Consider the following 144,179-nt stretch of genomic DNA (forward strand, 5'->3'; position numbering starts at 1 on the left):
CCCTGGTCCAGGATGCAATCTATTTAGTGCAACGTTAACATGACTTGGTAATTGCCAGCTCCCACTCCCCGGTCCAGGATGCAATCTCTTTAGCGCAACTTTAACATGACTTGGTAATTGCCATCTTCCACTCCCTGGTCCAGGATGCAGTCTCTTTAACACATGGTCTGGAATGCATGCTTTCCTCTTAACACAATTTGGCATTTGGAACCTTAAACATGAAGGCCCAGAATGCAGTTCTCGGTCATTACTATCATCAATCATCTCCATTTGCCATTATCAATCATCATTAGTATCCATCATGATCATAAATTATAATGATAAGTCTGTGATCCACACTCATAATTTGTAGCCACCATTAGTCTTCAATCATCATCGGTTATCTTCAATCATTAACCATTGATTATAGTCAATTTCAATCTTCAGTCATCCTCATTCATCAATATCAAATATAATACTGTCTTGTCCTCATCAGTCACCTTCTTTATTCATTGTCTTCGTTTCACCTCCTATACCCTCAGGTTTTGCCTCAGTGGTTCCATTTTTCTGTGGGAGAGTGCGTGTCCGGGATTCCCGGATCCCTAAGATGCATTTGGGTCTCCTCTTAGTTCGTTTCACCTCCTACAACCTCAGGTTTCGCATCAGTGGTTCCATTTCGCTGTGGGAGAGTTCGTGTCCGGGATTCCTGGATCTCTTGGATGCATTTGGGTCTCCTCTTAGTTCGTTTCACCTCCTATACCCTCAGGTTTCGCCTCAGTGGTTCCATTTTGCTGTGGGAGAGTGGGTGCCCGGGATTCCCGGATCCCTAAGATGCATTTGGGTCTCCTCTTAGTTCGTTTCACCTCCTATACCCTCAGGTTTCCCCTCAGTGGTTGCATTTATCTGTGGCAGAGTGTGTGTCTAGGATTCCCAGATCCCTAAGATGCATTTGGGTCTCCTCTTAGTTTGTTTCACCTCCTATACCTCAGGTTTCCCCTCAGTGGTTCCATTTTGCTGTGGGGGAGTGCATCTCTGGGATTCCCGGATCCCTAAGATGCATTTGGGCCTGCTCTTAGTTCGTTTCACCTCCTATACCCTCAGGTTTCGCCTCAGTGGTTCCATTTTGCTGTGGGAGAGTGGGTGTTCGGGATTCCCGGATCCCTAGGATGCATTTGGGTCTCCTCTTAGTTCGTTTCACCTCCTATACCCTCAGGTTTCCCCTCAGTGGTTGCATTTTTCTGCGGCAGAGTGTGTGTCTAGGATTCCCAGATCCCTAACATGCATTTGGGTCTCCTCTTAGTTTGTTTCACCTCCTATACCTCAGGTTTCCCCTCAGTGGTTCCATTTTGCTGTGGGGGAGTTCATCTCTGGGATTCCTGGATCCCTAAGATGCATTTGGGTCTGCTCTTGGTTCGTTTCACTTCCTATACCCTCAGGTTTTGCCTCATTGGTTGCATTTTTCTGTGGCAGGGTGTGTGTCCGGGATTCCCGGATCCCCAAGATGCAGGTGGGTCTACTCTTAGTTCGTTTCACCTCCTATACCCTCAGGTTTCCCCTCAGTGGTTGCATTTTTCTGTGGCAGGGTGTGTGTCCGGGATTCCCGGATCCCCAAGATGCAGGTGGGTCTACTCTTAGTTCGTTTCACCTCCTATACCCTCAGGTTTCCCCTCAGTGGTTGCATTTTTCTGTGGCAGAGTGCGTGTCCGGGATTCCCGGATCCCTAAGATGCATTTGGGTCTGCTCTTAGTTCGTTTCACCTCATTTACCCTCAGGTTTCACCTCAGTGGTTCCGTCTTGTTGTGGGAGAGAGCGTGGCCGGGATTCCCAGATCCCTAAGATGCATTTGCGTCTTCTCTTAGTCAGAACCCTGAGCATAGCAATTCTCACAGGGATCATGGGTTTACTCCACATAGATGAATGCCTCTTGTGAATTGGACCAAAGGTGTTTATATCCGGGTCCCATTTGGGCAATTATGCGGTGCGTGAGCCCATAAGCTGCCAGGGCACATTGGGAAGCCGGGCACTACGGAAGTATGGAATTGTATCCTAACAGTGACTCCTTGAGACACTCCCAGAAAAGCAGATGGATTCTCCAACCTCTCAAGGCTTAGGAAAACATGGCCCTCTTAAAACTTTCAATGCTGCTTAAGTCGTTTTTGCCCTGTGTGCTGTCCTAGTAATGACCCTACAATGTAAATCTGCACTTGCTGTCCTATATGGATGACTCTCTAGAAGACCAGATGAAAACCCCTGGCCATGATCAACATGTTTCGCAATGGCTCAAAAAAAGCAACGATATTCCACGAATCCAATGCTTTAATGCACAACCATGTCTTAATTATTTAATTAAATCCTTCTAGCAATCAATAATGGGGGTCAATGTTTGACTACCAGAAATGAAAGAACCTGGGAGGTCCTGTGGCATGTTTCCCTCCAGCTTCGGTTCTCTCGTCTGCCGTGTGGCTAGACCAGGCACGCGAATCGCAGCCCTCGCAGCCCGGGAGCTTACTGGGCAGGTAAGGCCTACTTCTGCGTTATCTCTTTGAAAGTGGAACAGGACATAACCTCTGGCAGCATTTTTTGTGAACTATTCTATTAATACCAATCAAATTGAGAAAATGATCAAGTGAAATTGCATTTTGAGCATGATAAGCTGCGTAATGTCTATTCTGTTAAATTGGGGCCTATAATTGCTTCTCCACTGAAAAGGTACAACAAAGGCAGCAATCATGGCCCGCCATTATCCCAGCCTAGAGAACCGGCCATCGCGGGGAGGACTTCAAAGGCCGGCGCTTCTCGCACTGCATTCGCTGCTATTGTTGAAGCTCAGGCAATCCTGATTAGGTGTTTACTCGGAGCCCAGGCGCACTGCACTGAGAGCCTGAGTGCCTGGCTCTAGAGCCATTAAAAAATTGTACATTATGTCCCTCGCTTTGAAGTGAGGGTTTGTAGGAAGGAAAGCAACTCATATGGAGGACGGATGAGCTGGAGGGGCCGCCGCTGCTCCCCTCTCTCAAAGAAACTCATCAAGTTCTTAGAGGAAGCTACTGCACCCAGAAACTTTGGGCTCCATGGAAAGGTATGTGGCTTGATATACACAGACCATGGCCGTGTGGCTAGACCGATACATTTACTCGTAGATGGAGCGGGCAATCGATATATCGACAAGCAGGCGGATAGGCCGAGTGATGAGCTGACAGATGCATCCATGAATGGACACGCCCCTATTTATGCTGTGCATGTATTGATGAGTTCTCTACATTGCAGTATGCATGTGCTCTCCACAGAGGGGATGCTGGACGGATGAATGGGTACATAACTAGGAAGCGTACTAATGGGCAGGTAGACATATAGGTGTCTATGGAGATACTGAGATAAAGAGATAGACGCATGTAGTATGACATTGCACTAGTGCATGCAATAGGGAATACTGAGATAGAGAGATAGAAGCACATAGTATGACATTACACTAGTGCATGCAATAGGGAATGCTAAAATAGAAGCATATAGTATGCATTGCACTAGTGCATGCAATAGGGAATACTGAGATAGAGAGATAGAAGCACATAGTATGACATTGCACTAGTGCATGCAATAGGGAATGCTAAGATAGAAGCATATAGTATGGCATTGCACTAGTGCATGCAATAGGGAATACTGAGATAGAGAGATAGAAGCACATAGTATGACATTGCACTAGTGCATGCAATAGGGAATACTGAGATATAGAGATAGAATCACATAGTATGACATTGCACTAGTGCATCCAATAGGGAATACTGAGATAGAAGCATATAGTATGACTTTGCACTAGTGCATGCAATAGGGAATACTGAGAAAGAGAGATAGAAGCACATAGTATGACATTACATTAGTGCATCCAATAGGGAATACTGAGACAGGGAGATAGAAGCATATAGTATGACATTGCACTAGTGCATGCAATAGGGAATACTGAGATATAGAGATAGAATCACATAGTATGACATTGCACTAGTGCATCCAATAGGGAATACTGAGATAGAAGCATATAGTATGACATTGCACTAGTGCATCCAATAGGGAATACTCAGATAGAAGCACATAGTATGACATTGCACTAGTGCATGCAATAGGGAATACTGAGATAGAGAGATAGAAGCATGTATTATGACATTACACTAGTGCATGCAATAGGGAATACTGAGATAGAAGCATATAGTATGGCATTGCACTAGTGCATGCACTAGGGAATACTGAGATATAGAGATAGAATCACATAGTATGACATTGCACTAGTGCATCCAATAGGGAATACTGAGATAGAAGCATATAGTATGACATTGCACTAGTGCATCCAATAGGGAATACTCAGATAGAAGCACATAGTATGACATTGCACTAGTGCATGCAATAGGGAATACTGAGATAGAGAGATAGAAGCATGTATTATGACATTACACTAGTGCATGCAATAGGGAATACTGAGATAGAAGCATATAGTATGGCATTGCACTAGTGCATGCACTAGGGAATACTGAGATAGAGAGATAGAAGCACATAGTATGACATTGCACTAGTGCATGCAATAGGGAATACTGAGATATAGAGATAGAATCACATAGTATGACATTGCACTAGTGCATCCAATAGGGAATACTGAGATAGAAGCATATAGTATGACATTGCACTAGTGCATCCAATAGGGAATACTCAGATAGAAGCACATAGTATGACATTGCACTAGTGCATGCAATAGGGAATACTGAGATAGAGAGATAGAAGCATGTATTATGACATTACACTAGTGCATGCAATAGGGAATACTGAGATAGAAGCATATAGTATGGCATTGCACTAGTGCATGCACTAGGGAATACTGAGATAAAGAGATAGTAGCATGTACATTGCACTAGTGCATGCAATAGGGAATACTGAGATAAAAGCATATAGTATGGCATTGCACTAGTGCATGCTGAGATAGAAGCATATAGTATGACATTGCACTAGGGCATGCAATAGGGAATATTGACATAAAGAGATAGAAGCATATAGTATGACATTACACTAGTGCATGCAATAGGGAATACTGACATAAAGAGATAAAAGCATATAGTATGAGATTGCACTAGTGCATGCAATAGGGAATACTGAGATAGAGAGATAGAAGCACATAGTATGACATTGCACTAGTGCATGCAATAGGGAATACTGAGATATAGAGATAGAATCACATAGTATGACATTGCACTAGTGCATCCAATAGGGAATACTGAGATAGAAGCATATAGTATGACATTGCACTAGTGCATGCAATAGGGAATACTGAGAAAGAGAGATAGAAGCACATAGTATGACATTACATTAGTGCATGCAATAGGGAATACTGAGATAGAAGCATATAGTATGACATTGCACTAGTGCATCCAATAGGGAATACTCAGATAGAAGCACATAGTATGACATTGCACTAGTGCATGCAATAGGGAATACTGAGATAGAGAGATAGAAGCATGTATTATGACATTACACTAGTGCATGCAATAGGGAATACTGAGATAGAAGCATATAGTATGGCATTGCACTAGTGCATGCACTAGGGAATACTGAGATAAAGAGATAGTAGCATGTACATTGCACTAGTGCATGCAATAGGGAATACTGAGATAAAAGCATATAGTATGGCATTGCACTAGTGCATGCTGAGATAGAAGCATATAGTATGACATTGCACTAGGGCATGCAATAGGGAATATTGACATAAAGAGATAGAAGCATATAGTATGACAAAGCACTAGTGCATGCAATAGGGAATACTGACATAAAGAAATAAAAGCATATAGTATGACATTACACTAGTGCATGCAATAGGGAATACTGGGATAGAGAGATAGAAGCATATAGTATGAGATTGCACTAGTGCATGCAATAGGGAATACTGAGATAGAGAGATAGAAGCATATAGTATGACATTGCACTAGTGCATGCAATAGGGAATACTGAGATAGAGAGACAGAAGCATATAGTATGACATTGCAATACTAAGAAGCATATAGTATGACATTGCATTAGGGCATGCAATAGTGAATACTGAGAGAGAAGCATATAGTATGACATTGCACTAGGGCATGCAATAGGGAATACTGAGATAAAGAGATAGATGCATATAGTATTACATTGCACTAGTGCATGCACTAGGGAATACTGAGATAGAAGTATATAGTTTGACATTGCACTAGGGCATGCAATAGGGAATACTGAGATAGAAGCATATAGTATGATATTGCACTAGGGCATGCAATAGGGAATACTGAGATAAAGAGATAGAAGCATATAGTATGACATTACACTAGTGCATGCAATAGGGAATACTGGGATAGAGAGATATTAGCATATAGTATGAGATTGCACTAGTGCATGCAATAGGGAATACTGAGATAGAGAGATAGAAGCACATAGTATGACATTGCACTAGTGCATGCAATAGGGAATACTGAGATAGAGAGACAGACGCATATAGTATGACATTGCAATACTAAGATAGAAGCATATAGTATGACATTGCATTAGGGCATGCAATAGTGAATACTGAGAGAGAAGCATATAGTATGACATTGCACTAGGGCATGCAATAGGGAATACTGAGATAAAGAGATAGATGCATATAGTATGACATTGCACTAGTGCATGCACTAGGGAATACTGAGATAGAAGTATATAGTTTGACATTGCACTAGGGCATGCAATAGGGAATACTGAGATAGAAGCATATAGTATGACCTTGCACTAGGGCATGCAATAGGGAATACTGAGATAAAGAGATAGAAGCATATAGTATGACATTGCACTAGTGCATGCAATAGGGAATACTGAGATAGAAGCATATAGTATGACATTGCACTAGGGCATGCAATAGGGAATACTGAGATAAAGAGATAGAAGCATATAGTATGACATTGCACTAGTGCATGCAATAGGGAATTCTGAGATAAAGAGACAGAAGCATATAGTATGACATTGCACTAGTGCATGCAACAGGGAATACTTAGATAGAAGTATATAGTATGACATTGCACTAGTGCATGCAATAGGGAATACTGAGATAAAGAGATAGAAGCATATAGTATGACATTGCACTAGTGCCTGTGATAGGGAATACTGAGATAAAGAGATAGTAGGATGTACATTGCACTAGTGCATGCAATAGGGAATACTGAGATAAAATCATATAGTATGACATTGCACTAGTGCATGCAATAGGGAATACTGAGATAGAAGCATATAGTATGACATTGCACTAGAGCATGCAATAGGGAATATTGAGATAAAGAGATAGAAGCATATAGTATGACATTTCACTAGTGCATGCAATAGGGAATACTGAGATAGAAGCATATAGTATGACATTGCACTAGTGCATGCAATAGGGATTACTGAGAGAAAGAGATAGAAGCATATAGTATGACAAAGCACTAGTGCATGCAATAGGGAATACTGACATAAAGAGATAAAAGCATATAGTATGACATTGCACTAGGGCGTGCGATAGGGAATACTGAGATAGAGAGATTGAAGCATATAGTATGACATTGCACTAGTGCATGCAACAGGGAATACTGAGATAATAGTATATAGTATGACATTGCACTAGTGCACGCAATAGGGAATACTGAGATAAAGAGATAGAAGCATATAGTATGACATTGCACTAGTGCATGCACTAGGGAATTCTGAGATAAAGAGATACAAGCATATAGTAAGACATTGCACTAGTGCATGCAACAGGGAATAATGAGATAATAGTATATACTATGACATTGCACTAGTGCATGCAATAGGGAATACTGAGATAAAGAGATAGAAGCATATAGTATGGCATTGCACTAGTGCCTGTGATAGGGAATACTGAGATAAAGAGAAAGAAGCATATAGTATGACATTGCACTAGTGCATGCAACAGGGAATACTGAGATAGAAATATAGAAGCATATAGTATGAGATTGCACTAGTGCATGCAATAGGGAATACTGAGATAGAGAGATAGAAGCATATAGTATGACATTGCACTAGTGCATACAATAGGGAATACTGAGATAGAGAGACAGAAGCATATATATGACATTGCAATACTAAGATAGAAGCATATAGTATGACATTGCACTAGTGCATGCACTAGGGAATACTGAGATAGAAGTATATAGTTTGACATTGCACTAGGGCATGCAATAGGGAATACTGAGATAGAAGCATATAGTATGTCATTGCACTAGGGCATGCAATAGGGAATACTGAGATAGAAGCATATAGTATGACATTGCACTAGGACATGCAATAGGGAATACTGAGATAAAGAGATAGAAGCATATAGTATCACATTGCACTAGTGTATGCAATAGGGAATACTGAGATAGAAGCATATAGTATGACATTGCACTAGTGCACGCAATAGGGAATACTGAGATAAAGAGATAGAAGCATATAGTATGACATTGCACTAGTGCATGCAACAGGGAATACTGAGATAGAAGTATATAGTATGACATTGCACTAGTGCATGCAATAGGGAATACTGAGATAAAGAGATAGAAGCATATAGTATGGCATTGCACTAGTGCCTGTGATAGGGAATACTGAGATAAAGAGATAGAAGCATATAGTATGACATTGCACTAGTGCATGCAACAGGGAATACTGAGATAGAAGTATATAGTATGACATTGCACTAGTGCATGCAATAGCGAATACTGAGATAAAGAGATAGAAGCATATAGTATGACATTGCACTAGGGCATGCAATAGGGAATATTGACATAAAGAGATAGAAGCATATAGTATGACATTACACTAGTGCATGCAATAGGGAATACTGACATAAAGAGATAAAAGCATATAGTATGAGATTGCACTAGTGCATGCAATAGGGAATACTGAGATAGAGAGATAGAAGCACATAGTATGACATTGCACTAGTGCATGCAATAGGGAATACTGAGATATAGAGATAGAATCACATAGTATGACATTGCACTAGTGCATCCAATAGGGAATACTGAGATAGAAGCATATAGTATGACATTGCACTAGTGCATGCAATAGGGAATACTGAGAAGGAGAGATAGAAGCACATAGTATGACATTACATTAGTGCATGCAATAGGGAATACTGAGATAGAAGCATATAGTATGACATTGCACTAGTGCATCCAATAGGGAATACTCAGATAGAAGCACATAGTATGACATTGCACTAGTGCATGCAATAGGGAATACTGAGATAGAGAGATAGAAGCATGTATTATGACATTACACTAGTGCATGCAATAGGGAATACTGAGATAGAAGCATATAGTATGGCATTGCACTAGTGCATGCACTAGGGAATACTGAGATAAAGAGATAGTAGCATGTACATTGCACTAGTGCATGCAATATGGAATACTGAGATAAAAGCATATAGTATGACATTGCACTAGGGCATGCAATAGGGAATATTGACATAAAGAGATAGAAGCATATAGTATGACAAAGCACTAGTGCATGCAATAGGGAATACTGACATAAAGAGATAAAAGCATATAGTATGACATTACACTAGTGCATGCAGTAGGGAATACTGGGATAGAGAGATAGAAGCATATAGTATGAGATTGCACTAGTGCATGCAATAGGGAATACTGAGATAGAGAGATAGAAGCATATAGTATGACATTGCACTAGTGCATGCAATAGGGAATACTGAGATAGAGAGACAGAAGCATATAGTATGACATTGCAATACTAAGAAGCATATAGTATGACATTGCATTAGGGCATGCAATAGTGAATACTGAGAGAGAAGCATATAGTATGACATTGCACTAGGGCATGCAATAGGGAATACTGAGATAAAGAGATAGATGCATATAGTATTACATTGCACTAGTGCATGCACTAGGGAATACTGAGATAGAAGTATATAGTTTGACATTGCACTAGGGCATGCAATAGGGAATACTGAGATAGAAGCATATAGTATGATATTGCACTAGGGCATGCAATAGGGAATACTGAGATAAAGAGATAGAAGCATATAGTATGACATTACACTAGTGCATGCAATAGGCAATACTGGGATAGAGAGATAGTAGCATATAGTATGAGATTGCACTAGTGCATGCAATAGGGAATACTGAGATAGAGAGATAGAAGCACATAGTATGACATTGCACTAGTGCATGCAATAGGGAATACTGAGATAGAGAGACAGACGCATATAGTATGACATTGCAATACTAAGATAGAAGCATATAGTATGACATTGCATTAGGGCATGCAATAGTGAATACTGAGAGAGAAGCATATAGTATGACATTGCACTAGGGCATGCAATAGGGAATACTGAGATAAAGAGATAGATGCATATAGTATGACATTGCACTAGTGCATGCACTAGGGAATACTGAGATAGAAGTATATAGTTTGACATTGCACTAGGGCATGCAATAGGGAATACTGAGATAGAAGCATATAGTATGACCTTGCACTAGGGCATGCAATAGGGAATACTGAGATAAAGAGATAGAAGCATATAGTATAACATTGCACTAGTGCATGCAATAGGGAATACTGAGATAGAAGCATATAGTATGACATTGCACTAGGGCATGCAATAGGGAATACTGAGATAAAGAGATAGAAGCATATAGTATGACATTGCACTAGTGCATGCAATAGGGAATTCTGAGATAAAGAGACAGAAGCATATAGTATGACATTGCACTAGTGCATGCAACAGGGAATACTTAGATAGAAGTATATAGTATGACATTGCACTAGTGCATGCAATAGGGAATACTGAGATAAAGAGATAGAAGCATATAGTATGACATTGCACTAGTGCCTGTGATAGGGAATACTGAGATAAAGAGATAGTAGGATGTACATTGCACTAGTGCATGCAATAGGGAATACTGAGATAAAATCATATAGTATGACATTGCACTAGTGCATGCAATAGGGAATACTGAGATAGAAGCATATAGTATGACATTGCACTAGAGCATGCAATAGGGAATATTGAGATAAAGAGATAGAAGCATATAGTATGACATTTCACTAGTGCATGCAATAGGGAATACTGAGATAGAAGCATATAGTATGACATTGCACTAGTGCATGCAATAGGGATTACTGAGAGAAAGAGATAGAAGCATATAGTATGACAAAGCACTAGTGCATGCAATAGGGAATACTGACATAAAGAGATAAAAGCATATAGTATGACATTGCAGTAGGGCGTGCGATAGGGAATACTGAGATAGAGAGATTGAAGCATATAGTATGACATTGCACTAGTGCATGCAACAGGGAATACTGAGATAATAGTATATAGTATGACATTGCACTAGTGCACGCAATAGGGAATACTGAGATAAAGAGATAGAAGCATATAGTATGACATTGCACTAGTGCATGCACTAGGGAATTCTGAGATAAAGAGATACAAGCATATAGTAAGACATTGCACTAGTGCATGCAACAGGGAATAATGAGATAATAGTATATACTATGACATTGCACTAGTGCATGCAATAGGGAATACTGAGATAAAGAGATAGAAGCATATAGTATGGCATTGCACTAGTGCCTGTGATAGGGAATACTGAGATAAAGAGAAAGAAGCATATAGTATGACATTGCACTAGTGCATGCAACAGGGAATACTGAGATAGAAATATAGAAGCATATAGTATGAGATTGCACTAGTGCATGCAATAGGGAATACTGAGATAGAGAGATAGAAGCATATAGTATGACATTGCACTAGTGCATACAATAGGGAATACTGAGATAGAGAGACAGAAGCATATATATGACATTGCAATACTAAGATAGAAGCATATAGTATGACATTGCACTAGTGCATGCACTAGGGAATACTGAGATAGAAGTATATAGTTTGACATTGCACTAGGGCATGCAATAGGGAATACTGAGATAGAAGCATATAGTATGACATTGCACTAGGACATGCAATAGGGAATACTGAGATAAAGAGATAGAAGCATATAGTATCACATTGCACTGGTGTATGCAATAGGGAATACTGAGATAGAAGCATATAGTATGACATTGCACTAGTGCACGCAATAGGGAATACTGAGATAAAGAGATAGAAGCATATAGTATGACATTGCACTAGTGCATGCAACAGGGAATACTGAGATAGAAGTATATAGTATGACATTGCACTAGTGCATGCAATAGGGAATACTGAGATAAAGAGATAGAAGCATATAGTATGGCATTGCACTAGTGCCTGTGATAGGGAATACTGAGATAAAGAGATAGAAGCATATAGTATGACATTGCACTAGTGCATGCAACAGGGAATACTGAGATAGAAGTATATAGTATGACATTGCACTAGTGCATGCAATAGCGAATACTGAGATAAAGAGATAGAAGCATATAGTATGGCATTGCACTAGTGCCTGTGATAGGGAATACTGAGATAGAAGCATATAGTATGACATTGCACTAGGGCATGCAATAGGGAATACTGAGAAAGAAGCATATAGTATGACATTGCACTAGTGACTACTGAGACAGGGAGATAGAAGCATATAGTATGACCTCGCACCACGAAGCACCAGTAAGCACTGTTTACTGTTTGGACCGGCTGGGAGGAGTGTGAGGACTTTTCTGTATGCTGCTGCTGCTGCCGCCGCACGGGCAAGAGGACGTCTTTGGCTGCAACACCGCTGTTGCCTGGAGCGAGCATCACTGGCTCCGCCCCCTGCCTGTCCGACCTCTTTCCACTAATACCCATGGTGCAGCGCACCATGCGCGCGCACCAGTAAGCACTGTTCACTGTGCGCGGTGCTGGTTTAACACTTTCTTGTCACTCATTACACCGAGTAGAATATGCTCAGTGATATTCTGTAGTGGAACAAAATACAGTATTGGAGTTTTGGCTGGTAAGGACAAGTTGCGACTTAGTTGGCTTTGTTTCGCACTTGTGCTTCTTTGATAGATTTAACTGATTCACTACTCCTTTTTGGGTCATTGTGTATAAGTAGGTAAAAACGTGTACTGCAATCTGCCCTCTGTGATCTGAATATGGGGAAAAAGAAAGCTGCCTTTGCAATGAAAGACATTAGAGCTGATTTTTTCAATGCTGTTAGCACACGTCGTGCAAGTTTGGTGCGGGCTGCGGCTCTTCCTCTTCCAGTTATTAGTGATGAGGAAGAAGCCTTGTTGCAATGCGCGCAGGATTGCTCTCCTAATTGTAAGACTACAGAGGATTTAATAGACCCCTCGCAACCCCTCTTTGCTGATGAGGAACTACCTGAATTTATTTCAGGGAGGGTTACTATCGCTGTGGAAGAGGTTGTATTCGAGGAACCTAATGTGATGAAAGAAAGCAGTTTTTGCTATGACAATTTTGCTGATACCCTATTTAGTCCATCTTGGAGGCAAGGCATGCGTTAGATTTGGATGCTATACCTAAAAATCAGGCTACCAACATGGGAATAGGATCTGACTTTGCTGCAACATTGAGCATATTTAACATACTGCTGTCGGAAATGATAAAACAGACAGCAGCTCTGACCAATTTAACCACATTATTTTGGCCCATGTTCAAGGGCTGTTAAGGGATAGTGTAAAAACTGTCCTGGACAAATCTTCTTTTGAAGAGATCATTATAATTCCATCTACACAAGCAGTTGGGGGTGCTTTTACTCTCAGAAAGCTTAACTGTTGAGTCACAGGCAGAGGCTTTTGATATTGGTAAAGAAAAAAATGGCTGCTTGAAAACTCCCAATAATGATGTCTTTGAGGTGAAAATTTCTAACGACAGAGTAAGAAATTGGCTAAACAAAATAAAAAAATAATAATAATGCGGCAAGAAATAAAATGTCGCAAAAATTCATGAGAAAGGTGGATATGCAACAGTTAGCTTGTGAAGAGGGTGCTATGCTCGCGGACCCTACATTGATTCAGACACATTTGGGGGCTAATGTCCTGACAACGACTATCACGACTGGACAAATAATCGATGTGGAATGTGCTCAAAGGGGCGCTTTCACAGAAGGGGAGAACACTTTGAGTGAAGCCTTAAAACGAAAGTCTGATGTCATGTATCACATTTTTAAAGGTGTTCATTCTCTGGACTTTAGTAAAGAAACTAACAGTGTCCCCAAAGTCGTACAAATGCCTCATCCTGCATTAGTAAGTTGTGTAGGTCACACTAGAGAATCGATCAATGAAAAACAACCCAAGGTAACCACTCGTGTGATACAATCTGAAATTCCAGTGAACACTGGTTTGGGCAGCGTGGACTGGAGTAGCAACAATGATGTTGGGAGGACAGATACTCACTCTATTGTCAATAACGATGTGAATGGGGAACTTGAGCTTCTTTACTCCAATGCTAACTATGCGACAAGTGTTGGTGTTCATGGTACTGGTGAAGAGGCAAAAGAGAATGATTTAAGGCGTGCTGGGTGAGAATCAGGCCTCTATAAATAATTGTACCTTGGGAATAAATCTTTCTAGACTGCCAAAAGGAGAGGTCCCTGTTTCAACTCAGTGGAATGTACCTAGAGGGCCAGGAAGAGCTGACCACAAAGTCAAATTTAATGAACACAAATCTGATATTGTGGGCTCTTTTTCTGATAACCTGGACACTGATTTAAGACAACCTGTGTTTCCTGAAATCCCGGGCTTGATTTTGAAAGTATTATTCAAAGACCCAGGTCATATCTCATTAAATAGATCATACATTTTATCCTTATTAGCTACTATACCTGAGCTCAGTTTGATCACTTCTGCGGACATCACTTTGGTTGATTTTATTCACAGATTTAGATATGACTATGTAAGACTTGTTATTCCTTCTCCTTTGGTAAGGTCTTTGTTACTAAAGGAGGCCGAATCATTTAAAAAACTAGGTCTTGATATTTATGAACACAAAATTCATGTGCCATTAAAACAGAAGCCTAGGCTGCGTGAAGCAGAGCAACTAGAATCCAGCCAAGCTAATAAGTCTTCTAATGATGAATCGGATCTGAACAAACAGGAATGGAGGTGGTTGGCCTTGACTCTGAGGGAATCTATCGATTCACTCAGAAAACTTGGCAAACCTCTTTAGCTCCTGCTTGACTCTCAAACTGGTGAGCTGGAATTCATGGGGTTGCTTGAATCTTTTGAACAATGAAGAAGTTATGAGCTATTTATCGCAATTTGACTTTGTTCTTCTTCAGGAGACATGGTCAAGGGAGCAGTTGTGTTGGGAAGGGTTTACTGTGGTCACCATTTGTGCACATGGTTCCAACAAGGGGCGCCCAAAGGGTGGTCTACTTATAGACGTCAAACAAGCTGGTCTTTTTCCTAAAATGGGGGAATGGTGTCTGGAACACCACTGACTTGTGGCTGCATTTAAATTAGGAACGAATAAAGATTGTTTTTCTGTCCTCTTTATTAACATCTACTGGAACCCTAGCGAATCGACTGACCAGCAACTTGGAAGGGAACTGACCAAATTGGGAGTAATAATTGATTCCTGGCAAGAGACAAACCCGGAGGTCAAATTGTTCTGGCTGGTGACATGAATGCCAACTGTCTTTGTGAACAGCTATTGGGTGATGCAATGTTGGCTAATGCTGAACAGCATTCACGGGTGGGAGCTAACAGTATTTTACGTGGAAGGTTGTGGATGCACTTTGCAGAATCCTTGGGGTTAGAACTTCTCAGAGGGGATCGTCATACTTGGAAAGCCAGAGGTCTTGAATCAACTATAGACTATATCTTTGTTTCATCTGGCATTTTTAGGAGTATATGTGACTTTGAGGTTCTGGACTCCAGCACTAGTGATCATTGTTTTCTCACCTTTAAAATGGCAGTTGATTTTCAAATTCCTGTTATTGAAAAGTATACTCACGGGGTAACATTCAATCAGCAAGGGAACAGAATTAAATGGTGCCACAAAAAGAATGTTAAGTTTACTTCGACAGGGGGCGTGGCTTGATGGCTACGTGAGAGGACGTTCCTTGGAGGAGCTCCCGATGATCCGATCCTGATCCTGGGAAGAAGTGACGGTCTTTGGCGGACTTTCGAGCCCACGGTGCATCTAAAGGCGTATGAAAGTGGGGGGCACACGGTGCGTGCCCTCCCCAACGGCAAGACTGCATATCCACGGAACTAGACCCCGAAGAAGGTGGCGGTCGCGCAAAGGAAGGGGAGCACCCAAGATGGCTGCCTGTGGACAAAGGGCCATAAATGGTCCGACGAGCTGAGGAAGACAAGGTTGGTCGGAACGTGGGCGAGCCCAACCAGATAGACGGGTCGCATGTGCCTCGAGCTGAAAGCAAGAACATAAGGGCGAGCCCCCACTGCAGAGGCCATGGATCGTGGTGGGTGTTAGGAAGAATTCTCTGTTTAGGCTGAATTTCCTAACCTATTGAGTCCCCCAGCAGCTTTGCTGGATTTTTTTGGGGTTTATTTTTTTCTCCTGCCAAGAGTGAGACTCTTTTACCCTCACTCTTGGACATGACTTGAGAGTGTTAATGTGACTTGCTATGTGCTTATGGGCTAGGGGGTAATTTTCCCCATAGGCCATCATTGGTTTTTGAATGGGTGTTACACAGCACCCTCAGTGCAGTAGCACAGGGGTGTCCTAGAGACCCCCAAACATAGACTCCACACCATGGGACTGACTACTGTCTCCCTGGGTCTGTAAAGTTACCATTGACTTTACTAGTCTTAACTTAGGAACTTAACCAGTACAAACTATCTTACTGTGGAAGTACTGGTAGGGGCAATTAGATTGCCCCTGGGTCTGTTGTCGAGGGGGTACTGTCCCGTCCCCCCTCGCCGAGTTCTGGCTGGTGGCAGTGGATACCACGGAAATATTCCACCAGAATATTTCCCAATGGGATTTCCCATTGTTTTTAGTGCACCACTTTTTGGTGCAATGTTAAAGATACCGCCGGTTTATTTATTTAATATAAATTCACCGGTTGGGATTTTTTGCCAGAACTCGCCGCCAAAATGGCGTCTAGGTTCACTTCAGTAACCCTGAACCCGAGTCGAGCCTTTGTTCCACTTTTGGCAGGCTTCTGCACAGAAGCCCTCCAAAGTGGTGCCATTCTGTCTGGGTACCACAGGGGGTGTGGGAGGGGGTTTAGGCACCCTGGACTGAGTTGCCTTGCCAACTCATGTCGCACTCTAGTGTGCTTGGCCCAAGTGGTGAGCCACCCCGCTCACCACTTAGCATGTTTGAGTGACAGCTAGGCTGTATGAATGGGGGTTTGCTGCATAAAAGCAGGGTTTTTGGGACTGGTTCTTGAGAAGTCGCCACAGGACCTAAGAAGCCGAAGAGGGAGAAGCCGAGCCGACCTGCCAAGACGACACCACCGGTGAAGCCCTGCAGAACCGTCTCACCACTTTTCCCGACGACAGAGGAGATCTCCCGCCGGAGAGTCTTCTTCCCTTAACTGGTGGGGACAACCAGTTGCTGCCTTCTTTTCGCCGTCCCGAAGCATCTCGTGGCCGCCTTGCCTGTGCCAAGCACCCTGGCAACCGGGATACCACTTTTTACCTCAACCGCGAAAGAAGGGTAAAAATCCTTTGTGACTGGAAAACTCCACGGCTGGTCTCTTCCCTGGTAGTGCAACGATCTGCAGCTTTCCTCCACGTCGGGATCACCTCTTCCCCTGGACGACGCCGCGACTTACACCCACTACCAGGAACAACTACCACCGCTGGAGGATCCTTTCCACTTTTAAAGGTACTGTGTTCCGCCTGGCCTCCCTTGCCACCGATTGTACGGGGTAGATTTAGCCCTCGGCTCTCGAACCTGGGTAGGTCTGGGACACCCTAACTAAACTTTTCAGAACCGTAGTAAAACCTTTTTTTCTCACCTGCAAAGACTGATGACATTGTGTGATCTTGGGCACATTTTTCGCATGGCTCCCTCTAAAGCGGGCCCCGAACAAATTCTCCTTGTTCCACCATTGACTGTCTTTGCTAACCTTATGTGAAAAGTGTTTTACCTTACTGCTCTCTTTATTTCTGCCTTTTCCCTCCCTTTTGGTAATACTTGTGGGAGTTTCATCTAACGTTAAGCGCTCACCTCTGTTTGGAAATAAGTGGGGTTAACTTAGAATTGTCCAACAAATGATTAGGGATGTACATATGAGTAATAGTAACTGTGTTTGACTTTCTTATCTTTTCTATTGTGCTAGTGTAATTTATGAGTGTACCTTTAATAAATAAGTCTATACTTTTACACCTAGCTCTGGTCAGTGTTTGCTTGTGCTACTGTGCCTCAGTACCTATTGTGTATTCTCTGTATACTGCCTAACTCTTCTTGAGGGAAGTCTGACTGCTCAGCCACAGCTACCACAGTGAATCTGTGTGGTACAGACTGCTACCAAGTGGGTTTACTGCCAACACCTGTAGACTTAAATCTTTTGCAGTGGTCCCAGAGTGAACTGCACAGGTTTCTGCCTAACAGCGGGCTAGCAGAGTGAACCCAGGTTCAGCGAAATCTCGCTGTGAAGGGGCGAGCGAACCCCGCGAGGATACAGCCAGGCGCGTTGGCCCAACCGACGCAACAGGATGTCCTCCAAGGTGGTGAGACCCCGGATCAAACAGCCCACGATGGAGACCTATGCTAGGTCGCCCTCGGGCGCGGAAGGGGGCAAGAGCATAGAAATCCCTGCGGCGGCGACGGACCCACCGGGTACTATCCAGGAGGTGCTGGCAGCAATTGCCGACCTGAAGGTGGCCTGGGAGACGAAGCTGGGCCTGGCCATGAAAGAGTTGCAAGAGGGCCTAAACCTCAAGATAGGAGCGGTCCGAGAAGAAGTGAACCTGTTGCGCCAGGATGTGCGAACGATCGCGGCGCGCACTGAGGAACTGGAGAAGGAGTTGGCCCCGACCGTGGAGGCGTGCAATACACACGCCAAGGAACTTCATGCCCTCATGCAACGAGTGGGCAATTTGGAGGACAGAGCAGAGCAGGCAGAGGGGCGCGCCAGGCGCAATAACATTTGCATAGTGGGGGTACCGGAGGGAATGGAAGGATCGAACCCCACGGATTTCGTTGAAGCCATGCTTTTGCAGAAGATTACAGGTGGAGAGCTGACCCAGGGGTTCGCGGTCGAAAGGGCGCACAGGGCCCTGACCAGTAGACCGGCCCCAGGAGCCCCCCCGCGGCCGTTGATTGCAAAGATCTTGAACTATCGTGACCGCGAGAAGATTCTCAAATTTTTCCGGAAAGGGGGCACGATAGAAAGGGGGTCAGCGAATATAACAGCGTATCCGGATTACACGCTGCTCGTACAACGGAGTCGAATGAACTTTGGAACGGTGAAGAGGAGGCTCAGAGAAGCTGGCTACCGCTACATGTTGTTTTACCCCGCCAGGTTAAAGGGGTTTCATAAGAAAAGATCCCTCTTCTTTGAGACGCCGAGCGAAGCGATGGAATGGTTGGATATGCAAGGTCGACCTCAGGAATCGGATGCCCAGACAGAAGCGGATGGAGATAAGTAGCACGTTGCAGAAGCACCCTTGAGGCCATAGCTATGACATTGGGACTGGAATATAGTTTGATATTGTGCTTGTGTGGGGGAAGTCACGGCATCTGCCGGCGGGTCCCGTTGAATTCACTTCTCCTAAATAGATGACTGGGAGCTCCTGGGGAGCAACCTCTGCACCCGATAGTAGTATACTTAGTTAGGTCACTGTTAGATTGGTGACACCCCGCGGGGTCCTTGTTCTTGGTCACGAGACGGGTCCAGACGTGGGTAGGCCTGAGATCCAGGGATGGAGCTGGGCTATTGTTGGGGGTTGGTGGGGAGGGGAGGAGTTGTGTGCAGTGGTGTGAGATTGGGGAAGGGGGAGGGGGGCACGGTTCGTCAACAGAAGGGAAAGAGCCAGGAAACGACCCTACATGGGGAACATTATGGGGAGGGATGGGATGGAGATAGACCGACCAGATGGCATCGGGTAATCTCAGAATTGTGACCTGGAATGTACGGGGCCTCAACAGCTACCTTAAACGTAACAAAGTGATGTTGTATTCGGCGCTGGACTGCCCCTGGGCAGGACAAAGGCTGATATGCGGGGAAATTTCTTCTCTGTGAAAGGGACAGTGAGCTAAAGACTTGGTAGAGTCTCTCGCAGGGGTTATTCACCCAAGAACAGGTCATTGGGCTGTGTTTGTGCTGGTAGAGAGATTCCCAGACCCCCCCCTTTGTTTTGAATAAATTAACTTTGGGTTTCACCCTAAGTTAACAGGGCGATCCAGACGTGGACCCCTTGCTCACTGTTCTTAGAGAGGCAACAGTTTCACCTCACTGATGATGCCCAACAAGGCTGAAACACGTGTATGGGGTTACTGATGGTACTCTTGTTCAGAGGAGAATTGCCTAGCATTTCGGCGCTGGACTGCCCCTGGGCAGGACAAAGGCTGATATGCGGGGAAATTTCTTCTCTGTGAAAGGGACAGTGAGCTAAAGACTTGGTAGAGTCTCTCCCAGGGGTTATTCACCCAAGAACAGGTCATTGGGCTGTGTTCGTGCTGGTAGAGAGATTCCCAGACCCCCCCCTTTGTTTTGTATTTAAAGAGGATGCGCGTAGACATAGCCCTGCTGCAAGAGACCCACCTCACTAGGGAAAGGCTGGAGGTGGTCAAGAGAAATGGAAGGGCACTGTTGTAGGGGCGGCATACTCGGCGTATGCTAGCGGGGTTGTCACCTGGGTGGCGCCCCATGTGCGTGTTTAGAGTGCTTGATTCTACGCTGGACCCGGAGGGTAGAATGGTAGTGGTAACGGGTCTCTTGGAAAACAGAGAAGTACACATCATAAATTTGTACGCCCCCAATAACAATACAGCGGCTTACTTTAGGACCCTTTACGGTAAACTTGGCCCCCTGGCGGGGGGTACGGTAGTGTGGGGGGGGGGACTTCAACTGTACCGTAGAGCCCAGAATGGATAGGTCCAAAGACAGGGCAGGGAAAACGTCACCGGCGGCTAAAGCGCTGAGTACCTTACTGAAAGACCTAGGCCTGGAGGATGCGTGGAGAAGGCTGCATCCCACGGATAGACAGTACTCTCACTACACAGCGTCACATGATTTGTACACAAGGTTAGACTACATGTTTGTAACAGCCGGGATAGTGAGAGAAATAGAAGGAGTGGAATACAAAGCCCGAGTGTTGTCGGACCACTCGCCCTTGGTGGTAGACTGGAGACACCAGCCCCCACGACCGCAGATCCCTACATGGAGACTTAGGACCGAGGCCCTGCAGGATGAGGGGTTTCGGGAGGGCCTGAGGGATGCCATTGAAGAATACTTTGATACAAATACGGGAAGCGTAAGCTCTGTGGGCACATTGTGGGAAGCATTTAAGGTGGTGGTGCGTGGGCTAGCTATTTCCCAAGTTAAGGGGCTACAGGGGGGGGGTTCGAAAGGGAGCTCCGGGAGGTGGAAAGGGAGCTAGAGGAGCTCACGCGTTGCGTGAGCACCGATCATGATAACAGAACCAAAGTAGAGGAGCTACAGTTGTCCTGCAGCGCACTCTGGGATAGACTATGCAGACTCAGCTACAGGAAGTATACGGAGAGGATACACGCAGGGGGCGACAAGCCGGGCAGACTGCTGGCTTAGCTGTATAAGAGTGAGACCCCCCGCTCGGTGATTAGTGAGATTCAGGGCGAAGGAGGTTGCATATGCAACACCCAGAAAGAGGTAAATGAGGAATTCCTTAAGTTTTACAGACACTTGTATGAGGACACGGGGGAGGATATGGGTCAAGACATACTGGACACATTGGGGGACATTGAGCTGCCCACCTTAGATGATCTAGAATGTTCTGAGTTGGACGCACCCGTCACCTCGGATGAGCTGGAGGTAGTGATTCGGAACTTGCCCACTTGCAAGGCGCCGGGTTCGGATGGGCTGCCCAGCGAGTTCTACAAAACATACCAGCAAGAGTTGCTCCAGCCACTGCTTGCCACTTTCAACGAGGCCTATGAGAAGGGAGAACTCCCATTGTCCCTCCGTGAGGCTGTAATCATCCCACTCCTGAAACCAGGCAAGCCGGCCGTGGAGCGCGGGTCTTACAGACCGTTGTCCATGCTCAACCAGGACAGCAAAATACTCACGGCGGTGCTGGCTAATAGACTGAAGAGGGTGATTAAGAAACTGATACACCCAGATCAGACTGGATATGTTCCAGGTAGGAACACCACCGATAACCAAAGGAGGCTACACCATGTCAAACTGAGGAAGACACGGGCGAGCTGGCTATAGTGTCGTTAGACGCGGTCAAGGCCTTCGACTCGGTACGATGGCCCTGGCTGAAAGCGGTCCTGAACGGGGTACGGAGTGGGACCTGGATACCTCAGATGGGTCCAGTTGTTTTACAGCACCCCGATGGCGAAGGTCAAGACAGGGTCCGCAGTCTCAGATTCTTGGCAACTGGGCAGGGGGACCAGACAGGGATGTCCCTGGTCACCTATGCTATATATACTGGCATTGGAGCCGCTGGCAATATGCCTGCGACAACAATATGGGGAGGTGGGCATAAACACGACCAGTGGAGAGCATCTGATATCATTATATGCGGATGATATGCTCCTTTATTTGCGCTACCCAGAAGAAAACCTACAGTACGTCCTAGAGGTGATAGAATGGTACGCCATCCTCTCGGGAATATCGGTGAATCCTGGAAAGTCCAGCCTGTTCCCTTTGGGTAGATATAGGAATGTCCCGGTGCAGAGGCTGCCTGTTCTGCCAATACCATGGCAGCCCGTAACATTTAGGTATTTGGGAATAAACATTTACCACAAGATCGAGACAGAACACAAGCACAACACGGAAAAGGTGATCGAGGGGATCAAGAACAGTATGGTATTTTGGTCCAGATTGCCCCTGACCATGATGGGGAGGGCGGCCTTGCTCAAGATGGTGGTGCTGCCTAGACTCTTGCACTTCTTTGTAAACGTCCCGTTTCTGATACCCAGGAGCCTATTTGCGAAACTTCACAGCGTGTGTAGGGGTTTTGTGTGGGGCAGCTCTAGGAATAGGGTGGCTCTGTGGAAGCTCCAGAACCCGTGTGACGGGGGGGATAGGCCTGCCTAACTTCGAACTCTATTACCTGGCGGGGCAGCTGCAGTACGTGGCCAGGTGGCTCTCGACTGAAGACTCGGCGGAAGCCAGGCTCCTGCGCGAAGATACAGCCCCATACTTTCTGATGGAAGTGGTGTGGTTGGGCAGAGATAAACTGGTGGGCAAGGGCGGCTACTGAGGTTGGGCTGGGAGATCTGGCACAGGACATGGAAGATTGGGGGGGACTCGGTACCAAACTCCCAGCAGGCCCCTTTGGCGGCGCTGTGCTGGAGCGACTCTCAACTACTTGAATCGGTCCGCAGATACTGGGAACAGGTAGGCCTAGCCACCCTCGGGGACATATGGCAAGAAGGGGAGGCGGTGGACTTTCTGCGGCTGCAGGAAGAGACGGGAGTACATGGTGGCCAATATATAACCTACCCTAGGCTGGTGAAAAAGACTAGAGAAAGGTGGCCTGAGACAGTGCTCGCGGAGGACCCAGATGCCTCCCTGGAAACCATGTATGATGTATCGGAGGGCGGGCACGAAATATCGAGGATATATGAGCTCCTGCGAGTAAGGGCAGGGAAGGAGTTACTCCAATTGAGACAAGATTGGGAGGAGGAGGTGGGAGGACCCATGACGGATGGGCAGTGGGAACGGGCCCAGAGGTACCATAAAAAGGTGTCCCGTAACGCGAGATTCCAACAGCTTCAATTGTATGTTACCCACAGGGCTTATTTAACCCCCGGGAAGATTGCAAAGTTTGGGGGATCAGCTATGCAGCAATGCCCCAGGTGTGGGGAGGTGAACGCGGGACTGCTACACATGTTTTGGGCTTGCCCGGAGGTGCATAGATTTTGGGACGAGGTCAAGACGAAACTGGCTGGCGGGGGGTTGTGCTGGATGTGGAATCAGCCTGGTCATGCATGCTTGGACTTTTCCCTAGACCCCGGCATTTGAAACACATAAGCAAGATGAAGGACCTGGCCTATGTTTTGGCCAAACGTAGGATTGCCATGGGCTGGAAGGCAGCCCACAGACCTAGGGTGGAGTTATGGTGGACAGACCTCTTGAGGTGGGCGGAAGCTGAATCCGTAGTCTGGTTTGAAGCGGTCACCAGAGGGGGGGCTAAGAAGAAGTAGGGCCCTTGCTGGCCTGGTGGCAATTGGTGGCCTCGTTGGCAAACCCTCACCAGGGTGACAACGAAACAGAGGACCCGATTGATGGCTGTCTAGGTATTGTGCCACCCAATGATGTTCCCGTAAACAACATGTGAGAACCGGCTCTAGTTTAAAGGGGGAGGGGGGAGTTGGGGAGTTTGAAAATGTGTTGGAACATGATGTTTTCTATGTTTTGAAACAGTTGTAGTGTGTTGGTTTGACCTTAAAAAATAAAATATTTTTTTTTAAAAAAGTTTACTTCGACAATGATAAATGATTACCTATCCATGTCTGAGCTCCATCGTGATGATTGTTATTCATCCTTAAACTTCTCTGATTATATTAAAAATACCATTGATAACCTGGTTACTCTGCCCAAGACGGGTAAGAAATTGAAGACCAAAAATAGACACCATACGGATACATTGGTCTATGCACATAAAATATTATACAGAAGAGAATTTAGACAATTAAAAAAAGGTTTACTGCCGTCTGAATAAAACATGAGAAAAAACAAAATTAAACAATCTAATAAAAATTGGCACATTCAATATAGAGCTTCTCGAATGCAGCAGGACGGTGAGTTAATGTTGAAAGCTCTACGTGGATATGGATGTACTAATTTTTGGCATTTGATAAATGAAATTGAAAAACCTCAACAGGATATGACCGTGAATGTTATTAATGAGGATGCATGGCTGGGACATTTCTCCAAACTATATACTGTCAATGAGGGGACATGCAAATTGATAATTGCTAAAAGTCAGTCTTGGTCTTTGAAGGCTTCAGTTTATGATATTATAGATCTCATCAAGAAATCAAAAAACTCAGGAGCCACTGGACCGAATAATTTGTCTAAAAAACTGCTAAAAATGGACCCGGTAATATGGGGAAACATTCTGTCAACTTTGTATGCCAATATCTTAGAGACCAAGATTATTCCACTTTCATGGAAAGTATCCATAGTCATTCCGGTTTTCAAGCAGGGTTCACGCATGTGTCCCACTAGCTATAGGCCTATAGCAATTGCTGACCCAGAGTCAAAAATATTCTGCTCTTTGGTCTTAAGGGAAGTGCAAGAATGGATTAAAGTCAAATCTATTCTTGATTCGAAACAAATAGGTTTAAAAAAAATATTGGGACCGATTGCGGGGGTCTTGTATTGAAAACCTTTATAGCCAAATCTATGAAGCAGGGGGGGAGAGACCTCCATTTGTGGCCTCGATGGACCTTAGCTCCGCCTTCGATCTTGTAGATAGGCAACTTCTGTGGCTAAAGTTAAAAGAACTTGGTATTCCAGCTCACTTACTCCAGATTATTATTGCCCTGTACACAGACACTAGTTTGAAGGTTCGCTTAACGACAGAGGGTTTATTTTCTGAGGTAATCATTATTCCGAACGGGCTAAGACAAGGTTGTATGCTGGGCCCTACGGTTTTCAACCTTTACGTATGTGGTGCTCAAAACGCCCTTGGTAGTAAAGGTATGGTGTGTCCCAAACTGAATAATGTGTGCATAGCCTGGATGGCTTACGCAGATGGTTTTTCTTCTTTTGGATAAAACCATAATTGGACTACAAAGGCTACTTAGAGCCTTTGAAATATATATAGACAATCTCAAACTCAAAATAAATCCAGCAAAAACGGTTATTGTCCGGTTTGGTAAAAACAATAAAAAAAGAGAGTGCTTTTGCTTGGACATGTGAAGGAAAGAGGATTAAGGCACAACCATCCTTTAAGTACCTGGGATTTTACTTCTCTAGCCAGGATTCCACTAATCTGATAAAAAAGTCTGTTGACTTTGAAATCAGAAATAGCCTTTAGACAGCTGATGGCTATTGATAACAAATTTGGAAAATTTTCTATGGTCCCGTTGAGGGAATTCTACAACAAAAAAATTATACCACATTTAACCTATGGAATTGAACTATTCTCTAATGAACTACATTCACATCTGACCAGTATTGAAGGAAAAATCTGGAGAGCTGTGCTGTGGTTTGTGCCCAAATGTATACCACTGGCCCTAATAAGATATGAATTGGGTTTGCACTCACTTTCTTCCTATGCCTCTGGAAAAAATGTAAAACATCAACGGATGAAACCTTGTATGCATGTGCTTATCAAGAACCTTTGAATCCTTTCATGTATGTGTTAATAGGTGAAAGTGAGAATTGTTTGAAAGAGCTAGGTCTATCTATGATTTCATTGTGTAATAAACCGGGAAAAGTGAAGATCAGTTTAATGGGTTTTGATTTGCAAAGAACGAAAGGTAAGATCTTAGATTCAAAACTTTATAAATTTGCCTGTTCTACTTGGAAATGGCAACCTGTCATGGAAGGCTCCTAATCAAATATCTGTGTAAGCGGCTGCGTAATGATTTTATGCGCTTTCGCTTTAATGTTTTACCCACTAATCAAATAAAATGTATTAGAAATCGCACCTTAAAAGGAGGTCCATGGTGCAGATTTTGTAAAATCTCTGGTGTTGTGGAAACTTTGCAACATTTTTTATTGGTTTGCCCCCATTTGAAGACTCAAAGATTAGAGTGTTTTGCGAAATTTGTAGTTTCAACTAATGAAGTGAATAGAGAATTTATGTGGTACAGAATGCTACATGATAACTGTACAAGTTTAAAAATCTGTGTAACAACCTTTTTAAGAAATGTCTGTGACTTGAGTTAATGAGGGTAAAAGTTTTTTAGCTTTTGTGGATCTGAAAATATATATATATATATATTTTTTGTTGGAAATGTTAAAACTGTATTCTTGGAATGTGAATGTATTGTAATATGACTGTGATGTGAAAATCTTGATACATAATTTGCAAATTCTGGATTGATCAGTTAAAATAGTTTGGTATTTTTATTCTTGTATTTCTTTTAATTTTTTTCTGTAAAATCAATGTTTGATATTTTTTGTGATTTTGTAAAGGTTTGTAAATAAACCAAAACAATAAAGAAAAAAAATATAGGGAATACTGAGATAAAGAGATAGAAGCAAATAGTATGGCATTGCATTAGTGCATGCAATAGGGAATACTGAGATAGAAGCATATAGTATGACATTGCACTAGTGCATGCAATAGGGAATACTGAGAGAGAGAGATGGAAGCACATAGTATGACATTGCAATACTAAGATATAAGCATATAGTATGACATTGCACTAGTATGCACTAGGGAATACTGAGGTAGAAGCATATGGTATGACATTGCACTAGTGCATGCAATAGGGAATACTGAGAGAGAGAGATGGAAGCACATAGTATGACATTGCAATACTAAGATATAAGCATATAGTATGACATTGCACTAGTATGCACTAGGGAATACTGAGGTAGAAGCATATGGTATGACATTGCACTAGTGCATGCAATAGGGAATACTGACATAAATAGATAAAAACATATAGTATGACATTGCACTAGGGCGTGCAATAGGGAATACTGAGATAGAAGCATATAGTATGACATTGCACTAGTGCATGCAATAGGGAATACTGAGACAGAGAGATAGAAGCATATAGTATGACATTGCACTAGTGCATGCAATAGGGAATACTGAGACAGGGAGATAGAAGCATATAGTATGACAATGCACTAGTGCATGCCATAGGGAATACTGAGATAGAAGCATATAGTATGACATTGCACTAGTGCATGCAATAGGGAATACTGACATAAATAGATAAAAACATATAGTATGACATTGCACTAGGGCGTGCAATAGGGAATACTGAGATAGAAGCATATAGTATGACATTGCACTAGTGCATGCAATAGGGAATACTGAGACAGAGAGATAGAAGCATATAGTATGACATTGCACTAGTGCATGCAATAGGGAATACTGAGACAGGGAGATAGAAGCATATAGTATGACAATGCACCAGTGCATGCCATAGGGAATACTGAGATAGAAGCATATAGTATGACATTGCACTAGTGCATGCAATAGGGAATACTGAGTCAGAGAGATAGAAGCATATAGTATGGCATTGCACTAGTGCATGCAATAGGGAATACTGAGACAGGGAGATAGAAGCATATAGTATGACATTACACTAGTGCATGCAATAGGGAATGCTAAGATAGAAGCATATAGTATGGCATTGCACTAGTGCATCCAATAGGGAATACTGAGATAGAAGCATATAGTATGACATTGCACTAGTGCATGCAATAGGGAATACTGAGATAAAGAGATAGAAGCATATAGTATGACATTACACTAGTGCATGCAATAGGGAATACTGAGATAGAAGTATATAGTATGACATTGCACTAGTGCATGCAATAGGGAATACTGACATAAATAGATAAAAACATATAGTATGACATTGCACTAGGGCGTGCAATAGGGAATACTGAGATAGAAGCATATAGTATGACATTGCACTAGTGCATGCAATAGGGAATACTGAGACAGAGAGATAGAAGCATATAGTATGACATTGCACTAGTGCATGCAATAGGGAATACTGAGACAGGGAGATAGAAGCATATAGTATGACAATGCACTAGTGCATGCCATAGGGAATACTGAGATAGAAGCATATAGTATGACATTGCACTAGTGCATGCAATAGGGAATACTGACATAAATAGATAAAAACATATAGTATGACATTGCACTAGGGCGTGCAATAGGGAATACTGAGATAGAAGCATATAGTATGACATTGCACTAGTGCATGCAATAGGGAATACTGAGACAGAGAGATAGAAGCATATAGTATGCCATTGCACTAGTGCATGCAATAGGGAATACTGAGACAGGGAGAGACAGGGAGATAGAAGCATATAGTATGACAATGCACTAGTGCATGCCATAGGGAATACTGAGATAGAAGCATATAGTATGACATTGCACTAGTGCATGCAATAGGGAATACTGAGTCAGAGAGATAGAAGCATATAGTATGGCATTGCACTAGTGCATGCAATAGGGAATACTGAGACCGGGAGATAGAAGCATATAGTATGACAATGCACTAGTGCATGCCATAGGGAATACTGAGATAGAAGCATATAGTATGACATTGCACTAGTACATACAATATTGAATACTGAGACAGAGAGATAGAAGCATATAGTATGACATTGCACTAGTGCATGCAATAGGGAATACTGAGACAGGGAGATAGAAGCATATAGTATGACAATGCACTAGTGCATGCCATAGGGAATACTGAGATAGAAGCATATAGTATGACATTGCACTAGTGCATGCAATAGGGAATACTGAGAGAGAGAGATGGAAGCACATAGTATGACATTGCACTAGTGCATGCAATAGGGAATACTGAGAGAGAGAGATGGAAGCACATAGTATGACATTGCAATACTAAGATATAAGCATATAGTATGACATTGCACTAGTATGCACTAGGGAATACTGAGGTAGAAGCATATAGTATGACATTGCACTAGGGCATGCAATAGGGAATACTGAGATAGAGAGTCAGAAGCATATAGTATGACATTGCAATACTAAGATATAAGCATATAGTATGACATTGCACTAGTATGCACTAGGGAATACTGAGGTAGAAGCATATGGTATGACATTGCACTAGTGCATGCAATAGGGAATACTGACATAAATAGATAAAAACATATAGTATGACATTGCACTAGGGCGTGCAATAGGGAATACTGAGATAGAAGCATATAGTATGACATTGCACTAGTGCATGCAATAGGGAATACTGAGACAGAGAGATAGAAGCATATAGTATGACATTGCACTAGTGCATGCAATAGGGAATACTGAGACAGGGAGATAGAATCATATATTATGACAATGCACTAGTGCATGCCATAGGGAATACTGAGATAGAAGCATATAGTATGACATTGCACTAGTGCATGCAATAGGGAATACTGACATAAATAGATAAAAACATATAGTATGACATTGCACTAGGGCGTGCAATAGGGAATACTGAGATAGAAGCATATAGTATGACATTGCACTAGTGCATGCAATAGGGAATACTGAGACAGAGAGATAGAAGCATATAGTATGACATTGCACTAGTGCATGCAATAGGGAATACTGAGACAGGGAGATAGAAGCATATAGTATGACAATGCACTAGTGCATGCCATAGGGAATACTGAGATAGAAGCATATAGTATGACATTGCACTAGTGCATGCAATAGGGAATACTGAGTCAGAGAGATAGAAGCATATAGTATGGCATTGCACTAGTGCATGCAATAGGGAATACTGAGACTGGGAGATAGAAGCATATAGTATGACAATGCACTAGTGCATGCCATAGGGAATACTGAGATAGAAGCATATAGTATGACATTGCACTAGGGCATGCAATAGGGAATACTGAGATAGAGAGTCAGAAGCATATAGTATGACATTGCAATACTAAGATATAAGCATATAGTATGACATTGCACTAGTATGCACTAGGGAATACTGAGGTAGAAGCATATGGTATGACATTGCACTAGTGCATGCAATAGGGAATACTGACATAAATAGATAAAAACATATAGTATGACATTGCACTAGGGCGTGCAATAGGGAATACTGAGATAGAAGCATATAGTATGACATTGCACTAGTGCATGCAATAGGGAATACTGAGACAGAGAGATAGAAGCATATAGTATGACATTGCACTAGTGCATGCAATAGGGAATACTGAGACAGGGAGATAGAAGCATATAGTATGACAATGCACTAGTGCATGCCATAGGGAATACTGAGATAGAAGCATATAGTATGACATTGCACTAGTGCATGCAATAGGGAATACTGACATAAATAGATAAAAACATATAGTATGACATTGCACTAGGGCGTGCAATAGGGAATACTGAGATAGAAGCATATAGTATGACATTGCACTAGTGCATGCAATAGGGAATACTGAGACAGAGAGATAGAAGCATATAGTATGACATTGCACTAGTGCATGCAATAGGGAATACTGAGACAGGGAGATAGAAGCATATAGTATGACAATGCACTAGTGCATGCCATAGGGAATACTGAGATAGAAGCATATAGTATGACATTGCACTAGTGCATGCAATAGGGAATACTGAGTCAGAGAGATAGAAGCATATAGTATGGCATTGCACTAGTGCATGCAATAGGGAATACTGAGACCGGGAGATAGAAGCATATAGTATGACAATGCACTAGTGCATGCCATAGGGAATACTGAGATAGAAGCATATAGTATGACATTGCACTAGTACATACAATATTGAATACTGAGACAGAGAGATAGAAGCATATAGTATGACATTGCACTAGTGCATGCAATAGGGAATACTGAGACAGGGAGATAGAAGCATATAGTATGACAATGCACTAGTGCATGCCATAGGGAATACTGAGATAGAAGCATATAGTATGACATTGCACTAGTGCATGCAATAGGGAATACTGAGACAGGGAGATAGAAGCATATAGTATGACATTGCACTAGTGCATGCAATAGGGAATACTGAGACAGGGAGATAGAAGCATATAGTATGACATTGCACTAGTGCATGCCATAGGGAATACTGAGATAGAAGCATATAGTATGACATTGCACTAGTGCATGCCTTAGGGAATAATGAGAAAGAAGCATATAGTATGACATTGCACTCGTGCATGCCATAGGGAATACTGAGATAGAAGCATATAGTATGACATTGCACTAGTGCATGCCATAGGGAATACTGAGATAGAAGCATATAGTATGACATTGCACTAGTGCATGCAATAGGGAATACTGAGACAGGGAGATAGAAGCATATAGTATGACATTGCACTAGTGCATGCAATAGGGAATACTGAGACAGGGAGATAGAAGCATATAGTATGCCATTGCACTAGTGCATGCAATAGGGAATACTGAGACAGGGAGATAGAAGCATATAGTATGAAATTGCACTAGTGCATGCAATAGGGAATACTGAGACAGGGAGATAGAAGCATATAGTATGACATTGCACTAGTGCATGCCATAGGGAATACTGAGATAGAAGCATATAGTATGACATTGAACTAGTGCATGCAATAGGGAATACTGAGACAGGGAGATAGAAGCATATAGTATGACATTGCACTAGTGCATGCAATAGGGAATACTGAGACAGGGAGATAGAAGCATATAGAATGACATTGCACTAGTGCATGCAATAGGGAATACTGAGACAGGGAGATAGAAGCATATAGTATGACATTGCACTAGTGCATGCCATAGGGAATACTGAGATAGAAGCATATAGTATGACATTGCACTAGTGCATGCAATAGGGAATACTGAGACAGGGAGATAGAAGCATATAGTATGACATTGCACTAGTGCATACAATAGGGAATACTGAGACAGGGAGATAGAAGCATATAGTATGACATTGCACTAGTGCATGCAATAGGGAATACTGAGACAGGGAGATTGAAGCATATAGTATGACATTGCACTAGTGCATGCCATAGGGAATACTGAGATAGAAGCATATAGTATGACATTGCACTAGTGCATGCAATAGGGAATACTGAGATAAAGAGATGGAAGCATATAGTATGATAATGCACTAGTGCATGCAATAGGGAATACTGACATAAATAGATAAAAACATATAGTATGACATTGCACTAGTGCGTGCAATAGGGAATACTGAGATAGAGAGATTGAAGCATATAGTATGACATTACCCTAGTGCATGCAATAGGGAATACTGAGACAGGGAGATAGAAGCATATAATATGACAATGCACTAGTGCATGCCATAGGGAATACTGAGATAGAAGCATATAGTATGACATTGCACAAGTGATTGCAATATGGAATACTGAGACAGAGAGATAGAAGCATATAGTATGACATTGCACTAGTGCATGCAATAGGGAATACTGAGACAGGGAGATAGAAGCATATAGTATGACATTACACTAGTGCATGCAATAGGGAATACTGAGACAGAGAGATAGAAGCATATAGTATGACATTACACTAGTGCATGCAATAGGGAATACTGAGACAGAGAGATGGAAGCATATAGTATGACATTACACTAGTGCATGCAATAGGGAATACTGAGACAGGGAGATAGAAGCATATAATATGACAATGCACTAGTGCATGCCATAGGGAATACTGAGATAGAAGCATATAGTATGACATTGCACTAGTGCATGCAATAGGGAATACTGAGACAGAGAGATAGAAGCATATAGTATGACATTACACTAGTGCATGCAATAGGGAATACTGAGACAGAGAGATAGAAGCATATAGTATGACATTACACTAGTGCATGCAATAGGGAATACTGAGACAGAGAGATAGAAGCATATAGTATGACATTACACTAGTGCATGCAATAGGGAATACTGAGACAGGGAGATAGAAGCATATAATATGACAATGCACTAGTGCATGCCATAGGGAATACTGAGATAGAAGCATATAGTATGACATTGCACTAGTGCATGCAATAGGGAATACTGAGACAGAGAGATAGAAGCATATAGTGTGACATTGCACTAGGAATACTGAGATAGAAGCATATAGTATGACATTGCACTAGTGCATGCCATAGGGAATACTGAGATAGAAGCATATAGTATGACATTGCACTAGTGCATGCAATAGGGAATACTGAGACAGGGAGATAGAAGCATATAGTATGACATTGCACTAGTGCATGCAATAGGGAATACTGAGACAGGGAGATAGAAGCATATAGTATGACATTGCACTAGTGCATGCAATAGGGAATACTGAGACAGGGAGATAGAAGCATATAGTATGACATTGCACTAGTGCATGCCATAGGGAATACTGAGATAGAATCACATAGTATGACATTGCACTAGTGCATGCCACAGGGAATACTGAGATAGAAGCATATAGTATGACATTGCACTAGTGCATGCAATAGGGAATACTGAGACAGAGAGATAGAAGCATATAGTATGACATTGCACTAGTGCATGCAATAGGGAATACTGAGACAGGGAGATAGAAGCATATAGTATGACAATGCACTAGTGCATGCCATAGGGAATACTGAGATAGAAGCATATAGTATGACATTGCACTAGTGCATGCAATAGGGAATACTGAGACAGGGAGATAGAAGCATATAGTATGACATTGCACTAGTGCATGCAATAGGGAATACTGAGACAGGGAGATAGAAGCATATAGTATGACATTGCACTACTGCATGCCATAGGGAATACTGAGATAGAAGAATATAGTATGACATTGCACTAGTGCATGCAATAGGTAATACTGAGATAAAGAGATGGAAGCATATAGTATGATAATGCACTAGTGCATGCAATAGGGAATACTGACATAAATAGATAAAAACATATAGTATGACATTGCACTAGGGCGTGCAATAGGGAATACTGAGATAGAAGCATATAGTATGACATTACACTAGTGCATGCCATAGGGAATACTGAGATAGAAGCATATAGTATGACATTGCACTAGTGCATGCAATAGGGAATACTGAGATAAAGAGATGGAAGCATATAGTATGATAATGCACTAGTGCATGCAATAGGGAATACTGACATAAATAAATAAAAACATATAGTATGACATTACACAAGGGCATGCAATAGGGAATACTGAGATAGAAGCATATAGTATGACACTGCCTTAGGGAATACTGAGATAAATAAATAGAAGCATATAGTATGACATTGCACTAGTGCATGCAATAGGGAATACTGAGACAGGGAGATAGAAGCATATAGTATGATATTGCACTAGTGCATGCAATAGGGAATACTGAGATAGAAGCATATAGTATGACATTGCACTAGTGCATGCAATAGGGAATACTGAGATAGAAGCATATAGTATGACATTGCACTAGTGCATGCAATAGGGAATACTGAGACAGGGAGATAGTTGCATATAGTATGACATTGCACTAGTGCATGCAATAGGGAATACCGAGATAGAAGCATATAGTATGACATTGCACTAGTGCATGCAATAGGGAATACTGAGATAGATAGAAGCATATTGCAAAAGGGAATACTGAGATACAGAGATAGAAGCATATAGTATGAAATTGCACTAGTGCATGCAATAGGGAATACTGAGATAAAGAAATAGAAGCATATAGTATGACATTGCACTAGTGCATGCAATAGGGGAGACTAAGATAGAGAGACAGAAGCATATAGTATGACATTGCACTAGGGCATGCAAAAGGGAATACTGAGATACAGAGATAGAAGCAAACATTGCACTAGTGCATCCAATAGGGAATACTGAGACAGGGAGATAGAAGCATGTAGGATGACATTGCACTAGTGCATGCAATAGGGAATACTGAGATAGAAGCATATAGTATGACATTGCACTAGGGCATGCAATAGTGAATACTGAGATAAAGAGATAGAAGCATATAGTATGACATTGCACTAGGGCATGCAATAGGGAATACTGAGATAGAGAGATAGAAGCATATAGTATGACATTGCACTAGGGCATTCAAAAGGGAATACTGAGATACAGAGATAGAAGCATATAGTATGACATTGCACTAGTGCATGCAATAGGGAATACTGAGATAAAGAAATAGAAGCATATAGTATGACATTGCACTAGGGCATGCAATAGTGAATACTTAGATAATGAGATATAAGCATACAGTATGACATTGCACTAGTGCATGCAATAGTGAATACTTAGATAAAGAGATAGAAGCATATAGTATGACATTGCACTATTGCATGCAACAGGGAATACTTAGATAGAAGTATATAGTATGACATTGCACTAGTGCATGCAATAGGTAATACTGAGATAGAGATAGAAGCATATAGTATGACTTTGCACTAGTGCATGCAACAGGGAATACTTAGATAGAAGTATATAGTATGACATTGCACTAGTGCATGCAATAGGGAATACTGAGATAAAGAGATAGAAGCATATAGTATGACATTGCATCAGTGCATGCAATAGTTGGGTGTCAGTCGAATGACATTTCTTAATATCTTTTACCCCCTTGCACGGAAAGTTCACACAGTACCTTTTGCAGGCATCCTCGCCAACATGGAAAGTGCCAGAATTCTTCACGGGCGGCTTCATATTTTTGAAAAATGTTTTTTTATTCTGTTTTGAGCACTTTTTAACAGTTTGTTCTCCCATAGGAAAAAGTGCCTTTTTCCTGAACTCAAGTGATTAAGGACATTTCCAAGTACATTTACTTTCTTCCAGCCACACCCCAGAGTACCCCCAACGCCCACTGTGGTACACCATTAAACTAAATATTACACCCTTCCTCTAGTGAAACCCCCACCCCAATCCTGAGTGTCACCACCACTGAGCACCTATGTGACCGGCCCATCATGCACTCACATGCTGTAAACCCAAAACATATCCACCACACACACATATGTCAGACGCTCACATGCCAAAAACTCAAACGCCAATCAGACTCCATTAGCCTTATGCCATACAGTCATATGCTGTACACTCACATGCCATACACAGACATGGCACAAACACATGCAACATACACTCACATGGCAAATGCCAGTCATATGCCCTGTCCAATTCAGTCACAACATATACTCATACACACATACGCAATACATGAATTGGACATACGTATAGCTCAAATGCCATATGTTTGTACCTGATGCATTTTTACGCCACACACTCATACGCCATAGACTTATAGAACCTACTCTGGTACGAAATACACTGATTCGCTATATGCAGTACTGCCCACGAAAAACACTGAAATCAAATTGAAAAAATATATAGTTTTAAAAGAAGAGTTAAAGTTATACTAGCAAAACGTAATGTCTACAAACAGTAAAAATAACAATGTTATGGTACAAACGTTCACTGTATACCACTACAAATTCAAACATGAAACTCAAAGAATAAACACTCACATGTTTTGCTTTATAGTGCTCACCTGTGGAGATGTCATACTTCGGTTCTCCTGACCGTTGCAAAAGTAGTTATTGGACTCAGATAGGCAAAGAAATACACATCACACATTAGTTATAGTTATAGTTATAGTTATAATAAAGATGGCGCGTTACAGGCCCTTTATTCAATTATAACATACAGAAAGAAAAAAATAAACATATAATCGGTTATATATGAACAAAGAAAAAAGGCTTCACTGTTATGATCGCCACAGAAGACACCTTCATCTTGGCCACTATGACACGGCTCAGTCCCACAGCCGGTAGGCAAAGAGATTGATCGTTCTTACGGGATCTGGAGCAGAGCGTCCTCCCTCTCAGTGAGACTGCATCACCCGGGGTCCAAATTCCAACTCTGTATTACAAGAGGAAAACCCTTCTCTCTATTGGGCTGCTTTCAATCCCTGCCCCTCATGGATTACTATACTGTCCTTGGCCGAAGAGCAGACAATAAGCATGAGCCGTAAACAGAGTGGAATATTCCAGTTAGAAGTGGAAAAAACCCATCTTCCCTCCTTGCCGTCGTTCCCACTGCCCCTTAACACTGCACCTGAAGAGTGCTCCGACTCCCTTTCTGGCTTGTCCTTCGGGGGACAATACAATAACTATTTTCCCCGGCTTGGTCATCTGACATAAATATGTGACCTTGTCTTCGCAGCAAAAATACACTTTTATTAGCTGAGCCCAGAGCCCAGGAAAACGTAGGCTTTCATTACTGTTTCATTGCAGTAAATGGAAGTGAATATGCAAGAAGGCCGCGCATTGTCACCATGTTTTCTGGCTCATTTTGCACATGTACTACACTCCACCCCTTGGATATTTAACTATCATAACCCAATGGGCAAAAGGGAGGTTACCAGAACCTACAAACCAAATGCCACAGATTCGGAATATACGAAATACAACAACAGCAACAAACTAAAACAGCAAAAATGCCAAAAACCCAAACTAAAGCAGAACGCAATGCTTCAGGAATCCAAGAAAACATCTGACCCCACCAGTCCCAGTTCTTATGCTGCGTCACTCTGGCAACCAGATCTTTCAAATCCTTAATATGGTCCTCAATAGAATGGTAACGGTCCTCCAAGTCAAAACAACACATACCTTCCACCATGCTACAACCCAAATTATGCTTCAAAAACAGATAATCAATGGCTGCCCTATTCTGTAGAATAACTTTTCTAAAATGTCTGTCATCCAGTAACAATTCAGTTAAAGCTTGCAAAGTCTCATTAAGCCCCTTAACTACCAAGCCAGCTAATTTAATCATGGTTTTATATTCCCCAGCTGCCAGTCCCCAAATCCCCACTAAGGAAATGGCTAATGCCAGAACGTCAGTTTCAGACAACAAGTGTGCGTCAGAATTACAATCGGTTGACAGCGTTATAGGAGGCGGAATGCATGGACCACCGCATAGCAGGGCATAAAGGAAATTAGCATTACGCCAAAGCGAGTTAAGTTGCAAGGACTACCCAAAATATTCACAGGATTATAGGAATCGGTTTGATTCCCACAAGAAAATAGCCAACCTGCAGGAAGTTTCACATGGCTCAGGTGGCTGGCTGTTAAAATAGTAAAATTACACCAGATATTATTGGAAACATCAAAGCAAACAGAAGTTGGCCGATCGCATAGGCAGGCTCAAAATCTGTCCTCTACTCATCATGGTGTAAGTCCAACTGTTGGCATTTGCCAACAAAGTTCAGATCACAACTCATTTGGTAACAGACATAGGCAGGGGCAATATTGTGAGTAATAATGCTCGTCATGTTTCTTCATTTGCGGTCCATGTCTGCACAGAATTTGCAATATTCATATACGGAAAAGGAACCTCGCACATCAGAGTTTTCAACCAAAGGATCCTTATGCAAAACTCCAAACAAGGTTCGTAATACTGGAACAGGCGTTGGTATTGCCACAAGTCACATTGAAACCAAAGTAGCAGAATCATGTACATCCGTCATATATAAATGTGAAACGTTCAGCACTAGCCGGGCTAGGTAAATCCACATATTATCGGTCTGCCCGACCAGTGTAGGATCATTGTTCTGTGCTGAGGATATGGAAAAAGCGGAAAGGTGTAGAGCATCACGCTTTCGTCCACGTGTGTTTCCTCAAGGTGCTGCAGTATGCTGCAATAGATGCATCATCCGGCTCAATAGTTGCAGCAGGCGTGTCAGTCTTGATCCAGATCCCCGAGTCCATCGTCATGACAGAGACACTTGCCACTTCCTCCAGCATGTCCCCGGACCCTCCCGAAGACACTCCATCGTGCCTCACCTTGGAGTGGTATTTACTCACCCACTGTGACTATGTATGGGTCACTCCTTTATCCTGAACAATTTCTCTGAACTGATTGAAAGCCAATTATGCAACTCATGATGGTCAGAAATATACACATCCTTGGTCTGACCACATTTGGCTCTTAGTTTGTGGGTTGTTCATTTTGATACACGTTTATGTATACACTAACTGTTTGGTTTTTAATGTTCTTGTATACCATGTATATTTAATACAGAAGTTGCTCTGTACTGTATGTATAAATGTATGTCGATTGTCTGAGAGTGCACTCAATAATGTAATCTGTGTATTTCTCTGTGTATTTGCTTCATCAATGTCTGTCGAAGACTAGTTTGTCAGAAGATATCTGAAAATACAGTAAATAAATAGCGGCCACTAAGTCACCCGCTGATCTGTTCTAACACATCTGAAATGGTCCATATATCTGTCCTGAGTGCAACCTACTTAATGGGGCACTACCCTGCCAATTGACTTTAACTTTCAGGGCTCAGATGGGGCTCATTCACTCTTCAGGCTAATTTGGTCATATCCACCTTTCATTAAAAACAATTCATACTGAAATTATAAGTGTGTTGTTAACATTGTGCATGGGAAGTCCATACCTCCTCTGTTCCTTAGTCACACAGGCACTCAGCATACACAGGATCTATGAATCAGAATTCAAAAAGAAATCAGTGCAGTGCATCACTCACGTAAATAACATTGGTCAGCGGGAATATGCAACCATTTCCATTTTCCCGGTTCCATCACAAGAACAACCTGATCCTTCCCTGCTGCAGTAACATCCGCCAGAACGGGCGGACCACTAGGTTTGTCGACCCATATCTTTGCACCTGGCATCATAGTACCCACGAATGGTTAATACTGTGTGTGGATCTCCTTTCCTCACCATGGCTAATTTCACAGGTACTAATATCAATTGGGCCACTCGGGCTCCTTTATGAATTGGTAACCTGTTTTCACCACTATTAATGAGAATAACCTTGACTTCTCCTTGGTAATCTGCATCTGCAGTCCCTGCTAACACCTGAATGCCTTTTAGGACTAGTTCAGATCTAGGGGCAATCAATCCCATATGTTCAGAAGGAATGTGTACCCCAATTCACTTATCAATCACCACAATGCCTCCAGGATCAAGTCAGATTTCTTATCTTGCATGCAAATCCACCCCAGCTGATTGGGGAGTGGCGCGATAAGGAGCCAATGCACCAGGTGACATTTCCCAGTACAATAATGTTTCCCCACCTTCTGAATTGCAAATTTGGCATCAACATGCGCGTTAGTGGAGTCTCACCGCTCGCAATGGGACGGTTAAGCATTTGCACAGACTTTGCACAGCCTCCACGCCACCCTTTCAAAGAACCCGTCTCATTTTTTTATAACTGGGCTTTCAAGAACCCATTCATTCTCTCAATTAACCGGTAAGCCTCCCGTAAGCCACCCGTAAGAAGGGGCGTGAAAGATCCATCCAATTCCTTTTTCCTGACAATAGTCTGAAACCAATTCTCCTTTAAAATGGGACCCGTTGTCACTCTGTATCTGCAAAGTAACACCATAATACACCGCCACTTGGTCTAATAATTTAATCGTATTCAACTGCGTGGCTCTTTTACATGGTAGTACCCTCAGGTAACCAGAATATGTGCCCACAATAGTGCATGCATATTGACATCCCCTACTAATGGGCATTTTACCGATATAATCGATTTGCCAAATTTGTCCAGGTAATTTGCCTCTTCTCAATGTGTCATGAACAATATGTGTGATAGATCTTTGCTTCTGATGTTGGCACATAGGCTACTGCAAAATTACTGGGCCTCATACAAGTCAGCCGATCTGGAAAGATCGGTGGCGGCAAATCCGCCGCCACCGTTGTTTCCGGACTGGCTGATTCCGAATTCCGCAGGCGGGAGGTGTCATTCCCGCCAGATCTGACCTGGCGGAAGTAACACCACCCGTCTGCAGGCGGACATGGAAACACCGGCTCTGTCATAGACGGAACCAGTGTTTCCATGGTTCCCATCCCCATGGAGTCCTATAGGACTCCATGGGAATAGGGCTTTACAGAATTCTGCCTCCAGAATTATCGGGTCACCGGGGTTGTAATGCCCCAGTGATTCCGGCAATCACAGAGGTGGAATGAAATTACCAGTCCGGCGTCAGGCCTGCCGGTGTTTTTGGCACAGCTGCCGCCTGACTAGTAATGAGGCCCACTGTTTTCACAATCTCCAATGGGATGCTAATTCCTCAATCTTGTGCCCACCTGATAGTAGATTTCTCTCCGAGATGTCCACTCTTTTGGTGGGCCCACTTAGCAATCCCTTCCAGATCCTCCTCCTCAGCCCTTGCATCCATGATTGCAATTTTCCCACGTTCATCTGCAACAGAATTGAACCAACGTTCTAATGAGTCCTTTGCACAATGTGCATATCCATGATACACTGTCACTGTGATATGCGTCAGCATTTCAGCAATGTCTTGCACACTTCCTTTCCTCATACTTCTTTAGCATGGATTTTCCAACCATTCTTCTGCCACGTAGGCAACCACATCACCAAACCGTTGGCAACGGACCATGAGTCAGTATAAATGTAACGACTGCCGGGCATCACTTGTTTTAAAGCCTGACACACTGCCTATCATTCGTCGAATTGGCTACTCTTCCCTTTGCCCGAGGTGGTTAACACCTTTTTCAGTTTGGGATTATAGGCTACTGCTTTCCAATGTCGTTCAACTCCCAGATACTTGGCTGAGCCATTCATGAACCAGGCATGTTCAGCTTGCTCACTCGACAACTCTCCATAAGGGATTCCCCATTTTACAGGAGATTTGCCAGTCATCCCTTCCTTACTTTTTTCCAAGTCAGCTAACAGAACACCTGCCACTTGTTTGTGTACTTTGGCCACACCACCCTTTCCTGTTTTTGTACAATGTTGTATTTACCATTTCCATTTACTAATGCTCGCTTCTTGAGCATGTCTGATTTGATGGGTTTTAGGTGAACTCAGCGCCCATTGCATAATATGTATTTCAGTTGGATCAATACATCATGACCCACCGTCATTTGTTCTGTATCCACTAGTGCCCAATAACCAGCCAACAGTTGCTTTTCAAATGGAGTATATCTGTCACCAGCTTCAGGTAACTTGCGACTCCAAAACCCTAATGCACTCTTTTTCTGTCCTGTTTTTGCCACAAACTCCAGTTGGCATATGCATCCTGGACAGACACATTTAATTCAACCTCGCCTTCCCTCAATGGCCATAGATCCAGCGCTTTCTGAATGGTGTCTTTGGCTAATTGGAATGCTCTACCTTGTTCCTCACCCCATTTGAAATTGAATTTCTTATGTCACTTTGTAAAGGGGAGCCAAGATTTGCCCCAATGGGGTATGTGTTGGCTCCAAAATCCAAATCTACTTTCTACTTTACTTTCTTTACTTACTTCCTTCTACTTTCGCAAAGTCTCCACTAAAGAAGTCGAGAAAGTCATCCTTACTCTCAAACTCTCCAATTGCCAGGGTGACCCACGTCCAGCCCAAATCATAAAAGACGCTGCCTGTGAACGCTTACCCTTCATTACTAAACTTGTAAACGCTTCTATCACATCAGGCACCATACCTAGCAACCCGAAACACTCCTGGGTCCTCCCCCTCCTCAAGAAGCAAACCTTGGACCCCCCATCCCAACCAACTACCTCCAATAACCACTGTGCCGTTCCTACTGAAAATCCTGGACAAGGTAGCTTACCTACAAATTCAGCACCACCTGGAACTAAACCACCTCCTAGGAGTTCGACAGTCCGGCTTCAGACCACAGCATGGTACTGAGACTGCACTCCTAGACCTTAAGGCCCAAATAGACACACTAAGAGATCAAGGCACGACTTCACTCTTACTACTCCTTTACCTCTCGGCCGCATTCGATCTGGTCGACCACGCAATACTCTGCAATCATCTGATCACGGCAGCCTTCTTCTACCATGAAGCAGTCACATGGATCCAGTCCTTTAGATAACGGGACAATGCAAGTTTTCTCTCCTCTAGCAGCCGCAGGCCCCACACCTATTTCATGCGGCGTACCCCAAGGATCACGTGTATCTCCTACTCTCTACAATATTTTCACAAAGCCCCTTTTCGATGATCTGGACCTTCTGGGTATCACCTACACTAACTACGCAGATGATACACAGATCCTCATTACGTTGACGGGAGATTATGACAAGGATTTGGCCTTTGTGAATAGAGTCTACCTCATCATCCAGGCATGGATGGCCTCCCACGGTCTATGCCCGAATGATGACAAAACTGAACTCCTAATTCTAGGCACTTCCTCCAACATCAAAAAACTAGGTCCCAACTACGACTCCTTCATAATTGACAATAACACCATTACTGTGGCCAAAGTAGTTAAAACCCTCGGTTTCTACATATACTCCATTCTTACATTTAGCAAACAAGTGAATGCCATGGCCTCTGCCACCTCCTACACCTGCAAGTTAATAAGAGCAGCCAAGCCCTTCCTCTCACCTAATAACTGCGTCATTCTAGCAAGGGCAATAATCCTGTGGAAACTAGATTACTGCAACGCCCTCTACTTAGGCAGTAACAAATACATCACCGCCAAAATACAGACACTTCAAAATAACGCCCTGAGAGCTGCCCTAAACTTCCCTAAAAACGCCCATATATCAGACCTCAGGAGATCTACTAACTGGCTCACCACAAATGGCAAAATCCTCCTCAAAACAGAATCCCTTACCCACAAATGCCTTAACCACGCATCCCCACAATATCTTATAGACAGATTCACCAGGCAAACTGCCTCTCGCCCTCTAAGAAAAGCTAACTCCAACCTTTTGTTAGTACCCAGATTCAAACTCATTAAATCTGGTGGGAGTAGCTTCGCTGTCAAAGCAGCACAATATTGGAACTAAGATCTCCCTTACCGGCAATTCCGATCCAATCTGATTCAATGGCTAAAAGAACATGATGCCTAACCTCACCCCACTTACACCTGCAATCTCATGTATACCTTGTATATTTGTTCTGCTTTATTTATATTTCACATCTGTACTCTGTATACTTGTAAACATGCCTACAGCACTGTAACCATAGCTGTACCCCATGTTTAATATGTAACCTGTAACCTAAGTTGAACAACCCTCTTTCTGCCTTTGCGCCCGAATACCTCTGGGTCTGGTGCGCAATATAAATAATAAAAACAAAGCAAACAAACAAACAGCCCAATGATTTGCTGGGCTTGTTTTTTAGTTTTCGGACTGGAAAACTCAAGGATTTTTTGTTTGGCTTTAGGCACCATTTTGTGATGTCTATTGTGCCACTGAATTCCCAGAAAAATCGCTGTCTCTGCCAGACCTTGTGTTTTAGACTCATTTATTTCCCATCCTTCCTTCCCTAAACTATCCATAATAAGATCTAAGTGCACTCGGACACTATGCTCATCATTCCCTTGGATTAGTATATCGTCAATATAATGTACGATCTGCACATCCGGTTTGCACAGGATTTTGTCCAAATGTTCGGCTACCAGCCTGTGACAGATGGTTGGACTATGCATATACCCCATTGGGACATATTTGAACGTATACTGCCTCCCATTCCAGGAAAATTGAAACTGCTCCTGACATTGTTCAGGAATCGGAATAGTAAAGAAAGCTTTAGCCAAGTCTAACACCACGTACCATGTTCCCTCAAATTTCGGAACATTTTCAATTAGCGTCACCGCATCCGGGAGTGCCGGTATCAGCAGCGGCGTATGTTTATTCAATTCGCGATAATCAACTGTCATCCTTTAGCTTCCATCTGGTTTTTTGACAGGCCAAATCAGGTTGTTCCACGCTGTGGTCACTGGTTGTAACACACTGGCTTCTACGTACCCTTTAATGGTTTCTGTAATCTCCTTTTGACCCCCCGGGAATCCAATATTGTTTCATGGACACTATTTTTGTGGCTATCGGAGTCTGCACCAGGGACATCTTCAATTGACTCTTCTATCTATCTATGACTCTTGTCTTTGACTATCTATGACTCTTGTCTGGCCTCAGCTAAATCCTCTTGCTACTCTAACCTACTCCAATCTCAAGCGACTCACCCTTGCCGTATCTTCCAAACTCTCTCTCGACTCCTCTCTCCCCCTACTCCTGATCCCTCATCCAATTCTTCACTCTCTCCTTCTGACTTTGCTAACTTCTTCTTCTCTAAGATTGTTACCCTCGCAAAAAATACACCCCTCCTCAGATTTCCCTTCTTCTCCTCTCCCTCTCCCTCTTCCTGCATGTCCATCTTCTCTCCCGTCTCCCCTTCTGAAGTCTCCACCCTCCTATGCAAAGCCCACCACACGTCCGCCCCAACTGACCCTCTCCCTTTCCTTCTCATCCCTAAGATTTACCCTCTTCTTGTCCCCTACCTCACCTCCTTCTTCAACATCTGTCTCTCCTCAGCTACCTTTCCCTCAGCTTTCAAGCATGCTACGATCATCCCTATTCTAAAGCAAACTTCTGCTGATCCACTTCTCACCTCTAACCTCAGACCCATCTCTCTTCTCCCATTCCTCTCTAAGCTTCTCGATCGCCTTGCCTACTCTCAACTCTCATCTTTTGTCACTAATTCCTCTCTCCTACCACCCTACCAATCAGGCTTCCATCCCAAACACTCCATTGAAACTGCTCTCACCTCTATTCTTAACTCCCTTCTTACTACTCGCCATGCCAAACAATCCTCTATCCTTATTCTCCTTGATCTCCCTGCAGCCTTTGACACTGTTGATCACCCCCTCCTCCTTCATACTCTCTCCTCATTTGGCTTCAAAGGCTCTGTACGCAACTGGTTATCCTCTTACCTCTCTTCCCGCTCCTTTACTCTCTCCTGGGGTGGCCGGTCCTCTCCTAACTATCCTCTTGAATATGGTATACCCCAAGGCTCGGTCCTTGGCCCTTTCCTCTTCTCTCTTTACACCTCCCTCATTGCTCCTGTTATCTCCTCGTTTGTCATCTCCCACCACTTCTATGCCGAGGACACTCAACTCTTTCTCTCTTTCTCCTCCTTCTCATCTGACCTCCACCTACAACTCTCTTCCTGCCTTACTGCCATTAAGAACTGGATGTCTTCCCGCTTTTTCTCTCTTAATACCGACAAGATAGAAGTTGTATTCATTCCCTCTAACTCTCTGCCCCCTTCTTTTCCTCCCCCTTTCATTCACTTTCCTCCCTCCAACCTTCCTATCCCTCTTCAAGCTCGTAATTTAGGCATTCTCTTTGACTCCTCTCTCTCCTTCTCCCAACATATCTCCCTCACTTCTCGCACCTGTCGCTACCACCTCTTCAATATTCGCAAAATCCGTCCCTCCCTCACTTTCCACGCTACTAAACTCCTAATCTCCTCCCTCATCTTCTCCCGCCTCTTCTACTGCTCTTCCTTACTCTTTGGACTTCCTACTTCTCACCTTGCCCCTCTTAAATCCATCTACCACTCTGCTGTTCGCACCCTCTGCCTCCTTACCTCCCGTGACTCTATCTCCACCTCTCTCTCCTACCTTGGCTCTCTCCTACCTTGGCTGGCTTCCTTTTCACTCCCAACTTAAATTTCAATTTCTCTGCCTTGTCTTCAAATCTCTCCATGGTCTTGCCCCCCCTTATCTCTCCTCCCTTCTCTCCTTCTACTCCCCCTCCCGTTCCCTTTGGTCTGCTGACCATTTCCTTCTCAATTCACCCCCACCCCTCTGTGCCTCCTCCCGTTTTCGCTCCTTCCAACTGTTAGCACCTCTACGCTGGAACTCCCTTCCTCTTGCTATCCGTTCTTACCCCACCCTCACTTTATTCTGCACTTCCCTTAAATCTCTCCTTCTCCATTCTCCTCCTTGAAACCCCTTCCCCCTTCTGCATCCCCCCTCCTCATTCTTTTCCCCCGACTTTCTCCCCCTCTCCTGCCTCCCCTCTTCCACCCGTCCCCTTCCCTCCTCCTACTCTTCTCCTCCACTCCCCCCCTATCCACAGTCCCATTTCCCTTTCCACCCTATCCCCTTCAGTTAATTGCTCTTCTCACTGTTTTATTGATTGATTGATTCATATTGTAATTGCTCCAACCGTTATATCGTTTGTTTTATGTATTATGTTGTTCCATTGTACAGCGCCTTGACGTAAGGCGCTTTGTAAATCAATAAATACAAATACAAATTGGCCCACAATCACGGGGGTACAAGTGAACACGCTGACCGCAAACTGATATAGTTTACCTCCCAATCCGAGGGTTAATCCTTCTAGACTATCAAATCCAATAATGTATTCGGGAATCTGGACCACCAATACTTGAGAGCTATCCCTATTTAAACTCCCAATTTTCATATCTATGTTGGTTTGTACAGCAGGGGTCTCTTGGCCCCCCAAACCAGTTATTGTAAAATGTCGCCCTTTAAATCTTGAAGGATTCCCATGTATCAAGGTGGCCTCTGCCACGGTATCAATTAAAGCATTTACCTCCTGTATGTTTCCTGATTGCCAAAATAATTTTACTTTCATGTGAGGTTGTCTATTTTGATTTGGGCATTTGTTACCAGAGTTTGACCGTCATCCGATTCATATTTTGAGTGCAGGTTTCTGGATTCCATCTCTACCATCGAACTTAACATTTTCATCAAATCAGCATACATATTCTGAGATTGCTTGGATGTATCCGAAGACACCTCGTCTACCTTCTCAGGGGATGATACAAACAGATCCTTCTCTTTCTCTTGTTTATGCACTTCCTGTCGTTAAACCTGTTTATAACGCTCCTTTCTGTCCAGTCCTCGCTTTTTGTACAATTGGTACATTTCTCGTCTTTGCATCCCATCGATATATCCCAACGGTACCGCATCTTTCAGTACGCTAGGAACATACCCTTTCTAGACACACGCGTATCATGGCTGTAAAACCGCTTCCCAGGAGTGTGCCTTTCACTTCACCCCTCCGACTCCCGTTCTCGGGGTCTTTCTTCAGCCTTTTCCCATTTCCTAAATCCGCCAGTTGTCTAATAGCATCTACCACCTCATCTGTTATTTTAGCTGTCATTCTCACCAGTAGAGTCGTGATAACATTCTTATATGCTGGGGTTGCGGTGCGGATAATAGTGTTTCTAACTGAAACAGACAATGCTAATAGCCCCTGATGTTCGGGATCATCTAAATGGATTGCCTCTTTCATGGCATGTTCCCTCACTCTTTGAATAGCCTCTTTCAGCGTATACCATTTCTTTTCCTCAGTCGGCCAATCTGAGGCAATAGGATACTTGCGATTACAGCCTTGGGCCGCCATTTGCAGCAAGGACATCTGAGACTCTTCCCCGTCAGCCGCTCGCGCAGGGCCCACCCATCAAATTTCTTGCATCTGTCATGGTCATGAAGTCAGGGGCACAGGCATGCAGGGGTCGCATGCACAGGAGACCTGGGTGGACACTGTCCTGGCGCCTTTGGCACCAGGCTCACGAACAAAAGTAAACAAGAGCATCCATTTAACACCAAAAAGCTTTTATTATGGACATAGCACTTCAGATGCATTAACCTTGAACATTCCATCCATTAAGCAGCCCCAAGTGTATTCTTGGGTGTGGCTGCTAATCGATTGCCTTTGCACGTGCTCACTCTCTAGGAGTGGCAGGGTGTGGCTGGTAAGCCAGCCCTAATGGGCGTGCCCACGATCTCAGCTATATAAACTGCCCCGATCCTCAAGACAGACGCTTTGCATTATTCTGCACTTGTAAGCAGCGTAACGCTCACCGTCGCCTGAGGTCAGACTTACCTTTGAAGATCCTGCTTCCTGGACATCCTGCTTCCTACCAGCATACTTACCAACTGGGAGAAGCTGTTCTTACCTGTACATCTCTTCGGCGAACCAAGTATTTATCTTTACACTTTCCGGAAAGGCCGAAATCTTCATCTTGGCACTGCAGCACGACACACTCCATTGTCGACAGCAGCGCCTGCAAGGAAAAACAGAAGACAAGGTTAGACATCGAAAAAACAGTCATTTTAAGGTTGCTCTTCGCCATACTTCGCGCTTTCCCTTAAACCATCACTTACCTGCTGTCGAACATTGCAGTAGCATCCATCTTCCATCCGGCCACGTCTCCCGTCTCACAGCTGCATTGAGGCCGCATTTCCATCTAAGGGAAGAAAACAAAAGAGAGACATTATTGCGGGCATAAATCGGAGCAACCTATAAAGACATTAAACAGAACTAACAGCATCACAAGAGCTCAAGAAAGACTTACCAATCATAAGGAGATGCATAGTCGCAGCTGGACTGGACTAATCCTTATCAGGGATCAGTGACGGAACTAGATCCCTTTCGACGTGCCCCTGCCAGAAGTAGCAGGACAGAGAGTTTATCTACCATAATTCACATGTGAGCTTTATGGGTTGGCGTATGCTCACAGAAACCGTACTTTGGGGTGAAGGGTTCGAGAGGTACAACAATCACAGATTGGCGCACTCACAAACTCTTATCTCCACGCAGGAGCAGTATCACCATGTACCACTGCTCACAGCTATTCTACTGAGGGAGAGGCCTGAATTGGGGTATTCAAGTTCAGGGAGGGCTGCAACCGTGCCCCAACGCCTCCGCAGAGACCTGGTGAGCATAACAGTATCTGGACTTCCTGTGTCAACGGTAAAAGCCCAGCAGAGTCGGTCGCATCTACGTGAAGACCCGCCGCCCCTCCATCAAGTAACCTGACCATCCAGGTCAGCAAGAGTTCTCCTGCCCTTTACTTCAACCGGCCAACTATTTCCCCAATTTTTTGCTGGGAATAATCCTCCAGTGCGGTCATATCTACTACCCCTCCTCTGGGATTATTGGGATTACGACCCATTCTCTGTCGCATCACCACATTAACCACTACCTCTTTACGATCAGGTTCCAATTTGGGTTTGGTTTCTGGTTCTGAACCACTCTCAGTACTAGTACTAGCAGAATATGTCTACATCCCAGTGATTGGGGTCCTAGTCCACCCCCGCGGTGGCAATCACAATTGCCACGTTGCGAGAATTCACTCTCCCTCTTCGCTTCTTGTTTTTATAACGGGCCACTCTCACAGCAGCTCACTCAGCTGCCACCTGATATTTATCTGCTTTATCATGATCTAATTTAATCTGGAGCGGTTGCATTAACGCCTGTTGTTTTTCAGCTGTCAGCTCTTTTTCTAATTTCAGGACATTCACCTGTAATTCCACATTCTGTTGATGTAGTTTTCGGAAGGCATGAAACAAGATCCAGCCCCTCCCACCTAGGGCCGAACACTCCTTCCCTTTTTCCACCAACACCTTTTGCAAACAACCCACCAATTCCTCTGGACTCGCCTCTCCTATATTGGTGTCCCATTCCTTGCTCAAACCCACCCCACATGCCAAGGTCTGAGTAGCTTTATCATACAGTGTCTTGGTCCATCCCGGAACAGTTACCTCAGGGCAGCCTCTGCCTGCGGAGTTTCCTTTTTTCCTAATTGGGGTTCTCATGTTACCAATTGAATATTACACGTCCACTATCATCAGTACCTCACCACACACTACTCACTTACCAACGTGTTTGCCTAATTGAGTCCAATATCATATATCTCATAAAATATTGGCATGGAACCTTGGCATTAATATCAGCACAAGGATCCTGCTCACAGCGCCAGTTGTTTTGCTTTATAGTGGTCACCTGAGGAGATGTTGTACTTACGTTCTCCTGAACCTTACAAAAGAAATTATTGGACTAAGATAGGCAAATAAATGCACATCACACATTAGTTATAGTTATAATAAAGATGGCACGTTACAAGCCCCTTATTCATTTATAAGATACAGAAAGAAAAAAATAAACATATCAGTTATATATAAACAAAGAAAAAAGGCTTCACTGTTATGATCGCCACAGAAGACACCTTCATCTCGCCCACTATGACACTGCTTAGTCCAATAGCAGGTAGGCAAAGAGATTGATCGTTCTAATGGAATCTGGAGCGGACCGTCCTCCCTCTCCGTGAGACTGCATCATCCAGGGTCCAAATTCTAACTCTGTATTTCAAGAAGAAAACCCTTGTCTCCTATGGGGCTACTTTCGATCCCCGCCGCTCATGGTTACCAAGCTGCCCTCGGCTGAAGAGCAAACAATAAGCATGAGGCATAAACAGAGTGGAAAATTCCAGTTGGAAGTGGAAAAAACCCATCTTCCCTCCTTGCCGTCGTTCCCACTGCCCCTTATCACTGCACCTGCAGAGTGCTCCGACTCCCTTTCTGGCTTGTACTTCGGTGGACAACACAATAAATATTGTCCCCGACTTGGTCATCTGACATAAATATGTGCCCTTGTCTGCGCAGAAAAAATACATGTTTATTAGCAGAGCCCAGGAAAACCTAGGCTTTCATTACTGTTTAATTGCGGTAAATGGAAGTGAAATCCAAGATGGCCGCACATCAATGCCATGTTTTCTCGCTCATTTCGCACATGCACCACATCACATCATACCACTACAAAGCCAACCACAAACCTCAAAGAATAATCAGTCACACCACACCACTACAAATTCAACCATTAAACTCAAAGAATAATTTTTTTGTAACATTAGTTTATTGCAAACTTGTTTTTATTACAATTCCATGTCACCTCAGTAAATACCCTTTCCTTCTACTCAAATAAAAATATCCACTCCTTTCCGCCTTTCCAGTAAATTGTACTGATAAAACAGTGTAGCTTGTCAGTACAGTCTAACTTCCATGTCTTGACTTCCATTTGATCAGTTTGGCCAGTCTTTTTGATGACCCTTACGTGCATATACCATTAGAATAATCACTCACGCCATACCATTACAAACCCAACCATGAAACTCAAAGTATAATCACTCACACCAAACCACTACTAATCCACCATTGAACTCAAAAAAGAATAATCACTCACACATACCACTACATATCCAACCATGAAACCCAAAGAATAATCACTCACACCATACCATTACAAATCCAACCATGAAACTCAAAGTATAATTACTCACACCATATGACTACCGATCCAACCATTGAACTCAAAGTATAATCACTCACACCAAACCACTACCAATCCAACCATTGAACTCAAAGTATAATCACTCACACCAAACCACTACTAATCCACCATTGAACTCAAAAAAGAATAATCACTCACACATACCACTACAAATCCAACCATGAAACTCAAAGAATAATCACTCACGCCATAGCATTACAAATCCAACCATGAAACCCAAAGAATAATGACTCACGCCATACCATTACAAATCCAACCATGAAACTCAAAGAATAATCACTCACGCCATACCATTACAAATCCAATCATGAAACCCAAAGAATAAACACTCACACATACCACTACAAATCCAACCATGAAACCCAAAGGATAAACACTCACACATACCACTACAAATCCAACCATGAAACCCAAAGGATAAACACTCACACCATACCATATAACTCCAACCATGAAACCCAAAGAGTTAACACTCACACATACCACTACAAATCCAACCATGAAACCCAAAGGATAAACACTCACACATACCACTACAAATCCAACCATGCAACCCAAAGAATAAACACTCACACATCCCACTACAAATCCAACCATGAAACCCAAAGGATAAACACTCACACATACCACTACAAATCCAACCATGAAACCCAAAGAATAATCACTCACGCCATACCATTACAAATCCAACCATGAAACCCAAAGGATAAACACTCACACATACCACTACAAATCCAACCATGAAACCCAAAGGATAAACACTCATACCATACCATATAAATCCAACCATGAAACCCAAAGAATAAACACTCACACATACCACTACAAATCCAACCATGAAACCCAAAGAATAAACACTCACACATACCCCTACAAATCCAACCATGAAACCCAAAGGATAAACACTCACACATACCACTACAACTCCAACCATGAAACCCAAAGAATAAACACTCACACATACCACTACAAATCCAACCATGAAACCCAAAGGATAAACACTCACACATACCACTACAAATCCAACCATGAAACCCAAAGGATAAACACTCACACATACCACTACAAATCCAACCATGAAACCCAAAGGATAAACACTCACACCATACCGTATAAATCCAACCATGAAACCCAAAGAATAAACACTCACACATACCACTACAAATCCAACCATGAAACCCAAAGGATAAACACTCACGCCATACCACTACAAATCCAACCATGAAACCCAAAGAATAATCACTCACGCCATACCATTACAAATCCAACCATGAAACCCACAGGATAAACACTCACACCATACCATATAAATCCAACCATGAAACCCATAGAATAAACACTCGCACATACCATTACAAATCCGACCATGAAACCCAAAGGATAAACACTCACACATACCACTACAAATCCAACCATGAAACCCAAAGGATAAACACTCACACATACCACTACAAATACAACCATGGAACCCAAAGAATAATCACTCACGCCATACCATTACAAATCCAACCATGAAACCCAAAGAATAATCACTCACGCCATACCATTACAAATCCGACCATGAAACCCAAAGGATAAACACTCACACATACCACTACAAATCCAACCATGAAACCCACAGGATAAACACTCACACCATACCATATAAATCCAACCATGAAACCCATAGAATAAACACTCGCACATACCATTACAAATCCAACCATGAAACCCAAAGGATAAACACTCACACATACCATTACAAATCCAACCATGAAATCCAAAGGATAAACACTCACACCATACCATATAAATCCAACCATGAAACCCAAAGAATAAACACTCACACATACCACTACAAATCCAACCATGAAACCCAAAGGATAAACACTCACACCATACCATTACAAATCCAACCATGAAACTCAAAGTATAATTACTCACACCATATGACTACCGATCCAACCATTGAACTCAAAGTATAATCACTCACACCAAACCACTACCAATCCAACCATTGAACTCAAAGTATAATCACTCACACCAAACCACTACTAATCCACCATTGAACTCAAAAAAGAATAATCACTCACACATACCACTACAAATCCAACCATGAAACTCAAAGAATAATCACTCACGCCATAGCATTACAAATCCAACCATGAAACCCAAAGAATAATGACTCACGCCATACCATTACAAATCCAACCATGAAACTCAAAGAATAATCACTCACGCCATACCATTACAAATCCAATCATGAAACCCAAAGAATAAACACTCACACATACCACTACAAATCCAACCATGAAACCCAAAGGATAAACACTCACACATACCACTACAAATCCAACCATGAAACCCAAAGGATAAACACTCACACCATACCATATAACTCCAACCATGAAACCCAAAGAGTTAACACTCACACATACCACTACAAATCCAACCATGAAACCCAAAGGATAAACACTCACACATACCACTACAAATCCAACCATGCAACCCAAAGAATAAACACTCACACATCCCACTACAAATCCAACCATGAAACCCAAAGGATAAACACTCACACATACCACTACAAATCCAACCATGAAACCCAAAGAATAATCACTCACGCCATACCATTACAAATCCAACCATGAAACCCAAAGGATAAACACTCACACATACCACTACAAATCCAACCATGAAACCCAAAGGATAAACACTCATACCATACCATATAAATCCAACCATGAAACCCAAAGAATAAACACTCACACATACCACTACAAATCCAACCATGAAACCCAAAGAATAAACACTCACACATACCCCTACAAATCCAACCATGAAACCCAAAGGATAAACACTCACACATACCACTACAACTCCAACCATGAAACCCAAAGAATAAACACTCACACATACCACTACAAATCCAACCATGAAACCCAAAGGATAAACACTCACACATACCACTACAAATCCAACCATGAAACCCAAAGGATAAACACTCACACATACCACTACAAATCCAACCATGAAACCCAAAGGATAAACACTCACACCATACCGTATAAATCCAACCATGAAACCCAAAGAATAAACACTCACACATACCACTACAAATCCAACCATGAAACCCAAAGGATAAACACTCACGCCATACCACTACAAATCCAACCATGAAACCCAAAGAATAATCACTCACGCCATACCATTACAAATCCAACCATGAAACCCACAGGATAAACACTCACACCATACCATATAAATCCAACCATGAAACCCATAGAATAAACACTCGCACATACCATTACAAATCCGACCATGAAACCCAAAGGATAAACACTCACACATACCACTACAAATCCAACCATGAAACCCACAGGATAAACACTCACACCATACCATATAAATCCAACCATGAAACCCATAGAATAAACACTCGCACATACCATTACAAATCCAACCATGAAACCCAAAGGATAAACACTCACACATACCATTACAAATCCAACCATGAAATCCAAAGGATAAACACTCACACCATACCATATAAATCCAACCATGAAACCCAAAGAATAAACACTCACACATACCACTACAAATCCAACCATGAAACCCAAAGGATAAACACTCACACATACCACTACAAATCCAACCATGAAACCCAAAGGATAAACACTCACACATACCACTACAAATACAACCATGGAACCCAAAGAATAATCACTCACGCCATACCATTACAAATCCAACCATGAAACCCAAAGAATAATCACTCACGCCATACCATTACAAATCCGACCATGAAACCCAAAGGATAAACACTCACACATACCACTACAAATCCAACCATGAAACCCACAGGATAAACACTCACACCATACCATATAAATCCAACCATGAAACCCATAGAATAAACACTCGCACATACCATTACAAATCCAACCATGAAACCCAAAGGATAAACACTCACACATACCATTACAAATCCAACCATGAAATCCAAAGGATAAGCACTCACACCATACCATATAAATCCAACCATGAAACCCAAAGAATAAACACTCACACATACCACTACAAATCCAACCATGAAACCCAAAGGATAAACACTCACACCATACCATTACAAATCCAACCATGAAACTCAAAGTATAATTACTCACACCATATGACTACCGATCCAACCATTGAACTCAAAGTATAATCACTCACACCAAACCACTACCAATCCAACCATTGAACTCAAAGTATAATCACTCACACCAAACCACTACTAATCCACCATTGAACTCAAAAAAGAATAATCACTCACACATACCACTACAAATCCAACCATGAAACTCAAAGAATAATCACTCACGCCATAGCATTACAAATCCAACCATGAAACCCAAAGAATAATGACTCACGCCATACCATTACAAATCCAACCATGAAACCCAAAGAATAATCACTCACGCCATACCATTACAAATCCGACCATGAAACCCAAAGGATAAACACTCACACATACCACTACAAATCCAACCATGAAACCCACAGGATAAACACTCACACCATACCATATAAATCCAACCATGAAACCCATAGAATAAACACTCGCACATACCATTACAAATCCAACCATGAAACCCAAAGGATAAACACTCACACATACCATTACAAATCCAACCATGAAATCCAAAGGATAAACACTCACACCATACCATATAAATCCAACCATGAAACCCAAAGAATAAACACTCACACATACCACTACAAATCCAACCATGAAACCCAAAGGATAAACACTCACACCATACCATTACAAATCCAACCATGAAACTCAAAGTATAATTACTCACACCATATGACTACCGATCCAACCATTGAACTCAAAGTATAATCACTCACACCAAACCACTACCAATCCAACCATTGAACTCAAAGTATAATCACTCACACCAAACCACTACTAATCCACCATTGAACTCAAAAAAGAATAATCACTCACACATACCACTACAAATCCAACCATGAAACTCAAAGAATAATCACTCACGCCATAGCATTACAAATCCAACCATGAAACCCAAAGAATAATGACTCACGCCATACCATTACAAATCCAACCATGAAACTCAAAGAATAATCACTCACGCCATACCATTACAAATCCAATCATGAAACCCAAAGAATAAACACTCACACATACCACTACAAATCCAACCATGAAACCCAAAGGATAAACACTCACACATACCACTACAAATCCAACCATGAAACCCAAAGGATAAACACTCACACCATACCATATAACTCCAACCATGAAACCCAAAGAGTTAACACTCACACATACCACTACAAATCCAACCATGAAACCCAAAGGATAAACACTCACACATACCACTACAAATCCAACCATGCAACCCAAAGAATAAACACTCACACATCCCACTACAAATCCAACCATGAAACCCAAAGGATAAACACTCACACATACCACTACAAATCCAACCATGAAACCCAAAGAATAATCACTCACGCCATACCATTACAAATCCAACCATGAAACCCAAAGGATAAACACTCACACATACCACTACAAATCCAACCATGAAACCCAAAGGATAAACACTCATACCATACCATATAAATCCAACCATGAAACCCAAAGAATAAACACTCACACATACCACTACAAATCCAACCATGAAACCCAAAGAATAAACACTCACACATACCCCTACAAATCCAACCATGAAACCCAAAGGATAAACACTCACACATACCACTACAACTCCAACCATGAAACCCAAAGAATAAACACTCACACATACCACTACAAATCCAACTATGAAACCCAAAGGATAAACACTCACACATACCACTACAAATCCAACCATGAAACCCAAAGGATAAACACTCACACATACCACTACAAATCCAACCATGAAACCCAAAGGATAAACACTCACACCATACCGTATAAATCCAACCATGAAACCCAAAGAATAAACACTCACACATACCACTACAAATCCAACCATGAAACCCAAAGGATAAACACTCACGCCATACCACTACAAATCCAACCATGAAACCCAAAGAATAATCACTCACGCCATACCATTACAAATCCAACCATGAAACCCACAGGATAAACACTCACACCATACCATATAAATCCAACCATGAAACCCATAGAATAAACACTCGCACATACCATTACAAATCCGACCATGAAACCCAAAGGATAAACACTCACACATACCACTACAAATCCAACCATGAAACCCACAGGATAAACACTCACACCATACCATATAAATCCAACCATGAAACCCATAGAATAAACACTCGCACATACCATTACAAATCCAACCATGAAACCCAAAGGATAAACACTCACACATACCATTACAAATCCAACCATGAAATCCAAAGGATAAACACTCACACCATACCATATAAATCCAACCATGAAACCCAAAGAATAAACACTCACACATACCACTACAAATCCAACCATGAAACCCAAAGGATAAACACTCACACATACCACTACAAATACAACCATGGAACCCAAAGAATAATCACTCACGCCATACCATTACAAATCCGACCATGAAACCCAAAGGATAAACACTCACACATACCACTACAAATCCAACCATGAAACCCACAGGATAAACACTCACACCATACCATATAAATCCAACCATGAAACCCATAGAATAAACACTCGCACATACCATTACAAATCCAACCATGAAACCCAAAGGATAAACACTCACACATACCATTACAAATCCAACCATGAAATCCAAAGGATAAACACTCACACCATACCATATAAATCCAACCATGAAACCCAAAGGATAAACACTCACACCATACCATATAACTCCAACCATGAAACCCAAAGAGTTAACACTCACACATACCACTACAAATCCAACCATGAAACCCAAAGGATAAACACTCACACATACCATTACAAATCCAACCATGAAATCCAAAGGATAAACACTCACACCATACCACTACAAATCCAACCATGAAACCCACAGGATAAACACTCACACCATACCATATAAATCCAACCATGAAACCCATAGAATAAACACTCGCACATACCATTACAAATCCAACCATGAAACCCAAAGGATAAACACTCACACATACCATTACAAATCCAACCATGAAATCCAAAGGATAAACACTCACACATACCACTACAAATCCAACCATGAAACCCAAAGAATAAACACTCACACATACCACTACAAATCCAACCATGAAACTCAAAGAATAATCACTCACACCATACCATTACAAATCCGACCATGAAACCCAAAGGATAAACACTCACACATACCACTACAAATCCAACCATGAAACCCACAGGATAAACACTCACACCATACCATATAAATCCAACCATGAAACCCATAGAATAAACACTCGCACATACCATTACAAATCCAACCATGAAACCCAAAGGATAAACACTCACACATACCATTACAAATCCAACCATGAAATCCAAAGGATAAACACTCACACCATACCATATAAATCCAACCATGAAACCCAAAGGATAAACACTCACACCATACCATATAACTCCAACCATGAAACCCAAAGAGTTAACACTCACACATACCACTACAAATCCAACCATGAAACCCAAAGGATAAACACTCACACATACCATTACAAATCCAACCATGAAATCCAAAGGATAAACACTCACACCATACCACTACAAATCCAACCATGAAACCCACAGGATAAACACTCACACCATACCATATAAATCCAACCATGAAACCCATAGAATAAACACTCGCACATACCATTACAAATCCAACCATGAAACCCAAAGGATAAACACTCACACATACCATTACAAATCCAACCATGAAATCCAAAGGATAAACACTCACACATACCACTACAAATCCAACCATGAAACCCAAAGAATAAACACTCACACATACCACTACAAATCCAACCATGAAATCCAAAGGATAAACACTCACACCATACCATATAAATCCAACCATGAAACCCAAAGAATAAACACTCACACATACCACTACAAATCCAACCATGAAACCCAAAGGATAAACACTCACACATACCACTACAAATACAACCATGGAACCCAAAGAATAATCACTCACGCCATACCATTACAAATCCGACCATGAAACCCAAAGGATAAACACTCACACATACCACTACAAATCCAACCATGAAACCCACAGGATAAACACTCACACCATACCATATAAATCCAACCATGAAACCCATAGAATAAACACTCGCACATACCATTACAAATCCAACCATGAAACCCAAAGGATAAACACTCACACATACCATTACAAATCCAACCATGAAATCCAAAGGATAAACACTCACACCATACCATATAAATCCAACCATGAAACCCAAAGGATAAACACTCACACATACCATTACAAATCCAACCATGAAATCCAAAGGATAAACACTCACACCATACCATATAAATCCAACCATGAAATCCAAAGGATAAACACTCACACCATACCATATAAATCCAACCATGAAACCCAAAGGATAAACACTCACACCATACCATATAACTCCAACCATGAAACCCAAAGAGTTAACACTCACACATACCACTACAAATCCAACCATGAAACCCAAAGGATAAACACTCACACATACCATTACAAATCCAACCATGAAATCCAAAGGATAAACACTCACACCATACCACTACAAATCCAACCATGAAACCCACAGGATAAACACTCACACCATACCATATAAATCCAACCATGAAACCCATAGAATAAACACTCGCACAAACCATTACAAATCCAACCATGAAACCCAAAGGATAAACACTCACACATACCATTACAAATCCAACCATGAAATCCAAAGGATAAACACTCACACATACCACTACAAATCCAACCATGAAACCCAAAGAATAAACACTCACACATACCACTACAAATCCAACCATGAAACTCAAAGAATAATCACTCACGCCATACCACTACAAATCTAAGCGTGAAACCCAAAGTGTGTGTGAAGTGTGCACTCTGCAGTCTAATGCTTTGCTTTCGTGGCTCCTGTTGAAACGTGCTCGGGAGAAGCTGCATCCTTTTTTCGGAGCGCAACTCGCTTTCCCTGGGAGTGCACCGCGCCTCTGGGTCATCACCAGAGGCCTCATAAGGGGCAGGCAGCGCGTGAGCGTGCGCGTGGAAGTGCGTGAAGAAGTGGGCACTCTGCAGTCCGCTGCTCCGAGACCGAGCGCCAGAGGCATATTGTCTGGATTTGCGCTTTGCTTTTTGGACATCGAGGGCTGCGCGCTTGAACTTTTCGATACAAGTTTCATAACTGTGTCGTGCCCTGTGTATTATTTTGAGCCCCGTCAGTCGAGGAAGTATGTTAAGGTTACACCACTTGACTCTATTACTGCTAACGCGGGGGCAGCTAGGGGCACACTGAATTTGCCATTTAATTTCTTAGCCTCGAGACCGTGCGTGCCCTGAGAAGTCTATGTAAGCCATCCGGCCGAACAATTGCAGATGAAATGTTCCATGCTTCTGCCTTCATCTCCCCACGAAGGCACAGGTGGTACAGAGGTACCAAGGAGAGTGGGTGGTGATCCGCCAGTCCAGGTTGCAAAGAAAGCAAATCAAATCTCACCTTACTCCAAAGCGGTGCCAAAGGAGACGGCTTCGGGTACAGCACCGGGAGCATTGGCTCCTCCGACCACAACGGAGGAGGAAATGTTGGCATTACGAGGGGGTCAAGCCAACTCCCCACAATATTCTCGCGCCATAGCTCAGGGGGTGAAAGGTTTTCTATCTCCTCATCCAGGGAGGCACAATGGCACAAATGCCCAACTGCCTTGGCTGCCTTCAATTATATTTTATCTTTTTTTGTTTTGCTTTACAGTAGTATAAAGGCCGAGGTTAGAACACACGCCATCATTTTGAACTCTATTTTGTCTAAATTAGAAAGTTCTGCAAAAGAAGCTGAGTGACGTCATTACTTCAAAGAGATCTGATCTCTCCCAAGCTGTTTCCATCTTGCAAAACGCCACTGGCCATCAAATGAGTAAGGGTAAGGATCATTCTGACTGTCGCCAGCTTACGCCGGCTCACGAAGATGCCATCGTTATATTGGGAAAACCAGCAACAGAGGGGACAAGGGGGCAATTGCAATGTTGCCTCTCGGCTTACCAAAAGCGGTTGCCACCTTTCGTGGCACAAACAAGGCAACACATTGTACCAATGTCGGTACAAAATACTAAAAAAGGTAAAGGGGGAAGGGATAATAACAAGACCTCCTCACGTACCTTTCTGCGCAAGCTTGCAATACAGGAGGCCTCTCCCATGTAAAGCACAATTCCCGCCGCTCCCAGCCACACAGATAGCTTTTCTGAAAGTGCCCCAGCTTTGAAGAAGCAGTCGTCTCAACCAGCTTCCATCAACCATGCCCTACTAATGCTTTGCCAGTCCAGAACAGCGAGAGGAGCACTTTGACGTCACGGTTGGATAACCACCTACTTCTGGTAGTGAAGAATACTAAAACAGTGACTTCTTCCGCACAATCGGATCTAAATCTCCAGAGTCTAGAGGTAAGTTCCTCTTTGGTTTGCGTTGCCCAGCTCCCTGTGGAGAAACGAATGAGACCTCCAGGACCATCTGCCATCAAAACCCCGACCACTGCGGAGGCGTTGGCAAACTTGCTGGAGCCCTCGCTGGGGTATTCTGGTTCTTTGACACAGAGAGGCTGAGCGGCACATGAAGTCCCTAGCCAGTCGAAGCCCCTGGAAAAATTTAATCTCCCACCAAAGGACTGCGGGAGTTCTAGGGTTGACTTTAAAAATAAAACTGCTGATAATCGCACGTATAGCGTCCTGAGAGGCCCTTGCAACAAGGTCCCCCCCCCCCGTCATAAGGATGAACAGCGCCTAGCTCTTCCTTGAACTCTGGTACTGGTGGAACCTGCCTACCAGTTGATCCGAGTGTTACGGTGGGATTCTAGTGTTAAGGAGTGTGTGTTTATTTGAGGAGTTCCATGATTGAATTTATGTTGCTATGGAGAGAGTGTTTGTAACTTAAGGTTGCTGTTTCTACTGTTTGTAGACTTCCACCTAACCTTTTTTTTTTAAAGCATTTCTTTCATTTGAAAGGAGTCCTCTTTATAAGTATCCTCTTTCCAGTTGCACGCGACTTTCTCAGGCCAAACTGTCTCTCAATGCGCTGAGAGCCAGGCCTCTTTGAGCCAGTCCTTATGTAGGATTCATTTTCTAAAACCGCGGAAGCCAATCTAAATCTGTATTTGATCAAATGGTTAGAAAAAAAGTTTCTAATTGGTTAACCGACCTACAGAGGCAAAATAGCTTCAGAGGTGAACACTGGATAGGGGAGGGCAGTGAGTTAGGCCGTCTATAGAAAAGGGTGCAGGTTTGACACATTGGTGAGCAGTAAAACCTGTTGGCTGATTGGACATCAATGAGGGAACAGGTACAATGTAACCCTGTGCGCGCGTAGATGCTGGAGCCGGCACCGGGATCCATGGATTTCTTGCTGCTTGTGAATCCTATGGATGTGCAGTAAGGTGGGGGCAGCCCACCAATTAGGAGGGGCAAAGCAACCAATGGAGGAGGATTTTCCCCTACGCGTCCCTCTGGGGACCCCTATGGTAGTAAGATCGTGTGGGCTCCGCCTTCATGTCCCTCTGGAAGCAGCGGCTTCACTTTGGGGCTTATCAGAAAAGCCTTGTGAAGCAGAACCACCATTGGGAAAGTGGCACTCTACAAAAACTACACAAAAGCTAAATCCAGGAGACAAAGGCGCAGAATGGGTATCCATCCATTCCACCATGAGAAACCATCTCACAGAAAACCCAACCCAACACAAGGCCAACACACTGGAAAATGCTCTCTGACAAGTGCCATGTTGAAGGCTTGGCGATGGGGCCTTGACCAGATGCCACCACTTGCTCTATGAAATACGCAGGAGACCCCTCAGCCCCCCATTCCATCTTCATCCTTAGGATAAAGTCTAGTATCAAAACCATCGGAGGTGCCTGACCTCCAAAGGCCTGGGTCCGAGCGAGGGGAATCATGAAATCCACCCCTGGAAAGGAGTAAGGTGACCCCAGAAGCTCTCTGAAACCCATATGGGGTGCAGAGTTAGGTGTAGCCACCAGGGCACCCTTACCCACTTCTGAAGAGACCCCTAGCTGAGCCCTACTGCTGGGACATTAAAGTAGTTCCTTTGGAAAGCCAACCCCCATATTGAGGAAGAGGATTGACTTCAGCCAAGTCGAACATGTATTGAAAAGTCAGTGTGGTTCCCATCTTGCCACTCCCTGCTCGGCTGCCAAGGATAAAAAAAAATAAAGACTTGGTTTGAGCAAAGGCAGTCAGTGCACACTGCTCTTCACTGCCCTGGAGTCTTTGGAGAGCGGATCAGTGCAACCTCCACATGCGCTTAACAGGAAGAGAGAAAAGCACTGGCAATGCCAACAGTTTGGGCTTTTGTGTAGTCATGGGAAAGGCACTTGCCAGGCACTTCCGCAGTGGTATTAACTGGCCATTCATGGTAGCAGGTGCAAAATGGTGCGAGTACCTGGGCATCTAATAGCAGTGCCTGACACGTGCCTAAAACGTATAAACACGCCAAAACTGTTGGCTTTGCCAATGCTTCTTTTTAACAGGTCTTTAGTGACGGGCACACAGAGTGCTTATGAATTGAGTGCCTAAAGGCAGCCTGGTTACATTTTTATTACCGCTCAAAGCGTTCCCATGAGGAGGTATTTTGGGCAGGATGGGCAGGAACTGGGGGGGAATGGCCATAGCGATTAGCATCGCCGTGGGCAGTCAACGGGCAAATAACCAAACAACACCTGCAAGCTTTGTGTCCCTCCTCATATGCCATTTCTCCCTATTTGTGCTCTAATACAATAGTATATGCTTATAGGCGGCGCTTTAGCCCAACTAAAAAAAGGCTGATGGGCAGTAAATGAGTGATCTGCTGTACTGACACCGAACAAAAGGGTCAAAGGCGGCGTCACACTGCTTTCACAGCTTGGACTGCAGGTCGCTTTACCACATGCACAGAGATACAGAGTACCTGAGGGCTCTAGAGTAGGGTTGTTGGTTACCTAATCACATGACGTGCTGGTCCCAGAACCCCAAACTCACTGGAAACAGGCAAAACTACTGGACTATAGAGGGACTCTGGAGTCTTGGGAAGGCATTGAGTCAGAAGTTGGAGGCATAGAGAACAGTAGAGTGTGTGGTGGTTCTGCGTGGAGGCTGAAGGCACAGAGAAGGAGGTGGATGACATCAGCAGGAGTGGGGTGAAGGCAAAAGACAGAGATCCAAGACCATCAGGAGGAAGAGAAGAAAAACTGAAGGCAAGGAGGTGGCAAAGAACAACAGGGGACAGCGATGACTATCAGGAGGAGGAGAGAAAAACTGAAGGCAAGGAGGTGGCAAAAAACACCAGGGGAGAGCGATGACTATCAGTAGGAGGTGAGAAAAGCTGAAGGCAAGGAGGTGGCAAAGAACACCAGGGCAGAGCACCGACTATCAGTAGGAGGAGAGAAAAACTGAAGGCAAGGTGGTGGCAAAGAACACCAGCGGAGAGCGATGACTATCAGTAGGAGGAGAGAAAAACTGAAGGCAAGGTGGTGGCAAAGAACAACAGCGGAGAACACTGACTATCAGGAGGAGGAGAGAAAAGCTGAAGGCAAGGAGGTGGCAGTGATTAAGAGAGGTAATTTTGATGAATCCAATGGAGCCATCACTAATTCCCCAGCAACGATCTCCTCTCATGTGGCCAGGGGAGGGCTGCCGCTACCTAATCCTCTCCCTGGGAGGCGGCTATATGAGTGAGGATCACATGAGAGGAGACAATCCCCGGGGTGATGTCATGGCTTCATGTATTTATTTATTTGTACATTTGTAGAGCGCTCACAGCCCATAGGCATCTAGGCGCTGAAAGTTTAGGAACATGGTTACATTTTGTGCTTCGTAAGACTAGTTACAGTTAGACAGATGTGCAAACAGATACATTTTCAATAATAACACATAGGCAGGAGATCACATTAAGTTGCAGACAAGCTATGTAGAGTAATGCCGAGATCAGCGATTGTATCCTCCAGTGTCTATCAAGATTTAAGCTTACAGCTGTGAGTCTAATCTGAATAGGCGGGTTTTTATGCTTTTTCTGAATGACCATAAGGATGTGTCATTTCTCAGTTGAGTGGGGAGGGTATTCCACAATTTGGCTGCTATTGCCTGGAAGCTAGTGCCACCTGCTTTCTGTCTTCTGAATCTTGGTATCGCAGTGTAGTTGGCATGAGAGGAACGTGTTAGTCTGATAGTGTGAGTTTTGTTGATCAGGTTGCTGAGGTGGGCAGGTGCATTCTTGGTAAGGCATTTATGTGTGAGAGTGAGGATTCTAAAATTAATCCTGTCTTGGACTGGGAGCCAATGGATGTTTCGCCTAGTGGATGAAATGTGTTTGTTCTTGGGTATATTTAATGCTGCTCTGATGGCATTGCTTTGAACTATTTGCAGTTTTCTAATGTTTCTATTGCTAGTGCCAGCAAAGAGTGAGTTATAATAATCTATCCTGGCTAGAATTAGAGCTCTGGCTAGAGTGATGCTCTTGTCAGATGAGAGGAAGGGCTTGCTCGCTCTTATTTATTTTGATCTGTAGGCCCAAGAGGAGACAATGACATTAACCTGTCGATTTAGTGCGAAAGCTGAGTCGATATAGACCACTAGAGTTTTTATTTCCTTTCCGACAGTGATTGTATTACCATCAATTTTGAATGATTTGTATTGTTGGGGGAGATTGTTTAATTTGGATTTGTTACCAATTGGAATTAGTTAAGTCTGTGGTGATGGGCCAGAAATGTGTAGGGATATTAGGGTCCAGGGTATTTATTTAAATAATGGCAATACCAAGGCTTCTTTAAGGTCATCTGGTACTGTGTTCGTAACAGAGGAGCTGTTGATAAGGCAGGTTATGAAGGGGGCTAGATCATTAGCACATTCTCTTAGCAAGGTTGCCGGGCAGATATCTCCCTTGCATCGTGATGGTTTAAGACCTTAGATGATATTGTTGGTTTCAAGTATAGACACAGGTCTGAATGTGAATTTGCTAGCTATGTGTAATTCTGTGACTGTGGTTGTAGGGGCTGTGGTCTGGTCAAGGATAAGTTTGATTTTATTTTTTGTTCTATTTTATTTTGTAGTAGCACCATTTTTTCTGCTTGGGCGTCTTGTACCTTAGAGAACCATTGTATATCTTTGGAGGAATGGTCTGGTAAGGGGGCAGGTGATTGAAGCTCGCGGAGGATGTTGAACTGTTCTCTAGAGTTTGATTGGGCATTCTGGATTCTTTGGTTGTAAATGTCACTTTTAGCTTTGATGATTGCTGCCTTGTAGTTGTTAGAGATTGTCTGGAAGGAGGTTTTGTTATCAAGTGTCAGTGATTTAACCCAGGTACTTTCGGAATCGCTTTTGGAAGCACGCAAAATTTGGAGATCAGAGTTGAACCAAGGGTTGATATGTGCCAAAGGTTTAACTTTTTTGAATTTCAAGGGGGCCACTTTCTCAATTGCTTCAGTAATGACTTTGTTGTATAAACTGATCAATGCTGGTGGATTATTGTCCAAGTTGATTGTTTCCAGTATAGGTGATAAGAGTGGTAGTATGCTATCCCGATTGATCTTTTTCAGACTTCTAGAGGGTGCAGTGGTTAGTGGCAAGGGGTGTTTTGGATTTTTGATAGGTAGGGTGGTGGAGCAGATTATAGTATTGTGATCTGTTGAAGGAACTGAGGTGTTAGAAAGGATGTCTGTGGTGCAGTTGGAGTCAGCGATCCATTCTAGGATAAGTTCTTTTTTGTGAGTTGGAGAGCAAATTCTGTGTGTAAATCCCTGAGCATTCATGGAGTTGGCCAGGAGACCAACATGAGAGTCAAGAGGATCATTCAAGCCAAGATTGAAATCCCCATGGATGATAATTTTACAGTGGGGTTTCGTGTTGTAGGCTAATAGGTCATTGATGTCATCGAAAGACCTATAAACAATGTGGAGAGTGAGTGTGCAAGTGTGCGTGACTGATATTCTTTGCGTAATGGCTTCACAAGAGGTGAAGGGCTGCTCTGCTAGGATTCTGATGTGTATGGCATTTTTTGCTATTAGAGCCACTCCGCCTCCTTTGGCTGATGTTCTGTCCTTCCTGAAAATGGAGTAGTTCTCTGGGATAGCTAGAGATAGGCATGGGCCAGAGGCTGTATGTAGCCAGGTTTCCGTGACTGCAATAAAGTCTAGATTATTAGTTTTGATTACGTCTGTGATGTCAAAGGAATGGGCTGGGTCTGATCTTACATTAACGAGGGCGCCTTTTAATTGTATGGTCTCGTCGTGGTTGGTTGATTCGTTATTACGTGAGCTCCTATTGACAGGGCATTTAAGTTTGTCAGTTGAGATAGGTGGTGATTGTATAATATGACTTGGTAAGGTTGGCCTTTAGAGTTGGCAGATCTATGTTTCTTTTTTTTTGTTGACGTGGTGTTGACTCTATGACTAAAGAGTTTGTTAGGTCCGGTTTCAGTTTATTGTGAATAGTGGGCAAATAGGCTTTGCTAGGATGTTGGGTGTGGTGTCGGTTAATTCAAGAGGAAAGACTGAGTTTTCAATTAGGTCCATCTATGGGACACTTAGGGTATGTAGGCATAGGATCAGTTGTGTCAGATGTCTGGGGTTTCTGTAAGGTATGGGCAGTGAGCTGGATAATGGTACGAGAAGATAGTCTGTGTCTCCTTGTAGGGCCGTCGGGAGGACGAGACGCGGGCAGTGGGCTGTGTTGGTAAGGCATCACAACGTTTTATCCGGAGTGGATGGGTGATGGCAGGTGTAAGTCCCAGTGCTAGTGCTGGGATTGGGGGAGTTTTGCTAAGGAAGGGGCGAGGGTATGGGAGGGGGTGGTGTTGAGAACAGCATGGGCAGGCAAGGCCCTTCCCAATCTGGATGAAGGAGCCTTCTGAGCAAGGCCAGGCCTCTAGGCTGGTGGTGTCCATGAGTGTTCTAAATTTGGCAGATCAATGTCTGTCTGTAGTGCACACTAGGAGTTACCTCAGTTGCTATATAGTGTGATTAAGGGGATGGTCTGGTGCATGGCCGTCCTGAGTAAATAAGCACTTGGTCAGGTCTGTGCAGGCAAGCAATACAATGCTCAGCTATGTAGGATGGGCAGTCATTTGAGACTAGGTTAGTCTTGCTCACCATGCATATTTACAAGTTTGGACATGTGGGCATTAGGCACGGCTAGGCAGGTGACAGGAAATAGTATTAATAATAACTATGATGAGGATTAGCACGACAGAGTAGGAGTTGCATGGTAATCAGGTTGACCATTGATTGGGCATGTATGTCTAATAAGGCAATGCTGGCAGCAATTGTGACATTGACTAATTACAGGTATGTACATTTAGATTTTCATTAGGTATTTTGTATGGCTAGACAGTTGAGAAGAGTAACAGTCTTAATAACAATGATAACGATAACTGGTGACAACTATGCAAGTTAAGGCATTCGGGGATATTCCGCTGAGCGCAGCAAGGTAAGGGGGTTGCACTACTTGCCGTGGTGGAGTGCACAAGTTTGAAAAGTCATTTGAGTTTGTGGCAATAGAGTCCAGGGTAGGCGCCGCTATTCATGCTGAGTGCAATGAACAGTGTTGATGCTATGGGGTGTCGAGAGAAGTGTGGTAGATGCTTGGCTGTAACAGTGGCAGTAAGGTCCCAGTTTACTTTCAGTGAACGCACAGCGGTAAATCCAGTGATTTCACTTAACGTTTAGGCATATCAGGTTTTTGTGCACAAGTATACCGGTAACCAAGGCAATCGTACAGTGCGCAGAGCGAGGTGTATCTGCAAGAAGCGGCACAGTAGTGTTGTCAAGTATATGCGGCCGTCATTGTGTATGTGGCATGACGGGATGCATACATGCTCTGAAACACTTCTGTACGAGCGCGATAGAAATAAAATATCAATATCAATATGCGTAGGACAACAATAAGAAGTCAGATTTCAGGGTGGTGTGTGGATACTTGGACTAGGAGGATAGGAGATGTAAGTGGGGCAAACAAATTCGCTGGTCAGTGTGAATGTTACGTAGGGTCAGGAGGCAAGTAGGCGGATGTGGCAGGCATTTAACAGGCATGATGGGACTCTCCTGGCCTCAGTCCTTCGGTCCTTACGGCTCAGACAGGTGCCTTCTTTGTGAGCCTTTGTTGGGGGCCGGCTTCCTCCTGCTGGTGGCCCACAATTGGTCAAATGCAGATGAGTAGCCAATCAGCTTCCACAGGCACAATCACTGCCCTGGGGGTGTGATTTTCGCTGCGGCGGCCATCTTGAAATGTACAATCCTCACGGTTTGTTTTGTAGAGGAAACAAATATTGATTCACAAGTCGGGCCCTGACACGCTCGTAGAGGGGACAGATCAGCAGCTTCAGATTATACTGTAAATGTGCATGCATCTGGAAAGTGGACCCTAATAAAGTCGAGTGCAGCGGATTAAGCCCACGGGCTTACCTTCATTATTCTAAAGGTCGGATTGGATAAGTGTGCTGCTCCTGCAGTGCACAAGTGAAGGGGAGCTCCTGCTCCTGGGCTTCCACAGCAAAATGATTGTGAAGCTCGGACAGGAGCCTTTGTGGGCCAGCTTCCGCATCACTAGATGTGACATGGTATCCCCATTTGCCCTTGAAATAATACTCTCATTCCAAGTACCCTCATGGACTATTGCCATACCGCTACACCTTCCCCTTGGAAGAATAGAAAATACTCTTCCCCAAAGGATATAGACCAAACTGCCAACTTTGGTCTGCCATGTAGAAGTAACAGGAATGCCTTGATCAAACCAAAGTGGGATATTCTCAGGCACCCCCACTTGACCCCATGCTCTGCATAGCTTGAAAAGAACTGGTTTCATTCACCATGGCTTCTCCCGTGCTGTGCCGTGCCGTGCCGTGCCGCAATATGGTTGTATTCTTTGTAAATGTATCCAGTTATTATGTAAATTTGAAGGAATCTACCCGTAAGTAAGTTGAAATAGAAACATTGGACATAACATTACAAAAGATCGTCATAGCATTAGACATTCATAAACAATAATAAAAATGTGATATGTTCACAAGATGAAGAAAAATTCATTAATGTGGAAGCATCAAATGCGAGTGTACATGTAAAAATATTGTACGTACAAAATTTTAAAGAGAAAGTGTGTCCCATTTCATCTATTGGGAGCCGTATAACATGTTGTTGGATGAACCAAACAGTTATATAAACAGTATGGGAAATCAATAATGTGTAAGAAAGTCATCAACACGGTTGAGTTTCGGCCACTTGTAGCAGTTGTAAGGTGCTTAGAATTAGGCGGCCTTCATCAGGACAAGAAACAGAATAAATTAAAGGTTCACTAAATGATGGTTCCTGTGTGTTTCTGTGAAACAATCAAAAAATGCTATGAGTGAGGGGAGGAGTCTGTGTTCAGGTATTTTGTATGATATGATATGATATGATATGGCATTTGTAACGCGCCTATACACAGGTGTTTCAAGGCGCGACGAGGCAGGGAGGGGAGGAACAAGGGGAGACAGACAACGATCCTACTAGGCCAGGTGTCATTCAGATCGCGCAAGTGCAGGGGTGGGGGAGGGGGAAAAGTGCAAGGGGAAGGGGAGGGGGGAAGTGCAGTACAAGGTAAGTGGCGTAAAGTAATAAATAAATAGGGCCAGCTGGTGGCAAGTGCAAGGTAAGTGAAGAACAAGTGCTGGGAAAAGGGGGGGGCTGTAGGGATACAGAGACAGTCCCGCAGTGCAGAGGGGTTCCAGTGCATCAGTGCAAGTGGAGAGTGACTGGGCCCAGGACCGAGGCCGTTAAGAGTGGCCCAGTTGCAGAATCAGTGCAGTTTCAGTTAAGGATATTAGCTGTTCAGCAGGGGAGAGGGAGAGAGAAAGCAGAAGCAAAGAGGAAGGTTTTGAGGTGCTTCCGGAACCGGAGATGGTTCTCCTCAAGTTTCAGGGAGGCAGGAAGGCTGTTCCAGAGGGAGGCCCCTGCTGCGGAGAGAGATCTACCCCCAGCTCGTTGCTTTGAGAAGTGGCTGATCCTGAGGGAGTTGGAGGCGGATGAGCGAAGGGCTCGGGAAGGAAGATATGTACATGATTTAAGATGCTTTTACTTCTTTTATTGAAAAAGGACCCATAAAGGGCTTACAGCATGGATGTTATTGAGCACGGTTATGGAGGATCCCTTGTTTGTAGAGGATCCAGGCAAGGCTGGTGTGAAAAATTGACATATCTCCTTGTGCATGACAATCTGTCCAGACTATTCAGACAAAGAGAACTAGAGAGAAAGAGCGGCGCCATTGGTACATGAACCAATGATTGATGACACCATCCCTGTCTACAATTTATCTGCACATCCTATTACAACGTTGGAGGGTAGTTTACTAGAAAAAGGTCTCTCGTTTGTACCGGCCACAAAGGCCCAAGCCTTTGAAACAGAACTAGAACTCAATAGATTTTTTAGAAAAAAATACCAGTCTGAAGTACTTTTTTGAGGTCTATCGCCCTGAACACCAGACCAACAAAAAAAGACAAGAAGGCACAGCAGCCAATGTCCACGTGAACATAACTGGAATGAAGGCAAAATCCTTCTTTAATCCTCCACCTCAATTAATTCCAGCTGAATTTGTGGCTTTTGAAAATGTTGTCACCAGAACCATACTAGGAAACATCCAATAGAAAAACTATTATCAAGACAACCTCACCAGAGAAGAGAGGCAAGTGCTAAATTCCCATAACAATAATGCGATCACCATAAAACCAGCAGATAAAAGAGGCTGTGTAGTGATCCTTACACCCATGACTATGAAAAGGAATGCACACGGCTTCTATCTGACACTGAGGCTTACATAAAACTGAACTATAATCCTACCTCACGGCTTCAAGATTAAATCCAGAGCCTAACACACCAGGCTGAACAAGAGGGTTGGATCTGCGAAGACAAAAGGTTTCTCCTTAATAAAACACATGCCAGAATCCCACCTTTCTATATCTTACCGAAGGGTCATAAAAACCAATAAATCCACTGGGTCGTCCTATCGTTTCTACTTGTAATTCACTCCTTGAACCACTGCCTCTTTAAACAGATTTATTCTTGAAACCTTTTGTCACCAACATGACATCATATATCAAGTATACTACCGAAACCCTAAACATCCTAGAGAATGTGACGCTACCAGAAACTTGTATTCTAGCTGCTCTCCACGTGGGAGCTTTATATACCTCTATCCCCCAACAAGAATGCCTGGAAGTCCTGCAAACCATCCTCGACACCAGATTTAATCTTAGAGTGCAGTAGGCTGGCCATGACCGAAAACTTCTTTCTGTTCAAGGAACAGATATTTAAGCAAATCAAAGGCGTCAGCATGGGAGCTACATTTGCCCCAGACATAGCCAGTCTCTATATGCCCCATTATGAGACAGACCATATCTACTCAGATTCCAACCCTTTCAAGATCCATATTCAGATCTGGTATCGATACATCGATGACGTACTCCTTATCTGGACAGGGTCTGCAAAATAACTACGTCTCTTTCATGGATAGTTGAACACGTACCACATACACATCGCATTCACTATACATCTACAAGTCTGGCACAGAACTCGAGACAGAAGTATTCCGTATGAAAACAGATCGAAACAGCCTCCTCCACTTTTCCAGTTGCTATCCCACTGCACTAAAATAATACCCTTCCATATTTCCAGTTCCTGAGCATCTGGAGGAATTGTACGGAAAAGACCAAGTTCTTACAACACGCAGAAAATCTCCAAAAGAGACTCATCCAAGGGGAATACCCAAGAAAAGTGGTTCAATTCTCCACAAAACGAGCAGCCAACACGAACAGGGAAACCTGTCTGATTCCAAAAGCCAGAGAAACACAAGAAAGGCTAGTGTGTGTAACCACTTGTAGCCCACGGGGCAACATGATAAAAAGTACCACCAACAAACATTGGCACTGTATTAAGAACAAAAGTACTTTAGCCAAGAAACCGTTTTTTGTATTAAAAAATAAATCCAAACTTCAGAGAACATCTACTCCACATGTATTTGGAACTAGTCAAATCCACGACAACTGAGACACTGTGGGGTTTACCCCGGTGAAAGGCCACTACAAAAGTGCCCACTGTGTGGTAAGCAATTTCACGGAAACCAAAAAAACGTTTCAATATAGTAATATCCGGTGAATCCTTCAATCACATACCCACTGCAACATCAAAATAGTGCTATATGTCATAGAGTGCCCCTGTGGTTTACTACATGTTGGCAAAACAATACGGCAGTGAAACAATGGATTTCTGAGCACCGCTCTTGCATTAGAAACCATGTTCCTGAAAAGCCTCTGGTGGAACACTACATCCAAAATAAACACTCAAAGAGCCAAAATGGTTTGTTCTTCAAATGCTTACCTCTCAAATAAGACGAGGTAATGTCAATAAAAAATGAACACAACTTGAACAGAGATGGATACACTGCTTGAACACTGTCAAAAAGGGCCTGAACATCATGCTGGAGTGGAACCACTTCATAGCGGCCTGGTGTCCATGTATTGTGTATTTGTGTTTCTCCCTGATTGCTCTGATCCAATGCACTTTCTGACTTGATGTGTATCCTTACAGTAATATGTTTAATGTCGTCACAATCTACACTTTCTCAGAGCTATCTCTGATTATGTACATAGATGTGTTTTTTTCCACACGCAAGACGTTACTTGTCCAGGCACACTAACACAAGCACTTTGTTCCGTTATACTCTAGGACACAGCTGGATGTACGGTACACAATGCCATATTAGAGATCAGTTTCAGCCACCTACCCTCTCTGACGCTATGGGCTTTTTGACAAGTTTGGTTCCCAATTAGGTAAGAGTGCCACCTCACCCACGGTGCCATCTGAGTATCCCGCTTTCTCTAGTGTACCGCCTCCATATGTGATAACATTCTACAATGCCCCATTCCATGTTGTCAGATACCTGGTGTACACATCAGCATGTTTATTTGGCTGTGATACCCCGGGTGCCCTTCTTAAGATTTTTGTTGGAGCTGCTCCACTTGCTCCCCATTGGGGGGGCTTTTTGTAATTTGTAAATGACCACACCACACCCTTGTTCATCCATACTTGTATCAGTCGCAAGTCCATCTTAAGATGACCGATGGCTTTTCAGATCTTACACGGCTGCGTACCGTCTCCCAGACAACCAGGCTCTGTGTGATACACACAGTGCCCCGAGCGCCTCTGTAGTCACATACGGACACCCACAGGGATTCTACACGCTCGGAAGACTTGAACGCCCCCCCCCTGCCTTCCAACAGTTAATAGGATGTGCACATGCTGCAAGACGACATGACCACACCATCACAGGCCCGCACTCCTCGACCAGCCCAGCACCTGCATACCCAGTGCGGACCGCATTTCTTCCAGCATGTCGCACATATAGATTTTTACTATGTGAGTGATAACCTCTATACACCCAAGATTTTATAGATATTTAATTGCACTTCTCTGCCGCTGTGATACCAGTGCTGTACACGCATATTACACTAAGGCAGCATTCAGCACAGCAGGCCATGCACAGACACATCCTGTGCACCTATATGCTTTTTGCATGCTACTACCAGATCCGATCATATCAGCCAGGACGTTAGTGGACTGTGTGGTCTCCATACCCAGCACTTGCGAGCATAAACACCCATGTTAGTGTATCGGATGGTCACCATACCTAGCTCTTACTAGCATAAATATCCACTTTGAGCCACCAGGGTTTGATCACCCTAGCCTGAACATCATATACTCAGTAGAAGGAGCCACATCTTCTGTGAGCAACACCAGCACGCCACGCTTCTCTCCCATTTTTGCGCCAGGCTAGGTGATTAACTCACCAAGGCGCTCTCTCTCTTTTTCTTTTTGTCTGAATATTCTGGACAGATTACAATTCACAAGGCGGTATGTCGATTTTCCACATCAGCCCTGCCTGGATCCTCTACAAACAAGTGATAGTGGTCTCCTCGATGACTGTGCTCAATAACATCTGCGCGGTAAGCCCTTTACGAGCCCTTTTTAATAAAAGCAGTAAAAGCATCTTAAATCATGTACAAAATACCCGTACACAGACTCATCCCCTCACAGCATGTTTTGATTATTTCACAGATACACACAGGAACCATCAATTAGTGAACCTTTAATTCATTATGTTTCCCGTCCTGATGAAGGCCGCCCAGTTCTAAACACCTTACAGCTGCTACAAGTGGCCGAAACACAACCGTGTCAACAACTTTCTTACACAGTATTGATTGCCCATACTGTTTATATAACTGTTTGGTTCAGCCAGCAACATGTTATAGGGCTCCCAATAGATGAAATGGGACCCACTTTCTCTTTGAAATTTTGTATGTAAAAAGTTTTTACATGATCACTCCCATTTGATTCTTCCAACATTAATAAATGTTTCTTTGTCCAGTGAACATATCAAATTGTTATTATTGTTTATGAATGTTTAACGCTATGACGATCTTTTGTAATGAAATGTCCAATTTTTCAATTTCAACTTACTTAAGAGTAAATTCATTCATTTTTACATAGACACTGGAGTCTGTTTATACATTCGGGGATGCCCTGATTAATTTGTTTCCTAGTATCTACTTGTCTACCTGGATATGATTGCCAGGAGCCCTCTAATTTATACTATTTGAAGAGAGATGTACATGCTTACACAGGAATGAAAAGTCCCACGCTGGTGTTACAGCGGTACCTGGATGTGCTGTATGAGACTACCCACAAGTTGTCAAGTGTTTGTGTGCCTTTCATGTGTGTCTGTCCTCCACAACTGGTGATCTTTCTTGCTGTCCGTTGCATCATTGTCCCACAGCATTGCTGCTGGAAAGGGCTTTGGGGAGTTTTTGCTGCATTTTCCATACTACATGCATTGAGCTGCATGAGTTTCACTTAACTGCTGGAGTGGGTGGAGCCTGCAATGATTTCCTGAGTCAATTCAGGACGAACATAGATGCCCTTAGCACTGACAAAACTGCAGCCGACATAATGACCTACTGTTTATTCAGTCCTCCTGGTTCTAAATTCCATTCACGACAGAAGGGAGCGCCTCCAGCATATTCATGAGATTACCTCCAAAACAATGGAAGAATTATCTCCAATGGAATTACCTCTGGGGGTATTACCCCCAACAATGGAGGAATTATCTCCTGTGGAAGTTACCTCTGGAGGTCTGGGAGGATAGCACCGTGGCAATGTGCTCACCTTGGAAGCAAGATAACACAAAGCAACACAGGTTCAATCCCCGGGTCCGCGCTTAGAAACTTATGCGTATTAAGCGTGTTATAAATAACCTATCATATCATTACCTTCAAAACAATGGAAACATTGGGCCTCATTACGAGTTTGGCAGTATCCTGGCGGTAAATCCGCCGGAATACTGACCAACTGAATTACAGTTTCCGCCACTTGGTCTGGCAGAATTACCGCCCGATTAGAAGTGGTGGTGGCCGTGTAATTCCCCATTTATTTTGAGTCTGTTGGAGTCAATGGGGCTTTCATGGCGGAATTACTGTGGTGGAATTTCCGTCGACTCTGACGATTCTTTGGCAGTGAGTGGCAGAATTTACCTCCAAGATTTTCCTGGAGGTAAATCCTCCACTCCAGGCCCAAGCTCATAATTTGGTGCAGTGGTAAAATTGGCAGTAACTGAGTTACCATCAATTTTACCCCTTGCCGCCATAGTCGTAGTATGGCCCATTATCACCAAGGGAATTACCTCTGGGGGTATTACCTCGAACAATGCAGGAATCATCTCCAGTGCAATTACCTCTGGAGATATTACCTCCGACAACAGAGGAATTATCTCCACTGGAAATACCACAGGTGGTATTACCTCCAAACCAATGAAGGAATTATTTGCAGCGGAATTACCTCCAAAATATTAGCGGCAAATGTGCCTCATAACGAGCCTTGCTGTCCGGATATAAGGGTGTCAGTAGCAACGTACCGGCACCCTTTCCGGACCGCCAGACTCCAACTATGCCTGCAGGCTCCTGTAATGTCCCGGTGGCAGAGGGATATCAGGGGGCGGAGCAGTGTTATGAGTTTGGCGGCAACCCAATTACCAGTGAAATTACCTCCGGAGGAATTACCTCCAAAACAATGGAGGAATTATGTGCAGTGGAATTACCTCACAGGGTTTTCCAATAGCATCCTATAAGACTTCAATATGGAGACTACCCACAACTCATAAATTGTTTCAATTCACCTTTTGCCACCAGTGGTAATTGTAATTCCAGTAGGAGAAATCGGCACTGCTTATACCTCCAAACTCGTAATGCAGCCAGATTACCGCTTGGTTACTTGCTCCACATGGTAGCTCTATGAATATGATCAAACAAAAAAATCATGAGATGGAAACTGCGGACCACACCCAAATATTACTTGAAGCTATTCTAAGGAGCGTGTTAAGGAGGCACCTGCTCAGTACAGTGCAAGGCGCAAGGATAACCCTGTCGCGAGCCTGTCGCGAGCCGGCGCGGTGTGAGTAGAAGGTAATCAGCAGAATATTGCATGAGGTCAATGCAGAGACCTCACAACCTATCAATCGCACCTGTCCCCTGTACCTGTGTTTCTATGTACATGCGAGGTGGGATATTTGTGCTTTGGGAGATCCTGGCCACTGCCAGCTCATTCTTGACTCTCACCTGCCAGCCCACTGCTCTGTTCCTGGCGACACATGAGCAACGTCCACTACCAATGGCAGCCTTACATCCCACCTGAGACTACCATTGAATCACAGATGCCAATACATGGCATATATGCCCCTCGCCTCCTGTGTACGAGCATCAGCACGGGTCGCCCCATGGTTACCCTGAATGCCCCCATCGGATCTGCGCCGTGTATCCTGACCTATTCCTTTGCTCCCGCCTCCTCTTCCCTTCCACCTCCTGGAGCTTTGCTCAGGGCAGGGCAGTGCCTGTGTTCCCAGAGGGCGCCTTATAAATCAACTACCATTAACCCTACTTACTTTAGGGGAGCTCTACATCAGCCTGCCCCAGTATCAAGTCTCCCACCTGTATGGGGTCCAGAGGGTCATTGCCAGGCTTGGGGCCAGAAAGAAGAACTGGGACTCCACCTCCCGACCCCACAACTCACTCACCCTTCGTGAAAACTGAGGTCACCTCAAACACAAATGCATTGAAGCTTACCCTCAAGTACATCAAAGACAAAATGTGGCACTTTACTTTGGGGGCCCCCTCCCCTAGCCAAAGCCTGCCGCAGACACCCCACATGTGCTGCTTTTTAAAAGGAGGGGCACTCTTAAGGGTGCAGGAAGCATGTCTATGGGGCGTGCTACCTGTGGCCACCTCCCCGCTCCCCCAACCAGGCAGTGCGTGGGATCACGTGGCCCTCCATGTGGGAGTTCATCCAGGTAGTCATCCATTGCTTTCACTGTGTTATGGTAAGAAACACCACCGCCATCGAAGAAGACACTGTTACCCACGCCCTTGGCCTCTTCGTGTGAATTGATGGTTGAAAGCTTTATATCACGTGCATGTGAAATACTACTCTGCACGAGACCATGGCATGAGGGTGGGGCGCTCACATCATTAGAGAAGGCCTGGAAATAATGGGGCCAAGCACCAAGCTCATAAACACGCCCATCGCCTCTGGAAGAAGTTCAAACTCTTAGCTGAGAGTCCAATTGCTGAAATAGTTTCAGGGGCTGTCCTACTTCAGGGAATGGCTACAGCGTGCAGAGGAGCCGAGCCCGCTGGCCTTCCCACCTCCCAATGCTTGCACCACTAAGGGAATGGCTACAGCGTGCACAAGAGCAGAGCCCGTTGGCCTTCCCACCTCCCAATGCTCGCACCACTCAGGGAATGGCTACAGCGTGCACAAGAGCCGAGCCCGTTGGCCTTCCCACCTCCCAATGCTCGCACCACTCAGGGAATGGCTACAGCGTGCAGAAGAGCAGAGCCCGTTGGCCTTCCCACCTCCCAATGCTCGCACCACTCAGGGAATGGCTACACCATGCACAAGAGCAGAGCCCGTTGGCCTTCCCACCTCCCAATGCTCTCACCACTCAGGGAATGTCTACAGCGTGCAGAAGAGTCGATCCCGTTCCCTTCCCACCTCCCAGTGCTCGCACCACTCAGGGAATGGCTACAGCGTGCAGAAAAGCAGAGCCCGTTGGCCTTCCCACCTCCCAATGCTCGCACCACTCAGGGAATGGCTACAGCGTGCAGAAGAGCAGAGCCCGTTGGCCTTCCCACCTCCCAATGCTCGCACCACTCAGGGAATGGCTACAGCGTGCAGAAGAGCAGAGCCCGTTGGCCTTCCCACCTCCCAATGCTTACATCACTCAGGGAATAGCTACAGCGTGCAGAAGAGCCGAGCCTGGTTCTGCTTTGAGGAGCTATGTTTGATCGGTCATAATGTGCATTGCTTTGTTCTTGAGTTTATGATGATATTGTGTCATTCCTTTGTAGGTCCCAGACCATATGAAGGCTCCTGCAGAAGCGCCAACCTGGATCATCATCGAGGACCAACCAGCCAACTTGGATCCCGAAGACAGGTGGCAAATGAAAGCGCGAAAGCTGAAGGTCACTTTGTTTTATTTTCCTATAAATTAAAAATCTGTGCTGCATGAAGCCTTTTTTGCACATTTCCGTGACCGGTTTGACTGACCCCCTGACCTCCAACTGACTCTGAAATCGTTTTCAAATGTGAAATCTGTAAAAAGAGCTGTTTACTAAGCTTGACGTGGTTTTAGGAGTTGAAAGTGCCTGGATGCAAATTATCCCGATTCAGGGCAAAGTCATTGCGATCTTGGAAATTGACATGGACTCCATAGCCATCTAATACATCTAACGAGCCAATGTCTCGACTTACATTAGCGCCCTGGATGTGCAAGACCCTTTCCATTTCCCTGGACACTAACCGAATGCCATTGTCTGTTACCAATTCTTTGGGCAAGCCATCTCTTTGAAAAGTGGTGCTTAGCAATACTTCTGTAACGGTGGCGGTTGTAATATTGGGTATGAATTCCACCCCAGCCCATTTCAATAGGTGGTACACCCAGGGACGTCATTTAGGTGTCTGAGGTCTCCCTTGCTACACCTGTAGTCTCCCTTGCTACCCCTAACATTTTACAAATGTTACAAATTGAAGCTCCTGGTCTGTGCCCCAGTGCCATGTGGCTCTTTGTTTCTAGAGTGCCTGTCTTTCTTGTTCAGCCTTCTTAAAAAAAACAGGGGGTTCTACAGGTGTAACACTTTGAGCAGTGACCCTAACTAAGAAAGAATCGGAATAACAAATAATTTGTCTTTCTGGAATTCTATGCAATAATTGCTAGACTCATTAAAGGTTTATTTCAGGTACACTTCATGGGGTGAGTCACTGATTTAGTCTGTTCTTGAAAACCTCAAATTCACAATGCAGAAAAAATCCTCCAAAAAGTATTTAGAGTAGAATAAGCATCCATTTTGGATTATGTATTTTGCTTTTCGCAAGTTGCAGTTATAGCATGTTTTTTCTGCCGATACATATGGTGATCCATTCTTGTATGAAATGTTTATCATGTTACAGTGATATTTTAATCAGATTTTCATAGTGTACTCAGGAACAATGTTATGTGATATCACTTCCTGTTTTGTCAAGGGGTAAGGTCATGTTCCATTGCTTCCTGTGATGTAACTTCAGTGTGGGGTCAAATTACATCACTTCCTGCAATGTCATCAGAGGTCAAGGGTCATGTGATTTCACTCCGCTACCCCTGGCATTTTGGTGAAATTACATCCCTGAGACCACCACCATCATCCCATACTTGTGGTCAGGTGACATGGCGTCTAGTGGTCCTATTAAGTCCATACCCAACTTGTGCCATACTCCTTCAGGAGTCTCAGCAGGGATCAACGGGTCTTGTCATGGTTTGAGTATCTTGACGCTGTTCATGCACTCATGGCATCTCTCTATCATTGCCCTGATGTCTTGAACCATGCACGGCCACCAGTATGATTCTCTCACCCTGCGCCTGGTCATGTTGCCTCCCAGGTGACCTACGTGTGCTCTGCACAGTATCACTTTCCGCATTCCCACAGGCAGTATAACCTGATCCCCTCCCATGAGTAGCCCATCAGCCTCATTTATGTCTTTGCTCACTTCCAGTAGGACCTTAATCATTCCGGAATGGTCCTTTCACTGGGCCACCCATCTCCAAGCACAGTCGGCAACTTTTCTAAGGTTGACGTCTTTCTCCAATTCTTCCCTCCAGTGGTTCTCACTCATCACTATGAATTTGCAGCTTCTCGGGTTGTTCACCGATGCTACCACGCATTTATCCAGAAGAAATGTGGTGGCTGGCTCTTTGCGCTCCAGCTGACGTGACTTGCAGTCTGCTTCTGCATTCTTTCACCCAGTTATATGCATAATTTCAAACGTGTACTCTTGTAACTTGGTGACTATCCGCGCCAATCTCGTCGTGGAGGTCTTCATGCCTCCTGGGCTCAGCATGTGGATCAGCGGTTTATGGTCAGTGACCAATCGTAACTTCCTGCCCCACACATATGAGAGGGCCTTAGATGCAAAATCGACCACGTGTTTGACGTCGCCTTTCTTCTGCGTCAACATGGCTCCCAGCCCATATGCGCTGTCATCTCTAGTTATGTAGGAGTTCCACTTGGGGTTGAAGGGTCTCAGACACGGGGCATTCACTATTCTCCTATTGACTTCTTCAAACACAGACCTTTGTTTTAGGGTTCACTCGTAATTGGTGCCCTTCCTCAGCAATCCTCACAGCAGACTTGTGGTCTCTGAAAACCAGGGTCCAAACTTGGCATAGTACTCTGCGAGTCCGAGAAGGGATTATAGTTTGTCTTTTGACTCTGGTGCGGAGGCTTTGACAATGGCTTGTAGAAGGTTCTTTTTGGGACTAACCCAGTCTCTTGAGATTTTGTAAGCAAGGTATTCCACTTCTTTTGCCCCAAACACGCACTTTCATGTCTAAGGTGTACACCCACTTATTGAAGTTTCTCCAACACTTTCCTGAGGGTCTTATCATGTGTCTTGGCATTGCCAACATAGATGAGGATGTCATCTTTGAAGTAAGACTTGATTCCCATGTTCGTTAGTAGCGAATCCATCATCCTCTGGAATGCCGACGCAGCCGATGAGAAGCCAAGTGGCATTTGAGTGTACTGATGTGTGCCAAACGTCATGATGAATGCAGTTAAAAGTCAGGACTCTTTATGGCGGCTTATCTGGTGATATACATCGCACATGTCCAACTTGGAGAAATATTGGGCCTGCTTCGTCATAAGTATCAATTTGTTGATGCTGGGCAGTGGCTAGCTGTCTGTTATTACATCCATATTTAAACTGAGTATGTCTATGCACACTCCAATATCATTGGAGTGTTGTTTCTTAATTAGTACCACTGGACTCAACCATTCTAAGGATTCTACAATCTTAATAGGGCCTTCCTTGACCATTTTCATCAGTTGAGTTTGCAACAAGCCTCTTGCAGTTGCAGGCACAGGCCTCACTTTATGCTTGACTGGAAGTGCGTTGGGCTCTAGACTGATTTTGTGAACATAGTTCTTTATTTTCCCTGGGGTTTCAGAGAACAGCACAGGAAATTCATCTCTCAATGCTAACGCTCCTCCTGTCTTGATCGATAGTACTTGGTCGTCGGTGCTGGGATCCAGCCTTATGTTCAGTGTGTGCTGGTCATCCCACCCCAGTATTGCCGGGCCTTCTTCGGAGAAATAGACCCTAGTCGTTGTTTGCGTGCCCTTGAATTCAATGCTTGCATTGATGCAACCCAACAAGTTAACTGACACTCCCCCGAACACTGTGGGTTTATGTTAGGTTCTTCTGACCTCCACTTGCTGAAGTTCCACCATATCCTTGGACGTCTGAATAACAGTATGGTTACATCAGAGCCTGAGTACGCCATTACACAAGTCTCGTTTCCATTGGCTTTTATGACACAATGCGGCTTCTCTCTCCTCACCTTCAAGCTGTTCACCATTATGACCGTAGGCCTCTCATTGTCACTTTCTTCATAACCACTTGCGTGCCCTGCATCTTCAATGTAAGTGATTTTCTTCCCTTTCTATTTGCAGGCTATGGCGATGTGCCTGAACCATCTGCAGTTTTGAACACTCTTTGCTCGTCGCAGGGCATTCTCTGTCATTCACTAAGTGCTATGTGCTGGTGCATCTGTGACACTTCAGGAGCTCTTGTCTCTTCCCCCCTTTTCCTCAACCAAGTCCCACCTGGGTCTATCCTGCAGCCCTCTCCACTGCACAGCGGTCACATCTGCAGCCAGTGACTTTCCCGCCATTTCTTTGCACCTGCTCGAGGTTTCTTCTTCCGCTCTTGCAGTCTGAACAGCTTTACCCAAAGTCAGTTCTTTCTCGAGGATGAACTTGTCCTGCACCTTTCCACGATTCTTGTGCACCACCAGCATGTCTCAAATTCTATTCTCAGTATTATCACAAAGTCTGCAGAATGCAGCTAGCTCCCTCATGAGAGTGACATAGTGCTCAGCTGACTCCGTGCTTTCCTGCTTCCATATGTAGAATTTTAGATGGTGCAGCGCGGTGTTCTCTTTGCTGGAGAATTATTTCACTATCCTGCGCACTGCTTCTTTGAAGACATCATCATGGTCTCCCACCACTTGTTCGGGCTTCAGGCCTGCACATTTTCTCTGCCCTTCGACCTCCGTGGCATTGAGCTGCATCGCTTTATTCCTCCGTGCGGCGTAGTTCATGTCCCCCACAGCCCTCCTGTTGAACAAAGGCTCCCATTGCAGCCATGGAATTGCGGGCCTACCTGGGGATTGGAGAGACGCTGGTGGAGCAGTTGCACCCTGCATGATGAATCTGAAGGCATTTGGCCTTGGATCCTCATCACCAAATATGTAGTGGCCTTATATAAAACTCTGCACTCAGCGTGCATAACCTACCAATAAAGCCCCCCTTCGCAGTGTCCTGCAGTTGCTTCACTGCAAGTATGCACTGCCCTTGGCTAAGGTCGCTTAAAGGTCTACTTCTGCAGTTCATCAAAGCCCAAGTATTTGGATAGCAGGAGCGCCAGGGAGCGTCTGCACTGTGCTCCTGGTCTGCTCAGCACTCTAGCTCTCCCTATGCATGCCAACAGCGCACACCTCTGGTAGTCTCGCGTGGGCTGTGATCTTGCGAGGTTGCATCTCTACAATGGCCCTGATGCTTTCTCTTTCCTAGAACATCAGGCTACTTCTGTGTGCTTCCTTTTTCTGTTTTTTTTTTGGCTCCTGTTACATGTGTTAAGGGCTATAATATAGACTTACAGACCGAGGGAGGGGTCATTATCACATTATAATGATCTCCCTCGTGCCATAAGTTGGGGAAGGGTCATTATCCCAAGCAAGAATGATTCCTCCCGAGGTCCATAAGTTTATTAGCATATAGCGGCAGGAGCAATGTGTCTTTTGGAGTTTTGGTGGTGAAGTACAAAACGTTTACTCCAATATTGGATAAAGTAAATAGATACACTGAGTTAGTAAATACATGTCGTTTTATTTGGTAGTTTTTAAATGACGTGGTTTTCATAAGTTAAGCATTTTGATTGCAAAACTGAAAATAGGTTTAACCTGCACCTGCATTAGGTGTCGTGTAAAAGTAAATGGTTTCTCTACAAGAAAGAGAAAGTATGTTCCCAAATGTTTGCTTTCTCTTTCGTGCAGCAAAAATATAAAAAAAAGCCCTCCCAAAAAGGAAGTGTCTTGTTGAAAGAAATCTTGCCTAGAAATTGCATTGTTGTTTCACTCTCTGCTCCGGATGACAAAATGTTCGGAGTTCAGTTAATCCCAGTAGTTATTGACTGCACCCTAAACATTCTGATTGACTGAGACAAGGTCAATAACAATCTTCATGTGCTAATGCCCTTTACGACAGAATGTACCATGTGGTAATGGCTCTCCGATCATCAGTGACACCTTTGCTTCACTCAAGCAGTTATCTAAGGATGGTGGGCTATCACCATATAGGAACAGCATTACCGTTTCATTAACACCTGGCCACTAGGCATCAGCAAATCAGAGAGCAACAGAATGCAGGTTGTATTCACCAGTATTTGTCCATGTTCGTTCCTGCAAGCTGGTTCCTTTCTCTTGGGCATCTGACTCTCGCCCTTGCCCCCAGTCCACTGTCACAATTACGCCCTCCCTCCCAATGCCCACACTGCCCTGATTAACACTGACCATTACTTGTATAGATAGGTTGTGGTCGCATCTTCATACAAAGGCTTTACCTTGACCATTGCTTGAATAGCTAGATTGTGGGCTCACCTTAATGCAAGTGGTTTACAATGACCATTACTAGCATAGATAGATTGTGTTCTCGGTTTCATATAAGTGATTTACGGTGACCATTACTGCCATGGATAGATTGTCAGCTCAACTTCGTACAACTGATTTACAGTGGCCATTACTGGCATGGATAGATTGTGGGCTCAACTTCCTGCAACTAATTTATGGTGGCCATTACTCTCATAAGTAGACTGTGGGCTCAGCTTTTTGTAAGTGATTTACGGTGACCATTACTGGCATGGATAGATTGTGGGCTCAACTTCCTGCAACTAATTTACGGTGGCCATTACTAGCATTGATTGATTGTGGGCTCAGCTTCATGCAAGTGATTTATGGTAACCATTACTGGCATGGATAGATTGTGGGCTCAACTTCCTGCAACTAATTTACGGTGGCCATTACTGTCATAGGTAGACTGTGGGCTCAGCTTCTTGTAAGTGATTTACGGTGACCATTACTGGCATGGATAGATTGTGGGCTCAACTTCCTGCAACTGATTTATGGGGGCCATTACTGGCATAGATAAATTGCGGGCTCAGTTGTATGCAAGTGATTTACGGTAACCATTACTGGCATGGATAGATTGTGGGCTCAACTTCCTGCAACTGATTTACGGGGGCCATTACTGACATAGATAGATTGCGGGCTCAGTTTTATGCAAGTGATTTACGGTGACCATTACTGTCATAGATAGATTGTGGGCTCAGCTTCTTGTAAGTGATTTTGACCATTGCTTGCAGAGATCGATGGTGGCAGCAGCCTCTTGTAAATGAAGGGTTCAAAGTGCTCTTGTGTACTGTTTGTGGTAGAGAACCCATTGTAGATTGTATGGCTTTTACCTAATTTTTCTGAGTAAATGTGCTTTTAAAACACACCAAGCACACACATTATTTTGAAAACTTTCTTGGGGCCTGGGAGGGGAACCTCCAAAACCCCTCTACATGTTTTTGTGCTAATTTGGGGAGATTTGTAGGCACCTTCACTGAAAATATTCAGCAGACGTGACTGGCCCTGAATCTTGACGTTTACTGGATGTGTTCATGTGTTACTATAGAGAACCAATTGTAAAGTGTATGCTTTCAACCCAATTTTTGTCAAACATTTTACTGAAAAATACACCATTTCAACAAATTACTTTAAATATTGTCTAAGGGGGACGCCCGCCTCCCCAAGTGTCCCTTAATTATTTTGACTCCCTGGCTTTGCTTGGTGGCTAGTGCTCATTTGGGGAAACATTTAGCCGCCTTTGACGGAAACATTGCCCAGCTCTGAGGGCTGAGCCATGAATCATTTCAAATCCTGCTGGCCACTCAGGAGCCATCGCCCCCCGCACCCCTCTCTGACACCACAAGCTTACTCCACCACTGAGCGTATGCATCTCGTAGCAGGCAGCATCGCGAGGGTAATTGTCTCTTCCTCTGCTGCTGCACGTTTTTCTGGGAATTAACACGTGACCCTAAGTAGGGAAAGAGAATAGGTCATGGCTCTTGTGGCTCCTTTATTGCCACCCCTGGTGGTTATTTCTTTTTAAACTTGCAGAACACCCTTTGGTTCAGCAGTCAGTATAGTATCAGAGAGAGAGACGGTTTAAGGTGACTGTGTGACACTGGGTACCTACCTTTCTTTGTATCGCTGTACTATGAACCCCATAGTGACCCTTGCCGCTAACCTGTTGACCCACAATTAAACCAATGAAAAACTCCATATGGACATAGGAGAGTGTGGTGGTAATCCAGATCATAGGACAATGTCCCTAATCTTTTGAGGGATGCCTGAAAGTTCTGGCTCCTCGAGTCTCCAGTAACACTTTGCATCCAAGAAAGTATTATTATGACTGATAATACCTTGATCTGCCAAACCTCTGCTTCTTCAAACTGATTTCTTTCTGAGCTGCTTAGCGTAATGGTGGATGAAATGACCCGGGTGCACTCACAGGCCTGAGTATTGTTGGGTGAAATGACCCACGGGCACTCACAGGCCTGTGTATTGGTGGGTGAAATGACTGGGGTGGTATTCACAGGCCTGAACATTGGTGCGTGAAAGGACCTGGGCGCACTCACATGCCCGAGTATTGGTGGGTGAAATGATTGGGTGGTACTTACAAGCTTGAGTATGGGTGGGTGAAATAACCTGGGTGGTACTCATAGGAATGGGTAATGGTGGAATGAATAACTTTGGCAGTACTTAATCTGGGTATGGTGGAGGTAATTAACTGGATGATAATCATATTTGGGCATTGGTAGATGAAATTACCTGGCTAATGGAAGACATTACCTGGGTTCGACTCACACACATGGGTAATGTGGGTGAAATGACCCGGGTGTAGCTCACGGATCTGGGTAATGGTGGATGAAGTTAGCTACGTGGTACTCACAGACTTGGGTAACAGCAGATACATTGGCCTAGGAGGTATTCACAGACCTGGGTAATGAATGGTTGAAATGACCTCTCAGTGTTGCTCACAGAAGTGGGTAATGGTGGCTGGAATGTCTACAGAGTGTGTTTGGTCGGAAGAAGGAATCAGACACTTTAAGGACATTTTGTGCTCTTTTTATTAAACTAAAGTAATACGACCTATCTCTCCCTATGAGTAAAAGCAATATCCTACCTATTTAAATAAACTAAAGGGGCTTGTCAGATGGCAGGAACTCCAAGGTAACGTGGTCCTCCGTCATAGCGAACCCTCTGTGACCCTACCACTAAATATAACTAAAGGAAATGAAGCCAAGCAAATGTCTGTTCGTCCCTTGGTCTTCTCTTTATTCAAGCTTTTTGTTATACTCTATATTTCATAGTATAGTACACTCTAGTAGACTTTCTCAAGAGGTCTTGTAGTTCTTCAAGGCAACTTTTGGTTCTTGACCTTTCTATTGTCCTTTCTTGGTAGTAATTTTCCCTTCAATCGTTTCTCCTCTTTTTGGTGTCACATACACGTGCTTCACAACCTTTCTGTTTATACATCTGCACAGTTTCTTTACTCCTATTTCCTTGTAGACTTTCTTTGACAATTGTACTCTCTCTGGGACTTAGGGTTGTTCTATCCACTTCAATTGTGAGTCTTATCTTTCCTTTTGCGTTAAGTTTTTTTGATTTTCCTTCTCGGACCCTTCAACTTTGCACCTATACGCTTCTTTCCATGGATTCCATTCCCAGTTTATATTAGTTCCCACCTGGGGTGTTTAAATGTCTCTCTTATCACTGGTTCACGTCATTCTTTTCTGGACTTTTCCACTACATTTTCATCTTGGTACTGGGATGCCTTTCTCTTTCCCTAGGCTCCCGGTCTTTCTTTACCGGATTATATATTATGTGTTCTCTTGGATTTTCACAGTTCCAACCATTCAACTTTCTGGTTATGGTTTTGTCCTCTAGACTGGGGAGTTTCACGTAAATAATCATTCCCCGGCGTCCTCCCGCTGTCCCCTATTCCGCAGTAACTCTCGTAATCTGGGAAGGGTTGCTTGGCTCGGCTCTAGCTTGAGTACTGTCTCTCGCTCTGTTCGCTCTTCCTCCAGCTCCCGTTCTCGGCTCGGCATCGGATGTCTACCATCTGCATATGCTGGTGCTTGGAAGCCATTCAGCCTTCCTGTTGCGGTAGTCTTAACTCTGTTCTTCGGGCATCCTGACGACCACTCTGCAGGAGTGATCCCGCCACTACCAAGTACCTTCTGCCTCTTTTCTGGTTTGTGTCACTTTCCTTGTGGTCATGTACACTGGGATTCTGGCGTTTCACAAGGGGCTGCTCTCCTTCTTAGAAACTCCGGGCTCTGAAATCTAGCTTGACTACGCATCCACAAGGCGTGATGAGGTCAGGGGTCTTCCCGTGCGTATCAGGCTCTCCTCTTCTACTCCTTCTCTGACTCGTCACAGTTAAATACACATCTTTAGTTAAGGGGCTATTTTCTTCAGATTGAATTCAGCCAACCATGAATCCTCCATAGTATTATCCATGGAAGACAGTCCCATGTATGTGCGACTATGGTAGTTCCTTCAAGGAGTTCCTCACAGGAATAGGAGTCCTTGTCCCCAAAGGGGGAGTCTCTCCCAGTGAGGTCCCACTTGCCTTGACCCCTAGGGAGGGTCTTGCAGAGCGGGCTCACCCCCCCCCCACGGCCTCACAGGGTTATACCCCTAGGAGAGAAGGGATGAATACCTGCAATTTGTCACAGGAGGTAATCGCAAACCTTGGTAATGGTAGATTTAATTACTTGTGTGGTACTCACAGACGTAGGTATTGGTTGATGAAAGGGCCTGGTTGGTAACCACATGCGTGGAGAGTGGTAGATGAAATGACCCAGGCGGTATTCACAGACCTGTGTAATGGTGGATGAAACTATCTGGGTGGTACTCACATACCTGGATAATGGTAGATAACATGTCCAGGGTGGTACTCACATACCTGGATAAAGGTAGATAAAATGCCGAGGATGGTACTCATAGACCTGGGTAAAGGTAGATAAAATCCCCAGGGTGGTACTCAAATACTTGTGTAATTGTGGATGAAATTATCTGAGTGGTACTCATTCCTGGGTAAAGGTAGATAAAATGCCAAGGGTGGTACTAAAAGACTTGGGTAATGGTGGATGAAAGTATCTGGTTGGTACTCACATACTGGTAAAGGTAGATACAATGCCCAGGCTGGTACTCATAGACCTGTGTAAACGTGTATGAAATGAACTGGACGGTACTCACAGGCATGGGGAATACATTTCATGACACGAGGAGTGCCCACAGACAATGGTAATTGGTTATGAAATTCCCTAGGTGGTACTCTTAGACCTGAGTAATGATTGATGAAGTAACCTAGATGGTACTCACAGACCTGGATAGATTTGTAGCATTTTACTGGGATTAATACTGAACATCTTTAGTGGGGAAAGTGGGAAAAGGCAAGATAGCTTTAAAGCTGTTTTGGTCCGTGCAGATGGTGACGGAAATTATCTGGGGCCAGATTACAGAGATTTTGCACCGGTGGAAGTGCAAAGTTGCAGGGTATTAGCACTAAGGCAACGATTGCCCTATTTTGAAAACACTGAGCCATATTAGAAAACCATTGCCCCATGAGAAGTGCAGATTAGCATGGTATAAGCCCAGGCCAAAAATGTCCCTACTGAAACCAAACCGAACTAAATCTAAATTGAAGTGGTGTTAACCTCGCCCTGACTCGTGTAAACAGAATTTTGAGTTGTACACGAGCAAAGCAAGTCGAACTACAATCACCAGCAGGATTGTAGACCTCGTGCATTATTTCATCCGTCCTCGGCGCGAACGCGTCTGCCCGAACGGAACTGCGAGTCGGTGCGGCTATAAATGCCAGACTACGCCTGCTTACTTCAGAGATAGCTAGTAGGGTGCAAATTGATTAGTTCATTTGTTGAAATACAGATTTTAACAATTTAGCTTTTAAATTAATTGTTGTGTATTTTATGAAGTTTTAACTCTGAAATTGCTGCTGAAACCGAACTAAATCTAAATTAAACTGGTGTTAACCTTGCGCTGACTCGTGTAAACAGAATTTTGAGTTCTACAAGAGCAACGTGAGTCGAACTACAATCAGCAGCGAGATCGTAGTCCTTGCGCATTATTTCCTCCATCCGCCGGCACGAATAGAACTGCGCGAACGGAACTGCGCGAATAGAACTGCAAGCCTGTGCGGTCCGTGCGCAGACGTGCCCATACACTCGGCTTTTTGATATCGCTGAAAATATGAAAGCCAAAGGTAAGGCTAGTACTGTCTCTCAGGATCATAAGGCCGGTTCTGAGATTAATGCCCTTTATCCTGCTGCTAGGTGTGCAACTTTCAGCAGGCCACTAGCCCCAAGGCTATCAAACCACTAAAAATAAATAGTTTACAATCCCTACCAGAGACTGACACTTGGCTTTCGGACCTAACCATAGTATTATTGAATACTCGTTTCCTGGTAAAACATACATTAGACATACATGATTATATCCAAGAACAAGGAATAGATATCATGTGCCTCACTGAGACATGGCTTACTGATGCCCATGGACCTTCCATAGAACGAGCGACCGCTCCTGGTTATGTCTTCCTTGGGAAACATTGTGAGGGCACTATTGGAGGCAGAGTAGCTATTATATGTAAAAAACTATTGGGATTTCATGAGGTCAAAATTGAATGCACAGGAAGTGACATCATTCACGTTAAACTGACATCTAACCCAAATTACAGTCTGAATCTAGTACTCCTTTATCGACTACCTGGTGATTTGGACAGTTTTAATGAGGATATTGTTAACACGGTCACACCCATGATGACTACTAATGCAGGTTTAGTCATCCTGAGTGATTTTAATTGATGGAAAGGAGATAAACTGGATAAAAAGCTTTAGAATTGGAAAAAATGCTAAAAGAAATCATCATGTCACAGTTCATAACATCGAACCCACGCACAATAAGGGCCATATACTAGATTGGATTGGCAGTGGAAATATACAGGTTGGAAACATCACAACCACGCCGTGCATTTGGTCTGACCATTTCTTTGTTGCATGTGTGCTAAGGCTCCCAGCTATAGCACAGAGAGTGCATGAACCTACATATACTATTAAAACTCGAAATTTTAAGGGCATTACTGCCACTATTTTGGCGACTGTATACAAACGTTGATGACCAAAACCAACGATTGTGATGGTCCTGAGACACTCATAAGTAGTTATAATGAGGAGATCTCAGAAATGCTCGCTTAAATATGCCCAGCTGAAAGATAAAACTGTTAAAGATCTACCTAACCGCCACAATTGGTTTTCTCCAGCCCTGGCACAATTTAGGACAAGTAAAAGACAGGCTGAACATACTTTGCGCAAGGATAATTCTGAAACGAACTTGTTGGCCTGTAAGCCTAAGGAAAAGCGAGATAAGATCAAAATCATTGAGGCAAAGAAAACATTCTATAACAATCAAATTAGCCTGGCTGGAGATCAGACGAAGGAACTCTTTCGTCTCTTTAGATCATGGGAAAAACCCATTGTATCTAGTCCATCTATTAAACCTACAGCCGATGATTGTGATCGAGTACAGACGGCCTTTGCGGACAAAATATCTAAAGCGCAAGATAAAATTAAGAAGGAAGCCTCATAATCCCCATTATTAATCCCGATTCTTAATCAAATCCCGATTGAGACACAAGAAACAGGTGTCAATCCATTAAAAACCCTGATTAATCAGCCAACTGTAACCGTAGCCTCACCAGATCTGCCAGCAGGGTTCAGATTTAAGGAAACTACCATAACAGAGATGCTAATTATACTTAAAACTATGCACCCTACCAACTGTCCGGGAGAATTGCTCCCGCCAAAATACATATCAGAATACAAGGAACTGTTTGCACCCTTCATTTGCAGATTTGCAAATTCCTCCTTTCAGACTGGTGTTATTCCCCAGTCAATACAAAATGTAGCAGTTACACCTTTGCTAAAAAAAAAAAAAGCAGAATTCGAACCCACTGATGCAGCTAATCTAAGACCTAAAACAAACACTTTATTCTTTCTTAAACCTATAGATAAAGTAGCTACTATTCAATTGCAGGTCCACGTAGAGACTGCTAGCATTTTGCATGTGAAACAATCAGGATTCAGGAGTCATCACGGCACAGAGAGTGCCCTATTGGACCTCCAGACACATATGTTGTCCAAATTGGAACATAGCAAGTCAGGGCTGCTGATGCTGTTAGATTTATCAGCAGCCTTCGACTTGCTAGACCATAAAATATTAATTGATCGCATGCAAACTGTCGGGGGCCTTTCTACGGATGCCATCACTTGGTTGAGATCCTTTTTGGAGGGCCGTCAGTCACGAGTACATTGGGGTGACAGTGCCTCTGAGTCACAAACCATGACGTGTGGAGTGCCTCAGGGGGCATGTCTTTCCCCCCTGTTGTTTAATATCTACATTCTCCCCCTCTGTAGTGACCTAGAATGACTACAGTTATTTTTCTGTAACTACCGACGATTTCCAGTTGTTCCTTGACATTACTGGTGATCATGAGAAAGACCGATGCAAGCTAAACATGGTTTATCATATCATAAAATGCTGGATGTCGACAAACTTGCTCTGCCTAAATGCAACCAAGACCGAGCTTATGCTATTTGGCCCCTGGCAGGCCCAAATTAAGCTAGGTAAAGCGTATGCCAGTTTCACTATAGACGGTTGCCAAATAAGTGTAGTACAGAAGGTAAAGACCCTGGGCACATACATGGATGATACCTTGGACTGTGAAGCTCACGTAACAGCCATTACCACCAGTGCTAATTACCATCTCAAAGTACTCAGGCAAATAGCACCACTGGTCTCAATTGAAAATCGCACAAAACTCGTGAGAGGAGTGATCTTCCCTCGAGTGGATTATTGTAACACACTTTTAGGAGGTGCTAATAAAGCTGACATTAAACAACTACAGAAAATCCCGAATGCAGCCATATGCATCATCTTTCAGATGTAGCGCTTGGAGCCAACCACTGCAGCACGGAAAAAGCTACACCGGCTCCCAGTAGGAGCAAGAATCCAGTTCAAACTGCTAACCACATGCCATAAGTGCATTTCTGGCAATGCACCTACCTACCTGAAAGATAAAGTTAATACTTACCAGCCTAAAAGGAACCTAAGATCAGCAGAGAGCTCCCAAATGGTTTGCATCAGGTAATACGAGCCCGTGCCTTTGTTCGGGCCTTTCATATTCAGGGAGCCAAGGCATGTAATGCCCTACCCCTACAGCTGCGCAAAACCGAAGATCAGCTTGCTTTTCGGAAGCAGTTGAAAACTCATCTTTTTAACTAGAATTAACACTTGTAAATCACTGTTGTCATCTACCTGTCTCTTGGCGCCTGGATGCCCACGGGCTTTGGTGCCTATAAGCATAGTAACATAACATAACATACTGCAAAAAGATACAATTGTGCTATATTTGTGCACCAGAGCAAAGTTTTCTCTAGTGCCTGGTGGAAAATTGCATTGAAAATGTATCTTTCTTGCACTAGAGCAATTTTTGCCCTGCAGCTTATGCCATTCTAAACTGCACTTGTCATAGTGCAATAGTGTTCTAATATTTATTAATTTATTTGTTTGTGCATTTGTTGCAGTGCGCTGAACCCTCAGGTATCTATGCGCTAGTTACATTAGGGAAAGGGGTAAGGGGATGTACAGGTCAAGGTAAAGAGGAAAAGCAGGAGGCGAAGGTTCATGAAGGTCAGCAGTGAAACAGTGTCTTGGCTTCAGCAGCTTAGGTGTATAGCCAAGTTTTCACATTTCTCCTGAAGGTCCAGTAGGAAGGTTCCATTCTCAAGAATATGGTGAGATTATTCCAAAGCTTGCTGGCGACGACAAGGAAGCTTGAGCCGTGTGCAATTTGGCCATTGAAGCTAGGCACTTTGAGCAAGTGGTCGTGTGAGGATCTTAGTGGACGAGAGAGGGTGTATTTTTCCACACGCTGAGAAAGGTAAGCTGGTGCAGTTTCAGAGAGGCACTTGTGAACGATGGAAAGGATCTTGAAGTTGATTCGCCCTCAGATCGGTAGCCAGTGGGCGTCTTTTCTGGCTTCTGAAATGTGGGCGTTTGATAAGGCAGAGAGCAGCCCAGAGGGCATTGTTTTGAATGGTTTGTAGCTTTTTCAGGTTGCGTTCCTAGGTGCCAGCAAAGAGGGCATTACAGTAGTCCAAACTGGCCCCAGTAATGGCTCTGGCAAGTGTGAGGCGAACCGGTACAGAGAGGAAAATCTTACTGGCATTGAACAGTTTGCTTTGTGGGTGGCAGCGGAGGAGATGGCGTTAACTTGATGTGAGAGGTCGAGTGAAGCGTCCAGATAGATACCCAGAGTTTTAGCGACAGGTGAGATGGGGATCAGGTTGCCATCAATGTTGAATGATTTGCAGGCTGGATACAAGCTATGGCGAGTGGTGGGGGAACCAACAATGAGAATTTCGGTTTTATCGTCGTTTAAGCATAGCATATGTGTTGCCGTCCAGTTTTGGATGATGTTGTAGACTGAGTTGATGATTGCAGTGTCTTGGTGGCAATAGCCTGAGAGGGGGAGGAGAATTTGGGTGTCATCAGCGAAGTTCATGTAGGAGATGCCGAGGAAATCCAAGTGATCAAAAAGGGGTTTGGAATAAATGTTTTACAGAATCGAGGAAAGGCAAGAAGCTTGGGGACACCACAGGTAACAGACGCGGGTGAGGTGGTATGATTTTCTATGATGACCCGAGATGATCTGTCTGCCAGGAAGGATCTGATTCAGTCAGTGGATGCAGGAGAGAAGTTTGCTCTGGTGATGAGGTGATCACAGAAAATCTGATGGTTGATGTGAAATGCGGCTGATAGATCCAGCATGAGAGGCATGGCAGGTTTATCTGTGTCTTTGATGTCGGCTAGTTGATTTTTCAGATCGAGGAGGGCAATTTCCGTGCCATGCCTTCTGCGGAAGCCTGATTGACGGGTGCCTAGTATGCAGGATGTGGGATACATGTCCCGGATCTTTAGGATGAAGGGCACTTTTGTGATGGGATGGTAGTTGGTAGGGATGGAGGGGTCGAGGGAGGATTTGCTTTAGCAGCGGGAGGATCCATGCTTCTTTTAGAGATGCTGGTACAGTTTTTGAGGAGAAGGAGGTGTTTATTATGGCTTTGAAGAACGGTGTGAGTGACTCTGTGCAGTCTTTGATGAGGGGGGCCGGGCAGCTGTCGCCTTTGCAGCGGGATGGCTTGATGCTTTTGATTATATTGGCTACTTCCTGTTCTGAGACAAGGTGAAAGTCAAATGATGTGGAGGAGGAGGAGTGAGGTGCTGCAGGGTGATACGGTGGTGGGTTGGCTTGGGTGGCTTGTTGCTTGGAGCTGATTTTTTTCTGGAGTGGGAGGATCTTTCCTGTAAGGGCTTCTTGCACCTTGGTGAACCAGGCATCGTCTACAGTGAGGGCAGTGGGAGGAGTGACTGAAGACTCAAGTTCGCGCAAGAATGTGAAAAGTTTGCCTGAATTAGATTTGCCGCTTTCTGTTCTCGTGTTGTAGCTGTTGGCTTTGGTGGAGTTTATGGCATTTTTATAGTATTTGGCGAGTGAAGTGAATTGGTCTTTGTTAGCTGAGGAAGGACTGTTCCTCCAAGTCATTTCTGCAGCACATTTCAGGGTGCGTGAAATAAGGAGCTCAGGGGTGAACCAGGAGTTTTTCATTAGAGCAGGTTTCACTTTGCGCTATTTGAGCGGGCGAGTATGTAAACTGCTTGAGAAACCGTGGCGTTGTAGAGATCGACTAGGGCTACAGGGTCAGTTGTTCCATTTGAGGTTTGAGAGGAGTGGTAGGAGGTGGTCCTTGGTTAGGTCCTTGGTGCAGCAGGCTAGTCCTTCGGGTTTCATTGGGTAGCAGGAGGAGGGCTGTTTGCTGATCGGGATGTCAAAGTTGATGGTGTGGTGATCTGACCATGGGCAGGTCGAGATGGTCAGACAGGAGATGTTGCAGTTGAGATCAGCAATCCAATCAAGGGTACAGCCATGGATGTGGGTAGGGTCTGTGATTCACTGAAGGAAGCCAACATGATCGAGAGTCATGGCTACACTTTGGCGTGTGTGTCAGAGGGGTCATTGAGGCCCAGGTTGAGGTCACCTAAGATGAGGAGTTTGGGGCTTGGCTTTAAGGAGGGTTTGATGACTTGTAAGAGATTTACCTGAAAGGAGGCCAAGGGGTCCGGGTGTCGGTAGATGAGTTGGAGATTGATGGTGCAAGTTGGTGAGATGGCGAGCTTGGTGGCGAGTGATTCGCAGTTAGGGATAGGGTTCGAGTTGATGGTTCAGATGGCGAGAGTGTTTTTGAAGATGAGTGTGACTCCGCCACCTCTGTTGAGGATTCTGTTGCTTCGTAGGATGGTGTATCCTGGCGGGATGGCAATGGATAATGCAGGGCCAGCGGCAGGATGGAGCCATGTCTCGGATATGGCAAGCACGTCAAGGTCGTTGGAGGTCAGGAGGTCATAGATTTTAGGGGCATGAGCTGCGACTGACCTAGCGTTGATTAGGGCACATTTGAGAGGAGTGGTATCAGTAGGCGCTGTAGGGCGGCAAGGTGGATTTTTGGCTGGGCGATATGGGTGGAGGGTTGGCCATGTGCGCATATGGAGGAGCTTGTTTCTACTATGGGTGGGACTGTGGATGGGGGAGTGGATAGGTTTGTGGAGGCTCTCCTGGTGCGGGATTGGAGACAATGTTTTTTGCTGATGAGTGATTGAGGAAGGCTGGTGAGGGCAGAGGTGGTTGCCATGGTGTGTGCAAGCATGGGTGATCTGGATAGGGGAGCGGGGTATCCTGTCTTTCCATCTAATGCCATAGCATCTAATGCCATAACATCAAATGTTTTCCATCTAAAATCTTTGCATCTAATGCATGTTTTTTGGGGGTAAAGGGTTAATTTTTGTTTAGGTGTATTATAAAGGGTGAAAAACGGGGATTGGGGGACCCCCCCCAAAAAAAATACAAAAAACTAAATAAATCAAAAAATACATTAGATGCAAAGTTTTTAGATGGAAAAAATGTGATGCAATGGCATTAGATGGAAAGACCATAAACCGGGAGCGGGAATACCGTGCAATGCGAGTTCCACCTGATGAGGGCCGCAATATTCAATTGAGCGTTGCAAATACGGCTTAGGTAGAGGACAGAACACGATTGTGCAGCGCCTTGGGTGCAGACCTAAACAAGGGTCTTAAGTTTATGGGGCGACACTACAGACTCCTTGGGGGTCATTACGACCCTGGCGGTAGGGCGTTAATGGGGCCGGTAGAGCTGTCGGCCCGTTAACCACCTACCGCCTCATTACGAGGTCTCCTCGCGGGACCTGGTTTTACCAGGCATCCTTAGTGGGTCCTGCGAGCAGACCAGCATGCTAACAACGGGCCCGTCATTAACAGGGCCGTTGTTAGCATGCTCCCCATTCCAATTGAGACCTATGGGGCCTCGAATGAGAATGGGGATGCACAGGGTCTGGGTTCCCTGAATGGGGAAATACTGGGCCCTCCAAGGTCGGAATGGCCCGGTATTTCCCCATTCCAGCAACCCGGACCCAGTACCTGGAATGGGGGTAGCCTTGCCGCAAATAGCGGCATGGCTACCTCCATGTTCATAATGACCTCCCTTGTCCGGGTATCAGTGACTTTAACAAAAGTAAAATCACAGGCCTCGCTCGCTGCCTTGGGGGGAAGGGGGAGGGAGCACGGGAAGGTGCTCCCACCCGCCTCATGTACAGTCACTCTCCATGTGCCTCTCCCGGTGTCCCGGCGGTGTGCAGCCTTCCTTAATGCAGTCGCCTATGGTCCCGCAGAACACCTTGTATACGTAGCGTCCAGCAGGTGCCCACCTGTAGCACTCACTTTGGGGAGTCGGATTAAGATTGCTTCGCTGGGGTCTCAACCACACAGAGCCGTAGCCTTCCTCAATCCGCTGCTTGGGCCTACGTTTATTTGAAAAATAGGGCCATCTTTGCCCCAGTGCTAATACCATGCACCTTTGCGGTTGCACCAGTGCAAAGTTTCTGTAGTCTCCCCAGGTTGTTACTCACAGGCTTGTGTAATATGGGTGAAATGTGGTGGTCATAGATCTAACACATCTGCCGAGCTATGGTGCAGATTTCGAGGGATTAAGATTCTGAAACATTTACATTGAGAAAGCGCCATCCAAGTGCGCCTGCATATGAAAGGGACCTTGACAGAAGCCATTCCTTCAAATGCGTCTTGGCCCCCACATTAGTTAACTTGTACATTGGCGATTGAGGAATGCCTTTGGTTTCTCCATCTAAACTGGGCCATCTGCACATTCAGCCCTTTCCTTGTGCCGATGATGTTCTATTGATGGACCAGACGCCCATTGGCCCGCAGAGGGCACTACATTCCATCTCTAATCACCAATGCGAGAGTCCATCAAAAACAAACATTCAAGTCCTGAATCCATACATATCTAGAAGGTGGTATTTTAATTGGTATATAAACGCCAGGCGACTGGAGCCAGTAAGGAGCTGCTGACGTGATGTGAACCTACACGAACAACGTGTTCATCTGCGGCTTCTTTAAAAGGGCCACAGAAGAAAGGTTCAGTGTGTGGAAGGCAAAGGAAAAAAGGACTATAACATATGGCAAATTCTCAATCCTGCCCTTCAATAAGTCTGAAAAAGGTAACAGTATGCCTTGCTTGACCCACGGGGCGTAATCTAATCCAGCAAAGATCCAATGGGGTAACTGGAAGGTGCCATCCAGAGATCTGTGTTCAATCTGCCCAGAGGGGCTCCGATCTCCACTCTCCAGCGTGCAGCCAGTGGAACCGATCTCCACTATCCAGCGTACAGCCAGTGGAACTGATCTATCTCCACCATACAGCGTACAGATAGTGGAAACGATCTCCACTATCCAGCAGACTGCCAGTGGAACCGATCTATCTACACTATCCAGTGGAACTGATTTCCACTATCCAGCGTGCAGCCAGTGGAAGCAATCTATCTCCACTATCCAGTGCACAGCCAGTGGAACCGATCTATCTCCACTATCCAGCGCACAGCCAGTGGAACCGATCTATCTACACTATCCAGCGCACAGCCAGTGGAACCGATCTATCTACACTATCCAGTGGAACCGATCTCCACTATCCAGCGTGCAGCCAGTGGAACTGATCTATCTCCACTATCCAGTGCACAGCCAGTGGAACCGATCTATCTACACTATCCAGTGGAACTGATCTCCACTATCCAGCGCACAGCCAGTGGAACCGATCTCCACTCTCCAGCACACAGCCAGTGGATACGAACTCCACTCTCCAGCACACAGCCAGTGGATCCGATCTCCACTCTCCAGCGTACAGCCAGTGGAACTGATCAATCTACACTATTTAGTGGAACCGATCTCCACTATCCAGTGCACAGCCAGTGGAACCGATCTATCTCCACAATCCAGCGTACAGCCAGTGCAACCGATCTCCACTATCCACCGCACAGCCAGTGGAACCGATCTAGCTCCACTATCCAGCGCACAGCCAGTGGAACAGATCTATCACCACTTTCCAGCGTACAGCAATTGGAACCGATCTCCATTATCCAGCGTACAGCCAGTGGAACCGTTCTATTTCCACTATCCAGTGCACAGTCAGTGTAACCGATCTCCACTCTCCAGCACACAGCCAGTGGATCCGATCTCCACTCTCCAGGGCACAGCCAGTGGAACCGATCTATCTCCACTATCCAGCGCACAGCCAGTGGAACCGATCTATCTCCACTATCCAGCGCACAGCCAGGGGAACCGATCTATCTCCACTATCCAGCGCACAGCCAGTGGAACCGATCTGCACTATCCAGTATGCAGCCAGTGGAACCGACACCATCGGTATAAATGTAGCATTTATTAAACAAAAAGCATAATATAACAGAACAGTAAATTTAGCAGCAATGTGGTATTCAAGTTATAGAAGAGTACAAAACTCATTAGAGAAATCACAAAACTTAGAGAAACGCAGTCTTACGTCCCTTGAGATGGTATCATTAATCAGCGCTGGAGACCCTGGTCATCTTAAGCTAACTGCTGTCAGCCCCGCTCAGATAACAGCGCTGCAAGGTGCCGCAAAGAGCCTGTTCTGGGCACACACTCGGTCCGCGGATGAATCTCCTGCCCAGTTCTGGGTGCGTGCACCTTTTGTGCTCTCGTGCTGTCAATCAACATGACGCACAGTTCCAGAACATTTGTCAGGCAAAAAATAGGTTTGCCCATGGAAAAACCCAGCTCAGTGAATTTCCAACGTGCTCTCTTCTCTGCCCCTCCCTACTTGGAGCCCCTCTGCGAAAGCACAGGAATGTCTTACCAGTGTGTGTGCAAGGCCGTACCAGACCTTCTCAGGGAAAGAGGATTTGTTTACGAAGCCATGCAGAGCTACAGTTGCAAAGACAGAATATTCTAGGAGAAGCTGAAATCAATTAACCCCTAGTGAGCAAGCTCTACCAGGCCTGCACTCATAACTTAGTGTCTATAGCGCTTCACAGATTGGCTATCTAAGCGCTATGTAGGTGCTATAATGCTCCAAACACTCCAGTACAAGTCTCTATTAGCTACTAAACTGGGGCCTCCGCCCTGCCTGTCTATGCACAAGGCATAATGTAACCTTCCACCCCTACTAGGCCTGCATATTCCTTGTAGCTCACTAATGTGTAATGGAGGCGCTACCACCTTACTTTCAGCATTTAGCACATACTTTGAATAAGCTATTGGGTTTAGCTCTTAATGCAGCCATATAAGGCCCTAATATGGAAATATGGCACTTTGTATCTCATGACATTCTACCCCTTTTCAAAGTGTGGGCGACAATGCTGGCTAATATCTATTAACTTTGTATGTAGTGCAGTGATACATGAGGTAGCTCAAAACCTTGGGGCTTTGCAAGAGGTTTAAGCAAGCTATCTTCTAGCGGTTAGTCAGCGTGGCATGCAAGGTTAATACACACCCTACCTAAACAAAAATATATACAAAGTGAACAGTGACATTTACCCTACCAAAACCTGGCCTACACAAAAATACCAAAAAAATTATCATATACCTAATCATTAGTTAACAAGTAACATGCGTTTAAAATATCAAGGCAATATGATGTAGTCTAATCTACAATGCACTTTTACATTAATGTATGGTTACTAACTCTAAACCTGGCATCCTACCACTCTAAGGGCCTACCTACACCCCTGTTCACAGGGCCTACACACGCGACTATGGGCTGCTTGATTAGACACTTCCCCCATGTTAGTGGAACCCAACCAAAAACCATCTAAAGTCATGAGCAAAATTTACACATGGGCATCAGGTTTCTAAAAAAAAAAAAACTATTCTACTAATTAGCATCAAAACTCAATATTGCACTAGCAATCAAAATAACAAATCGAATGAATTACTCTAAGGGCCTCATCACGAGTTGGGCGGTAACTTCGGCGGTATTATCGCCGGCGGTATTAGCCCTACCGCCAAACCCCCCGGCACTATTAGCGCCCGATCACGGGTTTGGTGCTAATGGAATTCCCCATTCCCCACTGAGCCCATTCGGGAATGCCCCATTCCCCATTGGGCTGAATGGGGAATTTTCGCGCTCTTACCGCCGGCGGATTTCCCGCAAATTTTCGGCGGATTTACCCCCAGCTCAGAGCTGGGGAGAAATCCACCGAAGCCCTGATTTGGTGGACCCTTAAATCTGGCGGAAATAGCGCGACCGCCGAATTTAAGGGTTACCGCCAAACTCGTGATGAGGCCCTAAACGTCTACAATCAAATGTAACTCTTTGCATCAGTGTGCCGGAGACAGCCGTCCCCACAAAAATATGAAACTGGTTGGTTTAACAAAAACCGTGTCACAATCTGTGTCATAAAATCAAGCATCAAGTCAGTCATGGTTTCATTTACCCGCCCTAAGGCTGTTAAAATATCCTCGTGTCTCAAATGCTATAATATCTAATTAGAGCTCACACACTTGGCAGCATTTCTTTAAAACAAAACCCTTAAATGCACAGATAACTTCTGTGCGCACTCATTTTATCTCACAATATATTATGCTCCTGCTCGCATAACCCTGCTGCCCCCACAATTCATAAACACTCTCTCGGCTACGTGCTCTCGTTAAAGCAATTCAGTTGGAAGAGCAAAACATTTCGTTTTTTCACAGATTAATCTCAAAATGCATTTAAAAAACAATTTTATTTTTTCAACATGTTTGATTCAAGTGCTGTTTCACATAGCGGTTTGTGTTGCGTGATGTCACAGTCCACAACCCATTACAGTTGCTTTATCCACAGTCCTTAAACAAAAAGACATAACAAATCAAACAGGTTATTAAAACCATCAACTGAATCATTTGAGAATGTGCAGCATCAATTGTCTGACAATATGCCAAGTCCGCACCGTACCAGTTCAGAAAAAGTTATTACTTTGTTGGGCACTTCTCGCAGGCTGCAGAACAAATGTTATCTCGCACGTCTCGCACGTTAGCAGCATTGAGTGCAGTGCAAGACAGGTTCAAAGTTCACATGGCACCCCGCAGTGACCTGTTTTCTCTGAGAATGCGTCTGCTTGACTGATCAGTAGTACCGGAAAATTGCACACGTCTAACCCCAAATCATGGCACGCTACCTTCTTGTTTTTTTTGCCTAGGCAAAACACAAACAGAAATGTTAGGATTTCACAAAGGTACATTATCGGTGTGATCCACCCCTTCCCTTAACACTTCCCCCTCCTTCAGAAGTCTCCTCAGGTAACTACACACTTTATCATTGCTACCACAATTATTTATCACTCTTGTGCGTGTTACTGGGGGCTTATTTGCACTCAAACATATGGGGTGTAACTCCCTAATCACAAACTCACTTGTGAAATGCGATCATAGTTGGTCAATGGTACTTCAAATTGATCTGTGATTTGCAAAAGCCATACAATAAGTACCCAGATCACACTTCTCAATGGATCAATGCTTGTCTTTATCACCAAAGCGATCACAAATGCCAGGCGCCAACCGCAAACTTGTTGCTAGTGTCTCATGATCTCGATTCGGTTGCCCTGCTGGCATCACTCCATTTTCAAAGGTAAAGTCTTTAGTCCAATACCGCCTGCAGTTGCACAAGCAGCTTCATTTATTTTTCCAGTTCTCCATACAGCCAGTGTTTTTAAAGCCTCTGGTTTTCCACTTGTCAGTTTCCCAAAGGGTGTCTGCTGATTTCTTGTGCCACCCCTTGAGAGCGATAGTCTGAATCAGTTCCTTTATTTGCTTCAGCAAATCATTCATTCTTGCACTAAGCCGTGAGGCTTCTGTATCATGGCTAATGTGCAGTGTTCATGTTATACGCCAAAGCCCAGTTCTGCATGTTGTCTCTTGCAAAACGGCTACCTTTGTCAGTTTTGCTTCCATCTGGAACACCATAATGTCTTTGTCAGTTTCTCCAGCCCTTGCAATGTAGCTTGCATTTTGCTGGCTGTATTTATTTTTTTCAAAGCACCACGTAGAGGTTTCTTCTCCAGTGCACAGCGCGTTACTTCACTTCACATCACATGGGGCACTGGGATGCAGCTTGCACTGCAATGTCTCTTGAAATGGGCAGCTGTCTTTTCTTAGCCCATTCACAGGTTCAGTGTTCCCAAATGTTCAAATGCGTGATGCGCCTGGCCTGCCATTTGCATGCAGCATTTCTTTTCCTTCCACTGTCACTGGGCGAATCCTTTGCCTCTGATCAGCTCCATTTTTTGCATGCAAGTGTCAGAAAGCATGCGTGCATCGGCCTGCGCCAGGTAGATTGTGCTCTTTTTCATCTTCTGACTCTCGGCAATTATTGCCTTCAGTTCAGTTTCAGCATTCTGGCTTGCACCCCCCACCTCTTTCTTTGCTCATTGACAGTGTCTCTCACTGGGGATGTGTTTCCTCGTACATGGCAGCGCCATACGCACACGGCAAGCTTGTCTCTTTGCTCTTCGGCCTATAACTCATAAAATGGGGCGGCTTTAAAGGGAGGCACTCCTTTCAGGCAGTCCATCCAGATTTACTGTTTTCAGCTCTGCTCCAGCAACTTAGAAAAGCTCTCATATGTGCGCTGTTGAAAACACCACTTTACTGAACAGGAGCACATCATTCTGTACTTTTCTGCCTTCCTTCCACAGCCATTTCACGCACCCAACCCTTGACAGGAATGTCTCCAATTTGGTCTCCAAGCCACAAGCTGCCGACACACGAACTTTCATTTGCAAAAGAGGCACTTTTTTATCATTGGCTTCAACTCAATGTAATTCTACATTTCTGCAAAGCGTCTTTTAGCCTGTAGAAAGGCAGGCTGCTGATCATTGTCCCATTTAAAAGCATAGTTTATCCCTTTAACCTTGTAGTTTGGCTTCACACGCTCACTTCAATGTGCGATCTTTTAGAAGAACCCTCAACCCACTGAATCTTTGTGCTACCTTATCACGCACAGATTTTCCAATCTGTTGTACCATTGCCAGACCAAAACAAATCATTGTGCTTAAAAATGTCACTTTTAATGCAGCTCCCTGCATGATTTCTGCATGAATAACCCACACTCTGTTCTGCTCGTGGGCTATCAATGTGTCAAAAACTTTTTCACCATGTATATAATGTGTAAAACATACAGACCTTAATAGCAACATTACTTTGTCTTTAGCAGCAAATCCATGGAATAGAGGGGGCACATTCACTTACTCTTGGGGCAATTTAGAAAATGTAAATTGTCTTTCCCCCCTAACCATTGCAAACTGATTCTGCAATTTCAAATCAATGCACAAATGCCATTCACTCACTTTTTTTCTCTAGTGAGTCTCTCACCCCTTGCTAAGCACAGCATAACTGAATGCAATGACACCTATTTAGTGTGTCCCATTAAACAGAATGCACCACCAGCACATGGAATTTACAGTTGCTAAAAAACAAACCTCTTTAGACTCTCAACACCGATGTTACTCATTCTGCTAACCTCGCCTCATTCCCACGTTATCTACAGGAATGTCAACACTTCAAGGCATCAGTTTCAAAAGGGCGAACCTTCGCCAGTTTACATTTCAGCCCCCCACTCACTAGCTCGCTGTGGCTGACTAGCAATGTTTGAATCACCATTCACAATTTGCCTGTCAAATACTTTAGCAACTTTTTTCTGACCTCATGCCAAAATAAAGAGAGAACTTCATTTCACTTTGCAATCCAAATTACAACTTTTTCAAGGGAAACCGCATGAAAAATTCTTTCCTAATTAACCAATAAATCTTTCCTCAACATTCCTCAGAGCGCTTTGAACATAGCCATTTCCCGCTTTGCTTATTGCCTTCTGCTCTCTGGCATCATTCCCAAGCAGTAAGTCAGCCACGACTGATTTACTGAAGGGGAAAATCTTAACCACACAAGCTATCGGCCGCGGCAGACTGACACACAATTGCTGTCATTTTGTTGTCTCAGAGCTGCAGTGAGACGACAATGGAAATGCAACAGCCTGCTCCTCAATCTGCACTGTATTCTCTCATACAATTGTCATGTCCCCAGCATGGCATGGCTCTGCACGATCCCACCGCTGCCACCAAATGTCTTGAAAAGGGGTGTTTCTTCCCAGGGACCAGCCCTTGAGAGCATAAATTACCCAATTCAGCCCAAACCGAACCGATCTATCTCTACTATCCAGCGCACAGCCAGTGGAACCGATCTCCACTATCCAGCGTACAGCCAGTGGAACCGATCTCCACTATCCAGTTTACAGCCAATGGAACCGATCTCCAGTATCCAGTGCACAGCCAGTGGAACCGACCTCCAGTATCCAGCGCACAGCCAGTGGAACCGATCTCCACTATCCAGGGCACAGCCAGTGGAACGGATCTCCACTATCCAGCTCACAGCCAGTGGAACGGATCTCCGCTATCCAGCATACAGCCAGTGGAACCGATCTCCACTATCCAGTTTACAGCCAGTGGAACCGATCTCCAGTATCCAGCGCACAGCCAGTGGAACCGATCTCCACTATCCAGCGTACAGCCAGTGGAACTGATCTATTTCCACTATCCAGCACGCAGCCAGTGGATCCGATCTCCACTATTCAGCATACAGCCAGTGGAACCGATCTCCACTATCCAGCGTACAGCCAGTGCAACCAATCTCCACTATCCAGCGTACAGCCCGTGGAACTTATCTATCTCCACTATCCAGCGCACAGCCAGTGGAACCGATCTCCACTATCCAGCGCACAGCCAGTGGAACCGATCTCCACTATCCAGCATACAGCCAGTGGAACCGATCTCCTCTCTCCAGTGTAAAGCCAGTGCAACCGATCTCCACTATCCAGGGCACAGCCAGTGGAACCAATCTCCACTATCCAGTTTACAGCCAGTGGAACCGATCTCCAGTATCCAGCGCACAGCCAGTGGATCCGATCTCCAGTATCCAGCGCACAGCCAGTGGAACCGATCTCCACTATCCAGCGCACAGCCAGTGGAACCGATCTCCACTATCCAGCGCACAGCCAGTGGAACCGATCTCCACTATCCAGAGCACAGTCAGTGGAACCGATCTCCACTATCCAGCGTACAGCCAGTGGAACCGATCTCCACTATCCAGCGTACAGCCAGTGGGACCGATCTCCACTATCCAGGGCACAGCCAGGGGAACCGATCTCCACTATCCAGCACACAGCCAGTGTAACCGATCTCCACTATCCAGTGTACAGCCAGTGGGACCGATCTCCACTATCCAGGGCACAGCCAGGGGAACCGATCTTCAGTATCCAGCGCACAGCCAGTGGATCTGATCTATTTCCTCTATCCAGCGCACAGCCAGTGGAACCGATCTCCACTATCCAGTGCACAGCCAGTGGAACCGATCTCCACTATCCAGCGTACAGCCAGTGGAACCGATCTCCACTATCCAGGGCACAGCCAGTGGAACCGATCTCCACTATCCATCGCACAGCCAGTGGAACTGATCTATCTCCACTATCCAGCGCACAGCCAGTGGAACTGATCTATCTCCACTATCCAGCGTACAGCCAGTGTAACCGATCTCCAGTATCCAGCGCACAGCCAGTGGAACCGATCTCCACTATCCAGGGCACAGCTAGTGGAACCGATCTCCACTATCCAGCGCACAGGAAGTGGAACCGATCTCCACTATCCAGCGCACAGCCAGTGGAAATCGATACTGCTGTACAAGGAGTGCTTATGCCACCAATGGACTCTTTAGTCAATACATTGCACACTGCAATGAAGCGTCAGACTCACCCTGTTTCTAACAGCTGGTGAGAGATATGCAGCAGCTCATAAAAGAAATATTGAGGCTGATGAAAACAAATGGATGGAATGTCACTGCGAGTTCAAAAGAAGTGTTAACCAATGGATTGGATTAACAACAGAGCTTTAAGTATGAAATAGAAATTGTTCAGATTTTGCACATTGTCAAAAAAGGTTTAGGTTTTGTGCCAGCATACTTAAGGACATCTCCTCATAGGAAGTGGAGCTCTGATTGACCTATTACCCACTTGTGAAATGAGCAGTATTCGAGCTCTTGCAGATCTTGTGAAGGGGAGTCTGTGCGAGAAACTTTCGAACATCTGCCAATGGCCTGTCCACATTTGCAACATAATGCACTTTGTACCTTTCAAGGTTTATCAATGTTTTTCCAAACACGGCTCCTTCTGGCATTTGGAGATATATTATGAGAGGAAATGGGCTTGCCATGTGATGCCTTAGAGATATAATGAGATCAATTACCAGGATGGGTGAAATGGCCCATGTGGTGCTCACCGACCTGGGTAACGGTGGATGAAATGACTTGGGTGGTACTCACAGGCCTGAGTAATATGGGGGAAATGACCCAGTTGTCACTCACTGATCTGGGTAATGGGTAATGGTGAACATAATGCCCTGGGTGGTACTTAGGAGCCTCCTGGGTAATGGTGGCTCTACCCGGCTACTACTCACAGACCTATTCAGAGTGTGAAAGTGTCATTGATTCCCTGCAGATGTTCAGTCAGTGCGAGTCTGGCTCTGGAAATTCAGTCCCTACACCCCTAGGTGCCCTTTCTTGCCCACTGACCATTCACTGCAGACAAAGCAGAGGAAATTGACACCATTATACTGCCTCTGTTGGGTGAAAAAGGTACGTGTATCTGGGTAATATAGTTTTTGGGAACCTTTCAGATCGTGCTTCCAAATGCCTCTAGTTCAAAGGCTGCATCAATGCACACAGGATCAATGCACACAGGATCAATGCACACAGGATTGGACTGGCTGCATCCTAGCTCAGCTTACCAAGAGATACCAACACTCCACACAGGTCATGGAATTTCAAGGGTGCCTCTCAGTTTACAAAACCGATTCCTATTTTGGATTTTGTGAGGTTTTTAGTCAATTATGTTCACTCCTTTCTTTGTGGTAACCTTACAGTATGGAACCATTATCTCACTACCTCCACCGTGTTTCATTCCATTTCAAGTGTGTACATCCTTCAGGATAGTCTTCTGTAAGGAAGGCCTGGTATCAAACAGAACATAGACACAAGTATTCACAGTTCGAGGATGTTTATTGAACTTCAATCAGGTTTCAAAAACGCCTATCTAACACTAAATCTACAGATGGGAGCAAGCTACGACCATCAAATAATAATAATGCAGTCCTAGTGGTGTCTTGGCAAAATAAAAGGGCCTATACTAATAAACCTTTTGCCAATCCTTACTTCTAAATGCAAACAGTGTGGGAAACAATGTTATGCAAAAGAAAGTGTTCAAGAAATGATATGTCAGAATATTTGAGCCGTTGGCTTCCATTCCCCACGTTTTCAACATGGGACAAGGCGGCACACTCAAACTTACAGAGTCTCTGGCTTCTCTAGCACGAGAATGCAGTTCAAAACCTGAGCATCAGGGCCTTCTGCGCCAAAGTCTCTTTGTCATTCAAAGTTTTTAATTTCAGAGGGCCTGATGCGACACAAAAAACATTAAAGTTGTTTTTTTCCTCAGGATTTCACAAGTACAACTTCTCGGGGTGATTTATTGTTGACCCTGGGTTCCCCTCCGCCAGGCTCAGACCCACTTTAACATAAAACCTTTAATAGGTCTCTCTCAGCTGGGCTCGGACCAGGTTTATCTCATTAAGTTCCTTTCTCCTCAGGATTGCACATGTACAACTTCTCAGGTGATTCACTGTTCACCCCGGGTCTCCTTCTGCCGGGCTCAGACCCACTTACTTTAACACAAAACCTTCAATTGGTCTCCCTCCGCCGGGCTCGGACCACGTTTATCTACTTGAACACAAAAACCTTCAATTGGTCTCCCTCCGCCAGGTTTGCACCATAATTATCTCATTTTCCAAACTTTCTTTACTTCCTCAAAATCAAAGACTTTAGACTGTGCGCCGGATTTTGCTCAACCCATCGCAGGACCACTTCGATTCACAATTCTTTGTCCTCTTCTTAATATAACTCTTTTTAACTTTCACTTCTGCCACTTCAGATGGAGACCTTACAGAGACCTTCGATTGAGCATCCACGCAGTGCCGGCCACTCTGTCAAAGGTATCTTGTCTTGATTTTACAGTTCAATCACTCATCAGCAGTTCAACTTTACTTGCGTCTTTTATCACATGCGTTTTAACAATGTCCGTTCTAGTGCTCCCAACACAATGTTGCTGTTAGCAACCTTGGCTTAAACACAGACCGATCTTGTATCGGTCTCCCCAACTCAGAAGCTGTTTTGATTTCACTGACACTGGAGTCAAGGATGGTACCACGGCGGCTGCTGCTTCTCCCTGCCTTGATTATTGAAGCAGGAGGGCCATGGGTATCTCTGACACACAATACAGGATTCTTCAGCCTGGTTTTCTGGTTTTACGCTTTCTAATCTCGAGGGCTTTTGAAAGTAGCAGTTTGTTGTCAGAAAGGTCAATGGAATTTCCTTCCTTACAATCTCCTCCTGTTTTGCCATCTTTCTTCTCTCGTTCAGCTGTCATCTCGAAACTGCTATTTCCTCGTGTGCTTTGCCTCTCTGAGTGTGCCCTCCTGCTCTGCCTTTTATCCGCGCAGGGAAGCTTAATGGAAGTCAGGTGTGTGTGATGGTCAGTAATTGCCTGACCTCTCCTGACCATTGTATTGGGATACGTCAGGTATATTGCTCAGGTGTTAGTCCTTTTTCTCCCATAGTGAGCTGTCTGTGTGAAAGTGTTTGTGTTGTTAAAGGGGGGAGAGGGAGAGTTCCTAAGTATCCTACCTGGTAGGATGGGGTAAAGGTGTTACAGGGAAGAGGATACAGCGTCTCACCATCCGGTGTCCCACTCCCACTTCCCAAAGATCCCTCACCCAGTTGATCCTCCTGGACTGGCCTACCCCCAGGAACTGGATCCAAAAGCGATGGCCGTGTCTTGGCCACCTGAATGACAGATCCCTGAGGACTAGTGGGTGAGACACCTTCTGGTTTCTCACACTACACACATGCACACACACACACGCACGCAGTAGACCGCGATCACAGGAGGACGATATGTGTACACAAGTGGTGGATGATGAACGCACACCCCACCTCATGGTAGAGGTTGTTTCCTCTACGTTGAGGGAGGTTGGAATCAGATGTATGTCTCTGTGAAATATATTTATTTTGTGCCTCATATTAATGTTGACCGATTCATTTTGCTTGTTAACCCTGCACATATAATTTTTTTAATAATCTGTTTTGCAGGAACGTAAAACCAAAAATGTGGAATCTGGTCAAAGAAAGCCCGGAAGGCACAAAGAATTCACTACAGTCAGGAGACAGATGCCACTTGGTGGAAATATTATACTCGCCCCAGGAAAGCCGGCAGGACTGCCCCCAGGTGGAGTCAACGCCCCATACTTTGCCATTAATTCTGATGTCTCTGAAGCCCCTCTGGAACCGTCAAACACGAATAACTCTACAGGGATAAATCGGATGAAAGTACTGCCACAAATAAGCAAACCAGAAGTGAACAATCAGAAACAAATGAACCACATTTCACCAGAAACTTTATCGCAGATAAACCCTTCTAATAAATATGACCTCTTTCCTGGAACTCTCCAGTACCAGAACTTTAATGAGTACAGTGCAGGGGATGAAAGCGCCATCAAAGATCGCAAACCTCCACCACAAAATCTCACCGTAGGATTTGGGGCAGCAAGTAATTTCCACAGCTCAGAACACTCCAGGTAAGAAGGTGTGTGTCAGGAAATGTTCACACTCTAAAACTTTGCCAATATTAGGATTATCTCCATGTCAGTCAGAAACATCTGAAAAGTGTGGTGACTGAAACGGTGCATTGATACATAGAATTATTACGGATCAAACCACAGCAAATCACTTTATCTTCCTTCCCACTAAAATATATTGTTCTGTTATCATGAAACTCTAAAGACCCAGAACACACGACTGCGTAGAGAGCAGGACAACACTGGGACGGGAAAGAATACACAAGGTGGGGATTAAATGGCTAAGCATGTAGGGCTTTCTGGGGTTTATAGCAAGAACAGAGCACACGAGACACGTATGCATGGGTATAGAAATAAATAAAACTAGAACCCACAGGACCACCTAGGGTCCACAAGGATCGATGCAACACTGCAGATACCCCGCAATACCTCGCAGTCATCCAGACACATAGAGGGTGCCCAGGGATCCTTGATGCAAAGGGTGGTTGACAAAGACCACTGGGCACCATGAATATCAGTCTTGCTCCTAAAGATCAGCAGGAATCCTAATGGGCTAGGCTGCAAGGAGTCAATCACCCCTTCTCTGTAATCCTCACGTGGATCCTGATAAACTCATGCCCAACACAAGACATCCCAGGGTATTAATATTATGTACAGGCCCCAAATCCCATAATACCTACAAAACCTTCTGGTTTGATTGTTTGCTGTCCTCAGCTTGCCAGTGCTTAGCCAGAACAACAAACTCCAATTCCGATGTGAGAACTTAATATTTATTTTATTTATTTGTATTTGTAAAGCGCACTATTGTCCACGGCCATCGAGGCGCTCAGAACGAGGGCATACTTAAAGGGTTACAGTGAAGCCTCCCAAGAACATTCATAGCTACGGCACATGATTACACAGATAGATACTTGGCCACCCAAAGAGTGACTACAGGTACAGGCAGGTTACACAAACAGGCTGGTTTTGATGGCTTTGTGAAAGGAAGCATGGGAGGGCGTTCCAGGTGGTGGCAGCCATGGCAGGGAAGCTGGAACCACCAGCGCGGACTCTGCGTGTCCTGGGTACGATTAAAGTGTTGGAGTATGCGGATCTTGGAGGTCTGGAAGCAGCAGGTTGGGAGAACCTATGGGCAAGGTAAGGGGGGTAAGCCGTGGAGGCACCTGTGGGTCAGAGCAAGAGTTTTAAAGATGATTCTTTAACGGGTAGCCAGTGGACCTGTCGTCTGAGCTCAGATTGTGGTCCCTATGAGATACGCCTGTGGCTGCCTCGAGGGTGTTGTTTTGGACCAGCTTGAGTTTAGCAAGATTTTAGCTGGAAGTACCTATGAGAAGGGCATTGCAGTCGTCCAATCTTGAGCCTATTATTGCTCTGGCGATGGTGAGGCAATTTTGTTGGGACGAGAAAGCTCTTACTGCATTAAGAAGTTTGGAATGATAGGCTGAGGTTGATGCACTGGCATTAACCTGCCTGGTCTTGGTAAGGTTGGGATCAAGGTAGACACCAAGGGTCTTGACTGCTGGAGAGAAAGTGATGGGGATGTTGTCTACGATGAATGAGCTGTATTGCTTGTCCAGCTTGCCAAGGGTGGAGGGGGATCCGATCAGCAGAAGTTTGGTTTTCTCGCTGTTGAGCCAGTTTTCCGCCATCCATGATTGGATCATTGAGTAAATGGTGTTGAGGGTGTTCAGGTCAGACATGTAATCGCCCGAGAGGAGGATAAGCACTTGGGTGTCATCAGCATAATTTGTGTATGAGATGCCCAGTGCATCCAGAATTTTGAACAGGGGCCTCGTGTAGAGGTTGTAGAGGGTAGGTGCGATGCACAACGCTTGTGGGAGCCCACATTGGATGATGCTTGGGTCAGCTGTTCAAGGTCGGAGAAGACCTTCATTGCTCTTCCTTGCAAGAAGGAGGTGATCCATTTACAAGCACTGGGGGAGAAATTAATTAGCTGCAGTGGAGAGATGGTGGCAGAGGGTCTTATGGTCCACCAAATCAAAGGCAGCAGAGAGGTCCAGAAGGAGAAGTAGTGCGGGTTTATCAGCATCTCTTATGTCATCCATCTGGTTTTTAAGATCAAGGAGGGCAGTTTCAGTACCGTGCCTCGGCCGGAACGCTGATTGCCAGAGACCCAGAAGGTGGTTGTACTCCAATCATTTTTGTACTTGCACGTAAGCTGCCTTGTCAAGTATTTTTAGAAGAAATGGTGATGGGCCTGTAGTTGCCTGGGATCAGAGGGTCTAGGGAAGGCTTTTTTAGGAGTGGGTGAACCCAGGCTTCCTTGAGTCCAGTGGGGACATGGCCGGATTGGAAAGAGGCGTTAATAAAGGCAGTGATAAGGGGGGTAAGGGAGGGGGCACAGTCATTGATGACCTGAGCTGGGCAGGCGTCCCCTTTGCAATTGGAGGGTTTAATGGAATTAATGAGGGCGGTGACTTCTGCTATTGTCAAAGATAGGGGAAGGCATGGTGTTGGTGGCAGGAGATGAACAGTGATGGCTTTTTGCTATCAGGTTACATATGGCCTGTTGGAGAGCAAGGATCTTCCCCTGTAGTGTGTCAAGCTTCGTCAGCATGGCAGATTGAATAGAGTTGCACCAGGCTGTGTCTTTTAAGAGGGTGGGGAGTGGAGAGGCAGGAGTCTCTAGTTCTCTGAAAATGGCAAAGATTTCTTTGGTACCGGATTTGGCATTTGTTATTCTGGAGTTAAATGAGGAGGCTTTAGCCTTGATGATGGCGGTTTTATATTCAATGGACATTGCCTTGAAGGCAGCTTTGGTGGTGTCATTGGGGTTGTTTTTCCAGGTATTTAGTGCCACCCTTTTTTGGATCTTAGCAGAGATAGATCTTGGGTATACCAGGCGTTGGCGTGTTTAACTTGCTTAGCTTTTTTGAGGGTGAGGGGAGCTACAGCGTCAATTGCTGTTGTGATGGTAGCTTTGAAGGTGTTGGCCAGTACCTCAGGGTCATTGGAGAAGGGGGGCAGCACTGCAGGAACCTGGAGGTGTTGGGTGAGATTCTCCTTTGTGACCTGGCGAGAGCTTCTCGTTAATGCAGCAGGGAGAGGGACAGTCGGTTTACGGGGTCCAAAAGAGGTGGAGATGTCAAATCGGATGCATAGGTGGTCAGACCATGGAACCGGCGTGGTCTCTTTAACAAGGACGGTGCAGTTATGGTGAGAGACCCAATCTAGCGTACAGCCTTTAGAGTGGGTGGGTCTGAAATGACTTGTGAGAACCCAAGGGTGTCGAGTGCTTTCCTGAGGGCAGAGGCGTGGGAGTCATTGAGGTCATTAAGCCCCAAGTTGAGGTCACCTAGGAGTATAACTTTTGAGGATTTTTTTAGGTGGTCCGAGAGTGAACGAGTCAGGGCATCTTGAAAGTCAGTGGCAGGGCCAAGGGGGCGGTATACCACGTGGAAGGCCATAGTGCAATTAGGAGAGAGATTTAGCTTGAGCCGAAGGTAGTCCAAGGTCCCCTTGAATTTCTCTGATAGCGAGGTTTTCTTTGGCGATACCAGCTACCCCGCCGCCTCTCTTGAGAGGAGCGGTCTTGCCTGTAGATCAGGTAGCCATCTGGAATGACAAGTGTGAGGGCTGGGCCTGATCTGGGCCTGATGTGGCATTGATCTAGGTCTGACTGAGGAAGAGAAGGTCAAGGTTGTTGTTCATGATTAGGTCGTGCACATCTAGGGTGTGAGCTGGTATGGATCGAGCGTTGATCAGTACACATAGTAGGGGGGCGTTGTGGTGGTAGTGGAACTGGTGAGGGTGTTCGGTACAGTGGCAATATTCGCAATACATGGCGTAGCAATGGTGGGCATAGAAATCACATTGGCCTTACATGGCCCAGTAGCAATGGTGGGCATAGCAGTCACATTGGCCTTACATGGCCCAGTAGCAATGGTGGGCATAGAAATCACATTGGCCTTACATGGCCCAGTAGCAATGGTGGGCATAGCAGTCACATTGGCCTTACATGGCCCAGTAGCAATGGTGGGCATAGAAATCACATTGGCCTTACATGGCCTAGTAGCAATGGTGGGCATAATCACATTGGCATTACATGGCCCAGTAGCAATGGTGGGCATAGCAGTCACATTGACCTTACATGGCCCAGTAGCAATGGTGGGCATAGCAATCAAATTGGCTCTACATGGCCCAGTAGCAATGGTGGGCATAATCACATTGGCCTTGCATGAAATTTAGCCCATTGGCTACCAATAAAGGAAAGAATCGTCTTCAAAGCTCTGATACTGACCCAAAAGTGCATCCACCTCACCGCCCCGGTCTACCTCTCACAAAGAATCCAACCCGTCTCCTCCACAAGGCCAACCAGGTCACCATATACCAACATGCTCTGTGTGCCACTAGTAAAAAGAGCCAGAGCTGGAGGTTCCAGCTTCCCTTATCTCGCACCATCACACTGGAATGCCTTACCTCACACAATCCGAGGTGAGCCCTCCCTCATTGCCTTCCGGAAAGCTATGAAAACCATCCTCTTCACATAAGGTCTCTCGCAGCACCATGTTCGCCAATCAACTGTCTGTAATGTAATAACCAAAGATGCATGAGCTGTAATGACTAATCTGTTTGTAGCAATCATAATGTGCCAACGACTGCTACCAATCCTGTACCCCCTGTAACTAAGCTCCTGCAAGTAACAGCGCCACAATGCCCCTGGGCTGTCTGCACGCTATATAAATATAAATAAATAAATGGCCCAGTAGCAATGGTGGGCATAGAAATCACATTGGCCTTACATGGCCTAGTAGCAATGGTGGGCATAATCACATTGGCATTACATGGCCCAGTAGTAATGGTGGGCATAGCAGTCACATTGGCCTTACATGGCCCAGTAGCAATGGTGGGCATAGCAATCAAATTGGCTCTACATGGCCCAGTAGCAATGGTGGGCATAATCAGATTGGCCTTGCATGAAATTTAGCCCAATAAAGGAAAGAATCGTCTTCAAAGCTCTGATACTGACCCAAAAGTGCATCCACCTCACCGCCCCGGTCTACCTCTCACAAAGAATCCAAACCGTCTCCTCCACAAGGCCAACCAGGTCACCATATACCAACATGCTCTGTGTGCCACTAGTAAAAAGAGCCAGAGCTGGAGGTTCCAGCTTCCCTTATCTCGCACCATCACACTGGAATGCCTTACCTCCCACAATCCGAGGTGAGCCTTCCCTCATTGCCTTCCGGAAAGCTATGAAAACCATCCTCTTCACATAAGGTCTCTCGCAGCACCATGTTCGCCAATCAACTGTCTGTAATGTAATAACCGAAGATGCATGAGCTGTAATGACTAATCTGTTTGTAGCAATCATAATGTGCCAACGACTGCTACCAATCCTGTACCCCCTGTAACTAAGCTCCTGCAAGTAACAGCGCCACAATGCCCCTGGGCTGTCTGCACGCTATATAAATATAAATAAATAAATGGCCCAGTAGCAATGGTGGGCATAGAAATCACATTGGCCTTACATGGCCCAGTAGCAATGGTGGGCATAATCTCATTGGCCGTGCAGACATGCATGACATGGCATCCCTTCAACCAACTCCAAACCTAAAAAATAATTTTAAAACCTTCATGTCTCATTTTCTGAATGCAAAATAGCACACCTTCCTTCAGATATCCCAGCGTATTCCCCAGAGCCATCAAAGGTGCACATTTCCAATCATAATCAGGACATTAGCTCATTAGCTCAGCGATGTAGAGCGTAGACTTCAAGTATCCTGTAGAGCTCCTACGGTTTGATGTCAGCCCCTTTCAATAATCCATATTCTAAATGTGTCTGTTTCTAAACCCTTTTCTTAGGACCAAATGAAAGTATTATTCAAGATAGTAGAATGCACAGTCCTTCAATGTCGCCCAACCTCCACATCATTCTATCTCAGCCATCTGAAGATGCATTCCCCACTTCAAAAACGTGTGAATGGCGGTACCGGGGAAAACATGTTCAGTAACATATCAGAGCAGAGGGTGCGACAATTAAAGCACCAGCCAAGACCAGGATCTGAAATATGAATATCCGTCCATCTGAGCTTTTCTATAGCGCTACTAACACCTAGCCCTCAGGGCGCTTACCAAGAAAGCTCCACTGAGAACAAGCCTAGCTGCAAAAAAAGGAGGGTAGTGTGAAAAGAGGGCTTGTTTAGGGTGTTCAAAGAATGGTTTTGGGTCACTCAGCTAGCGTCAAAGAGAAAGGTTTTCAAATGCTTCTTAGAAAGAGCAGTCGAATCGCCATCAACTCTTCAAGGTAATGCGTGGTTGTGTCAGGGGGACAGTGTCATTGGAACGCAAAGTGCGTCTGGTTGTCAGCTAGGATGGAGCTTCTTCGTGAAGGCACTTGAACACTACGACCAAGCCCTTATACTCTAACCTGTGTTGGATAAGAAGCCAGTGTAGGCTCCTTCTGGCTTCCGTGGCATGTGCTTTGCACTTGAGACCACAAGCAGCACGTACAGCGCCATTCTGAATTACCTGCTATTTGTTTGAGATTAGTGTGTGAGGTGCCTATTAATAGGCTGTTGCAGTAATCCAGTTTGCAGATTATGAGAGCAGCTGCTATCATGGCAAGATTAGCGTCAGACAGGAAGGGGCGAATATGCCGAAGTAGTTGGGTGTAGTAGCAACAGGATGATTTAAGGTCGCTAACCTGACGATTGAAAGATGGTTGGGGATCAAACAAAACACCAAGGGCCTAATTCACAGACGTGTTTTACAATGGCAAACCCCCATTGGAAAGCCCTCTGTGAATAAGGGTCCTAGAGTCCTTTGAGTCAAGCTTTTTTTGGCTTTTGTTGGGTGTCCAGGATAAGAAGCTCGGTCTTTGAGTTGTTGAGTGCAAGTGAATGAATTCATGGCCATCCATTTTTGAATCTCGGTAAAAATGTTGCTAATGCGCTCATAGTCATCGATGTACACCCCAGATAACCCCAGAACAATCTGTGTGTCATCGGCATCATTCGTAAAATAGACACCCATGGTAGACAGAAGATCACACAGGTGTGTTGAGTGAACATTACACAACACTGATGACAAGCATGACCCCTGAGGCAGGCACCCCGCACTTAAGAACAGAACTGTTAGAGTATGCACTGTCCTTAGCAACATTTATGCTTCTTGGGCCTAAACATGATTTAAACCATACTGTGGCTGAGGGAGTAGATAGCCTATCCGCCAAAAGCCGATGATCAACAAGATCAAAGGCGGCGGATAGATCTAGAAGCAGAAGCAGTGCTGTGTTTCCTCCTTCAATAAGGCCTGCAATGCGGGACTTCAAGTCCAGTAGAGCTATCTCAGTCCCATGATTGCTGGACAGCTGGTGTGTCCTGGCTTTCTAGAAATGCCTGCTACTGCACGTATGCCATTTTTTTTTCCAGGATTTTAAGAATGAAAGGAACATTAGTTAAAGTCGATAGCTGCCAACTTCAGCTGGATCAAGATTGTCTTTTTTCAATAGTGGCGTGACCCAAGCCTCCTTGATATTCTCAGGTACGCAGGCCTCTTGGAAGGAGCGGTTTATAAATCGTGTGACCCAGGGAGGTAATGTGGAGATGAACTCCACAAACAGAGATGCAGGAAATATGTCACCTTTACAGGAGGTGGGTTTCAGTTTGTGAACTAACTCCATGACCTCCTCTACTGAAGGTAAAAGATGCAAAATCAGGGGCAGATGTTTCAGCCGTGCTAGTGCTGGGGTCTGTAGAAACAGACAAGAGTTTCACTTGGTCACATTTGTTTTCCTGTTGTTTGTGGGTTTTGTCTAAGAAGCCATCGTGGATACGTTGGCACCAAATGTTGTCTACAGGTGTAGAGGAGGTGGTGTTACTTCCTTTCAAATCCTGTAGAATTGAAAAAATCTCTTTAGGCCGGGAATTAGAAAAAATAATAATAATAAACACAAACAGGGGGGAAACCAGTGAACAAAAGGCTTGGTGGGTGGCTTTCCGGCGGAGATTGCGAGGTAGAGAGCACTGTGAGGTGCAGGTTAATGGGGTCTTGTAATCAATGTCAAAGAGAACAAAGTAATGGTCCGATCAGATGCATTTTTCAACAGAGGTATGCGAGATGGTTAGGTTTTTAGATAAAACCCAGTCAAGGGTGTTACCCCCATATGGGTGGATACCTTCACATGTTGAAGAAAGTCTAAGGTGTGAAAAGACTCCCATAATGACAATGCCTCGGAGTCAGTGGGGTCATTTGACCAGAGATTGAAATCACCCATGATGATGGTGGCAGAGTGTTGTTTACATACATTTCCCAAAAATGCCAATAACTGTTCCTCGAAACAAACGAGTCAACATGGGTGGTCTATATAGTAATAGTATGTTTAAGGTTGAGAAAGAATCAGTGCTGAGTTTTAAAAAAAAGTGCCTCACTGTGATTCAGAGCTGGCATGTTTGATACGTGTATTTTATGTACAAAACTTTAAAACAAATCATCCTAGAGTATAGGACTAATCATAAAAGAGTGAGGTTTGTGACAAATCGAGGGAATGTGTCCCTTCTTCCTACGAGGGAGCCTCCTCCTTTGATGCTCCGGAGGTGAGCACGCTTTGCAAGACCCTCCCTAGGAGTCTTGGCCAGTGGGACCTCACTTGGAAACACTCCCCCTTATGATACAAGGACTCCCTTTCAATATCTTCCTTCTGAAGCTCTTTGCTCATCTGCCTCCAACTCACTCAGGGTCAGTCGCTTCTCCAAGCAACAAGTTGGTCGTAGATCACTGTCTTCGGCTGGGGCCTCCCTCTGGAACAGCCTCCCTGCCTCCCTGAAACTTGAGGAGAACCATCTCCAGTTCCGGAAGCACCTTAAAACCTTCCTCTTTGCTTCTGCTTTCTCTTCTCCTCACCTCTGCTGAACCCCTGATTGAAACTGAAACTGTGCTGATCACCGGGCCACCCTCTGATCTCGGGCCAGGTCCCCTCTCCCACCCATTACACACCTGCAGTGCCTCCCTGGCAACCCCGCGCTTGGGGACTGTTTTCTGTATCCCTACCGTCCCCTACCAGCACTTGCCACCAGCTGGCTGCACTTTTTTACTTATAGCTTTTATTTATTCTATGTATTTCTTACTGTCGATCCCATCTACTGCACTTTACCCCTCCCCCTTTCCCTGCACTTGCTAGATCTCAATGTCACCTGGTCTAGTAAGATCGCTATCTCTGTCTTCCCTCTGTTCCCCCTCCCTTGCAACATCATGTCTTGAAACACTTGTGTATAGGCACGTTATAAATGCCATATCATATCATATAATTCCTGTGAGGAACTCCCTAAGTCATTCCCCATGGTGGCATACATGGGACTATCAGAGGTAATGAACAGTATAAAATACAGAGACTTGGCTGAAGACACAACTATAATATGCTGTTACAAACAAGAAAGGGGATATCTCTCTTAAAATAGAGACCTCCATTCAACTGAGCAGAGGAGACTGAAAGATCAGCACACGTGAGGCGAGGCAGTGAGACACATATGCAAGCAGGGGAAGTCCCCAGGCAGCATAACACCTGAGAGAGGCAGAGCCAAGGAGAGCCAAGGAGCCTGCAATGTTCGGAACTGCTATGAGAGCAAGAGCAGAACGCTGGATGCCCAGCAACCATATGGAGAGAGAGGAAGCGAGGAGAAGACGGTAGTGGCGTGACCACAACAACTTCATGGTGGGCATTGTACCTATACAACAATGCCGAAACCATTACCTGGTTGCACAGAAAGAGAACACCAAGAGCAGGACATGGGCGAATACAAGAACACTGAGAAGGCGAATGAACGAAGATAACCCGAGCAAACAGAGGCACCGGAGACGTTCCCCCCACAGCATCCAAGTTAACAAGGAGAATGGGAGAACCGGGAAGCTGCCAGGGAATCATCATGAAATACAAGTACCAAGTCTCAGTGGAATTGATGAGACTGTGAAATTAAAGTCCACAAAATGGAACTTTAATAAAGAGAGAGAGCGAATCATGATAAAAGAAGAAAAAGAGATTATCAAGACTGGGACACAAATACCCTGGAAAGAGGGGTAAATACCAGATATGTTGAAAGGCAGAGACTGTAAACCAGAAGGAGAATTCTATGAAGAGAAATGATACACAAACCAAGTCACCCCAGCAGAGGGGGAACGTTAACTACCAAGAAAACATGTCACAGTATATGTTATAGAAGTATAAAAGGCACACAGCTGTGGAGAAAAAGATATGCCAGAGAGTTAAATGAGATTCCTAGAAAAAAATCCATAAGGAGGAAGGAACACCCAAACAACTTGTGAAAGGGTTAAATGGCCTTGTACAGAAAGTGACAAGAGACTATTTGAAATTAATCTTCTAATAAGAAGTTTGAATCAAAGGAGACACCTTAAGAGAAAAGACAATCAGGAGAAGGGAGACATCCTCCTGACCGTAGTTTGTTAGAATAGTGACAGGGTCAGTTAGGATTCAATTATTTTGGACAGTGGACTTTTTTTCCGTTTAACTTCCTGATGACGGATAAGTACCTTAGTTATTTATGTTGGCAGTAAACACCCACATAGCAATAGAAAAAGTTAGGGCTTTTTTATCATTTAATAAATAAATGAGTGGAAATGTTTTTTAAAAAGTGCCTGTGTCCTTCTTCTCACCCTACACATATGGTGTCAGTATTAGGATGCACACCAATTGATAGAAGTTGGGGACCCATCCTATTTACAAAACTGAGTCCCAATGCCAAATCCCTTACAGTAGCCAGAGCACAGGACTTGGGGAAAGACACCTGATTCCCACCGGCCTTATGTTTGTGTCTCCCAAAGGCACCTATATTAGACTAGCCTCAAAATCAGGCTTGTCTTGGAGATATGGGTTGGATGTTATGGCCGGAGTCATTGACCCTGACTTCAGAGGGAAAATCAATTTAAAATTCTTCCACACAACCACAGAAACAACCTATATACAGTAAAAGAGGGAGAGGAGGTTGCCAAAGGGATATTTGAAAAAAACATGTTCCTCGAACCCCAAGAGGTAGGAACACAAAAACAAACTGAGAAAAGATCAAGAGGATTCGGAGAGGCACACCTCCACATAGTGGAGATTCACCAGGAAGAGACAGAAGATGTTGCTCCCTTATCTGATCTGCCCTTTGCCCAGAGGAATGATCCAGTCCTCACTGAGGCCTTTACTAGGGTAACCACTGAGAAAGCGGGACAGGGTCAGGCAAGTCTCAACTTTTTTATAAAAAAGGGATTGTTGTAGAGTGCGGATGTAACAGAGGCAGTATGTCGGACGCAGCTAGTTGTTCCTCGAAGCCATAGACTAATTAATTTGGCGTTCGTACACTCACATCTGACAGCGGCTCTTCAAGGGGTGAGAAAAACCCAAAGTTAGATAACACCCAGGTTATATTGTCCAGGAGTTTTTGCCGATGTCAAAAACTTTGTTCTGACCTGTGAGATCTGTCTGAAACCTGCGACCACTCCATTTCCGATACACCTCTTTAAAACCGTTACCCATAATCAACGTCCCATTCTTGCATATAATAATGGACACAGTAGGCCCACTAGAAATGTCTAAATTGGGAAATCATTTAAACCTGGTCATCATGGATTATGCCACTCGGTATTCCGAAGACTTTACCTTGTGTAATAACACCACACAACAAATATTAAAACATTTGTTACCATTCTTATCGAGAGTAGGATTTCCAAGGAGAGCCTTAGGGACCAGCGCACCTCCTTCATGTCTTGCTTAATGCAAGAGGTAAAAGAGTTGCTGAATATTAAAACCTTTAAGAACGCCGGTCTACCATCCCCAGACCGATAGTTTAGTAAAACGTTTCTTTCTATTAAATGTTTAAAAGAATATTGCAAACATTGGTAGGAACCAATGGGAACAACTAGGATGACATGATACCCTGGGCATTATTATCAGTCTGGAAGACCCCACAAGCTTCACTAGGATTTTCCCCATTTGAGCTATTCTATGGGAGAGAATCCTGGGATGTCTTAGACATGCTCAAAAACTTGGGATGAAAGAGATGGTGGCGGTACGAGAATTTGCAAAAAAACATCTGGGACAAGCCCAAGAATATAATAGGCATACGATACCCTGCTCCTTATCGGTCGGACAGTCAGTCTTAAGTCTCCTTCCCATGTTGGAGAATAAGATGATCTCCAAGTAGTATGGTTCCTCAGAAATCTTGGAAAAAAAGGTTTCTTGAATTATCTTATATCCAAATCCAATAAACGTCGGACAACTCAAGTCTACCTGCTCACGGAATGGAAAATAGACCATAGTGCAGATACCCTTGTTACTTTGTCCGTGATCCTTACTGACTCTGATACTGGAAATGTGTTAGTTTCCCCCAACCTATCACCTTCCCAACAGAGCCCAGTGTCCATACGGAAAGAGGAACCAAGGAGCAGACGGTGGTGGCGTGACCACAACAACTTCATGGTGTGCAGTGCGCCCATAAAACAACACCGTAAACACTCCTCTGGGAAGTCAGCGAACCGTCCAGATACCCACAGTGTTACCCAGTAGCACCTTAGGGGAACACCCAGAGTGGGACGTCAGAGAAGACAAAAACGCAGAGAAGGCGAACGACCGAAGACAACCCGAGTGAACACAGACCCGGGAGACTTTCCCCCCGCAGCATCCAATGGTAAGAGGAAGAACGGGAGAACTGGGAGGTGGCCAGGGAATCATTATGAAATACGAGGAACTGGTCCCAGTGGAATTGATGAGACAGTGAAATTAAAGTCCACAAAATGGAATTGTAATAATGAGAAAGAGCGATCACGATAAAAGCTGCAAAAGGGATTATTCAGGCTGGGACACAAATACCCTGGGAAGAGGGGAAAATACCACATACGTTAAAAGGCAGAGACTGCAAACCAAAAGGAGAATCTTTGAAGGGAGGGCAAGTGAAGCCCATAAGAGAAAAATACACAAACCAAGTCACCCCAGGAGAGGTGGAACATTAACTACCAAGAAAGCATGTCACAGTATATGCTACAGAAGTATAAATGGCACATCACTGTGGGGGAAAGGATAGGGTCATTACATGTTTAGGAAAATAGCAGGTAAAATTGCCGGTAATTCTGGCACCAGCAATTGTCCCGGACAGGCAAAACATAAGTTTACCGGTGGGGCAGTGATTTACCTCTAGTCAAAAGCTGTAGGAAAATCAGGACCCCATTGACAAATAAATGCCAGAATTACTGGCACCGGCATTACCGGTGCTGGTAATTCCGGTAATCGCCTCCATGGATTTACCACCCTTTCCGGCACCTGTAATATCCTGGAAATTCCGGGATATCAGGCACCAGTACCCGTAGGGTCAGTTTGCTGGTATCTCGCCAGAATTACCAGCGGGATACCGAAAAACTTGTAATAACCCCCAAAGGGATTCCTGGAAAACGATCCCTAAGGAGGAGGGAAAACCCAAAGAACTTGTGAAAGAGTTACAAGAACGTGTACAGAAGGTGACTAGAGGCTATTTAAAACTAATCAACTAATAAGAAGTCAGAAGCAAAGAAGAAACATTGCTAGAAAATACAATCAGGAGAAGGGAAACACTTGTGTACAGGCGCGTTATAAATGCCATATCATATCATATCATATCATACCTAAGTTTGTTTGAAGAGCAGTAGGGTCAGTTAGGATTTATTTATTTGGACAGCAGACTTCCTGACGACGGACAAGCACCTTAGTCATTTATATAGGCAGTGAACGCCTGCAAATGTAGGCCTTTTTTTTTATCATTTAATAAACAAACGAGTTGAAATATCAATAAAGTATCTGTGTCCTTCTTACCCTCCACGGGTTATAAAATCAAAGGGTCTCCAGCACTTGGTTCCCCATCTTCCGGGATGGACTCTGATCCCCGTCTCTTAATTAATTTCCCCTCTCAAAAGAGAGAGGGCACAGTCTTCTCTTGCATGCTGTAGATTTCCCCAGGACTCCTCGAACCGTGTCAGTTATTTTACACCATAAGAAAGTCCAATAACAAAAGGTGAAACTCTCACGCCCAGGCTTTAGGTTTTCCTGAACCTGTTCAGTTTCTCCAGGCCAGGCTGTTCTGTGTCTCTTCTGGGAGGGAGAAATATAGGTGAAGTTTCTCCAGCAGGCCACTGTCCAACTCCAGCTCTGGTATTGCAGGTGTGTTGAGGTGCAGTTGGCAAAACCACAGAGGAAGTTCCCTCACCCATCAGGACCACACCAAGGCCTTTTCTTTCTCCCTGTCCCTCCTCTTCTCTGAGTCTGTTCTGAGCTCCATGTCCCCTGCTCTTTCTTCCTCCGCCCATCTGGGCCTGACTTGGCCCACCCAGGCCCACGGAACCTACCTGTTCTATCTTGGTCCTCTCTGTATCTTACTCTGTAGCTCATTTCCTCCCTATGCCCAGCTTTTCCTCTTGTTATTCCTAATGATTACCTGATTTCTCCCTTTGTCCAGATTCTATCTTATCTGTCACCTTTATCACACCCCCTGGTTCAAGACACTCGATACAGTTCTGTCTCCTATGTATGTTACTCTCACCAACTGTCCTTCCTCCTCTGTCTCTCCTGCTGACTTCACAAACTCATCTTCTACTTCAGTCTCCTCCTCTGCTCTCAAATTCTCCCGGGCCCCTTCTCACCCTCCTTTCAGTCTCAAATGTCCTTTATCTGCTTCTGCCTCTGGTTTCAACTTCCCACTATCCGCCTGTGTCCCCTCTTGTCCTGCAGTCTCAACTTCTCATGGTCCCTTCTGCCTCCCCCACTAGTCTCAGTTCATCCATATCGGCCTCTGTCCCTAGTTTAAACTTCTTACTATCCACCTCATCCCCCCCTCTCATCTCAACGTATTTCTATCCGCCTCTACATCCGTCATAAATTCAAACTCCTCACTTTTGCCTCTGTCCCCACCTCTGGGCTCAACTTCTCATTATTCTCCTCCAACTTCTTCTCAAGTCTTGCCAATTCTCATTTTAGTGCACTCCTTCTTTTACCACTTTTTCACAATCATGGCCAGGGAGCAGAATGTATTCAAAAGAAACTTTCCATCTGCAAACCAACCAGAACCCTGAGATCCTGCAACGACATCTGTCTAGAACCCAAACAATACAATACAGAGAAAGAAAAACTGGGTGGAACAGCATTCTCCTGCTTAGCCGTGAAACTATGGAATTCCCAGGGAAATATGAACTACGGAGGACCATACAAAATTCAGAAACCTTCTTAAAACCTACCTCTTCAGCTCTGAATGCAATGAAACCGGCTGAATGGTGCCCTCAGACCTCATAACCGGCCAAGTACCAAAAAACAAAGTAGCCCAAAAACAATACAGGAATGAGGGATAGGACTGGGAAGAGAGACCTTAAACAGAGACGCCCCCTCGCTCTGCCTCCTAAAGAAGGACTACTAAGAAACAGGAGAAGCTGGTAGGCCCGATACAATTAGGCCAGTGAAGGAGGCTCAAGGGAAACTGGAGTAGGGAAAATCAGTGAAGGGAGACTCTCAATCTAGACGTACCCCCAGTGAGGGAGGATAAGTAAACAAGATGAATGCACCAGACCCTCCCCAATAGATAATAAACAACGCTCGTAGGGTATCGAGGAAGACTGCTTACCGTTCCATGCAAATTCCCCTTAGGCCAGTGAACACATCACCTAGCTAAAAATAGGGCTACAGCTTAACAAATTCCGGAGAAGCTTAGGAATCATGACCACTGAGGTTACAATTAAGGTAAAACTCAGAAAAGGCAACTAGGGTGGAGACAAAGATCACAACTTCCACTGGTGACGCAGTTAGATGAATTTCATGGGCAGAAAATGTGACGCACTTAGACAAAATTCAGGGGTGGGAATTGTGATTCATTTGGACGAATGTCGGGGTTAGGGAATATGACGCACTTAGGTGGATTTCAGGGGTAGGAAATGTGATGCACTTAGATGGATTTTCATTGTGGGGGGTGTGACACACTCAGATTGATTCCTGGTGTAGGAGGGAAAATGCTCTTGGGTGGATCCCAGGAGTGGGAGTTGTGGCGCAGTTGGGTGAATTCCAGGGGTGGGGGATGTGATGCACTTTGATGGATTTTCAGGGTGGGGGTTTGTGACACACTTAGATTAATTCCTGGGGTGGGGGAGCGTTTCACTTGAGTGGAATTTCAGGAGAAGGTTCCAAGGGGGTGACGGCGCACACGGATGGATTCTTAGGGTAAGAGAAGTGGTGCACTTGGGTGGATTTCTGGGGTGGGAAGTGTGGAGCACTTGGATGGATCTCCAGGACTTTCACCAACAATCCATACTAATAAACTCAATCCTCTGCATACACCTTTCAAACTCTGCACTTAACACAACCAGACCTCTACAGCACCACAGTCCGACCATACTTCACAACACCACAACAACACAACAAACCATGCATAATCTTGCACAACAGCACATGGTGGGCAACTTTAGAAAATCACATTTATGCTCAGTGAACAGTGTTTTCCAAACTGAATTTATTCATTTATTTTATTTATTTGTGTATTTATAGCAGCGTGCAAAGCCCATGGGCATCTAGGCGCTAGTTACAATGCAATCAGACACAGTGGAGAAGTGGTGAGGCAGTAGGGAAGGAGGTTAGTTGAAAAGCAGGGTTTTGGTATGCTTTCTAAAAACATTGTAGGAGGGTTCGCCTCTCAAGTGAGGGGGAAGCTTGTTCCATAGTGACGGTGCTCGGACTGTGAAGCCGGATCCTCCAGCTTTTGAGTGCTTGAACCTTGGTGCGACAAAGCAGGCTCTGTAGGCGGTTCTTGTAGGTCTTTCTGATTTGTGTGTTTTCTTAGTTTGTCCACAAGGTAACTTGTGTCGATCGAAAAATATTGATGGGTAAGGGAGAGAATTTTGAAGTTGATTCTGTCCTTAAGTATGAGTCAGTGGGCTGCTTTTCTATCTTTTCAGTTTGATAACAGGATGGGAATCCTCAGTAAAGTTAGTTAGTAGTAACCAATCACTGGTCTCTGAGGCATACTGCCCCCAGCCAATGACTGACCTCTCCCTAAGCTCCTCCCCGGGCAGCCATCCTCAGATGTTTACCCCACGTTCAAGTGTTGGGAGTCCTCGTGCTTAGCTCTCGAGCTTTTACTGCGTTTTGCGTTTTTTCAAAGTTTTAATCTCATTTTTTCGGTCAATCGAGCCTCAAGCTCCACTGTTTCTACTTCCGATCAACAGGGACCGGTTTCGGAATTTTCTACGCCCCTCAAGGGCGAAGTTTTCGTCACGTTACGCTTCTCGGAGGATTCCAGAAGATCTGAGGCCTACCCCGTGGACATGGCCCAGGACAAGGGAAGCTCGACGCCCGGATCCAAGCTGTTCAGGAACTGCCCTGGATGCGGATTACAGAATGTTTTCAAGGAGGATGAGCATTCGAGATGTCTCTACTGCCTTCACGAAGACAAAACGCACGTGGATAAGGACTGTGTGTTTTGCAAGAACATGTCAGAGCAGACCATGAGGGATCGGCGGATCCGCCTCACCAACTGGCTGGAAGGGAAGAGCCCGGCAGGTGAGAAGAAGAAGAGGTCCGAGCGGTCTTCTAAGTCCTTTGAGGGTGCTCCTGTGACGGGGGCCCAACAGAAGGCAAAGCACAGCAAGTCCATGGGCACCGGGAGCGCCGAAGGATCGGGCTCCTTGGCTGCCAGGCAGGGTGCACTTTCATCAACGCCATCAACCACGAGCCAACGCTCTGGCTCGGGGAAGAGAAAATCCGAGAACCCGGGTAAGCTTCTGTAGAAGTCCCGGTCGATCGCGAAGGAGTCAGCCGAGGGGGAGCGAGGCGGTGACCCTCCTCCCAAGGTGAAGGCCTCAAGCGCGCCCAAGGTGGTGAAGGCCTTGATTCACCCGGCTAAGGCCTCTATCGAGGGAGTCGTGACGGCCCTGGCGAAGCCTGTGGAGGCTACACCAGTGGATGCGACCTCGGGGCCCAGAGTTTCCCTGCCACCGCGGAGGGAATCAGCCCATCAATAAAACCCTGTGAAGACACTGGTGGAAAAAGAGGGGGGCGGGGTGGCCATTACGGACTAGAATACAGCCTCTGAGGAGGAGCTGGTTGAAGTCGTGAAGGGCCGCAACAAGAGGTTTGAGGAGGTCCAGTCCCACGGGATGAATCCCGAGGTGACGGACAAAGAGAGCGATGGTGGCGCCGACGAGGCTCCCGTGGAGGAGGAGCAGCCATCGCGCCCGACGCAACCAGTGCCCGAGCCTCAGGACAACTCGGTGTCCATTTTGATTGCAATCTAAACCTTATGCATGGAGATAAGGACGAGGTTGCCTCTACCCTCAACGGACGACCCAGCAGAACCGGGCCCGTCGGGAAGCCCGCCAAACAAGCGGAGGACCCTTGCGGCCCGCTCAGCCTTCATCTCCTTCCCATGATCCTAGGGAGGAACAGATACGGCCACGACGGGGACGGATGACGACGGTGGTGACTACGGGATGGGCCTTCCATCACCACCCCCTCGGGCCTCCCTACCCGACGAAATTAGCTCCTTCCATGCCATGATTGCCAGGGCATCCAAGCTTTTCCAGCTCTGCCCCGAGGAACAGATGAAGGAAGGCTTCCTTTATCAACGACGCGAGGCCAAGAGGAAGACGGTCCTTGCGGTGCTGTTGCTTGATGACACCTGGGATGAGGGACTTGCTGTCCTAAAGAACCCGTCCACGACGCCTGCCAAGAGGGATAGCTATGAGAAGACGTACCGGGTCCCCAATTCCACCCCTTTGTGCCTTAGTGCACAGCCGACCCCGGATTCGGTCGTCTCGGCGGCGGCCAAGAAGAAAGCGGCAGGGGTGACGGCTTCAACTTCAACCTCCCCACCTGACGGCGAGAGAAAGAAATTGGACGCCATGGGATGATGAGTCATCTTGTCTACGGCGACGACAATTAAGGCGGCCAACGCCCTAGCGATTGTGGCCCACTACGACAGGGAGTTGTGGTACAAGATTTCTCGCCTGCTGGACTTCCTACCGGACGATAAGAGGGCAGAGGCCCTGGAGATCCTGCAAGAAGGTGAGGCGGCATCGGACCACGCCATAACGGTGGCCACGGACATCACTGACACCAGGTTCTGCCAGTTGGGCAGCAGGGTTTGCCTTCGACGGCGGGGATGGCTCAAGGCAACAGATTTCTGCCAGGACGTGCAAACCAGAGTTTTGGACATGACCTTCGGCAGGAAAACCTGTTTGGAAAAACAGTGGATGAGTCACTTCAAGCCATCAAGGCCGACACAGAGACGGCTCGGGCTTTGGGAGTTTTGCAGCAACGACGGACGCCCTTTCGGAACTCTGGAGGCAAGCAAGGTGCCTCCAAAGGATTCGGCGGTGGCTCCTCTACGTACCGCCAGGCAGCCCGTTCCTCATCGCAAGAGGCCTACAGAGGGCGCGGCAAGTCAGGAGGATCTCGTCACAGTCGCCAGGGAGGCCAGGGCGGCAAGGCCACCTCCAAGCAGGACTGGACCGGCCGTAGCGTCGGGCCCCCACCTGAGCACCCCGGTGAGAGGCCGGCTGGGGAAGTTCGTCATCATGTGGGAGTCCATCTTCATGACCGTTGGGTGCTGGATGCCCTGGCCCACGGGCACACCCTCGAATTTCTAAGGAAGTGCCCCCGCATCCCTCCCGTGGCCAGGGAGGAAAAGCACGTCCCTCAACTGCTGTTAGAAGTAAGGGCGATGCTCAAGAAAGGGGCCATCGAGCTTGTCCCCAAGAGGCTTCGGGGCTCCGGAGTATGCTCAAGATACTTCCTCGTCAGAAAGAAGACGGGCAGTTGGTGCCCCATCCTGGACCTGCGTCGGTTAAACAAATACATCAAGGCCCAGAAGTTCTGGATGGTCACCCTCCAGCACGTGCTGGGACAGCTGGAGGAAGGCGACTTCCTATCGTTGCTGGACTTGGAGGATGCTTACTTCCACATCCCCATTCTAAAAGGTCACCGAAAGTTTCTCAGATTCGTAGTCAAAGGACGGCACTACCAATTCAAGGCCCTGCCATTCGGATTGAAGTCGGCGCCCAGGGTATTTACCAAATGCCTAGCGCCGGTGGTGGCGCGGCTGCGCCTGCAGGGGATCCACGTTTACCCCTACCTGGACAATTGGCTCATCCGAACAAGGACAAGGGAGCTTGCTGTCGAGCACACAGCAAAGACCGTCAAACGGTTAACGAATCTGGGATTCTCCATCAACTTCCCCAAATCCCACCTGGTTCCATCACAGGTCGCAATGTTTCTGGGAGCCAAGCTCGATACAGTGGAACGATTGGCAACTCCGTTGGAGGAAAGGACGAAGGCCATCCTGGGCAAGGTGCGGCGCCTACTGGCAATGGACGTGGCCAGGGTGAGGTCCATCAAGTCCCTCCTCGGCATGATGTCCTCTTGCATCTACCTGGTGCACCTATGCAGGCTGCGGATGCACCCTTTACAGGAGTTCCTTGACGCCTGTTGGATGCAAGCAGTTCGGTGGTGGGGCACCCGCGCGCATCTCGCGGCGGGCACAGACTTTCAGTCCCCGGCACACCAGGAGATGGTGACGACGGATGCCTCCCTGGAAGGGTGGGGAGCGTACACCGGAGGCCTTTGGCTCCCGGAGGAGAGGTCACTCCACGTCAGCATCCTGGAGCTCCGAGCAGTGTTCTGGGCTCTCAGGTCGTTCCTTCTGTCCCTCAAGGGCAAGGTGTTAAGGATCTTCACCCACAACACCACCACAATGTTCTACATCCGGAAGCAGGGAGGAACCAAGTCCCCAACCCTATCCAAGGAGGCTCAGGAACTGTGGCATTGGGCCGTTGCCCTGGGGATGTTTCTGGTACACTTCCACCTAGCAGGGATAAAGAACACCATTGCCGACTCGCTCAGCAGGGAGCTGTGCTCGTGCCACGAGTGGGAACTGCGTCAGGACCAAGTGGATCGGCTTTTCTGATGATGGGGAAACCCCAGATCGACCTGTTCACGACAGCGGCGAACTCCAAGTGTCAGAGGTTCGCCAGCAGGTTTCCCCAGCCAAGGAGCATGGGCAATGCTTTCTCATTCGCATGGGACGGCCTGTTCCTGTATGCGTTTCCCTCCATTGCCGTTGCTACTGCGACTCGTCAAACAACTCAAGAGGTCCCAGTGCAGGATAATCCTCGTCACACCGGCTTGGCCGAGACAGATCTGGTTCCCAGACCTTCTGGACTTGTCAGCGTCCCCCCCAGTCAAACTACCGACGGACGCGGATCTTCTCTCCAGAAAAGGAGGCGCCATCCTCCATCACGACCCAGGGTCGCTGAACTTGCAGGCCTGGCTCCTGCGGCCCTAGAGTTTGGAGAGTACGATATCCCGGCGGACTGCAAGGAGGTGCCTGCAAAGGCCAGGGCGTCCTCAACTCTCAAGTGCTATGGACACAAATGGAAGAGGTTCTCTGTCTGGTGCCGTGCACAGAAGATTAATCCTGTGCGAATTACGACGCCTCAAGTGCTGCCATATCTGCTGTCGCTGGCCAAGGCGGGGCTGGCTCATGCCTCCATCAAAATATATCTAGCGGCGATATCCCGCTACACCAGAACTATGGGACGATCATCTCTGTGGTCTCATCGCCTGGTGAAGGAGTTTATGAAGGGACTGTTCCGTTCATTCCCGCCGGTGAAGGCTACGGCCCTGGCTTGGGAGCTCAAAGTGGTGCTGACCAGACTCATGGGGGCACACTTCGAGCCTCTACATTCGGCACCGTTGAAGTTCCTGTCATGGAAAACAGCATTTCTTGTGGCCATCACCTCCGCACGACGAGTGGGAGAGATCCAGGCCCTATCCTGCAAGCCTCCATACTTGATATTTCACGAGACGAGGGTGGTGCTGAGGACGTACCCCTCTTTCATGCCCAAGGTGCCGTCAGACTTCCATCTCAACAAGCCCTTGGTGTTACCAGTTTTCTTCCCGTCGCCTTCATCGCTGGCCGAAAGGACTTTGCACTCGCTGGATGTAGCTAGAGTGCTGAAGTTCTACGTGGACCGCACAAAGAGTTTTCGGAAGACATCACAACTGTTTGTGAACTTTGGACGTGTAAATCAAGGGAAGGCCCTCTCGAAGGCTTCCATTTCCAGATGGCTCTCCGGCTGCATCATGCACTGTCACCGGTTGGCAAACCGACCGTTGCCCGGCCGTCCGAGAGCCCATTCGACCAGAGCGATCGCTGCTACCACAGCGTTCTTGTCTGGTGTACCCCTGCTGGACATCTGCAGAGCTGCTACGTGGAGGTCGACGCACACCTTCACGAGATTCTACTGCGTCGACCGGGATTCCAGGGAGGAGTCCAGAGTCGGCCAAGCAGTGCTGCGCAACCTGTTCACCTGAGGTGGGCCTGGTGAGGACGTAAGAGATGGTTAATGTTGAGTTTGTGTAATGCTTAATGTTGAGCCTTGCCACCTCCCTGTGGTTGTGCATGTGTGTACTGCTATGTATTCTTATATTCATGAGCATGTGAATCCATGCCAGACCCCATGCGGGAGAAGGAACAAGTTACTTACCTGTAACTGTTCTCCAGCATGGGTTTGGCATGGATTCACATGCAAACCCTCCCTCCTTCCCCTCTGCGGCTCTTCACTTGGTCATACTGCCACTTTACGTGCTACCAAATCTGAGGATGGCTGCCAGGGGAGGGGCTTAGGGAGAGGGCAGTCATTGGCTGGGGGCATTATGACCCAGAGATCAGTGATTGGTTACTACTAAGAAAGACAGATCAGAAACGAAACTGATACTGATTTTTTTCTTCACCGAGTATTCCCAGCCTGACGACCGGGAATATTCATGAGCATGTGAATCCATGCCAGACCCATGCTGGAGAACAACAGTTACAGGTTGTTCCTTATTTATTTATATAGCACACAAAAGCAAGAGGTATCTAAGCACTTATGCTTAAGAGATTGGCTACAGTGCTTCTGGTTACAGAAAGGAAGCGCAGGAAGTGATTACATCATAGAGAAACTTAAGAGGTAATTACAACACAAACAAAGTGCAAAAGAGTTCAAAGTGAGCACATTCATGGAGCCTGACCCCATGTTGCAGGGCGGCTGACACAGAGATGCAAAAGTCAATTACGTGGGCACATTCATGGAGCCTAACCCCATGTTTCAGGCGAGTTGTGAGGCGGTAAGATGCCGATAAGGGTGGCTATGGCTTGTGGGATGTTGAGAGGTGTAGTTCTAGGCGGTGTATTATGTTTAGATGCATTGGGTGCAATCCCAAGAGAAAAGAAGGGATGTGTAGCATGGTGTAGCCCTGTACTGCAGGTGGGCATTCCGGACTATGATTTCTGGGAGGGCAGGGGGGTGTAGCGTGATGTCGTCCTATATTGCAGGTGGGCATTCCGTACTATGCTTTCCATGAAGGTGTAGCATGGTGTAGTCCTGTACTGAAGTTCGGCATTCCGGACTTTGATTTTCGAGGGGGGGTGTAGAGTGGTGTCGTCCTATACTGCAGGTGGGCATTCCGGACTATGATTTCCGGGAGGGTTTAGCGTGGTGTAGTCCTGTACTGCAGGTGGGCTTTCCGGACTATGATTTCCGGGAGGGTTTAGAGTGGTGTAGTCCTGTACTGCAGGTGGGCTTTCTGGACTATGATTTCCGGGAGGGTGTAGTCCTGTTCTGCAGGTGGGCATTCCGGAATATGATTTCTGGGAGGGTGTAGCGTGTTGTTGTCCTATACTGCAGGTGCGCATTCTGGACTATGATTTCCGGGAGAGTGTAGTCCTGTATTACAGGTGGGCATTCCGGACTATGATTTCCGGGAGGGTTTAGCGTGATGTAGTCCTGTACTGCAGGTGGGCATTCCGGACTATGATTTTGGGGGGTTGGTAGCGTGGTGTCGTCCTATACTGCAGGTGGGCATTCCGGACTATGATTTCCAGGAGGGTGTAGCGTGGGGTAGTCCTGTACTGCAGGTGGGCATTCTAGACTATGATTTCCAGGAGGGTGTAGCGTGGGGTAGTCCTATACTACAGGTGGGCATTCCGGACTATGATTTCCAGGAGGGTGTAGCATGGGGTGGTCCTGTACTGCAGGTGGGCATTCTAGACTATGATTTCCCGGGAGGGTGTAGCATGGTGTCGTCCTATACTGCAGGTGGGCATTCTAGACTATGATTTCCGGGAAGGTTTAGCATGGTGTCGTCCTATACTGCAGGTGGCCATTCTAGACTATGATTTCCGGGAGGGAGTAGCATGGTGTCGTCCTATACTGCAGGTGGCCATTCTAGACTATGATTTCCGGGAGGGTTTAGCATGGTGTAGTCCTGTACTGCAGGTGGGCATTCCAGACTATGATTTTGGGGGGTTGATAGCGTAGTGTCGTGCTATACTGCAGGTTGCCATTCTAGACTATGAGTTCCAGGAGGGTGTAGTGTGGTGTAGTCCTGTACGGCAGGTGGCCATTCCGGGCTATGATTTCTGGGAGGGTGTAGCATGGTGTCGTCCTATACTGCAAGTGGCCATTCTGGACTATGATTTCCGGGAGGATGTAGCATGGTGTAGTCCTGTACTGCATGTGGCCATTCCGGACTATGATTTCTGGGAGGGTGTAGCATGGTGTCGTCCTATACTGCAGGCAGGTGGCCATTCTGGACTATGATTTCCGGGAGGGTGTAGCATGGTGTAGTCCTGTACTGCATGTGGCCATTCCGGACTATGATTTTGGGGGGTTGGTAGCGTGGTATCGTGCTATACTGGAGTTGGCCATTCTAGACTATGATTTCCGGGAGGGTGTAGCATGGTGTAGTCCTGTACTGCAGGTGGCCATTCCGGACTATGATTTCGGGGAGGGTGTAGCATGGTGTAGTCCTGTACTGCAGGTGGGCATTCCGGACTATAATTTCCAGGTGGGTGTAGCATGGTGTAGTCCTGAACTAGAACTACAGGTGGCCATTCCGGACTATGATTTCCAGGGAGGTGGGGGGGGGGGCGGTGTTGTGTGGTGTCGGCCTATACAGCAGGTGGGCATTCCGGACTTTGATTTCCAGGAGGGTGTAGCATGGTGTAGTCCTGTACTGCAAGTGGGCATTCCGGGCTATGATTGCCAGGGGAAGTGAACTTCTGGATGTAAGGGTAGATTTGTTTTGCAAGATATTGTCTTGCAGTCTGGCTTACCAAGACGACTAAGTATATGGAGGCGCCAAGGTGGGGATATAGGCTGTGCCAAATGTTTTGTGACATAGGGTGAAGGCCTCTTCTTGGAGGGCTTAATGTTTGTTTCTTGTGCTTTCTTTTTTTTTAGGTGTCTGTTTTATTCCCACTAGGTGTGGTTGGGGGAGAGTGCCCCTCTTGGATGTGGGCTCCCTCGGCGGGGCTAGATGGAAATGTATATTGAGGTGCAAACCAGTGGCATGAGGGCAAGGACATCGGTTTGAGTATGTGTCAGTGAAGCTGGGCGGGCGGCGTCCAAGTGGCGGTGAAGATGGAATGAGTGGGCGTCCCTAACATAGGGGGGATTTTGTGGAGCGGGTTTGCGGGTGCCAGTGATAGCGGGGAGGCATCTAGCAGTGTGGTGGCATCTGGTGGGAGGGCAGACTGTGCAGAAGGGCTCGGCTGTGGCCTCATTTCTATCAGGCTTGGGAGGAAGCCGGTGGGCGGTGGAAGATTGCACTCACACGTGGGCTTTACTGCAATAACCTTCTGAAATTGGGCTTACAGAGAGACCTGATGTGAACAACGCTTTGCTGGCGGAGACCGGCAGAGACAATATCCATCAGCCATAATTGCAGGCCTTTACTGAGTGCCTGCTTCGCCTCCCGGCTTGGCGGCAGGGCTCCAAGCTACCACATCACATCACAGCGCTGTTGCTGTTCTCCCGCCCAACCCTACTGACCCACTTTCCCTCCTTGCATTACAGATCCGCCTGAGTGCCTGGAGACCACACAAGTGGCATTGTTGCGTGGTATAAAAACCTTTAACAGATTTGAAACTTGAGCAGAACCATCTCTGGTTCCGGAAGCACCTCAAGACCTTCCTCTTTGCTTCCGCCTTCTCTCTGATCATCTCCCTTGCTGATCACCTGCCTGATCCATGCACTGGGCACCTGGCCACCCTCTGAATTTGGGCCCAGGTCCCTGCCTTTCCAGCTGCAAACCTGCACTGCCTCTTGGCACCCCTTGCACTTGTGGTCTGTAACCCTACAGTCCCCTCTCCTGCACTTATCAGACACTTGTCTGCACTTTTGATACCCGCACTTGCCATCCGTTGGCTGTACTACTTGCTGTTTCCTGTTGTTTCCTTTGGCCTGCACTTGTCCACCCCCCCCCCCTGGCACTTCTCCCCTCCCCCTGCACTTGCGCGATCTGAATGTCACTAGGCCTAATAAGATCGTTGTTTTTTGTCCTCCCTCTGTTCCCCCCTTGCCTTGTCGCACCTTGAAACACTTGTGTATAGGCGCTTTATAAATGCCATATCATATCATATCACAACTATTAACATCAACAATCTACTTCCTCCCAATCCTTTGCAGGTTTTTTCAGTTCCTAGTTTTCACTCCTTCCGAATCTGATACTAGTTTCCTCACTTTCTTCTAAACCACTCCTAGTTTTTTTTACTTTATTGCAATCTAATTCCTCCCAATCCACTCCTGGTTTTCTCACTTTCCGTTAATCCACGTCCTCCAATGTGCTCTTGATTTCGTCACCTTCTCCAAATGCGGTTCCTCCCAATCCACTCCTGGTGTATTCACTCTCTTCCTCTTGAATGTCACATGTCTGTGTGGCGGGTCCGGAAGTGTGCGTTTGATTGAAGGTTGTATTTGGGTGTCCCCAATCCTAGTCCTGGTGGTTTGGGCTGTTCTTGTAGGTTTCAAATGTATGTGGGTTTGTGGATGCAAGAAGCGGATCCACGGACCTTGAACCCAGGTCTGTTGACCCATCAGGTCTGCGACTCTCATGGAGTGTGGGCTTGCAGTGCCTCCGGTGGAGTGTGGTCCTTGGAGTGGTTTGGGCCTACTGGAAGGTCACGTGGGTCTGGGAATACACATGGACCATCCCCTGCCATGCCATGGCAGGTGCCTCATCGCCAACACACATTAGAAACCCTGGAACCTCTGGATTTTTAGTGAAGAGATCAGGGGGTCCCGACAGGCCCATGTGCCAGGCTCGCATCTTGTCTTGGCTTTTACTTTGGTTTTTGAGATCCATAACACGCGTGTGTATAAAGGACTATAACGTTGCCTGATGTGTCCATGAACCTTGGCTGGTGTGTGTGGTGAATTATAGGTGTTTGTGTGGTTGCACCTTATGTTAACTTGTGTACCCTCACCTGCAGCTGAGGCCTATTTATTGGGGGAGGTTACCCCATCACTGTCCATCTTATGAGTTAGGTCCATAAGCAGCCAATGGAACAGCCATAAGGAAGAATGAAAAGCACAAGACTCGATGGTCGCACATGTCCCAGTGCCTTGTCTATTTCTTTTTTTAAGTTCTACTTCTGATCTTTTGTTTTTCTCAAGGCAGACCTCGTCTTCTTCTCTTAATCAGTTCATGGAATCGTTGCCCACCAGTTTCCCTCAAAACATGGGCCATCCAACTGAACTGGGCCATTTGCAGAGCACAAGACACGCCTTGCCCAACCCTGTGCTGCCACCGATACTGCCCCGTGTGGAAAGTGACCTACTGTTGAATGCTGAATGGAGCGACAGACACCAGACAACAATAACCCGAAGTAATTCCGAAGGTTATCTACCTCAGGCGGAAAAACTAAAACACCTGCAAGAAAAAAAGAACACGGTAAGACTTTCACATGTTTGCAAGCGGTCGTTGGGGAACATGTGTTCACTGGGAATGGCTCAAAAGGATAGCTCGCGGGCAACATGCTCGCCTTGGAAGCAAGACGACACGGAGCACCACAGGTTCGATCCCCCATCCGCGCTTAGACCCTCTGGGTATTAACCGCGTTATAAATAACCTATCATATCTTATATCATATACTGCATCCTCTCCATCAAATTCTGTAAGTGACCCCCAACTCTTCCTATCTCTACTGATGGAGGTGATAGGAGTTCAGAAAAAGCAAAGAACTTGGAAGCTCTTCAATGAGTCATGGAGTCTCTCTCTCTGATGACATGGCTTGGCTCCCATATCTTTCTCCGACTATGCTTAAATCCCATGGCGGCATTATCTAGCTGTTATCTTATGCCAGCCGCATAACTAAATCTCTGGTGCTCGGACGCACATTCCACGACACCTCCTACAATTAGAGATTATGAAATAGGTGACTCCATTTTCCTTCTCCTTAGTGGACAGTACAATTCTCTACCGATGTTTAAAGTTCTGCAAGACAGCGCCATGTGCATAGAATCCAGCTCGTCACCTGGCTCCGGAACAGTTCCATCTGACCTTACCTTTCAGATCTGGCCTGTTTGTAAAATGTGAAGTGTGTCTAGGGCAGGTGAAAATACACGACGAAAGATTATTAACAAATGGTGTCTTTACTATGTATTCCTCCTACAAAAATAGGCACTTCCCTAAAAAGAATCAGCCTAAAACATATACATACACATACATACATACATACATACAGATGCACGCACTGATAAACAATTGCATGCCACATTGCTGGACAAGAAAACGGTGATGGCATCCAGCCTGTGCACTGTTAGAGAAGGTGACGCCAGTCAGTGGACAATATAAACAGTCACAATAAAAAAAAGAAGCAGCAAAACCTGGATGAATCCATGTTTCCAAATAGTCAATAGCCCGAATTGATTTACCAAGCTTTAAATATGAACCCCTGTGTCTTGTTTTTGGGGGGTGAGTATCCCAGTAACCATATTCTACTAGAAGAGCCTGTAATGTGTAGGTCTTCTGAAATTGAACTCTGTCATGGTCCGTAAAGATAGACCCTGTGCTAGTTTCAACCAAATCCCTGGCAAAAGGAATGGGGGCAGGTGTTTGTGCCCTCCCCGTCTTACACGTGCAAAAGAATAGAACAGACACACCCCAGACGGGGACTAAGGCAAAGAGAGCAGGCTGCGAGAGTTCAAGGCAAGGTTTTTCTAATGAATGGCATTCAAAAGATCTCTGAGAGCGCTCTGACAAAATGAACGTTACAATACATTTTTATAAGTGAAGTGACACAACTAACATAGGATACTACGTTGGTACCGGATTGGTCAGTTCGCACGGTGCCTTAGGTTTGGTGGCATCTCTTCCTCCGGGTTGGTTGCTTGGTTGGCGGGAGGATGGAAGTCAGACATCTGTGCTCCGAATGGGTGAAGGTCAGGTCGCTGTGAAGCAGGGTGGTCACTATCTAAGCTAACATAATATATTCTCAAAAATGCATGCACTAAATAACAATTGTTCAAGGTCTTTCAGCAGTTTATCATGTCTCTATAAAAGTCACACATATATCTATACTATCAATAACATTGGATTATACAGGTCTTAGATTAAGCGTCTTGACCACTATAATACACTGGTTGAAGTTAAGGTCTGCACTCGTAAGAATCTCTGGTATGTGGCATTTGTTAGTGGTAGGCAATGATATACTGCAGCAGGGGTCTAATGTTAGTTGGGGATCTGCTAGGTGGGCATCATGGCATGGTCAGTGGTCTGGCACATGAAAGGAATATCTTGCAGGGGCACAGGGTCACAATAGCAGTATGTTTCCACTGGCGAGGGTGCGGGGGCAAGGACGCGTTTGTGGAGATGGACGAGCTATGTGCTTAGCTCATGCTGGTTCACATGCAGGACAGTGATCTCAGAGGAAGAGTGATGTGTTACATTTATTATTTGTTGAAAGCACCTCCGGCTTCAGCGTGAGAATGGAGCCGCTGAGTTTTCCAGTCAGAGTGGGAACGATGGTGGGGGCCATGTGCCCTGCGTGTCTCGTTGTTGCGAGAAAGGGAAGAGAAGCGTTTTTGTACTATCGCAGTGAGGCCTAGTCACCAAGATGGAGTCGAAAGGGGGTACAAAAATGGATGCCCCGTGTCCTGCTCAGTGGTCCCATCTACGCGAAAGTCAACCAAAGTTAACATCGCATAACGGCAAGGGGCGAACCCACTACTGGAGGCACTTGGTCCGAGTTTTGTACTGAGAAGTAAAGGATGCGAGGGTCCTGATGGCCCCTTGCTCCCACACATTCCCCCCTTTCGTTACATCTAAAGTAACGAATTATGACACTTTATTCTTTTCATTCTCCCTTCGGTAGTACTCAGCTTCAGCAACTGCTTCTTCCCAGGCTGGGGTACCCTTTATTGGCATCCATGCTCTGCATACACTTCTCAAGCTATTCCCTCTTCTTGCATATTCATCTGGAGTGCATGTTAAGTTTATCCCACCATCCCTGTCCAGGTCTACCCATACCTCGTTATACCATTGCAATTCTGTTGGTTCCTTGATTGGGGTGTGGTATAAATTATCAACCCTGTCCCCATACTGCCTGTAGATGGCAGTCATCCTGTACTTTGGAGTGTTATGTTCCCCTGTTTGTATTTGTGCATCTATCATAGTTGCTACCGTTGTCGGTCGGCCCAT

Source organism: Ambystoma mexicanum, chromosome 9, assembly GCF_040938575.1.
Source record: "Ambystoma mexicanum isolate Mex_15411 chromosome 9, UKY_AmexF1_1, whole genome shotgun sequence".
NCBI classification, from domain to species: Eukaryota; Metazoa; Chordata; class Amphibia; order Caudata; family Ambystomatidae; genus Ambystoma; species Ambystoma mexicanum.